This window comes from Rana temporaria, chromosome 9 (assembly GCF_905171775.1).
Source record: "Rana temporaria chromosome 9, aRanTem1.1, whole genome shotgun sequence".
NCBI classification, from domain to species: domain Eukaryota; kingdom Metazoa; phylum Chordata; class Amphibia; order Anura; family Ranidae; genus Rana; species Rana temporaria.
Window position 1 is genome coordinate 135,603,627 of NC_053497.1, and position 144,179 is coordinate 135,747,805.

The 144,179-nt window shown below is 44.8% G+C and overlaps 3 protein-coding genes and 1 pseudogene across 3 annotated transcripts; 2 read left to right on the top strand and 2 right to left on the bottom strand.

Annotated features, from left to right (window-relative positions):
• Positions 1-10,296: 10,296 nt before the first annotated feature.
• Positions 10,297-43,549, bottom strand: LOC120914594. Its single transcript, XM_040325275.1, has 2 exons — positions 42,689-43,549; positions 10,297-11,845 (listed from the first exon to the last, which is right to left on the bottom strand). Exons 1-2 carry the CDS (start codon positions 43,547-43,549, stop codon positions 10,781-10,783), a joined length of 1,926 nt encoding a protein of 641 aa, XP_040181209.1. The 3' UTR covers positions 10,297-10,780.
• Positions 43,550-47,332: 3,783 nt separating this feature from the next.
• Positions 47,333-72,699, bottom strand: LOC120914595 (P2Y purinoceptor 4-like). Its single transcript, XM_040325276.1, has 3 exons — positions 71,911-72,699; positions 64,461-64,511; positions 47,333-48,905 (listed from the first exon to the last, which is right to left on the bottom strand). Exons 1-3 carry the CDS (start codon positions 72,697-72,699, stop codon positions 47,835-47,837), a joined length of 1,911 nt encoding a protein of 636 aa, XP_040181210.1. The 3' UTR covers positions 47,333-47,834.
• An 11,261-nt stretch (positions 72,700-83,960) lies between these two features.
• On the top strand, positions 83,961-85,280 carry LOC120914480 (annotated as a pseudogene).
• Positions 85,281-118,843: 33,563 nt separating this feature from the next.
• LOC120914481 (C-factor-like) lies at positions 118,844-119,851 on the top strand. The gene is given in 4 exon segments (XM_040325164.1): positions 118,844-119,189; positions 119,191-119,481; positions 119,483-119,509; positions 119,511-119,851. Coding segments are annotated over 4 exon segments (765 nt in total). The 5' UTR covers positions 118,844-118,853; the 3' UTR covers positions 119,622-119,851.
• The last annotated feature ends 24,328 nt before the right edge of the window (positions 119,852-144,179 follow it).

Below are 144,179 nucleotides of genomic sequence, written 5' to 3' on the forward strand. Positions count from 1 at the left end.
ATGTCTGAGCATGCTCAGTTGTGCTGGTACCTAGTTGTAAAGAGACGGGGAATTTATCTCTTCTCAGACTTTTTATGATATTTCAGTGTAGAAATCACTTTTTCACAAACTTTAAAAGCAGATTATCTTTAAACAATATACCACATATTCCAGCACCATTTAGGCTTATCATGCTCTAAACATTATTTCCATGTGCAGTTCCCCAGGTTCTAACAAGAGTAATGCCACGTGCACACGATTTTTTTATGTCATTAAAAACGATTGTGTGGGCTCCAGAGCATTTTTCGCGATGTTAAAAATGTCCATTAAAAATGTAGAACATGCTCTAAATTTTCGCTTCGTTTTTCACGTTGTCGTTTTTAACGTCGTAAAAAATGGTCGTGTGTAGGCTTTAATGATGTGAAAATAACGTGCATGCTCAGAAGCAAGTTATAAAACAGGAGCGCTCGTTCTGGTAAAACTAGTGTTCATAATGGAGATAGCACATTCATCACGCTGTAACAGACGGAAAAGCACGAATCGTCTCTCACCAAACTTCTACTAACACAAAATCAGCAAAAGCAGCCCCAAGGGTGGTGCCATCCGAATGGAACTTCCCCTTTATAGTGCCGTCGTATGTGTTGTACATCACCGCGCTTTGCTAGAGCATTTTTTTTCATGATCGTGTGTAGGCAAGGCAGGCTTAACAATAATCGGGTTGAAAAAAACGTTGTTTTTTCTAGACCATTAAAAACGGTCCTGTGTACGTGGCATAAGGGTTTGGGCGCTATAGTGAATTCGATTTTGGGAGTATTTGTTCGTCAGCGCTATTGTGAATTCCATTTGGGCGCTAATTAGCACTATTTGGCGTCTTCATCGCTAATTACCATGCAATCACATATTCGCGCTATAGTAAATGACCCCTAATATGCAGCACCCTCTAGTGTGCTAGATGTATATAGGTTTGTTAGTATAGGAAAATTTGACTTGTCTGAGAGCCAGGTCTGGGTTGAATCTAGGTCAGGGCTAAGTGACTCGGGAGACTGGATGACTCAGAAAGCAGCATCTCTGCTGCTTCCCCCTGCTTTCTGGAACCTTGGAGAAGCTTCCAGAAGTGGTGGCCGGAAGATAGGAGGAGCTGCATGGCATATTTATGAAGTCTTTGACCAATTCCCAGCAAAAAGGGTCTGGAAGGGGGCAGGCACCTCATGAGTCACGCCAGCAGGGGCAGTCGGGTAGAAGATGGAGTGCTAAGGAGGCTGTCGGAGGCCCTTGCAGGGTTCCCCCTGGGGGGGGGGGTGACCTTGGGCCTGGGGCTCTGGTGCTGGAAGGATCCCCCTCAACACTCAGAGGAAACCCTTCCTGGAGGCACAGGAGCAAGTGAGAGGTCAGCACATCCAGGAGATCGCCTGAGAAGTCAGCCAGGTGAGCTGGTGCGTATCAGTCTGGGAGGACTATGTGGAGAAGTATATATTTTTTTATAAATACATGCTTTTAATGAAAATGCACTATCAGACCTCCTTTCATATTTCCATTCATCTGTGAGCTGGGAGTCTTTGACCATCGGGAGTTCCATATAGGCAGCTATACGGATCAAAGTTTCTCAGCTGAGAGCAGCTTATATGCCTATTGACCCTTGGGGTGATTTGATATTTAACCACTTGTACCGGTACAGCGTTTCGTGCACTAGCTTTCGTGGGTGCGCACACACTCCGATTGGCCAGTGGGGGAGCCAATCAGCAGGTCCGACAGCCTCGATGTCCGCCGTCCGCATTCAATCGTTCCCAGCAGAGACAGAAAGGGACTCTACCGAACTAAACAAGACATGTCTCCGTTCTGTCAGGGGATGACACTGAGATCTGTTATCCTGCTAAGCAGGAAGACGGATCTGTGTGTTTCCCCAGTCACGCAGTCCCCAATACAGTTGGAAAACACAAACAGGGAACGCATTTAACCCCTTGATCACAACTGACAGTGCCATTAGTACAATGTCACTGCATATTTTTAGCACTGGGTGTCTGATCTGTCTGCCGCAATGTTGCAGTTTCGCTAAAAATCACTGCCATTACTAGTAAAAAAAAATAATATGCCATAAATCTATCCCCTATTTTGTAGACACCATAATTTTAGCGCAAACCAATCAATATACGCTTATTGGGATTTTTTTACCAAAAATATGTAGAAGAATACATATTGGCCTAAACTGATAAATAAATTAGTTTTTTTATATTTTTTTGGATATGTATTATAGCAGAAACTAAAAAATATAGTTTTTCTTCAAAATTGCCAGTAATTTTTTGGTTTATAGCCCAAAGAATAAAAACAGCAGAGGTGATCAAATACCACCAAAAGAAAGCTCTATTTGTGGGAAAAAAAAGGACATCAATTTTGTTTGGGTACAATGTCGCACGGCAATTGTCAGTTAAAGTAACGCAGTGCTGCATCGCAAAAAATGGCCTGGTCATTAAGAGGGTAAAGCCTTCTGGCGCTGAAGTGGTAAAACACAGTGGTGATGCATGCAGCATTTTAAAGGCTAATGATTAGCATAATTTCAGCACTAACTCAACACTATTTGGGACTTTTTTTTTTTTTTTTTTTTTAACATTTCAAGTTTATTGTGATAAACAAAGGTAGGACAAGTGAATCAAATAGCAGTACAGCTGCTCACAGAGCAGTAATAAGTTGTGAACATGGTATTATAAGCCATAAAACATACATCATGAGATAAAAAACATAGAAAACAATGCGCATATGACCTAAGCAAATTGGCCAAAGAGATTCCCACTCAGAACCTTGTTCATCAGACATCCAGATTACCCGTGGGCAAGCAGGATTGTCGTTTGATACCTCAGAGTGGGAGGCCCCAGCCCATGTCCCTCTCCAAGCAAATCCTTCATAAACGTAGCATCCCAGGAGAACATGTATATAGTATGGATCTAGCGATTTATTTCCAACAGGCAGCTACTGCTATATGCAACAATTGTGGCCAGTAAAGGGTAAAAAAGAAGAAGAAGAAAAAAGAAGAAGAAGAAATAAGAAAGGAAGGGTAGTAAGAAGACATGGTATCAGTCAAAGCAACGTATTTGTGCCCACGCTGGAGCATTTTCCTAGGTGCCCTCAGGCAGGCGTCTGCGACACGCCAATATCGTACGCAGAGGAGTACCTGAAAGCCACCCAGGGTTGCCATATTTTATGTAGTTTTTCCACTCGCTCAGACGCCTGTGCCAGGGTCTCCTCCATGGCATGTATATCTGAGACCCTCCTAAGCCATTCAGCTATGGAAGGAACCCTTTGCGACTTCCAATATAGAGGAATTAAAGATTTTGCTGCGTTTAATAAGTGTCTTGCCAGGGAGTTCTTATACCTCTTTAGAGAGAGATTCGTGACATGAAGTAAGCAGGTGGCGGCATTCAGGGTAAGGCTCGTGTCAGTGATTTGTCTAATTAGTCGGATAACTTTTTCCCAATATTGTGCAATGTATGAACATTGCCACCAAATGTGGACCAGTGTACCCTTCTCACTTCCACATCTCCAACAGGAGTCTGCAATTTGTGGGTTCCATCCATGCATTTTAGCTGGGGTATTATACCAGTGGGTCATGATTTTGTATGCCGTTTCTTGCATAGTGGTACTTATCGAACATTTATGTATCATAATACAGGCATACCTCCATTGTTTAGGTGTGATCTCCATATCCAGCTCCCTTGACCATCTCGCTCTGAGCGCATCGGCAACCCCGTGTTCAGCATTCTGTAGCCAGACATAGGCCTGAGAAGTAGGCTTCATGCATCGCGTGCCCTCAAGGCAGATCGACTCCAAGGCTGTGGGGGATCTACGGCATGCATCCCGTCTGGGCGCCCCCCCCATGTAACTACGTAATTGGAAGTATGCCCATAAAGGTAGCTGTGGTATGTTCAGATCTGTCTTAAGTGTAGTCCATTCCTTCACTACCCCGTCTTTAAAGCAATCCCTTGCCAGAATAGGCTGCTGGGAGGCAGGTGATCTGAAGTGTGGGTTGTTTAAACCAGGCTCAAAGTCTGGGTTATCCTTCAAGGGAGTTAGGGGCCCTGGTTGGGAGGTGATCGTGGTTGTTTTGGCTAGTTTGTGAAGGATCTCCAATGTGCATCCCGTAACGGGATGTGATTTAAGGCTGGGCGGGTAACTTTCCCATGTAATCCATGGAGAGTACTTAAGCGGGAGCGGGCACAGATCCGCTTCCAGTGACACCCAGTCTTTTAGTGAGCTATGGCAATGCCAATCTATAACCCTAGTCAGGTGGGCGGCCCTATAGTACAGTGTGAAGTCAGGTAATCCCATCCCCCCTCGGTCCTTAGGTTTTAGTAGCAAGGAGTATTTGATTCTAGGCTTTTGCGAGTTCCAGAGAAATTTCAAAATGACCGATTTCAATGAATTGAAAAAGGCCCGAGGAATTTTAAGGGGAAGAGTGTGAAAGAGATAAAGCAGACGGGGGAGAATTACCATTTTGATGATGGCTGCGCGCCCAAACCAGGAGAATCGACCTGATCTCCATCTTTCTAAGTCCGCTTCGACTTCTTTGAGGAGCCGGGGGAAGTTTTGTTTATAGGCGTCCGCCAGATTGGGCGTGAGCCACACTCCCAAGTATTTCAGAGATCTAGATTCCCACCTGAACGAGGATGATCCCTTCACCTGAGTCAATACATTGTCTGGCAGCGAAACATTCAGGGCCTCCGATTTGGAGTAATTAATTTTGAGGTTAGATATATACCCATATTTCGCGAACTCATGCAGCAAGACTGGTAACGACGTCACAGGGTTAGTGAGAAAGAACAGAAGGTCATCCGCATAGGCGGCGACCTTATATTCCTTATCCGAAATCATGAAGCCCCGAATGTCTGCGTTATTCCTGACCATTCTAATGAAAGGCTCCAGAGAGAGTATGAACAGGAGGGGGGACAGGGGACACCCCTGTCTAGTACCATTTGTAATCGAGACTTTGTCAGACAGTGAGCCGTTAATCTTCAGTTTAGCCGTAGGGCATTGGTACAGCGCCGAGATCCTAGCTAACATATGAGGGCCCAGGCCCACCTTTGCGCAAACGGCCAGCATGTAATCCCATGCCACGCGGTCGAAGGCCTTCTCCGCGTCCGTAGACAGGAGAAGGCCCTCAATGTTCCCATTCCGCGCCGCCTGCGTAAGTAATAGTGCTTTAATTACGTTGTCCCGCGCTTCACGTCCCGGCATAAAGCCCACTTGGTCCGGACCAACCAGGTCCGAAAGAATGGGGCTCAGCCTGGTCGCCAATACTTTCGCATGAATCTTCGCATCGAGATTTAGAAGCGATATGGGGCGGTAGCTGGAGCATTCAGTAGGGTCCTTACCTTCCTTATGCAGTACCGTAATGTGGGCTGAGAGGAAATCCGGTGTGACTGTTCTAGGCTCAGATAGGGAATCCAGAGCGGCCCTAAGGGGGTTCACCAGGATCTGTTGGAAGGTTTTGTAGTAGATGGAAGTGAAGCCCACATTAAAAAGCCTGGGCTTTTCCCTGATTTTAGTTGTGTAATGGCAGAGGCTATTTCGTCAGACGTGATCGGGCTCTCTAAGAGAGCAATGTTTGACTCCGAAATGGTGGGTAAGCCACTTTTAATTAGGTAATCTTGTATTATCTGGGGCCTATCACCTTCCATGCCTTCCATCCTACGCTGAGACGGCAAGTTGTACAACTTCGAATAGAAATCATGGAAGTGTTTCGCAATCGCTTCGGTAGTGACATCCAATGCACCATCCTGCCGCCGAATACCGTGAATAAAGTTTTTATTCGTTTGTTCCTTCAGGGCCCTGGCTAAAAGCTTCCCCGATTTATTGCCAGATTCGTAATAAATCCGCTTCCTGAAGAAAAGGAACCGCCTCGCCCTTTCATCAAAAAGCTGTTGCAAGGCTTTCCTCTTGTCCAGTAATTCAGCTGCCGTCTGGATGGACAAAGACTGTTTGTGGAGAGTCTCAAGAGACCTTATCCGATCCGTCAATTGACTAATGTTTTTTTCTCTATCCCTTTTGCGTCGAGCCCCCATCCGTATTAAATCACCGCGTATCGTGCATTTATGGGCCTCCCAAACCATCAGAGGATTGGCATCCGCCGTCGCGTTACGTTTAAAGAATTCGTCTAGAGAGGCAGACAATTCTGTCAGAAGGTCAGGGTCTGTTAAGAGGGAAGCATTCAGTCTCCATGTTGGGGGGTTGGACGAGGATGCAAAGTTTCCCAGGGAGAGCGAAACAGGGGCATGATCCGAAAAGGATTGTATACCTATGTGAGCCCCCGTGACCCTCGTCAGATCCCTCTGGGAGATAAAAAGGTAATCGATTCGTGAGTGTCGATCGTGTGGGGGGGAGAAGAAGGTATAATCACGTCCGTTTGGGTTTAGAAACCTCCACGCATCAATTAATTGCAAGGATTGGAGTAGGGTTTTAATGCGCCTAAGGGTCCTATAGGTAATGCAAGTCTTCCCATTAGACGTGTCAGATAGTGGGTTGAGGGGGACATTGAAGTCTCCCCCCAAGATCAAGCATCCAGAGGAGAAGCCCAACAAGTCTTGGACCATCCGCTGGCAGAAAGACACATGAGCCTTATTAGGAAAATAGGCATTAGCCAGGGTCACAGGTGAGTTATTGTACAGACCTTTTAAGAATACGTATCTACCCCCTGGATCAATAAGCCTTTCCTGGAGAATGAAGGGTGCATTTTTGTGTATCAGGATGGACACCCCCCTAGCCTTGGAGTCATCACTGGTAGAATGGTGGGCTTCCGTGTAGCAGGAGTCTGTCAATCGAGGGACATGATGCGTTTTAAAATGAGTTTCCTGGAGAAACACAAACTGAGGCTTACCTTTTCTAAGCTCCCTCAGCAGAGTGGAGCGCCTCTCAGGGATGTTCAGTCCCTTCACATTGTGGGACACAACGAACGGGTTGCGTCCAAGATCAGAGTATGCCATGGTCAGGGCCCAGAGCGAGACGGACAAGAGCACACCTGCAGTAAAAATTCACAGAACACAGGTAATGTTACAAAAGATCAGATACAGTTGCAAATCAGAACCGACTATACCATGAAAGAAGAAGAGGTTGTAGGGCCAACCAGTGTGAGAGCAAGAAAGAGAAAAAGAAAAAAAGGAAAGATAGAGACAGGGTATGAAGTAGAGCAGAACAAGGAGAACAACAGATTTCCCTTCCCGGGTAGGAAGTCCCTCCCCGGGCGGAGTTTGTCAGTGCGTCCACAGCCACTCAATGAGTGCGGAGGCACTGGGTGAGGGGGTAGAGGGAGGCAGCCGGCAAGACGCTAGATTGTCAACCTTACCGGTATATTCTTAGGTAAATATAAAAAACTTTAGAATCTAAATATATTAACATCAAATAAACACACACAGCCTGCAAATGAAGGCTAACGTAGCACCGTCAACTACTATACATAGCCGACGTGATTTCCCCGACCCCAAAAAAAAGGGGTGTCAAAATAAAATAAAATAAAAATAAAAATAAAAATTCCCATCAAGTGGGCAACTTAGGTGACACAATGCACCTCGATCGGACCCCCACAAGCATCACCTCCCCCAGTATCAAACATATTCTTGTACCTTTATGCAAAAACTTTTCACCTCCCCCCCCTCCCCATCCCGCCCGCACCGCCCCCAGGTCTAGCATATAGCAGACATTCGAGCATTAGCAACTACACTCCCTCCCCTGCAAATTTGAGTCCTTGCAAACGACACCTGTCAGGAACAGCTACTGGTCTCGGATCCAGCGAACATTCTCCCATGCAGAAGGGAGCAGCCTTCCAGATATCTATGATGGATATAATCCCCATCAGCAAGCTGGGTAGGGAGAACAGAGTTAGACAGTGTTTCCGCAGGAAGGAGGGAGCAATGTCCAGCAGCCTATAAGCCCAGCACAGGTGCTCCCTAGGAACGTTCAGTGCATCATAGTGGGAGCAGGAAAGGCAGTCATAGGTGAGACAGCGTGTACCGCACGATCCCAGTAGACAGTCATCGGATCAGAGGGGAGGGGGAGGGAAGCAGAAAAAAGGAAAAATAAAATCTGGAGAGCAAAAAAAACATATGGAAAAATATATTGAGAACCAAATATGCACGGAATTGCTGGGTATGGGGTGATGTGATGTGGTAGATCAAGATCTAGAGGAAGGCAGCTTCGATCAATCGTCCCCCCGCTCTCTTCTATCCTCCCTGGACGTGCGTGGCGTGCCCGCCTTAGAGCCATCTGGGCGCTGTGGTTTCAATCTCTTGTGTGACCTTTTCTCCGGAGTAGAGAAAGGGGATCTGAGGGGCGAGCCCTCCTGCCGTGTGCCCTGGAACTCTGCATACCAATCGGGAAGTGGGACATAGTCCAGGTCCAGTGCTGTACAGAAGTCTTGTAGCCCGTCTGGGTCTCGCAGTGTGTATTGGTGGCCACCAGATATCACTGATAGGGCAAAGGGAAATTTCCAGGTATATCTCAATTCACGTTCTCTCAGCTTATCCAGTAGGGGGCGCAGGGCTCTCCGATTCTTTAATGTAATTTGAGACAGATCTTGGAACAACATAATGGTGGCCCCATTAAACACAATGTGATCATTCCCCCTTGCCTTTCTCATTATGTCCTCTTTAAGCGGAAAGTTCTGCAGGCAGCAGATAATGTCCCTGGGGGGAGCAGAGTCTGGGCCCTTTGGCCTGAGAGCCCTGTGCGCTCTGACAAAGTCAATCACAACATCCTCCTGTCTCTCCAGCAGGCTATTAAATACACGCTGCAGGACAGGCATTATCTGGGCCTGCTCCACAGACTCAGGGATACCTCTTACACGTATGTTCTTTCTCCTTCCCCTATTGTCCAAGTCCTCTAAATGCCTATTTATTTCAATGAAATGGTAGTTATGAGAAGAGGAGGCTTTTTCTAGACGATGGATGGCTCTATCCCTCTGTTTCCCAGCAGACTCAGCTCCTACCATGCGTTCGTTCAGGGCTATGAGATTAGACTTGATGTCTGTGATTGCGGCGGAGAACGCAGATTTGATGTCTGCAGCTATCACCGACATGTCTGCCAGCGTGAGGGGATGGTTAGAGCGGGTCACTTCCCTACCTGCGTCCTCCGGGAGGGATTGGGAGTCCTCGCTGTAATCCTCCTCATGGTGTGGTTCAGGCGCCATCTTGGCTTTCCCCATGGTGCTGCTGCGGGCCCCAGTCGTGGGTTTAAACAGGTCTGTGATGTTTCTAGCTGGCGTAGCTGAAGCTCCTCTCTTCGAGCGGGAGTGCGGGGTGCTGTAGAGCCGCTTGCCCGGCATCTGAGAGCTTTGGGTCGGGGAATTTGCTCGTTGCAGGCCGTGTGTGCTCCGGAGCTCTCTCACTGAGCGACCATGTCCGCCGCGCGCCAAGCCACGCCCCCTTGGGACTTTTTTATAGCATTGATATAACAATATCAGAGTTAATTTTGGGACAATTTTGTTTTATTTGGGTTGTTTTTTACTTAATTATAACATTTCTTATTTTTCTTATACCATTTTTATATGCTGTTTGTTCTTTTGCAATATGACTTTTCTCACATTGTTTTGTTAGTGTGTATATGCACGTTTTTTTGTCAGTATGCACGCAATTTTTAAGGGCACAATAATTGGTAATTTTGAGCGTAAGCAGCTCATTAATACATTTCTTTAAGACAGCGCACTTTTTTTCTTTGACCTATTTGTCACCTCCCGGTATTCAGGGAGTTTCGGGTGCAGGAGTCTTTACATTTTATTAGCTAGTGCAACCTTTTATCCACTTCACATGTGGAGAAGTTAGCCAGGAGGGCTAGTGAAAGGGGCAGCTACAGCCAGACAGGCTGGCAGTGCCTGAAGAGGTGGCTCAGTGACCAAGGGAAGAAGTGCTGGAAATGTGTTAGCTGTATCACCCTATCTTTAAGTATAGGGGCTGTGATCCTCTGCCTGTAATGGACCATTGCATCAAGGTGACACAGCTGGAGTTCTTCAAGCATGTGAGTGCTGGAGGAAGCATTGGACTGTAAATAGACTGTATATAGGAGAAGTTGTCCCTGAAGTTTGTTTGAAGTCAAGTGGGCATCCCATAAACCTATCCCTATCCAAGTTTATTACTGTCAATTAAAAAAAAAAAAAAGTCACGGACTGTTTTCTGACTCTGAGTAACTGTGGAAATTCAGTGGGCCTGGCTTTGCAGGGTGGAGGATCCCAGTTCCCTCTGGCTCTAATCACGTACTTCATGCATACGGCACACTACATGGGGCTGGACGCATGGATGGGGGGGGGGGGGTCAGTTCCCATGCACATCTAATGGACATGCCACCACTAGAAATCAGTGTTTATAGTCAAAACAATCTCACGTTGGAGAGACACAAACATTTTAAAGCTGAGCTCCATGCAAATATAAAAGGCACAAATTAATGCAGCTTTGTATTCATTAATACAACATTTAATTCACTTTTTTCATCTACAAATAACATAAGTACCTTCATTTGATTTGGTATGAGCCTCTTGCAGTCAACAGTATAGCAGAGCTCAGAGTGGGAGATGGAAAAGCATCACAAAATAGGATCTTAAATGGGTACATCTTACCTATAGAACCTGTCCTACCTTGGTGTGAGTAATGCCGCTGTACTTGAACTAATATGCCCAAATGGCAGCAAATGGCAGCTTTCATCTAAGGCCTCTCATATATATTTTTCAGGTTCATACATCATACGAGATACCATTAAATGATTCATCCAAGTTGTTTGTACCTCATTAACTATCCCTTATCCCTGGATATAGCCTTAAAACCTTAACCAATTTTTACAGTTTAGCTGGCCCTGATACAGTTTCTCTACTGTTCATAGTCACAGGAGAGCTATGAGAGTGAATATCCGTAGATGCCTCAACTGGGCTATGTTGAGCATAGTCTGTGATTTTCCTCTCACGGTGTCTTTGCAGAAAAGTAAAGCAACTTATGAATGGGTATTTAAATCTTTCGGATGCGTAACAGTACAATATGGGATCCATACAACAATTTGTTCCTGACATCATCCAAGTGATATAATAGGCAATCTCAATATTTTCTAGCAAAGAACATGAAGCTGGGAAGTACAATATAATGGTAACACCAATGGTCCTGGTTATATGGACCGGGATGTAGCAAATAATCAATATTATCAGAGAGATGAAGATAGTTCGCACTGACTTGGACACCATGACTTTGCTGAGGGTGTTCATTGGGTTGACTTTGAGGATGTGTCGACTCAGTAGAGTGTAGCATACCAACGTTATGGAAAAAGGAATGAGGAGACCAGTGAAGAGGATGGTCCAGTTCCAGATGAAAAATAAAACTGCTTGTTCGGTTTGATGAAAACTGAGACATTTTGTGGCTCCGTGGACTTCAGAAGTTTTAAGGACAAAGAAAAATGGAATACCTTGGCATAGTAGACAACCCCAAATGAAGAAGCAAAGCTTTTTTATGAATGGTTTTCTGGTCAAGGCTGGTCTTTTGATGTTTTGAACCACAGAGAAATACCGGTGGATACTGATTAAGGTGAGGAAGTAAATGCTGCCATACATGTGAGTGCTGAGCAAGAAGACCTTGAACTGGCAGAGGAACAATCCAAAGGTCCAGTGGTCAGTAAGGGAGTAGATAATGATCAGAGGAGCCGCGGGGGTGATGATGGCATCAGAGATGGCCAAGTTGAACTGGAGAAACACTGTTAAGTTCCATTGTTTTACTTTAAACCAGAATATCCATAAACTGATACAGTTCAAAACAAAGCCAATAAGGAAGATGAAGCTCAAAAAGATTGGTATGAAGGGGTTAATGGATTGAGGCTGACAGCCGCTTGCATTCCCTGAATAGTTTAACATCTTAAATGCCTATAATTTAAAAAAAGCAGACTTTTGTAGTTAAATAAGTATTTTTTTCCGTTTACTTAAGTTAATTTCCATTTTAAATGTAACATTACTTCCATTTAAAAAGAAAGTATATTCATTTTGCACCCTTAAATTTATGCTAAAAGGCAATTAAAAACAACTCAGCTTCCTTACTGAAAGATAGAAAAAAAAAAGTGAAAAAGGAAAGATAATTACAAAAGTTTTTACTAACCTTGTTGAAAACAGATCTACAATATGAGGTTTGGATGTCTAGTACAGACTGTTACGAGGTTCATCCTCATAGACTGATAATTTTTTTTCGCAGAACAGGTTCCATACTTTTAGACAAAACAAGAAGGGAGGGGGATACACAGCGCAAAAATCATGATGGAATACTGACAAATGTATGGTCTATTGGAAACAAGGTAATCTACTCACAGTAGTTAAAACCTATCTGGCAGAGGAACATGCATGAAACTGATGAAACCATGTAAACATCTGCAGTCTTGTGGGTCTATGTGGGTCTATGTAGTGTTTTGATTTATGCTTACATTTTATCAGATTGGGTCGAGCTTATGGCCTTTAGTGTTTCAGTGTTTGGCACCTTGTCCATCCATTCATCTTATGCCGCGTACACATGATCATTTTTCGGCATTAAAAAAACGTTGTTTTAAAAAAATGTCATTTAAAATGATCATCATTTTTCGGGTTCTGAAAAACGACAATTTCTTTTTCCGAACATGCTGCATTTTTTAACGACATTTTAACCACTTACCCCCCGGACCATATTGCTGGTCAAAGACCAGAGCACTTTTTGCGATTCGGGACTGCGTCGCTTTAACTGACAATTGCGCGGTCGTGCGACGTGGCTCCCAAACAAAATTGGCGTCCTTTTTTTCCCACAAATAGAGCTTTCTTTTGGTGGTATTTGATCACCTCTGCGGTTTTTATTTTTTGCGCTATAAACAAAAATAGAGCGACAATTTTGAAAAAAAATAATATTTTTTACTTTTTGCTGTAATAAATATCCCCCAAAAATATATATTAAAAAAATGTTTTTCCTCAGTTTAGGCCGATACGTATTCTTCTACGTATTTTTCGGGAAAAAAATCGCAATAAGCGTTTATTGATTGGTTTGCGCAAAAGTTATAGCGTTTACAAAATAGGGGGTATTTTTATGTCATTTTTATTAATATATTTTCTTTACTAGTAATGGCGGCGATCAGCGATTTTTTTTCGGTACTGTGACATTATGGCGGACACTTCGGACACTTTTGACACATTTTTGGGACCAGTGGCATTTTTATAGCGATCAGTGCTATAAAAATGCATTGGATTACTCTAAAAATGCCACTGGCAGTGAAGGGGTAAACACTAGGGGCGGGGAAGGGGTTAAGTATGTTCCCTGGGTGTGTTCTTACTGTGGGGGGGGGGTGGCCTCACTAGGGGAAACACTGATCCTCTGTTCATACATTGTATGAACAGAAGATCAGCATTTCCCCCGCTGACAGGACCGAGAGCTGTGTGTTTACACACACAGCTCCCGTTCCCCGCTCTGTAACGAGCGATCGCGTGTGCCCGGCGGCGATCGCGCCCGCCGGGCACACGCACGGGAGTCGGGGGCACGCGCCCCTAGTGGCCGATCTAAGAGCCGACGTAGTATGACGGGCTCTCGCCCAGGAGAGCCGACCTGCCGCCGTAAAATGACGGCGGCTGGTCGGCAAGTAGTTAAACAATGTCGTTTTTCGGGTTGTAAAAAATGATCATGTGTGGGCTAAAACGACGGTAAAAACCCGCGCATGCTCAGAAGCAAGTTATGAGACGGAAGCGCTTGTTCTGGTAAAACTACTGTTCATAATGGAGTAAGCACATTCATCACGCTGTAACAGACAGAAAAGCGCAAATCGTCTTTTACTAACATGGAATCAGCTAAAGCAGCCCCAAGGGTGGCATCATCCGCATGGAACTTCCCCTTTATAGTGCCTTTGTACGTGTTGTACGTCACCGGGCTTTGCTAGAGCATTTTTTTAAAACGATGGTGTGTGGGCAACGTCGTTTTAATGATGACGTTGGAAAAACATAGTTTTTTCTAAATGCCGAAAAATGATCGTGTGTACGCGGCATTACATGTGCATATCTGCAAAAAAAAACTTCTTGCATATTTCTGCAGAACAGAATTTGACACTAAAAAAAGGGAAGGACTTGACCACAACTTTAAAAATACATTTTAATTTGGAATCAGGAACTAAGTTGTGTTCAAGCAGCATACTTTATATTCTACTTTCCTTTGTTCTCCTGCAGATCTATTCAACACCCCCAAGAATGAAGAGAGAAATCCCTGTGTAAGCTCCAAGTCATGACTTGGAGCTTACACAGGGCTGAGAACACTCTCTCTTTGCCTTCAGGTGATACCATTTAGCCAATAAACAAGGACCTGCACTATGATATGGCAGACAACAGTATGAATTACATGCTCCTCCATACCTGGAAATACAAGGGATCTCTCTTCATTCCTAGTAGCCAAATGTAGTGGTGAGAAATAGAAGAAAAGTTAAGTATGTGCTACAGAGGAGGGGTAAGTTAAAGCAGAACTCTACATATAACTTGACACAAAATAATATTCTTTAGCAAGGAACATACATTCCACATTAATATTTATGCTAACAAAATTTGTGTATGCTGTAAATTGCCAACAGCATTGCTCCTGTTTCTTCTTGCTGGAGGTTGCCATTTTGATGAAACCCAGAGCCCCTGAATAGCAGTAAGACCCCTTTCACACTGCAGCGCCCAACCGCTTTTGCGGCTTCTTAGCGCTGTTTTACCAATGCTTTTTGGCTGTTAGAGGTGCGGTTTTTACATTAAAAACAAGGTAAAAAGTATTTTTCTTGATCAATATTTTTTATTGAAATTTTTCAGGAATATGATAGTATGGATACAAACATTCAAATGAGATAAGTACTTTATGAACATCAGTAAAAGAAAGATCACATACAATTGGTCAAACTTGAACAAAACAATAAATAATAAATTGATACAGTTGAATCTCAAAAAGACTAGTACAGAGGGACTCTGAGAGCCGGGAGCCGCTGTGAAATATGGTAAAGGAGGATTTTTTATATAATAAAACAGAGACAAGGGGGCACAGAATTAGGAAACCAAACGGATAGTATTAAAATGTGAAAGTGGGTTAACAACTACTTTAACAGGGCAGACAATAGATAGCACACATCCCCAGGCTGAAACCCAGGGCAAAGAGAGTGACCCACAGGTAAATATGCTCTCCCCAGCATGCACCACTGAGAACAAACAGTCAGTATTCATATTTCAGCCTGGTACTGCCCTAGTCGGGAGGGTTAAAGTTAATAATCTTTCCCAGGCCTTTTTTTTGGCGGGCTTCTTGGATCCGACCCACTGATCCTGTGTGATAATAAGAGGGACAGTGGTTCTGAATCCCAGAGAGTTCTGGAGTCCTAGTGTTCCTGACTATGGATGGCTTTGCTTGAGTCCATTCTGCCAGCCTGCTGTAACATGCCTATTAGTGTAACCTTCTATAGCATAGGGGGATTGTTGGGACCTGCAGTTCACTCTGACGAACACATGCTGCTGGATACTACCAAGATGGACTCAACTAGTTATGGACTCTTTATGGACTCTTTCCTGTGCAGGTACACTGGGACAGCCGCAGCAAACCTGAGTTAGAGCGTAATATAGGGAAAGACTGTTGCCTGTGTTTGACTGTCATGCCAAGTTATTTAAGTAAAGCTTTTGAAACTTTGCCTTTGCCCGGTCTGAAGTTAGTAAAGGTGTGCAATGCAAGAAACCAGCACATACAGTGTATCCACAGCGCTTTACTTTTTCCACATTTTCTTATGTTACAGCTTTATTCCAAAATGCATTACAATTTATTATTTTCCTCAAAATTCTACAAACCATACCCCATAATGACAATGTGAGAAAAGTTTGTTTGCAAATTTTTTTAAAATAAAAAAATTGCATGTAAATGTAGCACCCTCTACCGTAGGTAGGTGATAGAGTGAGGATTTTTGTGATGTAAGCTGCCAGGCAGGTACATTTAGGCAGGCCTATGCTTTGGGCTAGGCCTGCTTGTTTTGATCTGGGGGCAGGGAGTGGTTAGTGTAGCAGTGGGTGTGACCACCTGTGCTTTAGTTCTGGGGCGCCTCCCCTGCTTCCAGGGAAATGTTCTGGAAGAGGGGCAGGGCACAGGACTGGAGTAACAGGGAGCTCATCTGAGGAGCCTTGAGCAATCCCCAACTGGAATTGGCAGAGGGCAGGCCTCCCCTATAAGCTCAGGTCCAGTCCACTGAAGGAGAGTTGTCAGCTGAGAGATGTGGAGAATGGAGTGGGACTCCACTCTGTTACTGGGAGTGGGGGAGTGGAGATATGCTGGACAGGTGCAAAGGGCATCAGCTCAGCATGTCCCTTCTAAATGCAGCAAGTGACAGTAGAGGTGTATGTTATCTTGAAGGAGTAAGTAAAGGTTCCCCATGTGTAGGGCAGTGACCCTATCCGAGTTCCCTAGCACAGCCCAGAAGAACCCACCCTGGGGTAGGCCTCTTATGTGACCCACACTTTGGCCCAACGAGGAGGGGAACATGGAGGAAGTGTCACCTGCCTACCTACCTACCCCTACAAGCATTACTGTGGCATCTCACTCTAATGCCAGAGGTATCAGTGACACTTACTGAATAAAATAGTGGTAGTTCCAATTTTTTATGTCCCACAATATTATTATAATGGTTTATGAGATGCAAAATTTCAGTAAAAAAAATACACTAAGGCCTCGTACACACGACCGGATCTATCCGCTGGGATTGATCCGCGGATCAGTTCCAGCAGACAAATCCGGTCGTGTGTAGGCCCGAGCGGACATTTTTCGGCGGAGATTTCTCCAGCCGATGAATTTCCAGCGGATAAAAATTTCTTAGCATGCTAAGAAATCTATCCGCTGGAATCCAGTCCAGCGGACTGATCCGGTCGTCTGTACAGACTCACCGGATCAGTCCGTCCGCTCCCCTCCCTCGCATGCGTCGTAATGATTCGACGCATGCTTGAAAGTAGTTACCTTCCAGCGTCGCGCACTTCGCCGCGTCGACGGCGCGACATCTCACTGCGGATGTATTCCGCGCGGATTTCGATCTGATGGTGAGTACAGCCATCAGATCCAAATCCGCCAGAGGATTTATCCGCTGGGAACGGTCCGGCGGACCGTTTCCAGCGGATATCCTCTGGTGTGTACGGGGCCTAAGGTTAATTTTAGGGTACACAAACACAACATATTCTTTGGTAAAATATAAAAGATGAGGTTGTGCCAAGTAAATAGATACATAAAATTGTGTACGACCGTAAAATGGCATCAAACTTTGGTATCCTATATGTAGCGATGTTATGTGTTGCAGCATCCAGACATTTCACCCTGTTTCCAGACACCCATTAGACACACTTCTCAGTCAACTAATAGTCTCTTGCTTGTTTTTGTTGTTTTTATTAAGGGATTGAACTTGGTTGGGGAAAAGGGACATTGGATGCCCATAGGATGCCCATAGGATAAATTGTACTTTGTAGAATAAAAGTAACAGCGTCACTTCTCTTAGCAGAACAAGATGGCTTACTCTAAACTTGACAGACTTTTTTCTCAGAACACTTCCTCCAGCACACTACTTCACTGTCCAACTTTAGTACTCCTGTCACCCCATCAGCACATGACTAGGCCTCACTGAATAAGTCCCAGTGTCTTTAATTGATATCCCTTTGTAAGCCGGGGGCCTGCAGTACCCCTTTGTATCAGCAACTGATTTACTTGAGAAGAATAAATGTAAATGGACTACTGATCCCAGCAAGTCAGACTTGCAAATTCTGCCTGCCCTCATGGCTGCAGCAACTTGACACAAACTCCCGCAGTCTCTCCCTCTGGCTCTACATCCAGCTCCCCTGGCATGTCTCTTAAACAGCTTTCCACTGTGCTTTCCACTCACCAACACCTGCCCTGGATCCTTCCTGAATGACTTTACTCCGAAAGTGTGGACCAACTGTCTCCTCCAGCTCTTGTTCCAGGACAACACTCAATGATCATATAAGGAGAGGCTCCGCCCCAGCTCCTGAGTTCCCCACCTGAGGTACACACCCCAGAAAGGGGGATCCCTCAGACACGAAAGTCTAACACTCCATCATCCAGTTCACCCAGCCGACAACTCCAACTCCTGCAGGCTGACCATGGGTATCTGTAGGAGGCCTGCCCCCTGTCAATCCTAGTTAGGGATTGGCAGGGCTGCCATCAGGGGGGTACAGGCAGTACACCTGTAAGGGGCCCGGAGGTCCCCAGGGGCCTGGAGGCCCACAGGGCCCCAGATGGCAACCCTCCCTTTTTTTTATATATAAAAATATATATATATTTTTTAATATATTTTAATTTTATTTTTTATTAAAGGGCCAATTTTTTAAAAAAAAAATTTAGGGGTCTGGAGACCCACAGGGCCCCGGATGCCAACCTCCTTTTTTTTTATAAAAAAAAAAAAAAATTTAATATAATTTTTTATTTCTCTTATTTATATATATATATATATATATATATATATATATATATATATATATATATATATATATATATATATATATATATATTATTATTATTATTATGAGTATTAATAAAGATCCCAGAGGTCCCCAGGGCCCTGGATGGCAACCTCCCTTTTTTTTATAAAAAAAAAAAAAAATTAATGTTATTTTATTCCTTTTATATATATATATATATATATATATATATATATATATATATATATATATATATATATATATATATATATATATATATATATATATATATATATATTATTTTTTATTTTTATTAAAGGGCTCAGAGGTCCCCAGGGCCCCATGTGGTAAACCCCCTTTTTTTTATTTTTTATAAATGTTTATTTAAATTTTTTGGTTTATATATATATATATATATATATATATATATATATATATATATTTAAAGGGCCCAGAGGTCCCCAGGGCCCCGGATGGCAACCTCCCTTTTTTTTATAAAAAATTTCAAAAAAAAAATTATATTATTTTATTCCTTTTAACCCAGAGGTCCCCAGGGCCCTGGATGGAAACTCTCCTTTTTTTTTTAATATAAATATTTATTTAATTTTTTTATATATTTGTTTTTATTTATTTTTTATTAAAGAGCCCAGAGGTTTCTTTTTTTTATTAAAGGGCCCAGAGGTCCCAGATGGCAACCCCCCTTTTTTTGTAATTTCTTTTTATAAAAAATAATAATAATTTGTATATATATATATATATATATATATATATATATATATATATATATATATATATATATATATATATATATATAGGGCCCAGAGGTCCCTAGGGCCCCAGATGGCAACCCTCCTTTTTAAAAACAAAATCTTCTTTTTATTAAAGGGCCCAGAAGGCCCCAGATGGCTACCCCCCTTTTTTATATATATTTTTCTTTATTTCTTCTTTTTTTTTAAAGCCCCCCCCGCTTCTCAATTTCAGGCAGCAACACCCCCCCCCCCACCCCCCGCTTCTCTGCTCCAGGGGGCCCATGCCTGAAGCTGTGTAAGGGGCCCCATAATTCCTGATGGCGGCCCTGGGGATTGGTCAGAGCTCCTCACATGCACCCCATGTCACTCCAACTCTCTGCCCTGCCCCTTTTCCAGAACATTCTCCCTGAAAACAGTGGTGGCGCCCAAGAGCTGAAGTACATGTCAGTCACCTACTGCTACACTAAACCACTCCCCTGCCTCCATATCAAAACAAACAGGCCTAGCTCACAGCATAGGCCTGCTTAAATGTACCTGCACTGGCAGCTTACACAAAAACCTTACACTTAGCACCTATGTACCTACTTTAGAGGTTGCTACATATATTTTTCTTATGCAACGCTTTAACTGCCCCTAAAGGTCATTCGTTTAAAGTTAACCGCGCGGGCCTAGAATTATTGCTCTCACTCTGGCATGCTTGGTATAATGTCTATGTATCATATCTATCGCAATCAGTTTTTTCATGCCCTCGATCTGTTTGTCTACATTCGTACAGGTGTGAATGTGTGGGTGAGAGGGGTCTCAAAAACTTTTGGGGGAGGTTTAAGTGCTTGGGTGTAAATGTAATAATTTTTTTAATTTTTTTCACTAAGCTTTATTTTTCATGACCTTAAACTGATTAGACATTTGGCAAACAGTCCATAGGGTCTCTCGAAATATTGAGCCCTGGAAAAGTTTTATCGCAATGGTACTTGGTACTGCACAGGATTGCAAGTTGTTTCACAGGCTACCACCTGTTTCTGGGAGTGAGAAACTTATATAGCGCAACACATGCGAACTGAATCGCCTCTGGGCGCTTGGTATCCATTCCCTGGGCCCTCATAAGAGATGGGTCTTGATCTTTCTCCTGAAGGCCAGGTGGTTTACCTCCAATCGGATGGTGGTTGGTAGAACGTTCCTGTAACGGAACCCCAAATGGGACAGGGGTTAAATCCGTTCATGATATTCCATTCCACCCAAGACAGCTTATCGACACTCCACAATCAGGCAAACGAACACGAACGATGATAATCCCCCCCAGAAACGAGACACACAGCTCTTGTTTGAGGTTCAACACAGGGAATGAATCTTTATTATCTGCACATGGTAACACATTCCTCTTCAAAATACATCCCTCCCACCCTTGGGAAACAGGGTGGGTTAAATTGTCCAATGACAATGGTGATACAGGTCAGGTGTGTTCAAACTTCTCCTTCAGTAAACAGTCTTAGCAGGGGGGGGGGGGGGGTTGCTGGAGTGATTCCCCCCCTTTCCTCACAGCAAGACACTTTAACATCCCATAATAGGTATGCAGACTGCCTACCAAGCTCCAATCCACATTGCAGACTTAATTACCACAATAGACAATGGAATGCAATCACACCTCACCCCTTTCATCACAGCAAGCTTACTAGTATACATCAGCCAACACACAATATATATACAATATCTGACCGCATTAAATGTGACTAGCACAGACCATAGTGGGGTTCTCATTCACCCTGTGCCCCTAAAGTCACTCCTGTTACATGGCTCCCCCCTTGTGTAACACTCTGGCAGACCCGGCTTGATCCTTTTCGGGTCAACTTAGACTGTGATATTGTGCCGGATCTACAGTACATTTCGGGGAAGGTAGTCTTACCCGGGTCGCAGCAGCAAGCGAGTTGGTTCCAGCAACGCGGGTCTGGGCACAGGTAGTCACTGTGTGGGCTTCAGCGGGGCACATCGGGGCGTACGCAGAAACAAGGGGGGCCAAATCATTCCCCAGTAGTACATCTGCTGGCAAATCCTTCATCACCCCCACATTCACATGTCCCGAACCAACCCCCCAATTCAGGTGAACCCGGGCAACGGGCAGCCGGAAGACGGTGCCTCCCGCTACTCTTACGGCTACGGTGTCTCCGGTGTGCTGGCTCTCTGGGATGAGTTTCTTCTGTAGCAGGGTCATGGTGGCCCCAGAATCGCGTAGTCCATTGGCTACCTTTCCATTGACCCAGACAGTCTGCCTATGTTGCTGCCTGTTGTCCTGGTTAGCTGCTTGTATCGGATCTGCCTCGTGCAGAACGCCCCAATGTTCTTCCTCCTCAACGCAGTGGGCCGCAGGCATGGATGTGCGGGGGTTCCCCCTTTCTGGCTGTCTCCATGACTGTGACTGCCTGGGTGGATTCAATGGACAGTCTAGCTTTCTGTGTCCTAGCTGTTTACACCCAAAACACCTGATGGACTGTGAGTAGTCCTGGGAGTTGAACCTAGGCTTCTGAGGATAAGTGGCCGCTGGAGGTGGTGCTGTAGGACGGTCCGACTGGGGTTTGTAGGCAATAGCCGGCGGGGGTGCCACTGATCGATAATCTACCCGAGCTGTGGTCTTGACCACAGAGTTGTCCAGTTTGCGGGCGTCTGTGTATTCGTCCGCCAGGCGAGCTGCTTCAGACAAGGAGAAAGGGTTTCTGTCCCGGACCCATTCTCTGACTTCCCGGGACAGTTTGTCAAAGAAGTGCTCCAGCAGGAACACCTGCAGCACCTCTTCCCCGGATTCTGCTTGGCATCCATCGACCCAGTGGGATGCTGTGCGGTGTAGGCGGCATGCCCACTCGGTATATGAGTCTCCAGTCTGCTTGCTCGTCTCTCGGAACCGCCTCCGGTATGCCTCCGGTGTGACGGCATACCTGGCCAAAAGTGCTTCTTTTACCAGTCCATAGTTCATAATATCCTTGTCTGGGATGGCCCTGAACGCTTCACTGGCCCGGCCGGACAATTTCCCAGACAAAATGGTAACCCATTCCTCTGTGGGCACCCGGTGTAGGGCACATTGCCGTTCAAAATCAGCAAGGTACCCATCAATCTCCCCTTCAGTTTCAATGAAGTTCTTAAAAGCAGCAAAATTTATCTTTCTCCTTTCAGCTGGTGCTGCTGTGACTTCTGCTGCTGCGGAACCTCTTTGCCGTAGCCAATTTGCATCCACAGCAGCTATAACCCGGTCTATGATCTCCGGTGGAGGGTTAGGACCATAGTGTGCCAGTCTTAGTTTGACAGCCCGATCAAAGCTTGCCTCCTCCGGGGTCCTGTCTGTTACGCTGGGCCTTTCCGTTATGTTGGGTCTTTCCGCTCCATCCATTTGGACAAGTTCTGTGATCATGTCCATCTTTTGCTCGCCGGTCTGCCCCGGCTCTCCAGTAAGTCCTTGAGGGTGGAGCGCTTCAGCCGTGCATACTGAGACTCCTTTGCCCTGTGTCCTTGTAGCTGTCCTTTAAGGCTGTGGGATCATCTCACTGCTTGCCAACAATTGTAACGGAACCCCAAATGGGACAGGGGTTAAATCCGTTCATGATATTCCATTCCACCCAAGACAGCTTATCGACACTCCACAATCAGGCAAACGAACACGACCGATGAGAATCCCCCCCAGAAACGAGACACACAGCTCTTGTTTGAGGTTCAACACAGGGAATGAATCTTTATTATCTGCACATGGTAACACATTCCTCTTCAAAATACATCCCTCCCACCCTTGGGAAACAGGGTGGGTTAAATTGTCCAATGACAATGGTGATACAGGTCAGGTGTGTTCAAACTTCTCCTTCAGTAAACAGTCTTAGCAGGGGGGGGGGGGGGTTGCTGGAGTGATTCCCCCCCTTTCCTCACAGCAAGACACTTTAACATCCCATAATAGGTATGCAGACTGCCTACCAAGCTCCAATCCACATAGCAGACTTAATTACCACAATAGACAATGGAATGCAATCACACCTCACCCCTTTCATCACAGCAAGCTTACTAGTATACATCAGCCAACACACAATATATATACAATATCTGACCGCATTAAATGTGACTAGCACAGACCATAGTGGGGTTCTCATTCACCCTGTGCCCCTAAAGTCACTCCTGTTACAGTTCCATAGTCTGGGTCCTTGGACCGCAAATCTTCATTCTCCTTTGGACTTGTATCTGGCTTTGGGTATCTGGAGTAGATTTTGGTTGGTGGATCGCAGAATGCGATTGGTGTTGTGAGCTTTAAGTTTCTCGCATAGATATTGGGGGGCATTTACCAGAATACACTTATGCGTTAGACAGAGTGCTTTGAAAGTGATTCTGTCTTTTACGGGCAACCAATGAAGGGATCTCAACGAAGGTGAGATTGATTCCCATGGTTTTTTCCCAGTCTCAAGTCGAGCGGCCGTATTTTAAACGACTTGCAGACGAGTGATATATAGGTCCAAGATAGAGGGCATTTGCATAGTCAAGTCTGAAGTTGATAAGTGTCCCCACCACGACTGCTATGTCTTTTTTTGGGATAAAGGGAGTGAGTCTGCGTAGAAGACGCAGCAGATGGTGCGATCCGCTGACTACTGACCCTATTTGTGCATCCATTGTGATGTAGGTGTCGAAGATGACTCCGAGACTTTTGACTTTGGTGCTGGGGGTGATGGATTGACCCAGAATGGGCTGGGGCGTGCATGTTGTTGCGGGATGAATCTTCCAATTGGCCTGAAACCGGAGAAGTTCTGTTTTTGAGCCATTAAGTTTAAGGTAACTCTTTGTCATCCACTTTTCTATTAAAGTAAGGCATTTCTCTAGTCCGAGATAATGATCCTTTTTGTTGCAGATGCGAAAATATAGTTGTGTGTCATCTGCATAAGAGTGGTAAAGTAACTTCTGGTTACTGATGATTTCAAAAAGAGGGCGGAGATAGATATTGAACAGAACGGATCCCTGGGGGACTCTGGATGACACCGTGCATTTTTCAGAAGTGAAAGGGCCCAGTTTCACTATTTGTGATCTGTTTTCCAAGAAGGAGGAGAACCACGATAAATCACATTCCGCAACTCCGGCTACTTCGACTAGCCGTGTCAGCAATAATTTGTGGTCTACCATATAAAAAGCTGTGCTTAGGTCCAGCAGTACTAGAAGACAAGATTCTCCTTCGTCTGCGGCCTCTAGAGCGTCATCCCATATTTTAAGCAGTGCTGTTTCTGTCCTGTGACCCGGACGGAAACTGGACTGGAATGGGTCAAGTAATTTATGGGTGTCTAAGTGATGTTGTAGCTGTTGTACAACTTCTTTCTCCATTACCTTGGAGAAGACATTTAGGCCTGTTATGGGGCGACGGTGGTTAGGGTCTTTGGGGTCGAGGGTGTTTTTTTTAATTGGTTTGATTATACCTTGTTTCAGCAAGGGTGGCACCACGCCCTCCTTGAATGACTGGTTTATGAGCTGCGTGATATCTGGAGCCAAAATATCGGCACATTCTTTCAGCAGTTTAGTGGGGATGATATCATTAGGCGCTTTGCTATTTCGCAGAGTCCTGATGATATTTTTAGTGGCATCGATGGAAATGGGTTTTAGAGTGAAGTTAGGTGATTGTGGCGGAATTATGTGGGTATTAGGTTTGAGATTTAGGGGGGGGGGGGTAGATGGAGGTTGTATTTTGCTGAATACTTTCACGGATTCTTTCAATTTTGTTGATAAAATAATCTGATAATTCGTTGCAAAATTCTTGTGAATCAGAATTAGGGGCTTCTAGACAGACTGGGTTCATGGTCCTGGTAACTAGATTGAAGAGTTCACGGGGGCGGTTTTAGGGCATTGGTGATAATATTAGAAAAATTATTTTTTTTTGGCAATAAATATTTCTTTATGGTATTTTTTGGTTATTATCTTATAAATTGTGTGGTTTTCCTCTGAAGAGCTTATTTTCCAGGCTGCCTCAGCTCGTCTGCGCTCTTGCTTTAGCAACGACAGCTGGTCGTTACACCAGCTGGAGTCATTTTTCCGAATGCACGTTGTGCGTTTTGGCGCTACTAAGTCGGCTAACTGTAGCAGAACCTTGTTTATAGCATCAAGAGTTTCTGTGGCTGTTTGATGTAGTTGGATTGTTTTTATTTTGTTCCCTAATGTAGTTTTGAAGAGTTCTGAGTGGAGCTTCTTCTGAGATCTAGTCCAGTATGTTGCCACCGGTTTTACCGTTTTTTTTAGGGGGCGTTTATGTTGATTGTGAATTTAATGGCATTGTGATCAGTCCATGGTTGCGGCTCATTTTCCAGAATATTGATTTCCAGATCTTGTCTGAAAATGAGATTGAGCGTGTGACCTGAAGCATGTGTGGGCCCACATACTAGTTGCTGCAGACCTAATCCTTCCAAGTGGTCAATGCAGGCGTCGGCAATGGGGTCCTGTGAGGAGTTGGCCTAGAGGTTAAAATCCCCAAACAGCAGGAGATGTTTGGTGTTTAGGACATAGGTGGAGATGAACTCTGTCAATGACATGAGCGAGTGCGCTTTTGGACCCGGTGGTCTATAGCACAGGAGTATGTGAACAGTGTCCTGGGGATTTGTTTGCAGTTACAGAGTGAGGGTTTCCATAAATGGAAGTGAGTACTGAAGGCCTGGTTTAGTGATCGAGAGGTGAGTCTTGTGGATCACCGCCAGGCCTCCTCCTCTTTGCCCCACTCTGTTTTCCGTTAGAATGCGATCATTCTCTGGCACCAATTCTCATAGAATGGTGTTACAGTCGTCTGTGAGCCAGCTTTCTGTGATAAAAAGGCAGTCTAAATCGCTTTGTAGAATGAAATCATGGCATTCTTGTCTGTGTTTTACTGCCTACATTGTATTGACCAAAGCGCATGATATGTGCTTAGGTTGGGGTAAATGCGTGTAATTTTTGACTGTCGATCGTCGATTGATTCTTAACAGTTGCTCATTCCTTAGAGCTTTTTTGGTGACGGCTGGTAATATTGAGGCGAATGGCTTTAGACCCCAAATGATTTCTGCAGAGTATCTCAGATTAGACATAATCGCAGAAAAACGCCGGGGAAAGTGATAATTGTTTAGGGAGGTATTCAATGATGATAGGAAGGGCGATTTCCAAGTGGGTTCCCCACTCGGCATATCTTCCTCCCCGTATGATCCAGAGGAAGGCGAAAAAACCCTGGCCGTGCTATGCCAATCTGCCGTGATCGGGGGGAAAAAAAATTCCTTCCTGATCCCACAAGGTGGTGGCGGACCCTGGAATTGGAGCTGTTGGACCTGAGGATGTGGGGGTGGGAGCCAAATCCCAGCTTTGGGGCTGGGGAAGGGGAGTGGGGCTATGTCCCAGCAATATCACAGTTGCTGGGGTGTAGCAAGATGGCCGCCGACCGGGACTAGGCCCAAGCCGGGGGCTGTGCAGCTGGGTGAGGCCCGGTTGTAGGGAGGAGGGGGCTCTGGGGCACCAAGGGGCGATGGTAGAGATCCTCCAGGGGCAGGCGTGGTTTAGTGAAGTTTGTGAGGAGCAAGCGCGGCGCACCGCTAGGCCACGGCTGAAACCGCAGACTTTCCTAAATGCGGTCGCCGCGAGCTTGCCGCGGAATTGTTCAGGCCGAGGTGGGATTGAGGAATGGAGGCAGCGGGGATGCCCCGATCACGGCTGGGAGTGTGGGGGATGGAAGATCTATCCGTTATCCCCTTTGTTGGGCCGCAGCCGCGGCTTATCCTGAAATGGACGGTTGCGAATTAGCCCAAGGGGAGGTGGATAGGCCTGAACAAAAAAAGGCCTTACCTTGATGATGTTGGGGAGAAAAGAAGGAGGCCAAAGTTGGAGGAAGAGTAGCTGTCCTGGATCCTGGCTGAGGAGACCCCTGCCTGTCTGGCCCTAGGAGTGAGAGTTAGGAGTCGGCGCTGGGGGTGCAGAGTCCTGCTGGATGTCCGGCTGGATGTAGGAGGCTGGAATATCGCTGGCTGGACTACCTAACCTTCCTCTGGCAGCAGGTGCTTCAAACCTCACTGCAAGCAGAACAGAGGGCAAATGACAATTGATTCCTCCTGGTGATCCTCCGAGTGAGAGCAGACTCGTGCAGTAGTGGGTGTGTCTGTTCCCATGCGAAGGAGTGTGGGGAGACTGGCACATACCGTATTTATCGGCGTATATGCGCACTTTTTTGCCCTTAAAATCAGGGCAAAATTGTGGGTGCGCAATATACGCCGATACCCGCTTCCCGTGCCGTGTTTGAACCACTGCGCCGACATATACCGAGCGCAGTACACTCGGGTATACTCGGGAAGGCTCAGGCTCCTCTCGCGGTCACGTCCTGTGCGTCCTGTACATCCTTTACGCAAGAGGAGCCGAGCCTGCCCGACTATACCTGAGTGTACTGCGCTCGGTATATGTCGGCGGAGTGGTTTAAACACAGTGCGGGAAGCCGGGATTCGACTCGGAGACAGCGTGGGAGGACACCACGGACACCACGATGGCCGCAGAAGGACGCCGGCCCGGAAGAGGCCGCCGATGGACGCCCTTGCAAGACACCAAAACTGTAAGTATAAAACATTTTTTTCCCAGGAATTTCAGGGCTACATTAGGGGTGCGCGCTATACGCCGGAGCGCGTAATAGGGAGATAAATACGGTACTTACATACCTGGTGGAAGTGTCCGATAGTGCAGTCTTATTGGGTAGAAATCTTTTCCATTTTGTCATCGTTGTTCGATAAGCACGTATTACCTGATCCACTGGTAGCTCTTCTAAATTACTCCCCTTGGGAGCTGACCAGGAACCCATATTACCTGATTGTCCATCATTCCTGTTCCAGAGGAGTTGATTACTAGGTTGACTCCTTTCAAATGGGAATGGCCATAAATAGACCGAAAATCGTCTGCTTCAGCTGGAACCAGACAAATTCCAATCTATCTAAGACCAACTTTAGACAGTTGTAACTAGAATAGGTGTAACCATTGGATGAGCACGACTGACCTCTTTTTTTTCCAATGACAACAATACAATTTTGGATTTCCTATGAATTTCTTTTCCAGTGACCATGGTCACCAGGACTAATAGAGAGGGTACATGTTCCCATCAAAAAAAACTGACAGGGGTTCCAACCCTTCCCATTTCATAAAAAAAAACCAAAAAAAACAATGAGTTTTGACAATAGAAACACTTTACTATATTCAGTAGCATCCTTAAAGCTTAACTTCACCCTATAGGGTAAATTTAGTTTCATGTCCTCCTCCCCCCATTCTCTAACAATTTTGGCACATTTTATTTTTTTGGGGGGAGCGAGTACATTTTTGGCAGGTACCTGCTCCCACTGGAATCCACTGGAAGTTCCCCCCCCACTTCCTGTCTGCAACCTCTTGGGACACATCACATGTCCCAGGAGGCTGAAGGACAATGCGACTTGTTTAAGGCGCAAGGAATCACAGCCACTTTCCCACAGTAAATATTTTGGCAGCGGGAACTGGAAGACAAGCGAAGGACCATACAAGGGCAACATCATATATTTTATAAATATTTGCAGGCCAAAAAAATCAGTTTAATAAATTGATGAATAAAATTTAAATGAATGAATAATCACTCTTATCAAAAGGCCACTAAAACTTCAGAAGCCACCCCTCCTCATTTCAGAAGCCTCCTCATTACATCAGACCTCCCTTCACTTCAGAGTCCCCCTTTCACATCAGAGCCCCCTTCCTTCACATCAGATGCCCCCCTTCACATTAGAGTACCCCTTTCGCATCAGAAGCCCCTATATCACTTTAGAGCCCCTCTACATATGACAGCCCCCCTTACAAAAGGGTCCCCATTGGAAGTAGCGACCAACTGATCTGAATCCTCAGTCTGAAGATACTCTGCCCCTGGCTGGGGCTAAAGTTTCATAGTGGAATGGATGTGGCCTGAGGGCCATAGTTTGGAGACCATTGCTTTACAGTATCACCCATCGCAAACCTTCACTTTAAACACACTGCTTTAACCACTTACCCCCCGGACCATATTGCTGCCCAAAGACCAGAGTACTTTTTGCGATTCGGGACTGCGTCGCTTTAACAGACAATTGCGCGGTCGTGCGACGTGGCTCCCAAACAACATTGGCGTCTTTTTTTTCCCACAAATAGAGCTTTCTTTTGGTGGTATTTGATCACCTCTGCGTTTTTTATTTTTTGCTCTATAAACAAAAATAGAATGACAATTTTGAAAAAAATGAATATTTTTTACTTTTTGCTGTAATAAATATCCACCAAAAATATATAAAAAACATTTTTTTTCCTCAGTTTAGACCGATACGTATTCTTCTACATATTTTTCGTAAAAAAAAATCGCAATAAGCGTTTATTGATTGGTTTGCGCAAAAGTTATAGCGTTTACAAAATAGGGGGTATTTTTATGGCATTTTTATTAATATTTTTTTTTACTAGTAATGGCGGCGATCAGCGATTTTTTTTCGGTATTTCGACATTATGGCGGACACTTCGGACATTTTTGACACATTTTTGGGACCATTGGCATTTTTATAGCGATCAGTGCTATAAAAATGCATTGGATTACTATAAAAATGCCACTGGCAGTGAAGGGGTTAACACTAGGGGGTGGGGAAGGGGTTAAGTATGCCTGGGTGTGTTCTTACTGTGGGGGGGGGGGGGTGGCCTCACTAGGGGAAACACTGATTCTCGGTTCATACATTGTATGAACCGAAGACCAGCATTTCCCCTGCTGACAGGAACGAGAGCTGTGTGTTTACACACACAGCTCCCGTTCCCCGCTCTGTACCGAGCGATCGCGTGTGCCCGGCGGCGATCGCGCCCGCCGGGCACACGCACGGGAGTCGGGGGCGAGCGGGGGGCGCGCGCGCGCCCCTAGTGGCGGCTGAGAGACAGGGCGTCATATTACGTGCTCTCGCCTAGGAGAGCCACCTTGTGGACGTATTTCGGCGGTGCGCGGTCGGCAAGTGGTTAAAACAAACACTGATGTAAAATAATATTGTAGTATAGAAAATGAAAAAGGACACCAAGGGCCAGATTCACGTAGAATCACGGCGGCGTAACGTATCCTAGATACGTTACACCGCCGCAATTTTTCATCGCAAGTGCCTGATTCACCAAGCACTTGCGATGAAAACCTACGCCAGCGGCCTCCAGCGCAAGGCGGGCCAATTTAAATGGGCGTGTGCCATTTAAATTATTAAATTAGGCGCGCTCCCGCGCCGGACCTACTGCGCATGCTCCGTTTCTTAACTCCCGCCGTGCTTTGCGCGCCGTGACGTCATTTTTTTGAACGGCGACGCGTGTAGCGTAATTCCGTATTCCCGGACGGCTTACGCAAACAACGTTATTTTTTTAATTTCAACGCGGGAACAACGGCCATACTTTACACAGCAATACGATTGCTGTGTAAAGTTAAGGCACCAAAAAAACCGACTAACTTTGCGACGGGAAACTAGACTAGCGGCGACGTAGCGAACGCGAAAAACCGCCGGGGATCGCCGTAACTCCTAATTTGCATACCCGACGCTGGTTTACGACGCAAACTCCCCCCAGCGGCGGCCGCGGTATTGCATCTTAAGATCCGACAGTGTAAAACAATTACACCTGTCGGATCTTATGGCTATCTATGCGTAACTGATTCTATGAATCAGTCGCATAGATAGAAACAAAGATACGACGACGTATCAGGAGATACGCCGTCGTATCTCATTTGTGAATCTGGCCCCAAGTTCTCAACACTTTTTATTGTGAATATTTCCCTCTTGACTCAGAATTGGGAAGTGATTCAATCTTTCACTTTCACAAGGATGGTTGCAATGGAGCAATAAAAAATAACAATGAAAACTATAAAAAACAAAAACAAAAAACAAATACAAAAAAGGGAACAGAGATTCATGTGATTTTGACTGATGCAGTCTTCAAAAATGTGTCTAACTTCCACATTCATGTATACACTCACGGGTCACTTTATTAGGTACACAGGTTCAATTGCTTGGTAACGCAAATTTCTAATCAGCCAATCACATGGCAGCAACTCGGTGCATTTAGGCATCTAAACGTGGGGAAGACGACTTGCTGGAGTTCAAACCGAGCATCAGAATGTGGAAAAAAGGGGATTTAAGTGACTTTGAACTTAGCATGGTCTGAGTAAAAGAAAAAAACAAATTTGCTCGAAATCAGGAACAGTTGGGAGCTATGAGAATGCTCAGTGCTTCACAATCCGATGCCACTCTAAAATGTGTGCCAATGTTAAAAAAAGTGTTCCTTAGTGTAACAACTGGCCTCTTATCAAATGGAATGAATTCCTGTTACAGAGAATAGACAGCCCACAATCAACTCTAGATATGTGCATTCCCGTTCGTACGAATGTTATTTTCGTACGAAAATGTTCATTTTCGTACCTGCAGAATAATGTGTACATACGAAAAACTTTAAGCACCAAAATACGAAAACGATGGGATTACGAATGAGTCGCATAACAAACAACCGCAAATACGAACGAACATACGACAAAACGAAAACGGCAAAAGAACGAATATGACAACTATAACAAAAGACTTGCATTCTGTATTTTGTTTGAATCCTTGTTCTGTTCGTATTTTGATTTTCAGTCGTATGTTCATATGACATCTAACAAAAGATTTTCATTCTATATTTTGTTTGAATCCTTTTTCTGTTTGTATGTTCATATGACATCTTATAACAAAAGATTTGTATTCTGTATTCTGAATTCCTTTTTTCTTGGTTTCAAAATACAGAATGCAAATCTTTTGTTATAAGATGTCATTTTCGTTTTTTTGAATGGACAATGAGTGTAGTTAGTTAGTGAAGCAGCTTCTCTTTTGTGCTGAGTACAGTAGTACAGTAAAGCCAAATAAACTTTTCTGTGGATTTTCGTCTGAAGGGAGAGATCAGTTGGCCAGACTTTTGAACCTGGAACCCAAAAATGGTTTTCTGATGGAGTTTAAAAATGAACGAACGTTCGGTAAAACGATCGTTTTTATGTTTGTTGTTAAAAAAGTCTGACCAAGTGTATGGGGCTTAACAATAGTTAATATGGATGAGCCGCGTGTTGAAAGTGCCGCGAATCCCGCGATATATTTACGAAAGTACAAAATGACGAAAATTCACGAAAATTATTGTCTAACAAGTAACGAACATGAATTAAACAGAATAACGAACCATCCCGCATGTACGAAAATAAAACGGTAACCAAAATACGAAACGATCGGAATACGAAAAAATTGCGTCGTACGAAAAACGAACGGGAACGAACAGGAAAATGGGCATCTTACGAAAAACGAACGGGAACGAACCTACGGAACGATACGAAACAGAACAAAAAAAACGAAAAAAAATTCTGTGCACATGTCTAATCAACTCCACAGCAATAAGCATCTCACAGAGGCATTTATTTACGTTCTTTGGGTGAGAACCACTCACCATAGGAGCATGTATGAAACATGACCAGGGAGAAGCCTCATAGCGTGAATCAGTTTAAAAGTTTTATTAAGATAAAAGGAAATACACTCACAATGAGGCACAAAAAAACGAGCAGTAAAATCAAGCCGCCCGCAGTGTCACCCGTCCTACTAACCGCAATGACGTCACACATGCTCTCCACCCGACGTGCTTCCCAAAAAATGACATCTTCTGGGATTGGAGGATAATAAAAGTGGCTGGTGAGTGTTTATAGACTGCCCTACCAAAAATGTGAATCAAAATGACTAAACTGTTTGCCAAATGTAAAAGTGTACAAAATTAATAAATAAAAAAACACCAGAAAATTCAACACATTTCTAATGTATCAATAAGTCCCATTCAAATAACAGTTGCCTAAAAAACAAAAGGTAAGTGAACAGTGCTGGTGCCATTAATAACAGATAAATGCTTGACCACTTTCAGATGCTCTGGGTGACCCCACATGGATGTACACTCACCACAATGGATGAACCTTCTATTACTAGATAGGCCTCAATGTGCTTTTTATGGTTGGACCCACTGTGTATCTTAATAAACAATGAGAAAAAATGGGACTTTTTTATGAGGCCAGCTAGATGGCCTCATAAAACCAATAAGTTTGAGAAAAGGAACTAAATTTGGGACTTTTTAATGAAGCGTGCAGCCAGGGAAATAACATTGCATAGTACTATAATACTGTCTGGTGATAAGGCCATCAATAGTGTCATATAGTAAATGCATAAACATATAATAGCCATCATAGTAAAGTAGTAAAAACTTGTATTCCATGACATGATACATAGTGAAAAAACAAACAAACAACAAAATAGCATAATGACACAATGATAGCATGCTGGCCTAGAGCCACAGTAGTAACATTAAAAATACACCAGACTAGTTGCAACGTATTTCCACTGTAGATTATAGACTGGCATATTCCAGTAAACCGTGGTAATGGTAGCTTAGATAAAAAGATAGCAGGGAAAGGCATCTAATTAGCTTGACGCTTTACTATGAGGCAACTTGAACACGACTTGAGTATGAATCACAACGCGACCCACAACACGACTTGAAGTCGCCTCTAGGAGGAGGAACTCGATGCCAAATTTTAAATAAAAAACTGGAATGGGTTCCCCCTCTAGTAGCATACCAGGCCCTTAGGTCTGATATGGATTTCAAGGGGAACACCCTACGCCGAAAAAACAGTGTGGGGGTCCCCCCCAAATCCATACCAGGCCCGTATCCGAGCATGCAGCCTGGTCGGGCAGGAAAGAGGATGGGGACAGGCATGCGCCCACCCCTCCTGAGCTGTACCAGGCAGCATGCCCTCAACATGGGGGGGGTGCTTTGGGTCAGGGGGGCACCGACCATGTCCAACGCGGTGACGTAAAACACTACGATGTGCTGAGAAAAATTAAGTTCAATGCTTCCAAGCATGCGTCGACTTGATTCTAAAAATGCGTGGATTTTTGACCGATTGACTTCCACACAGATGATTGTTTTTTTACTATCGGTATTTTATCCATAGGAAAATTTTAAAACATGTTCTATTTTTTTTTCACAGATGGAAAACAAACCGATGGGGCCCACACACGATCGGTTTGTCCGATGAAATGGTCCATCGGTCTGTTTTCATCAGACAAACCGATGGTGTGTACAGGGCTTTAAGTATTTTCTGCCACACTGCACCTACTCACAGTATGTAGTGAGAAAAACACATAACTCATAAAAAAAAAAACTGATCAGTGCAACAAGAGTAAATAAAGTTCTGGTGGCAAAAGTTATAGAACAATTCACATCACAAAGTCCACACAAATGTAGTCCCCAAAAACCAATCCCATAAATTCAAGTTGTTTGTGCGTGTGTTATTAGACTTTTTTGTGTCATAAAGCACCACTTACCAGTGTATCACTCCACTACACCCCAGGATTCAGGTGTACCCTCACCTATTGGGATGGATCACAATGGGTCAAACACAGCATGAGATATAAGTCTGAGGCCTCGTACACACGACAGAGTTTCTCGGCAGAATTCACCGAGAAACTCGGTCAAAACCCGGATTCTGCCGAGAAACTCTGTCGTCTGTACAGTTTTGGCTCGATGGAGCCGCCGAGGAACTCGACGAGAAAATAGAGAACATGTTCTCTATTTTCTCGTTGTCCGCGTTGTTCTATGGGAGAAGGCGGCCCGCCGAGCTCCTCGGCGGCTTCATCCCAAAACTCGACGAGGAACTCGACGTGCCAAGCACGTCGAGTTCCTCTGTCGTGTGTACGGGGCCTTAGGGTTCTCCCTCAGCAACCAGTTTCTCTCTCCACCAACTCCACCCCACTGAGGTGCCATATTGTTCATAGACTCGAGAAAAAGACTGGACAGCCGCACTTCCACGAATTTCTTAAAATGTTGCTTTTAATAGTAAAAAATGGAAACAGCACTACAAGTCACAGCAGACAGTGGGGTGGATAGCTGACGCGTTTCGTACTGGGGTATCAGCGCTTAGTCATATTGTTCATAGAGGGATACAAAAAACCTTTATAGTGCCCACAGAAAATCATTTTATTTGTTGAAGTATGAAACTCAAATTTTAAAACCACAATCACAGTGTATTTACAAGCCTTACCTTTACCGCTGATAGATCTCTGCAAGCATTGCAAATGTTAATGCACAGCGTGATGACGTCACTGTCCTACCCACCTGGCGTGTTACATAGTAGGTAATGTTGAAAAATGACCATCAAGTCGAACCTATGTGTGTAATTATATGTCAGTATTACCTTGTATATCCCTGAATGTTGTGGTCATCCAGTGTTGTGCCCTCAATAGATATGACACTAAATTAAGTCAATTAACCCCCTCAGCGGTATCCCCGAGTCTGGCTTGGGGTGGAATTTCAGAACCTTTGTGATGTGAATTTTTCTATAACTTTTGGCACAAGAACTTTGTTCACTCTTTTTGCACTAATCAGTTTTTTATGTGAGTTATGTGTTTTTCTTGCTACATAGTTTTCTTACACAAGTTGTTTAATTCAAACAACTATTCTTCATTATAACATTGTAATTTTTTTTTTAAACCAGTTTGAAAGATTATTTGTTAGAAAAAGGAGTGCTGCACAATTAAATGTTTGATTAAGGTAAAAAACTATTTTCCTTTACCACTACTATAAATATACATGTAATACAAATAAGTGTGAGGTGGATAACCTTATTCATGTATCTTGTTACTGTATATGATTTGTATATACTGTATATTTTTATATGGGGGCATCTATATTTGGAATTTACATAGTCAGGCTCTGCTTCCAGCTTTTCAGTGCTACACGATGATTGTGCTTTGCTGCTTCTTCCCATGATGCAAGTTTATGAGGTTTATATACTACAGACAAATAGACTGTGCACTTTGCTGGTACAGTTGCTCCAGAGCTTTGCAAAGAACAAGGAGAAGCACACCGCTCCAGGCAGAATCAGGCGCAAGGTAGATCATAGGTGGAAGACGAATAAAACAAAAAATTTGTCGCACACTGGAACTCCAACTTATCTTGATGTCATCTTTATTGTCAAAAGGGTCAGACAGATACAGGCAATGGTAGACACATTTCACAAGCGATAGCTTGCTTGTTCACAACAAGCTTTCGCTTGTGAAATGCGTCTACTATTGCCTGTATCTTTTGATAATAAAGATGACCTCAAGATAAGTTGGAGTTCCAGTGTGCGACCAATTTCTTGTTTTATTATGCTCCAGAGCTTAGCAAGTGCAGTGAAGCTCTGGTGTCTTCCACCATCCAATCAAATGCAAGTATTTGCATTTTGTCTTGCATGGGATTGAGTATTTTTTGTAAAGGGAAGCTTTACTTTATTTAATAAGCTCTGGAGCAACAGTACTGGATCCCTCCAACTGCCTCCTGTGGAATGATCCTTCCAGGCCTGCCTCCTTAGCTCCGGCCCAAGGAAAAAACCCCTCCCCTGCAGGGGCCCCTCAAGGGCCACCGATAGCCTCTCCTCAGCACTGCTTCTCCATCTTCCACCCTACTCCCCTGCTGGCATGGCTCATGTCTATTTAAGGGCTACTTTATCTCCCTATCAGGCCCCTAACCTGGAAAAAGGCCAAAGGCCCCTAAATATTCAAGGCAGCTCCTCCACACCATCTGCCCACTAGTTCCAGAACATTCTTCAACATTCTAGAAACAGGGGAGGCACCAGAGAGCTGACAGGATGAGTCATCCAGTCCTGGCCCCTAATAACCCTGACCCAGATTCAGTGACTCAGGTTCTACCCTGGGCCAGATATGCTTTTACCTACTCTCAATACTAGTAGCAAACACTAGATGGGGCAACATGTATGTATGCAATGACAAAAATATTGGAAGCACACCCAAACAATGAAAACAAGCATTACTCCCTGCAAAAAAATATCTGTACTAAAAGATTTATACATTTAGATACAAAAAGCTGAGGATATGTTCACTTTTTGTAATATGTTACATATTATACCCATATTTAGGGTGTAACATGTAACATGTTTCCTTAGAGCAGTCCCCCACACTCTCCAATCCCATGCCTCATGACAGCAGTAGGGGAATCTTTCCCTGCAGTTTAAAAACACGCCCACACAGCTGCATCATTCATTCACACAGATCAGTGAACAAATGAACTACAAGTCCCATCTTCCACTGAGGCAGACGGCTCTGTAGTTTGAAATGAACTGTGAGAGCGCTGATGAGTGCCTCTTATCGTTCATTACTCTTCTGCTCTCAAGGAACTGTCTTCTGTTCAGGGGGTAATGGCAGACAGCTGTACGAGTGTCTGCAGGAGCCTCACATTGCACCCATGATCCATCGATTCATGAGTGCAATGCTTTTCAGGCCTGCAGTGTAAAAAAAATATAAATGCACATTTTTTGTACCTGCAAAATCAAGTGCATTTATTATTTTTTTTATTTCTTTTTTACAAAAGGTGAACCTAGCCTTTTTAATATTACGAAAATATACGAAAGATGTTAATTTTACCAGCAGCAGTGCGTGTGTGTGTGTCATAATAGGCGTAGACCAATGAATCCATTTATGCAATAGATAGGAAGGAATCCGTAAATAATATCTTTTGGGATAATAATTTCGTTTATATTTAATAGCCTTGTATATTGTAGCATTTTATTTCAGTAAGCAATCAGCTTCTAATTGAGGCTGGGTTCACACTATTGTGAATTGGATGCAGGTTTCCCCCCGCATTCAATTCGTATGTCAGGAGATTGTGACCGGATCTCTATGGAGCCGGTTCACACATCTCTGGATCGGCTCTGATGCGAAATTTTACAGGAGTCCTGTGCATCTTCTGGCCTGTTACAGGTCCGAATTCAGCCAATAATTTGGGCTGAAATCGGACCTATAATATTGAACAGGGATGCACCGGACACCTGCTTTAAGCCACTCCGTGCTGAAGTGTGAACCCAGCCTTAAGCTTGTTCAATTAAACTTTGTCAATAAAACCAAAAAGCTGATGGGTTACTATGCACAGCTGCACCATATTCTGTGTGAACCAGTGTTTATTGCCATTGTATCCCGCTTAGGTCTCAGTCACTCTGGCAATGGCATACATGTGTAGAACAGCCCCCTTAAGGACTGCTTTGATCTACCTGTTCATCTGCACTGCCCTGACCCTGTTGACACTCCAACCCACCTGCCACACTGGGTTCAGACATCTTCTTGCAGGCACCTTTAAATGACACTCCAACACAAATAGATATTCTATTAGGTTTTACTGGAGTAAATATATGTGTACAAATGGGGGTTTATTGATCACCTGAAGTCTGGATAACAGCCAAGACTCAGGTGAGGAATCCCCAAGGAACAGCTTAATTGCAGTTCAATAGCAAAAATGCAAGATATACATATATACAGTGAAATGCCAGCTAGAGAATAAAACAGGTGTTTGTAAAGAATCCATTATTATTAATGCAATATGATACCACACTAAAGGGGAATCACAGGCTGGACTATTAAACCCTTACATCCTAATGAGAGCTCAGATAGAATAGGAGTAGTATGGGGCCCTTTAACCAGTAGCAACAACAATGTCCAGAGTGCAGGCCTGCGGTAGTCATCACCGGCAGTTGGAGCTCTTTAACCTATATCCAAGATATGGCACAGTGATGTGGCAGTAAGCAGGGCAGCTTAAACTGGCAAGTGATATTTCTTAGAGTAGTTCAAGATATGGATGTCTATGTACAGTGTCTTATGTAATACAATAAAGTGTTTCCATGGGCAAGGTGTCTGTACACAGTGTCCAAGTAACCAGGTAGGGATTGTGAATGATGGGCAACTGCCCTCTCACTAACTGCAGAGCTGGATAGGAACCTCCTGAACAGCTATCCTGGATGAGATGTCCTTCTGGGAAACAACCAGAGATGGCGACCAGCTGCTGGACACTTGCGGTCATTGGATCCGTCTGAAGAGGTGGTGCCGTGGTGATGTCTCGGGAACAGCAAGGAGAGCAAATCACATGATTGGATAATAGAAGTCAGCATAGCTTTCCCTCATTTACTAAGCTCTGGAGCAATTTCCTTTACAGAGTACAACTGCGCTTGCAAAGTGCACAGTCCATTTGCCCTTAGTAAATCCACCCCTGTGTGTTTACCTGCATTTTAGTGCATTCAGTTTAGCTGCACTTTAAAAAAAAATAATTCTGTGCATCCGGGAGCAGATTAGATTGTCTGAATGCGTGTGAAGGCATGATCTTGGAAGCATGAAGTTTGTTTATATATCCTAGATTATTTTTTCTTCATTTAAATGAAATGTAGGATGCAAGTGTGAATTATTATGAATTGTCACGAGGACAGAAAGTGGGGAAAATCTTCCAAATTGGACCACAGACATCAAAAAGTCCTGACAGAGGTTCTACCTGTTCCTTACGCTATGCGATACTAAAAATAAATGTACAATTGTTTAAAAAGTTACAGTTCTTCTTTTAATCTCTTTGGGACTCCAGCAAGAAAATACACTCAACAAATATTCAATTTTGCTCATCCCTCAACCCACAATGTGGCCATCACAAAGCCACAAAAAAGATTGTTATAATGTTCAATAAGCACAACACAATACCTGCTTATCCTGACAGAAATCTTGTGAGCTGAAGACTTCTCATGCTCTCTGCCTATACTGCACTGTTATAAGTAGGGATGGGCTATCTGTTCGAGTCTAAATATTAAAAGCCAGCAGCTACAAATACTGCAGCTGCTGACTTTTAATATTAGGGCACCTACCTGTTCTGGAGTCCAGCAACGTCGGCAGCAGAGGACGAGCGATCACTCGGTGAGGGAATCAGGAAATAAAGCGCTCCGGCTTCACTGCCCGATGCCCTGCGTCGCATTGCGCGAGTCACGCAGCGCAGTCCTCACTGGTTCCCGTTGTGTTCTAGGAGCATTTCCCAGAACACAGCGGGCGGGGGTGGGAAGTGACGTACTCCCCGCAGAGTCCCCACAGAGAGGACTCCCGGAAGTGGGTGCAAATACCTGTCTTTGACAGGTATATGCACCCCCCTCCCCCTGAAAGGTGTCAAACGTGTCACCGAAGTGGGGGAGGGTTCCGATGAGCGGAAGTTCCACTTTAGGGTGGAGCTCCATTTTAATATCAATACCAGACCTGAAGGGCCTGATATGGAATTTGGAGGGGACCCCCCCCACATTTTTTTTTTTTATTATTATGGTTCGGGGTTCCCCTTTTTTTTTTCAAATAACAGTTTTTTATTTTCGAAAAAGGTCAGTACAAAATATAGCAGCATATCTGGTGTAAGAGAAAAGAGGAGGTACACTATTCCAGCTTAATGTGCTTACACAGTGGTTTCATAATTATTTGTACGATCAGTAGCTTGTATAACAACAGGAAATCAAAGAGGAGAGAAAGAGGAAAGAGGGGATGGAGCGGAAAGGAGGGATGGGAGAGAGAGAGAAGCAAGTGGAAGAAAGAAAAAAAAAGAAAAAAGGAAAAAGAGGGGGGGGAAGCATGCAAGAGGGGCGGGTTGTAGTAATGTTACCTCGGTGGTCTGTCGTCGGCTCACGGCGGGTCCTCCCTCACATGCCACCTCTCCCAGACAAGGTCATGATCCTCCAGTCTGTCCCGGATCCTAGGCCGTCATTTTTTCCATGAGTTTCTACATCCTTGACCCTAACGTAAAGGGCCCTCTTGGGATGGGGGCATCGGTTTCTTCCAGTTTTAGTGCTATCAAGCACCTCGCCGCCCGTGGTGATGTGTCTTAACAGCTTCTTATAAGGTTAGTCTATGCGAGGTTGGGGACAGGCCCAGAAGGAATAGCTTCGGGGAGATGGGGCATGGGCACCTCCAGGAGGCGAGGACGAGGGCTCTCATGGTCTGATTCCAGAACGGGACATCATGGGGGCAGGCCCTATATATTGAAACAGTGTGCCCCTAGCATTGACTTGCACGCCAGCATCGGTCAGAGGTGGAGGGTATATCATGTGGAGAACGTCCGTGTCAGAGTACCAGGGAAAAACAGCACTGTGTATGTATTTTCCTGATAAAGGGTACAATATAGAGCTTTTGGCTGCCTGTCTCCAAACCCGATCCCCCACTCCTCCTCTGAGAGCACCTCCCCCAGCTCCCTCTCCCATCGAAGCATATAGGCGTGTTTACCTTTGTGTTGTAAGGAGTGTTCATTTAGGATTTGGTATATATCTGATATAAGGCCCCTTCGGGCTGTGCCCTCTAGTATAATGCGCTCAAATGGGGTTGGTTTCGAGAAGAGGAGCCGGGGGGCTACTGTGTGGGCGTAATGGCGAATCTGTAGGTAGCTGAAGAAAGCTTGTCGTGGGATGTCATGTTTGGCTTGGAGATCAGCGAAGGAGTGCAGGGTGCGAGACCTGGGGTCTACTAAATGGCCAAAGTGAAATAGATTTCGCGAGGCCCAGGGCCATGACATCGGGTGGGTGAGGCTTGTCGGTAATTTAGGGTTATAGAGAAAGGAAGTCAGCAGGGAACTGTCAGATTTAAGTCGGCAGCCTTGGGCTAGCCTCCTCCATATGCGTTGAAGCTGCCGCATGGAGCCCAGCAAACGTCCGGGCTCCACTGTCGCGTTCGCGTTCCAAAGGAGGTTATTGGGGTGTATTGGTGCCAGCCAAATCTTTTCCACCTCCGTTCACCTATTGTAGGACTTCTGGGGAAACCATGATGCCACCGCTCGTAGCTGTGAGGCCTGGTAATATTTAACCAGGTCTGGGAAGGCCAAGCCTCCCTCGGTTCGCGTCGCCGTCATGACCGAGCGTGGGATCCTATGGCGCCTGTAGTTCCACACATACCGGAGGAGATCCGCTTGTAGGGCACGCAAATGGGCGCATGGGACTGGGATAGGGAGGGTCTGGAACAGATACAGCAGTTTTGGAAGGATCACCATTTTGATGGCCGCTATCCGGCCCAGAAGAGATATCTGATGGGACTTCCATTTATGGATCAGCGCCCTGATCGAGCTATAGAGGGGGGGGGAAATTGGCCTGGTACAAGGATGCAAAGTCCGGGGTCAGATGGACCCCCAGGTATTTCAGGGAGGTTCGCTCCCAGTGGTATGGGAAGACTGACTGCAGGTGTAAGGTCTCTGGTTCGGGCATGTTAATCGGCATGGCCATCGACTTGGAGGTGTTGGTTTTGTATCCCGAGAGGGCCCCGTAGCGTTCAAGTTCACCGTGAAGATTGGGCAGGGAGATGCGGGGACGCGTCAATGTTAAAATAATATCGTTAGCAAAGAGGGAGATCTTAAATTCCCTCCCCCTTACTGGAATACCCCGAATGTCCGGGTTACCGCGGATCGTCGCTGCTAGGGGCTCAACGCACAGAGCGAAAAGCAGGGGGGAGAGCGGACACCCTTGACGGGTTCCATTGGTGACAGGGAAGGTGGACGAAGTGGCAAAGGGAGTTTTTACCTGTGAGATCGGGTTGGTGTAGAGGTGTCGGACCGCCTGAAGAAAAGGTCCCCTAAACCCCATGTGTTTCAACGTGGCGAGCATGAAGGGCCAGCCAAGGCGATCAAACGCCTTCTCTGCATCTAGGCTTAGGAGCAAAGACTCCGAGCCCTCCCTGCCCGCCACGTCAATTAGGTCAATCACCTTTCTCGTATTGTCCCCCGCTTGGCGGAGGGGGACAAAGCCCACCTGGTCTTTATGGACCAGGGAGGGCAAGACTACATTTAAACGAAGGGAGAGGACCTTCGTAAAGATTTTGAGGTCTGAGTTTAATAGGGCTATTGGCCTGTAGCTTGCGCATAATGAGGGGTCCTTGTCAGGTTTAGGAATGAGGGTGATAAATGATCGCTGCATATCCTGCGGGATGGGGGTCTGTTGTAGAAAGGCGTTGAAGAGTTTAGTCATGTGGGGGAGAAGTGTGGGGAGAAAGGTCTTATAATATTCATATGGGAACCCATCTGGGCCCGGGGACTTGTGGGCGGGCAGGGCCTTAATGGCCCGGGTTAGCTCCTCATCCGTAATGGGGGCATTAAGGGAGACCAGGTCATCCGGTTGTAGCCGAGGGATGCCCGCCTGTGTCAGGTATTGTGTCATCCTATCTAGCAGGTCGGGGGAGGGTGGGTTGTGGGGAATTTCCGGCCTGTTGTACAAATCTGCATAAAATGCAGCGAATGCATCCGCAATACTTTGCGGGTGGGATAAGGTATTGCCCGATCTGTCCTGGACCTGGTGCGGGGTGGAAGCGAGGGAGCGATCGGTTAGCTTCCTTGCTAATAGAGCTTGCGCCTTATTGCCCTTGTCATAGTATACCTGATGTAGGCGGACAAGGGCCTTCTCGACTCGACCCAGCGCGAGGTCCCGGAGTGTCGACCGCACTAAGGCAATGCGTTTAAGAAGCGTCAGGGAGGGTGAGGCCTGGAGACGGGTTTCTAGGGCTTGAAGCTGCGCTTCTGCCTGCTTTCTAGCTGACTCAGCGTTCCTCTTAAGGGCCGATGAGATGGCCATACAGCGTCCCCTGATTACCGCTTTATGAGCGGCCCACAGTGTGGTGGTGGAGATGTCCTGCGTATCGTTTTCGCTGAAGTATAGTTGTAGGGCAGATTCTATCTCCGTTTTGGAGGGGATGTGCTTCAGGAGGAAGTCATTCAGTCGCCAGTTATAAGGTCTGCGGTTGGGAGCGTTCAGGTCAAGGGACAAAGTAATGGGAGCGTGGTCGGACCAGGAGATGGGCAGTATCTGTGCGGAACCAGTAGCGCGTAGCGTGGCATTATTAACTAGAAAGTAATCTATGCGTGAGTGTGTGTGATGGGGGGATGAGTAAAAGGTGAACTGGCGATCCCCTGGGTGAAGCGCCCGCCATGCGTCAAATAGATCATGTTTTATTGTAAGCTGGCAGAAGAGCTTAGAGTCCCGCAGGGCCCTAGTCTGAGAGGCCCGGGGGTTCACTACCAGGCGATCCCAGGTCGCCGAGTGGGGTAAGTTAAAGTCCCCTCCTACCACCAATAAATCGTGGGGGGAACGGGCTAGGCGGGCGAGAACCCGGCCCAGAAATCTGTGCTGATGAGCATTGGGGGCGTATAGGGTACACAGGGTTATGTCCCGCGAATGCCACGTTCCCCTCAGGATGATAAAGTGGCCCAGGGGATCAATGTAGGTGTCTGTGCAGGTAAAAGGGCTGCCCCGTTTGACCAGGATTGCAACTCCTGCCCGTTTGCGTGAACTAAAGGCCTGGTATGTTAAGGGGAAATATCTGGACGCGAATGTAAAGGAGTCGCCCTTGGAGAAGTGCGACTCCTGTACCATTATAATCTCTGCCCCCGACTGCCTGAATTCCCTCAGTGCTAAATGTCGTTTCCTATTAGAGTTAAGCCCGTGGACGTTCAGGGATAGCAACTTAGCCATACTGTGGGTGGTGTGATCGTGGGTCATACTTAGCTGGAGTCAGGCGCGCTATGTCCGGTTCTGGGAGGGTGGGTGGAGGGGCCGCCAGGCCGGCAGCCACCGAGGCGTGCCTTCGGGTCTTGCCTGCACGGAAGGGGAGAGAGAGATATCTGAAAAGAAGGAGAGAAATGAAAGCAAAAAAACAGAAGAAAAACACAACATTATTCAACAATGGGGGTCCAGGTGGCCCGAGGGGCCCCGGGACCCAACAGTTCCTTGAGGACCTCCCGACCAAAAAGTCCAAAAATGTGGGTCGGGGGGGGCAGGGGGGTGGTGTGGAGAAACTCCACCGTGGGGGTTGGGAAAGAAGGAACTCTCAGGCTATCAGCCATGGGGGGGTCCGTAAACAGAAGGGTAGCCTCTTCGGGGTCTCGTCCGAGACTGGCCCGATGTGTAGCTCAGGGGTGAGGCTAGGGCAACCGGGGGTAAAGTAAAAAAAAAAAAAAAAAAGGCAAAAACAAAACTTGAGAGCTTCGTGCAGTGCTCAGGGCGGCTCTTGTGGCCAGGATGACCATCTCATGTGGGCCTGTGCCTGGGGGAGTTGCGGACAGGGTCTCGGCCTCTAAGGCGCCTAGGCGGCGGGACTTTCTGCCAGACCACCGGTGGTGGGGGTGGCGTAGCCACAAGGTCCCAGTCCGGCAGCTGGGGGACAGGGATGTCCAGTGTGTTGCAGAAGGCATCCAGATCCTCTGGGTAGCGTAAGGTAGCGGAAGTTCCCTGATGGCTGGCGGAGAGGCTAAAGGGGAAGCCCCATCGGTACACAATGTCTTTGTCCTGTAAGGTGCGGAGCAGGGGTTGAAGTAGACGCCGTTTCTGCAGGGTGATCCAAGAAAGGTCCGGGTAGAGCTGTAGTGGATTATTGTTGAAGACTAGGTTACGAATGGGGCGAGCTTTGCGCATTATGGCTTCCTTCAGCGGGTAGGAGTTTACACGGCATATAACGTCCCGTGGTTTGGAGGCAGGGCCCTTTGGCTTGAGGGCTCGATGAGCCCTATCCATCTCAATGGTCTTGTCTGCTGGTTCGCCCAGAATGCCATTAAATAATTTCTGGAGGGTGAGCTGCAGGTCCTCGGCCCCCTCTGCTTCGGGGAGACCGCGTATACGGACATTGTTGCGGCGCCCCCTGTTGTCCAGGTCTTCGATGTGCCGCTGCATGTCTCTGAGCATAAGATGATGATCTGATGCCTGAATTTGTGTGCGATGCACCGCCATTTTAGTCTCTTGGATCTCCTCCTCCGCCATCTCCACTCTGTCAGCTAAGTGTTTGAGGCCTGTATGGAGAACTTGAATTTCAGCGCGGCAGGTCGCCTTGACGTCTTCAATTAACTGTTTAAAGTCATCGACCGAGCCTGAACCTCCATTGAAGTGGGGGCCCCTCCGTGCCATGGGGCACTAGTGCTTGCCATTGAGGCATATGAGGGGGGAGAGATCCCTCTCCAATCCCCAGCCCCGGGATGGATGGCCGGGTGAATATGTCCCTGGGCTGCAGGAGAGGTGGATTGCGGCCTAGCGCTGGCAGGGGAACTGCCATGCTGTGGAGATCCCATGGAGGCCTGGGAGGTGATAGTAGCTTGCAGGGCCGGGAAATCCTCCCGATTAAACGTGGGAGAGGGGGAGAGCTGGTCCCCGCTTTGCGGCTCAGGGTCTGGGGCAGTGCGGAGTAGGCGGGGGAAGGCCCCCGTACATTGAGTGTCCTGGTCCTGGGGGCCATGGAAAGCCGCGGCCTGTACCGCGTGGTCTGCGGCGGGGAGATGCGGGTGCGGGGATCCACTCACCCGCTGCTGGGAGCCGTCTGGGCTCGAAGATGAGGCAGAAGTCCTCGATCAGGTCGGAGATGGCTCCGGATGGTGAGGCTGAGGTGAGCGAGGGGGAGACGTCCCTGTGCTGAAGGTGGCTGCGTCCGGCGCCATCTTGTCTCCTCCGCCCGGCGGCATGTCGGATGGCCGAAAGTAATGTTTCAGGGTCGTGGATGAGCCTGGCGGGGGTTGGGATGATCCCCGAGCCTTGGTGGACCTGGTGGTCCGCGATCCGCCCATGGATGGCTGGAATTACCCCCGTTTTTTGCCGGTTTGCTGCGGGCTGGAGAGGAGCTCTCAGGGGATGCTTCCTTCCAGGCTGGCTTCCAGTCACGCCCCCCCTCGGGGTTCCCCTTAATATTCATACCAGAACCAAAGGGCCTGGTAGTGGACTAAAGGGGAACCCATGCTGTTTTTTTTCAATTACTTTTATCTGTATTGCCGGGACCCGACAATTCGTTATAGCCGCGAGTAGTTTTAAATTACTTTTTTTCCTTTAGAAATATCATTTTGTGCAGGGACTTTTCTAAGCACGGGAAACATGCGCTACCTTACGGGCATACTGTAGACGACCCCAGGTACGAAATTTTAAGGAATATTTCACTTTTATTATTTACTTTAAGCATTATTAAAATCGCTGCTCCTAAAAATACGGCCATTTTTTTGCATTGATACATGTCCCCTGGGGCAATAACTTGCATATAAGCCTTTAAAATTAGCAATTTTGTCAGGACCTGACAATTCATTAAAGCCGCTATCAGTTTTAAATTACTTCTTTTCCTTTAGAAATGTCATTTTGCTGCGGGGACTTTTCTAAGCACAGGAAACATGTGCTATTTAACAGGCATAGACAGCCCCCCAGGTACGAAATTTAAATATATATTTTACTTTTATTGTTTCACTTTAAGCATTATTAAAATCACTGCTCCCAAAAAAACTGCAGTTTTAAAAAAAAAAGTGCATTGATACATGTCCCCTGGGGCAGGACCCAGGTCCCCAAACACTTTTTATGACAATAACTTGCATATTAGCCTTTAAAATTAGAACTTTTGGGAGGTGTTCGACTCATCCCTAGTTATAAGCGTTGTTCTTAAGGACTGCCATAGACAATTTGAAAACTGAACGTTCTATCGACCAAAAAACGAAAATGGTGCATACAATTTTGACATCATATGTTTAGTTTTTCTAAGAATAATCCAGCATGTTAGATTGCGGCACAAAAATTGCTTTTTGCAACTGGCACACTAATGATGATAAAACTGAACCTGACGATCAACAAGAATTCTCATTCGATTTTTGACTGGTCTTTGGCGTGTTTTGCTCTCTCTGTGGATTGCAGAGCACCATTCCCCTCTGTTATGGAAAAGAATGGAGAGGAAGTCTTGTTGTAGGGTGACAATGCTGCTCTTCCATAGATGTAGTACAGCAATGGAGTGTGGTAATCCTAGAACAGAATGTAAAAAGGCCTGAAAAAATAAATAAAACAAATGCAGCCCCAAGACTTAAGGGTACCTGACATATATTACATTTTTGCTCTTGGATTTAGATTTAATTCACATCTCACTTTGCCCTTCAACTGATCCTGACAGACGTGTGTTTGTAACGCTGTTAGTTGGGAGAGGGCCGTGAGTGTCTAAAGGAGGCTTATCTGGGTTATCGTGGGAAAAGTCTGTGATGTTTTGATGTTGTCTTTGCAGACAAGGACACCAACTTGTAAATATGCTGTTAAATCTTTCGGAAGTAAAACAGTACAGTATGGGATCTATATAACAATTTGTTCCAGACATTATCCAAGTGATGTAAAAGGCAACTTCAACGCTTTCCAGCAAAGAGCATAAGGTTGGGAAGAATAATGTAATTGTAACAGCGATAGACCTAGTGATATGACAGGGAATGTAGCAAATTATGAAAATTATCAGGGAGATAAGGATAGTCTGCACTGACTTGGACACCATGACTTTGCTGAGGGAGTTCATTGGGTTGACTTTGAGAATGTATTGAATCAGTAGAGCATAGCAGACCAATGTTATGGAAAAAGGAATAAGAAGACCAGTGAATAAGATGACCCAGTTCCAGACAAAAAATAAAACTGTTTGATCTGTTTGATGGATGCTGAGACATTTCATAACTCCGTGGACCTCAGAGACTTTGAGGGTAAAGAAAAATGGAATACCTTGACAAAGCAGACAACCCCAGACAACGAGGCAAAGTTTCGTAATGAACGGCTTCCCATTAAAGGCCTGACTTTTGGCGTTAGGGACAACAATGAAATAACGGTGCATGCTGATTAGGGTGAGAAAGTATATACTTCCATATGTGTGAGTGCTGAGCAAGAAGACTTTGAACTGGCAGAAGAACAACCCGAAGGTCCAGTGGTCAGTAATGTAGTAGATAACAAGCAGAGGAGCTGCTGGGGTGATGATGGCATCGGAGATGGCTAAGTTGAACTGGAGAACCACCATTGAGGTCCATGGTTTAACCTTGAACCAGAATATCCACAAACTGATGCAGTTCAAGGCAAAGCCAATGAAGAAGAAGACACTCAAAAAGATGGGGATGAAGGCAGGAACGGGTTGTGGCTGACAGCCAGTGAAATTCCCAGAAGAGTTCATCATCTTTAAAGCCTGTGAATTAAACATAAATGAGAATTTTACTCATTTACCACATAAATATACATATAAATATATTCATTTTTAGTTGCACCTTTACCCTCAAACATCTTAAAATACTTCTCTATTTTTCATACCTATAAATATGCCACAGAGCAAAAGAGGATAACTGACCAGCTAGAATTAATAAAAATGGCTTGGCTTTCGGGCACAGACTGGAACAAGCTTCCTCCGTGACATGGATATAAGTTCTGCACAAAATGTCCCTTAGCAAAGATAAAGACTCATTATTGTGCAAAGTAACACCTCGCGTGACATATTTCTGCAAAAATTAATTTACAAAACCTGAAGTTACAAAAAAAGGAAATTGCAACTTCAGGACCATAGATTTACCAACTGACTGGGGTTTAAACACAACGAGACACCACAAGGTGTTGATATTCCCACAGTAACCAACAACAAGCTTCCAGTTGAATTATTATCCATATTACAAACTTTCTGGAATCTGACTGGATTGTGTAGGCAACACTGACATTCTTCCGTGTATATCCAGTAGGCCCAAAACCTGTGTATATGATATTACACTTCCTTTCTATATAAGGCACCACCCAACACATGTAAGCCATGCTTGATCATTTGTACAGTTTTGACCAGCTCCTGTTCTCACTATGCATGTACTTCAAGTAAAACCTGGAAGTGCTGGTGGCCACTCGCCAGAGGTAAGTCCTGGTTCTGATTCCTAGAAAAAGTAAGTGTGACAGGTACTGCAGTGTCTCTGTTGACTAATAGCTCAACCAGAAACCAGCTTGGATCCCAAATATTGGCCCATATTCTCTCTAAAAATCCGCGGGCTGCGCTTAAGGCACTTACACTCCGCTGTCCCAACTTACAGGAGCAAGTGTTGTATTCCCCAAACACTTGCTCCATAAGTTGGGACGGCGGAGTGTAAATGCCCCGGCGTAGCCTGGCGGATCTCCAAGGGGGCGGCTTGTATTCAAATTAAGCGCGCCCCAGATTCTAATGAACTGCGCATGCGCCGGGCTTCAAAAAGCCCAGTGCGCATGCTCCAGTTCTCGGCGGAAAACGTCAATGACGCCGACGTGTGCGTCATTGACGTAAAGTCGTATTCAAGAACGACTTACGGAAACGACGTACCCGACGAAAAAACACGACGCGGACCCGACGCCATCCGTAACATGGCCTACGTGGGACTTGCGGAAATTTACTCCTCATATAGCAGGACTAAATTTCCGCTTACGCAAACGACATTAGCGACGGTTACGCGACGCGAACTCGTTCGGGAATCGGCATAGAAGGATCATTTGCATACGCAAATGAGTCCTTCACGTAAATGCCATCTAGCGGCGGCCGGCGTCATTACATTTAAGATCCGCCAGTGTAAGTGACTTACAGATGACGGATCTTAAGTGTATCTATGCGAAAATGATTCTAAGAATCAGTCGCATAGATACACGGGCCAAAAAAAGGAGTTACGATGGAGTATCCTGAGATACTCCATCGTAACTTCTATGAGAATATGGCCCATTGTCTTTTTTTTACAAAAGAGATTATCTGAGAGACTAAAAAGAACTGATTTATTTTACTTGTAATATATACCTACTGATACTTTTCATTCTGAGCCAGTGAAGGGGAAATACCAAGTTTAGGTGTCATTTTAAGAGATTTTTTTTAATATAACTGGAGTGTACCTTTAATAAGGTTAAATTGAATTTTACTTCCATCTGTGTTCTGCGTTTAGTTTTTTTAACCACTTCACCTCTGGAAGATTTACCCCCCTTAATGACCAGGCAATTTTTGTGATACGGTACTGCGTTACTTTGACTGACAATTGCGTGGTTATGCGCCGAAGTACCCAAATAAAATAATGTCCTTTGTAGCAAGATCCCAGGTCTCCTTTAGTCTAATGAGAACCTCCAGAACCAGGGACAGCTGACATCCTTCTGTATAGAGTGGGTTGCAAGGCATAGGTAGATTTATGGGCGCCAGACACTTCTTGAATGCAAAGAGATTTATTTTCTCTTGAACAGAATGGTGGGAGAGAGGGTTAAGGGCCATGACACCCTTAGGTGCAACGTTAATTGGCAGACTCTGAGACTTCTACAGATAGACAGCCATGCAGGGAAAGGCATTCAGCAAGACACCACATCTGCATGTGTAGGATCCCTGTCTCCTATGACAAACAGTGTTAGAACCATTCCTAACACAAGTTGTAACAAACTCCTTGACTTTTTATACAATCACTTCCTGTAGAGTCTCAGCCCACTGAGCTCCCAGTCTCTCTCACTAGACTTGCTAATTCACTGCCACTGAATCCTGTAAACGTTTCTAATTTTCTTACTTTAGTATATTCCTCAAGCATCACCCCCGCTTCCCTGCTGTGTCCCTGGCTTGGCACTCCAGATACTCCTCAAGCACCCCAATGACTGGGTCCCTGGTTGGCACCTACTGAAGTTTCCTGATTCTTCACTATCCCCGGTTGGTGAAAATACTGCCATAGTACTTGCTTCAGCTACTCACTGTGGTCCCTGGTAACAAGGTGGTTGGTCCCTTAGTTGAGACAGATTCCGCTCTACCTCCGACCATGACAGGTTCTCTAGCCCGCAGAACCGTCACTTCTGGTTGGACTGCAAGCCACAATCCCAACCCTACTCTGCTCTCTTGCTTCTTGATAGGCCCTCAGACAGTCTAGGAGCCAGATGTGCCCGGGATAGGCCCAAACTCTGGCCTAGCAGACTGGGCAGCACAACATACATCCACCCAGACAGCCGTCCAAGTGGCACAGAACACCGATCACGTGACCTCACCTAAAAATATAGGTTCTCCCAGCAGGCCAAGAGATTTAGGAAAACCCCTGCCTATTGGCTGAGGTACCACATATACTCCTGATCTGTCCTTGCTTTGTCCTTGTCTTATCTAATGTCACTAGGTACCCGGCCACCTAGAGGCAGAAGAGAGACTTGCAGCAATTCCAGACTTGGGTTAAACTCAATTGATCCCTAACAATTGGCCAAGGCAAATACACCTGTTAGGTAAATTTAGAAACCTAGGGCCAAATCCTCAAATTTCCTGCCTAACTTAACTTTTCCCATTTAAGTTACACTGACTTAAAATTTCTACCTAAGTGCCCGATCCACAAAGCACTTACCTCGAAATTTCAGGCCGTGTAACTTAAATGTCTCCGGCGCAAGGCGGTCCTCTTCTGCAGGGGGCGATGACAATTTAAATGAGGCGCGCTCCCGTGCCGGCCGTACTGCGCATGCCCGTGACGTCATTTTCCCGACTGGCAGGCTTTGTGGATTGCGACGGGACAATAAAGTTGCGTCGGGTAAAACAAAAGTTACGCGCCGGGAAAAAAAATTCAAAATTTTTAAAAAAACGCGGCGATCGAAAAAAAAGATCTGTTTTTACAAGGTATTACTAGTTTACACTTTGTAAAAGCAGAACTAATTTTACGTATGCAAACGTAAACTTACGCAGAAAACACAAAGCTGAAAAGCTTTGTGGATCTCCGTAAGTCCTCATTTGCATACGCAAAGCGGCATTTCGACTCAAAATGCCCCCAGCGGCGGATGCGGTACTGCATCCTAAGATCCGACAGTGTAAGTCTCTTACAGATGTCGGATCTTCTGCCGATCTTTGGAAAACTGATTCTGAGGATCAGTTCCAAAGATAGGCACAGGGATACGCAGGCTGAACAGCAGTTCCGCCTGCGTATCCCTTTTGAGGATTTGGCCCCTACTGCTTCAGATATTGTGCTGGCGTTGTGGTAACGGAATTGGCACCTTTCTTCATATATGGTAGGAGTGTCCACAAATTCTTATATATTGGGATGAGGTTAGAAAATGGATCAAATTCATTACAGAAACTAAATTAGAACTCACCGCAGCTTCATGCTTGATTAATATCAACTCCATTCCCATAAGCATATACAAAAAATCTCTCACCAGACATCTCTTACTAGCAGCTAAAACACTTATTCCCCTACACTGGAAGACCACACATACACCCAAGATAAAGGATTGGTTAGATAGAGTGAACCATATTCACAAAATGGAGGAAATTGCGGCCATGAAAAGGGAAAATAGCACAAGTTTTAATGAGAACTGGAAACCATGGATTTCATTCTCTTATTCCCCGGAGTTCAAAAAACTCATTGCATAATACTTTACTTACCAAATAAGGTTGTCTATAGTGATTAAGTATCATTCCAGTAAAACCCTCTTTTTACTTTTACGTCTACGCATATTTGTTGTCAAGCTAGCCCACACAACTCATTCCATGAGAAAAAAAGGTGGTATATCACCTTACCTGAACCCTTAAGCTCCACTCAATATGCTACTTTCCCTTCCCTTTTCCCCAACCTATTCCCCCTCCCCCACCCTACTTCCCTTTCCCTTTCCCAACCCTTTTATATAATACTTCCAAAGCTCATGTATGCTCTATGAATGCCTCTCATTCCTACCTGGCTATGGGTTATTGGTTATTAATTTCATACTGTAACAACGGTTAGCCATGGATGTATGAGATTCTTTCTTACACCTGTTTTTTTTATATCTGTATTGCTATTTTGCTTCAATAAAACGTTTGTTTGATGTGCTAAAAAAATAAAATAAATTAGAAACAACCCTGCCAAGACATCAGTGGGAGCTACCCCTTTTCCCCCCCACAAATATCATGTCTTTTGATGGTATTTGATCACCTCTCTGGTTTTTATTTTTGTGCTATAAACAAAAAAGAGTGAGAATTTTGAAAAAAAAAATCTTCAATAAATTTACACCAGTATGTATTCTGCTACATATTTTTTGTAAAAAAAAAAAAAAAAAATCCCAATAAGCTTATATTGGTTGGTTTGCAAAAACGTTATAGCATCTACAAACTATGGGATATGGGATTCGTTTTGTTTTACTAGTAATGGTGGCAATAAGCCAACTTATAGAGGGACTGTGACATTTGACAATCAGACATTAACTGACCACTTTTTGGGGGACGAATGATGCTAATACAGTATGGAAGGGGTTAACATCAGGTGCGATCAGGGCCGCCATCAGGAATTATGGGGCCCCTTACACAGCTTCAGGCATGGGCCCCCTGGAGCAGAGAACCGGGGGGGGGGGGTGCTTCCGCCTGAAATTGAGAAGCGGGGGGGCTGCTGCGAAATGAGAAGGGGGGGGGGGGGGGGGCCTTTAAAAAAAAGGAGAAATAAAGAAAAATATATATAAAAACAGGGGGGGTAGCCATCCGGGGCCCTGGGGACCTCTGGGCCCTTTAATAAAAAGAAAAAAAAATATATAAAAAAATATATGTTTATTTTTTTTTTTAAAGGGGGTTGCCATCTGGGACCCTGGGGACCTCCTGGGCCCTTTAATATATATATATATATATATATATATATATATATTTAAATAAATTACAAAACAAGGGGAGTTGCCATCCGGGACCTCTGGGCCCTTTAATAAAAATAAAAAAATAAACCTCTGGGCCCTTTAATAAAGAAAAAAAAATATATATATATATATATATATATATATATATATATATATATATATATATATATATATATAAAAAATGTATAAAAAAAAGGGGGGTGGGTTGCCATCCAGGGCCCTGGGGACCTCTCGGCCCTTTAATAAAAAAATATATATAAACAAAAATAAAAAAACTGACATTTATTAAAAAAAAGGGGGTTTGCCACATGGGGCCCTGGGGACCTCTGAGCCCTTTAATAATAATAATAATAATAATAAAAAAAAGTATATATATATATATATATATATATATATATATATATATATATATATATATATATATATATATATATATATATAAAAATAATATAAAAAAAAAAATTATAAAAAAAGGCTAACCTCTGTTTTTTTTTTAAAAGGGGTTGCCATCCGGGCCCCTGGGGACCTCCGGGCCCCTTACAGGTGTACTGCCTGTACCCCCCCTGATGGCGGCCCTGCGATCAAACGGTTAAATGTGTGCCTAGCCATTGTTTATGTGTACTGTGGGAGGTGCTTTTACTATAGACTCTGTCAGAATGGTGATCTGCCTTGTTTACATAGGCAGATCTCTGTTCTGACTCTCTGCCAAACAATTGGTGGGTGCCAGCGGACATTGGTACCGTGCACCTGATGATCAGCTTCTGCTATGTGTACAACATTTCCTCAGAGAAAGGGCTGCATGCATGGCAAAGGTATGGTAAGCACATGGCAAACACTTGTCAAATGCCAAGGAAAACTTTTTATCCAAAACATTCCACAAAACATAATGAATTTGTGTCATAGATGTGTCAACATAGTCAAGCTTTTCCTCCTACAGTCTCTGGAAGAAGTGTTGGTGATAAATCCTACTTTATCATCAGGTACATTTAAGGTCCTTTCTTATTGCCCTTTGGCATTGAATATAGTCAAATAAAATTACATTTAGTTTCTCTAATGCCCTCTTTAAGCCCCTCTGGTATATTACAGATCCTATCCATCATTTGGACCTACATTTTAGATGTACCCTTGGCGTCAATTACAGCCTGCAGTCAGTAGATAGGTCTTGATCAGCTGGACATTTCAGTTTTTCTCATTCCTCTTTGCAAAACTTCTCAAGCTTTGTTAGGTTACAGGAGGATGGTGAGTGAACTGCTGTCTTCTCGTCCCACCACAAATTCTCTATTAGATTGAGATTTGGACTATGACTTGGCTATTCTAGAACACTTGAGAAGTAAGTAGGTAGTGTTGGATTTTCAGAATAAGTCTATTTTCACACTAGACAGGCAGCTGCCATACACAAAACTACAGGATCACTACACCAGGAGATTTGAGTCCAAAAAGTTTTTATCCCATTAACATGCTTCAAAGAGTTCACTCTACTATACTGCTGCAAGAATCTTCTACACTTTTACTTAGCATAGCAGGGGCAAACATAGGATGCATGTATAAGTTTGTAACTTTTGTTTGTTGTAAAAGCAAAAAGCAATTTAATAACGACTTGACTCTTCATGTCTGAAGGTTCAGGGATTTTGGATCAGGATATTTAACCATCTTTACTCGGTAATCATAGTTAACATATCCAAAATTACCAGGGTGGCACTATTTACTGATCTTTCGGAAGAGATCTCCAAACACCAGATTTTTTAATTTTGTTGAAAATCCTAACAAAGAACTAAGGACTAGACCACACTCTTATAAAATACATAGGGTCGAACAATGTGTTATCAAATTAAATAAAAAATATAGAATAGGCAAATGTGCAACAAAACGTAAACGTCCATAATAAATAGTCCAAATGTGGTGCCCCGTGCAAATAAATAAAACCAAAGGTGATGAAAGGTGCTCTTCCTTTTCCGCAAACACAAGCACATCACACTCACCAGAAATATAGGACCTCTTTTCTCAAAAGAGATCACTACAAACTTATATCTCCAAGTGGCAAGCTCCCAAATATGGCTAATTCCTCAGTCAACTTACTGCTCCATCCGTTCTAACATCATGTGCACATGGAGAACTGGACACCACCATATACTAAACAGAGTTTATAATAGTCTTCATAACTGAATTTAATATAGATTACAAACTAATAGAAGGTATAATTAATAAACAATGGACCATTCTATTCAAGGATAAAACTCTTGGTGGTTTACTTCCCAAAAGACTGAAATTAATTTTCCATAGAGCCCCCAGTCTGAGAAACAGGTTGGCCCGGAATGTACCAGACCCACAAAAAAAGTTATGTACATTTTTAATTCGGACTGAATTTTTTTCTTGTGGAAGGTGCAATTCATGCAAAACGTTAAAAAACAGGTAAATAAAAATGACTTCCTTTAGGTCAAATAGTACTAGTAAGGAGTATAAAGTTAATAAGTTCATCACTTGTCAAAGCAACCATGTCACTTATCTCATGAGTTGTCCCTGTGGAATACAATATGTGGGTTGCACCACAAGGAAATTAGGGGTCAGAATAAATGAGTATATAAACCACATCAAGAAAGGTTTTCCTAAACACAGTCTAATCATTTCAGTCTTCACCATAATAAAGATCCTGGGTTATTAACATGTTGTGGTATTAATAGGATTAAACGACATTGGAGGGGTTGCTATATGAAACAAGTGGTTTCTATGAAAGAAACAAAATCGATCTTTGAGCTTAATACATTGTGTCCTGGTCAGGAAGGGCACGCCAGCAATCAGGATGGTGACTATGGTCGTTCCCCTGTTCTGCATGTCCCACTGAGAAAGGCTGCATGGGTGCATTTGCGCGTGCCAGCGTGCGCGTGCAGCTGTGCAGGCTCGTACCCGCTTGCACACTAGTGCCACACAAAATGCCGGCGCGCATGCGCACGCACGCATGTGCGCAATGACATTGTGGCGCTAATAGGCTATTTAAACTGCCTTACTTCCATGAATCCGTGCTGTCCGGTCTACAGCGTTACCTGAGACCTCTGATTGTTGTTTACCTGCATCCTGCTCCAGCTGACCCTACCTGGCTTGTTTTGACTAACCCTGTTTATCTGCCTGCATCTGACCTCGGCTTGTGTTGACTACGTGCCTGCCTGTTCCTCCTGCTACCTTGCTGCCAGCCTGTTGCCGAACCTGCCTGTACCTGAGACTATGTTCCTGCCTATTCCTTCTGCTACCCTGCCGCCAGCCAGTTGCTGAACCTGCTTGTATCTGACCCTGCTCCAGTGTTTACCTGCTTTGGACTTGTGTGTTTACTCCTCCAGTCCATCTGCCTGCACCTGCCTGAGCTCCAGTTCCCAGTCTGACAGCTATTCCTGGGTCCGTTCCAGTTCCTGTTCCAGTTCCAGTCCAGCTCGTCTACCAGCAAGTTTTCCAGGCTCTCGTGCGACTCTGCACTCCTGCACCTCCTGTTTTCCCTATCAGGGGCCTCGAGTCAGAGGTGTAAGGGAGGCTTCCCTCTGCATACCAGACTCTTCCACCAGGTACGTGACAGCCCTGCTGGTTAATTTAGACATTGATTTGAATTGTTTTATATCTAATTATTAGTGTATATTTGCAGGTTAATTTTGATTTAGGCTGCTTAATAGGGGTCATCATAGACTGTGGAAAATGTTGCATTTGATTTGGAAATCAAGGTCCCAGAGTCTGGAGGAGAGACACAGAATCCAAGTTGCATGAGGTCCAGTGTGAAGTTTTCACAGTCAGTGATGATTTGGGGAGCCATGTCATCTGCTGGTGTTAGTCCACTGTGTTTTATCAAGTCCAAAGTCTAGCAGGAAATTCTAGAGCACTTCATGCTTCCCTCTGCTGACCAGCTTTATAGAGATGCTGATTTAATTTTCCAGCGGGACTCGGCACCTGTCCACAATGCCAAAAGTACCAATACCTGGTTTAATGATCATGGTATCACTGTGCTTGATTGGCTAGCAAACTCACCTGACCTAAACCCCATAGAGAATCTGCGGGTTATTGTCAAGAGGAAGATGAGAGACACCAGACCCAACAATGCTGACGAGCTGAAGGCCGCTATCAAAGCAACCTGAGCTTCCATACGACCTCAGCAGTGCCACAGGCTGATCACCTCAATGCTATACCGCATTGATGCAGTAATTCATGCAAAAGGAGCCCCAATCAAGTATTGAGTGCAATACTGTACTGTACATAGACATACTTTTAAGTAAGCCAACAATTTCTGTATAAAAATCCTTTTTTTATTGGTCTTATGTATTATTCAAATTTTCAGAGATACTGAATTTGGGATTTTCCCTAGCTGTAAGCCATAATCATCAAAATGAAAAAAATAAAAAATAAAAATGCTTGAAATATATCACTCTATGTGTAATGCATCTATATACAATATATGAGCTTCCCTTTTTGAATTGAATTACTTAAATAAATGAACTTTTTGATGATATTCAAATTGTTATGATGCACCTGTATATATCGACTAGAAGGTTTTTAATTGTATATATTTTATGTTGCATAGCTGCTATATGGTTCTTCTTGTGTGTCCTATCTGTTTTTGGCCACTAGATGTCCACCCCACCTATAATATATATGCAAAGTGATTTATACATCTTTTACACAATGTTTTGGTGATTCCATCATTATATTAAAAACATTAAAGATGTCCCATTTTATATATTTAATGCATGCATATTCTAGATATAAAAAGTAGATTTTGAAGGTAGGATGAGCCAGATTTTAATTGGATTGAGCAGAGCAATATGGCAGGACAGTTGTGAATAAATAGGAGAAGATGGGTCTGGGCATGTGACCCCTGATGATGTCAGATGTTGCCGACGAAACGCATGGGCAGGACTTTCGGGACATGCCACTTCCGGTCTTTGGAGCGCAGGTGGAGCACAAAACGGCCTTTCAGTTTCCATTTTATGCCTATACATGCCTGAGTATTTCCCTTTGAGCGTGGGATGTATGCAGAGTCTCTTAAGGGTGCAGACACATATGGTCGATTGATTTGTTTGATTTGGATGTTCCTGGAACTGCCCATGGCTGTATTGCTGCACATTTATTCAGACATGTATGATTGTACTCTGTTGGAAACGTTTCAATAAAAACATTGAAACAGAGAAACGACTTGACTCGAAATTCTTCAACATAAATATAGATGCATTTGAAATGCATTTTATGCTACTAAAAATACCAGCTATACATGTGAATTTTAGTTGAACCATTTTAATGGAATAAATAATTTCTGGACTCTGGTGTGGCATCCCTGTTATTGCAAAGGCATTAAAGACTAAAGGGCCAGATTCACAAAGGAGATACGACGGAGTATCTCAGATACTCTGTCGTATCTCTCAGAGTATCTATGCGACTGATTCATAGAACCATAGATAGCCCTAAGATCCGACAGGTGTAATTGTTTTACACTGTCGGGTCTTAGGATGCAGTACCGCGGCCGCCGCTGGGGGGAGTTTGCGTCGTAAACCAGCGTCAGGTATGCAAATTGGGAATTACGGCGATCCACAATGGTTTTTCGCGTTCGCTACGTCGCCGCTAGTCTAGTTTCCCGTTGCAAAGTTAGTCATCGTTTTGGGTGCCTTAACTTTAGACAGCAAACGTATTGCTGTCTAAAGTATGGCCTTCGTTCCCGTGTCGAAATTTAAAATTTCACGTCGTTTGCGTAACACGTCCGGGAATACGGAGGTACGCTACGCACGTCGCCGATCACAAAAATGACGTCAGTTCACGCAAAGCACGAGGGAAATTTAGAAACGAGCATGCGCAGTAGGTCCGGCGCGGGAGCTGCGCCTAAGTTTAAATTGTAGGCCAGATTTCAGTACAAATGCGGCGGCGTAACGATCGTCTTTACGTTACACCACCGCAAGTTTCCTTCCTCGTAAGTGGCTTGATCACAAAGCACTTGAGTAAAAACCTTGCGGCGGAGTAACATAAAGACGTCCGGCGCAAGCCCGCCTAATTCAAATGGGGCGTGTACCATGTAAATAAGGCGCGCTCCCGCGCCGAACGTTCTGCGCATCCTCCGTTAGTAAATTTCCCGACGTGCTTTGCGCAAAATTACAGTGCCCCGACGTGTTTGTGAATGGCGACGTGCGTAACGTACTTACGCCAAAACATTTTTTTTTAATTTGACGCGGGAATGACGGCCATACTTTAACATGGCTGGTGTAAAGTTAAGCCATGAAAAAGATGGCTTAACTTTGCGATGGGAAAAAACGACGTAACGCACGCGAATAGCTTCGTGGATCGCCGTAAAAGCTAATTTGCATACCCGACGCTGGAAAACGACGCAAACTCCACCCAGCAGCGGACGAAGTATTGCAGCCTAAGATCCGAAGGTATACGAAGCCATAAATCCTGTCGGATCTTAGCCAAATGCCGTCGTATCTTGTTTGTGAATCACAAATTAAGATACGACGCGGAAAATTTGAAAATACGCCGGAGTATCAGTAGATACTCCATCGTATTTCTTCTGTGAATCTGGCCCATAGCGTCCACAAGCTATGGTGCCAATCTCTGAAAATTGATCACACCTGAAGTACTGACGGCCTATCTCATTTCTTGAGACCCTAAGTACAAATACCCCCAAATGCCCCGTTTTTTAAAAAATTAGGCATTCCAAGGTATTTAGTAAGAGGCATGGTGAGTTTTTTGTAGTTATCATTTTTTCCCATAATTTGCAAAATCAAGATTTTTTTTCTTTTTTTTTAACAAAATTGTCATATTAGCAGGTTTTTTCTCACACACAGCATATGCATACCACAAATTACACCCCAAAACACATTCTGCTATTATTCCCGAGAATGGCGATACCACATGTGTGAGATTTTTACACAGCGTGACCACATACAGAGGCCCAACATGCAGGGAGCACCTTCAGTCGTTCTAATAGCATAAATTACACATCCAATTTCCTGACTACCTCTTGCACTTTTGAAGAGCAGCAGGACAGGTGCTGAGCATGGCCGAGTATGGAGGGATGGCAGAGTATGGAGGGATGGCAGAGTATGTTGGAGGGATGGCAGAGTATGTTGGAGGGATGGTAGAGTATGGTGGAGGGATGGCAGAGTATGGAGGAAAGATGGCAGAGTATGGTGGAGGGATGGCAGAAGCTTGTCACAGAGCAGCGATGTGGGCACTACACATCCAGCCCACAGCACTGCTGCAACCGTTCTCTCCCCTCTCTGCTCACACTGTACCGTTCGGTACAGAGAGTGGAGAGAGGAACTGTACATGACGCCGGTTTGCTTACAAGTGATCGCTCTGTCATTTGACAGAGCGATCACGTAGTAAACGGCCGCTGTCAGCAGCTATTTACCATGATCCATAATGCGTCGGGTCCCCAGGGGGGAACGCGATTCTCTGAGGATCTCAAAGTACGCCCACCCAGAGTTATCGAGCCGCGATGTAGCCGTCATTTGGCTATGGCACGGCCGGTAAGTGGTTAAAGGGACACTAAAGGAATTTTTTTTTTTAGCTAAATAACTTCCTTTACCTTGCTGCAGTACTGGTTTCATGACCTCATTGTTCGTTTTTGCTTTCATGTTGCTGTAAATCCTCTCTGTTCTGGACACTTCCTGGTTGCCTGTTTCCTGATAACCACAGTACTGGGAGATTCTCTCACGGTGGTCACTAATCAAGGAGGTGTGTGTAAAACGAAACTGGATTAGGTGCTGAGGAGTTTTAGATAAAGTATCACTGCTCTCTATTGGCCTGACTGCCCTCTAGTGGCTCTCTGTATATCAGAGAACAGCAAACAACAGCAAAAACGAAACTACACTGCAGGCACATTATATGATTGTTTTTTATCTATTTTTAATCATTTTTAAAAGGAATCAGTTAACTATTATGTCTCTATGCCCTGTAAACAGTCATTTCAGCTAAAAAAAAAATTTCCTTTAGTGACCCTTTAAGCAGGAAAAGGCAATTTTTCTCTTATAAGACGCGTCATGTGTCATGGAATTTTAGAAAAAAACATTTTGAGCAATGAATAGTTAAGATTAGGGTAACACAATCAGTTCTCTTAGCAGGGTTGCTATCTGTATTTTTTTTACTAGTAATAGATCAGCGATTTTTAGTGGGACTGCGACATTGCAGCAGATAAATTGGACACTAAGTGACACTTTTTGGGGACCAGTGATACTAATACAGTGATCAGTGCTAAAAAAAGGAACTGTTACTGTATAAATGATACTTTCAAGGGGACCTTAACAGCCGCTGAACCCGCTGATTGGCTCCCACTGTGTCCAGGCACAGCGGGAGCGGGTCTCTGTCAACAGGCGCGAGCACCCCAGACCCGGAAGACAATGCAATGTACAGGTACATTGTTTCGCGTAGCCGGGCCGCCCTGCAGCAGGAAATGTAAGGTGGACAGTCCAGAAGCGGTTAAGTCACTCCCACTGTTAGATGCAACTAGACCATGATTATCATTTGATGGCACTATGCAGGCCAATCCACCTTTTGCAATCCTATTCCTGCTCATATTTATCATGCTGTTTGTGACTTTTTCAAGTAAAACCTGGCAGGTTACTTGTTATGAGCATTGCTAGGGTGTACATATTATTCATATCCTTTAACCACTTGCCGACCCCCAGCACGCAGATGTACGTCAGCAGAATGGCACGGGCGTACCATTGATGTACAGATACGTCCCTATAAATTTGCCGACCAGCGTGCGCTCGCATGCCCGCCGCGTGCCTCGTGTTCCCGGGCGGCCTGCGATTGCGGTCGGCATAGGCAGAACAGGGGGATGCCTTTGTAAACAAGGCATTCCCCTATTCTACCTAGTGACACTGTCACTGATGGCTGTTCCCCGTGATCGCGAACGATAATCAATGACGTGTCACGTGTAGCCACGACCCCTAACAGTAAGAATCACTCACTAGTACTGACTTAACCCCTGCAGCACGATCTAGTGGTCAATCCCCTCACTGCCAGTGTCATTTTTACAGTAATCAGTGCATTTTTATAGCACTGATCACTGTAAAAATTACAATGGTCCCAAAAATGTGTCAAAAGGGGCCGATGTGTCCCCCATAATGTCGCAGTCAAATTAAAAATCGCTGATCGCCGCCATTACTAGTAAAAAAAAAATATTTTAAAAAAAGGCATAAAACTATCCCCTATTTTGTAGATGCTTATAACTTTTGCGCAAACCAATCAATAAACACTTGGTGCGTTTTTTTATACCAAAAATATGTGAAGAATACGTATCGGCCTAACTGAGGAAAAAAGCATTTTTTTCAAAATGACGCTCTATTTAGTTTATAGCGCAGAAAATAAAAACCTCAGAGGTGGTCAAATTACACAAAAAGAAAGCTCTATTTGTAAGAAAAAAAGGACGTCAATTTTCTTTGGAGCACGTCGCATGACTGCGCAATTGTCAGTTAAAGCGATGCAGTGGCAATCGCAAAAAGTGGCTGGTCTTTGACCAGCAAAATGGTCCGGGACTGAAGCGGTTAAATCAATTATCTCTCTTTCAATAAGAGTTTCTGTCATATTTCAGCTTGTCAGTAAAAAATGTCAGTAAATTTTCCATGTTTTGTCAGAAAAAGAAATGTTATAGTGGGTTAGCAACCCTGTTACGCAGGTAAAGCCTTGTACACACGGTCAGACATCAAACAAACTTTCCCTTGGATTTTTGTCCGAAGGGAGTTGTCCGGTCACACCCATAGCATACACACGCTCGGACTTTTCTGCAAACTTTTCTAAAACTTTCCCAACATCACATGGTTTTTCTACTCTTTTCTGCTCTTTACCGCCACCCTTTGGTTAACTTCTGCTATTGTTGGTTGATTTTAACATTGGTTCTGAGCATGCGTATTTGCACTTTGTACAAAAGTCCAATGGCTTGCTGTACACACGATCGGACTAGGCACCATTGGACTTTTGCTGCCGAAAAGTTTGTCCGTTTGCAGACCGAACTTTTTGTCCGATAAAACCCGAAAAAGTTGGTCCGATAGGGCGTATACACGATCGGACAAATTTGAAAACTTGCAGATTTTGAAGTTTGTTGGCAAAAAGTCCGACCGTGTGTACGGGCCTTTAGTTTGCACAACTGATTCTAAGGAAAATGGTATTTCAAAAATGTTGGTCAACATCTTATCTTATTTACAATGAGCTTCATGTTGCCAACAAGCATGGTGCCAAGTATGGCTGCCTCATTCTGCAGAAATAAGAGAAGTAGCCATTGTTCTGCAAAAGCTCACAAAAGCTGTGGTGGAATAACAGGAAACAACTTTGTGCCAGTTTCTTCCAGTCAGATATACCACACTAAATCTATTCTAATAATAACAAGTGTGAGTCCTCGTGCCCTGACCTGCAACCTGTTTACCTGTGATCCTGATCTTGAACCTGAATGCTGAACCCTGATTCCTGTATCCTGTACCCCATATCCTGAACCTGTTTGTATCTGTTCCTGGATCCCTGGATCCTTGTCCTGCAGCCTTGTATCCCTGGATCCTTGCCCTGCAGCCTAATTACTTCCATCTTATCCCTGTCTGTTTACCCCTGGCCCCCCATCTGCTGATCTCCTGTTTATGATTAGGGATGAGCCGAACACTCCCCCCCGTTCAGTTCGCACCAGAACCTTTCAACGGACCGAGCGCAAACTTTAGAACCCTATTGAAGTCTATGGGACTCGAACATTCGAGTTCAAAAGTGCTAATTTTAAAGGCTAATTTGCAAGTTATTGTCCTAAAACGGATTTGGGGACCTGGGTCTTGCCCCAGGGAACATATATCAATGCAAAAAAAGTTTTAATAACTAACGTTTTTCCGGGAGCAGTGATTAAAGTGAATTTATTTTTTTGAAAAATCCCTTTAAATATCATACCTGCTGGGTGTCTATAGTATGCCTGTGAAGTGGCACGTGTTTAGAACTGTCCATGCACAAAATGACATTACTATAAGAAAAAAGTAATTTAAGACTGCTTGCGGCCAATCCTATTTCCCGATTCCCCCCCCCCCCCCTCCCTCCTCCCCCCCCACCCTCCCCCTATCTCACCATAGACCATCCAAAATGACTCCTGATACCATCGATTGATTTAAAATTTTTCTTTAGGTCTCAGCCCTTAATTTTTCTACATAGCTCCAGGATCTCTTAAATTTCCTCCAATTGTCCCACTTTTTATCTTGCGCTATGTTATTGCCTTCTATTCCTTCTCTCATGTCTTCCATTCTATAAGTCTCCTCTACGGAGTCAATCCATTCCCAGATTGAGGGACATTCAACCTCCTGCCATTTTCTCGGTATTATCCTTTTGGCAGCATTTAAGAGATGTGGAACTAGGGTTTTCTTGTAATTTTTAATATTTTCCCCTCCCCCATGAAACAGTACCACCCAAGGATCAAATTTAATTTTCTCTTTAATGATCTCTTCTATACATCCCAAAATTTTTCTCCAGAATTCCTCTATTTTAGGGCACTTCCACCACAGGTGAGCCATAGTTCCCGGAGTTTTGCATCCCCTCCAACATTCTCCCGTTTGTTCGTCCTTGAATTTAGATAATTTATCCGGGGTCATGTACCATCCAGTCAAGGATTTATAGCTCATCTCAGCTGTGCGGCAGTCTACTGCCGAGGAGTGGGTCAGTGTCAGCATTTTCTCTATTGTGTTTCTATCCCGTTTTGATCCTAATTCCCTCTCCCATTTTTTGACGAAAGGAGGGACCATTGGCTCGTCCACTTTTAATAAGATCTTATATATTTTTGAGATGGTTCCCTTGACCCTCTCTGATGTACATAATTTTTCCAGGTCCGATAGCCGCTCCCCTGACCTCAGTGGGTGCGGGAGTCTTTGTATAAAGTGGGCCAGCTGATGGTATCTCCACTCGTCAATTTCTAAAAATATATATTTTTTCTCTTTTAATTCTTGCAACGTTGCAATGTGCCCATCTTTTATTACGTCTCTTAATTGGGTCGTGTGATACATTTGCCTATATGTCTCAGTTTACTGCTCCCTGCTAGCCAGGTTATTGATGTGCTAATGTCCCCTCACTATTTCTAAAGGTTAATTGATCTATTGTGTTGTGTGAGGAGAGCTGGGTTTAAGTGGCTTGTGTTAATTATTCTGATTGCTTCATTGTGGTAATTATCTCTCTATATGCGGGGTCGAGCGGTCTGGTTGATGTATTCAGTACAGCTAGTGCTCAGCGTCATTGATGTCATTGTCTAAAGAAAATGTGTTTCAGCATCGGCCCCGTCGTGTCTACCTACTCATCTGTATGGAAGCCCCAGTGTGAGGGGGGCGGAGATTTGTCATTGTAACAGTTTTGGAAATGACATATAAGCTGTGTGTTATAACATTAAAGTCTGTGTTGTTCAAGCAGTAAGCTGGTCTCATGTGTGGCTTTCTGGGCGATTCCAGGGATATCCCTCCTCGTGGAATATTGGGGTGATTTTCGTTATGGGAAGAAGGGAACGTTGACGGGGATATCATACCGATACCGTCACAATTGGTTGGTAGCAGTGGGATTTTTCCCTTCTATTCCCCTTCACACCACGGATTCCAAGCAGACACTGGAAGAACTACTGGAAGTTCGTGGAAGGATTGCTAGCACACAAAACCAAGCGGGTCATCATAGCAGAATCAATGGAGCTAGACCAGGAGGACGGGATTGCAGCAACGCCAGCAGTACAAGAGATGGAGACACCAGTGATTCAGGAGGAGGAATCGCACAGCCAACAAGCTAATGAGAGAGAAGCTAGCGTGGTTCGGCCCGAACCCACGCCAGATGTGGTACTGAAAGTGATGGACCTGTTAGCGAAGGAGGCTAAAGAAATAAGAGACGCGGAGCTACAGAAGGATAAACAAATAAGGGACGCAGAACTACAGAAGGCTAAACAAATAAGAGACGCAGAGCTACAGGAGGATAAACAAATAAGAGACGCAGAGCTACAGAAGGCTAAACAAATAAGGGACGCAGAACTACAGAAGGATAAACAAATAAGGGACGCAGAACTACAGAAGGCTAAAGAAATAAGGGACGCAGAACTACAGAAGGATAAACAAATAAGAGACGCAGAACTACAGAAGGCTAAAGAAATAAGGGACGCAGAACTACAGAAGGATAAACAAATAAGAGACGCAGAACTACAGTTAAAACTGGCAGCAGTCCAACAAGCAGCTGCACATTATCCAAACAGTGAGTACAGCACAGCAGACGCAAGGAAGATTCCGTTTAGCGCTTTTAAAGCTTTTGATGAAAAGGACTGTGAGATTGATAACTACCTGGCGGATTTTGAGCGACAATGTAACCTGCACCGAATAGCTAGAAGAGACTGGGTTGCAATATTGTCAGGCAAACTGTCAGGCAAAGCTTCTGATGCTTTCCGGACCGTGCCAGATCAGGATATTCATAGCTACGCCCGGGTTAAAGAAGTGCTCCTGGCTCGTTATGCAGTAACCCCAGAGTCCCACCGACAGAAGTTCAGGGACTCACGCAAAACCACGAAAGACTCTTATGCGGAATGGGCATGCCAATTGTCCCGGTCGGCCTCTAACTGGGCTAACAGCAGCCAGGCCACCACCGCAGAGGACATTTTGCAACTAATGCTCCTGGAGCAATTTTACAATCACATCCAGACGGACGTCAAAGATTGGGTGAGAGATCGCAGGCCATGACTCTACCAGAGCCGCGAAGTTGGCGGATGAATATGCAGATACTCGCAAGACGAACCAGGTCACACCACAGGAACAACCTCCACCACAAACGGTGCCCTCACACCCACCAACCGCTAGATACCAACCTCCTAACAGACCGGTGACATCTAGCCCTCGCTATCATCGCCAGGAGGGCAACGAACAACGCTGCTTCCGGTGCAAACAGCTGGGTCACTTCAAGCAGAATTGCCCCATGAATGACAACACCAGGTCAAATTGGTCTCAACCTGGGTACCGCCCACCAGCAGCAGCCCATTGTGTATACTCGGCTTTGGATCCAAAGGAGCTGGGTCAGGAAGAACCATTGGGCACCCCTTACGAAGCCCTCATGGTACAATCTGTTATTACGGACAACAGGGAACACCATTGTTAGCTGGTCATGGGCGACAGCCCTGAGCCGGAAGGGCCCTGGAGGGAGCTGGGCAGAAAGAGGCACCGCCGGCCACCCTTCAAGAAGAAGAGGTCCTGGAAGCCGTATAACAAGCTGACCTGGGAGGAGAAGAAGCGACTGGAGGAGAGGGAGTCGCAGCGGGCGTCCCAGATGCGTGCCGAGATGTTCGCCAAGGGCCCACCGGTGGCCCCTTACACCACCACCCAGTTCCTGATGATGAAGGACCACGTGGAGAGCCTGCAGGACATGAGCAAGCAGGAGCTGATCCGTGAGTACATAGAGCTGGAGGAGTGCATAAGCCGCATGGAGGAGGAGAACAACCACCTGAGGTCACAGCAGCATGAACTGGAGATGGAGCTGGAGAAGCTCCAAGAGGAGAACCGGCGGCTGCGGAGGAGCAGGGGGTGGCTGACCTTATGGGGCTCTGATTCCCTCCCCCCCCCCCCCCGGACTCTGAGCACCAGTGCTACAGCATTTCAACAAATATAACTTTTTCTTTTTATGAATCTCCTGGGATTGTCACTTCAGAGCCATAACCTGCCCCCTCCCATAGCGGGACACCTAGATGGCGGCGCACAGACCCATTCGCTGTCTTCACACTGACTTCTGGTGACTTTGCAGATCGCACAAAGACTTGGGGACTGACCGGCGTGTGATCTGACGACCCGGTGACATACCTGAGTCTGAAGCAGTTGCCAAGGGAGGTCAGTCATGCCAAACGGAGTTAACCTCTGACTAATAGCTCTGAACCCGTCAACCCTACTGGACCAGGGAGGTCCAACCGGGTTTGCCGGAGCAGGGAGCAAAAGGGGGGCCATTGTGATACATTTGCCTATATGTCTCAGTTTACTGCTCCCTGCTAGCCAGGTTATTGATGTGCTAATGTCCCCTCACTATTTCTAAAGGTTAATTGATCTATTGTGTTGTGTGAAGGAGAGCTGGGTTTAAGTGGCTTGTGTTAATTATTCTGATTGCTTCATTGTGGTAATTTTCTCTCTATATGCGCGGTCGAGCGGTCTGGTTGATGTATTCAGTACAGCTAGTGCTCAGCGTCATTGATGTCATTGTCTAAAGAAAATGTGTTTCAGCATCGGCCCCGTCGTGTCTACCTACTCATCTGTATGGAAGCCCCAGTGTGAGGGGGGCGGAGATTTGTCATTGTAACAGTTTTGGAAATGACATATAAGCTGTGTGTTATAACATTAAAGTCTGTGTTGTTCAAGCAGTAAGCTGGTCTCATGTGTGGCTTTCTGGGCGATTCCAGGGATATCCCTCCTCGTGGAATATTGGGGTGATTTTCGTTATGGGAAGAAGGGAACGTTGACGGGGATATCATACCGATACCGTCACAGGTCGTGTCTTTTTTTATCCAGTTTCCTCCAACCTGTGCTTTACCCGGTGCAAAGTAATCATTATTTTTTAGTGCTAATAGTGGTGAATTAAACTCCTTTTCAATTTTTTTATACTTAATGTCCCAAATTTTAAGTGCATTTTTGGTGATCTCATGTGTGTTCTTATCGAGTGTCCTATATTGAGGAGGGTTCCATATGATCTTATTAAGACTTGCTTTTGCCAATTCGTTTTCTATGTTAACCCACCTCTTTTCCTTGCTGGCCCTAGCCCACTCTACAACCCTTGACAGGATCGCCGCCTCGTAATATGTTCTAATGTCTGGTACTGCGAGTCCTCCCTTTATTTTTGGTTGTCTAAGGGTCTGGAAAGATATTCTGTGTTTTTTATTTCTCCAAATAAAATTCATAATCAGTTTTTTGAGAGCTGAGAAGAGTGTCCCAGGCAAACTTATAGGTATCATCTGGAACTTATAGGTAATCTTAGGTAGAATTACCATTTTACAGAAGTTTATTCGTCCTAACCAGGATAATGGTCTATTTTTTATCCTCCCCATTTCCTCTCTAATTTCGTTTAACAAGGGGATAAAATTTCTCTCATAAATTTTTTTAGTTGATTTAACTAGAAAGATACCCAGATACCTGAGTGCTTTTACCCATGAGAATCGGTATTTCAATTTTAGATCTCTTTCTTCATGTCCGTCAACATTGAAACTTAAGATCTCGGTTTTGGCTACATTAATTTTGAAATGTGATATTTCCCCATATAGCGAGCATAGTTCTAGTAATTTTGGTATTGAGGTTTTAGGGTCCGATAGATAAAAGAGGATGTCGTCGGCAAATGCCGAGAGTTTGTGTTCGTCCTCCCCTATTTTAATTCCTCTTATGTCTGAGCACCTGCGTATCCTGGATAACAGTGGCTCCAGAGAAAGCACAAACAAGAGTGGGGATAAGGGGCATCCCTGCCTGGTGCCATTTTTCATTATCAGATCTTGTGACAGACTACCATTTATTTTTATTTTTGCCCTCGGTTCCTGGTATAAGGTTGTTATCCACTCTCTCATCCTTTGTCCGAACCCCATTTCCTCCAGGGTACTTAGCATGAAACCCCAGTCTACCCTGTCAAATGCCTTTTCCGCGTCTATCGACAGGAGTAGACTGGGGGATCCGGTCATTTTCATTTTTTTGCATTATCAACAGTGCTCTGACTCCATTATCCTTCCCCTCTCTCCCCTGGATAAAACCTGTCTGGTCTGGGTGTATCATTTTTGCCATTTCTTGTTTTATTCTCTCGGCCAATATCTTTGCAAACAGTTTCACATCTGTATTTAACAGAGATATTGGTCGGTACCCGGAGCAATCCCCTTTGTCCTTGCCCTCCTTGTGAATAACTGTTATAATAGCCTCTGAGGCCTCCCGGCTTAATAAAAAATCTTTGCCCAGTCCATTAAAGTATTGACAGAGTTTTGGAAGTAGGATCTCCCTGCATTTTTTATAATACAAGATAGTAAAGCCATCGGGCCCCGGGCTCTTGCCTGTTGCAGTACCGGTTAAAGCTGTATTAATCTCTTTTTCCGATATTGGTCTGTCCATGACAGATACCTTACTTCTGTTTATTTTTGGGAGTCTAGCTTCCCTCAGGAAGTTTACTGTTTTCTTTATTTTTTCTCCCTCCTGCTTCTTCTTTTGTTCAACCGAGTAGAGTCTCTCATAATAAAGCCTGAAGGTTTCCGCAATTTCCTTTGTTGTATGCATCGTCTCACCTTTTTCATTTTTGATCTTTTCTATATAGTTTTTTGATTTTTTTTTCCGGACTATTCTTGCTAAGTGTTTATTAGTTTTATTTCCCCACAAATATCTTTCCCTAGCAATTAATTTAAATTCCTTTCGGGTTTCTTGTTCCATGATATCCCTTAATTCGTTTCGTTTGTTGACCAATTTCAAGTACAGATCGCGTTGTTTCCCTATTTTTTTATGTTCCTGTTCTAGGAGGAAAATCTCTTTAATTAGTTCTTCTTTTTTCCTGTTCTTTTCTTTTTTTTTCCTTGCTCCTTCCGAAATCAAGGTTCCTCTAATCACTGCCTTGTGCGCGTCCCACAATGTTGCCACTGAGAGTCCCTCTATATCGTTTAACATGAAATACTCTTCCAGCTCCTTTTTTACCCTTGTTAAACTGGTCTCCTCAATCAGCAAGTATTCGTCTAGCCTCCAATTTTGTTTAGGTCTCAGGGTTCCTGTGTCTATTGTAATGCTTACTGGGGCATGGTCAGAAATCGTCATGGTTTCTATTTTTGTCTCTACCACGGTATCTAAAGTCCTGTGGTCCACCAATATATGGTCGATCCTTGAGTAGGTCCCATGGACCGGGGAATAGAATGTATAATCCCGTAAGTCAGGGTTAAAGACTCTCCACGTGTCAATCAACTGACTCCTAAACAAAGCATCCCTAAGCTTTCTTAACTGTGTGCACCGAGTACTCGATGTCTGGGATGTCTTATCTATTTTTGGGTTAAGACATAGGTTTAGGTCTCCTCCCATAATTACTATTCCTTTCCTAAAATCTATTAGTTTCCCTAGTATTCCCAGCATAAATTGTATAGGCATGACATTCGGGGCATATATATTTACTAGAGTGCATTCCAATTCCTCCAGTCTTCCTCTCAGGAAAAGAAATCTTCCCTCTGGGTCTGTCAGTCTATCGGTCACTTCAAACCGTATCCTTTTAGATATTCCAATTGCTATCCCTCTAGCTCTTTTAGATATGGTATCCCCATAGTACCAAGTGGGTAAGTCTGGAGCATATAGTCTAATATTTGATCCCAGGGTGATATGTGTCTCCTGAAGAAAGGCGATATCTGCTTTATATCCCTTCAGTTCCTTGAGGACCTTGTGTCTCTTGGTTGGGCTATTGAGACCTTTCACATTATAAGATATACATTTAATTTGCGGCATCTTTGATCTTTTCCTTTTATCTGATTTTTATGGTGAGATAGGTCCCCTCCCCTCCCCCCCCTCCCATTACCCTCCCCCCCTTCCCCTCCCATTTCCCTCCCCCCCCCCTCCCATCCCTTTCTCCTCCACTCCCTCCCCCCTCCCTCCTCTCTCCCCTTCCGGCCAATTGTTGGCCACTGGACCTTCCTCTATGTCTGGTCCAGTTTCCTCTAAGTGGGGTCCTGGGGTACCCTCCCCCCCGCTCCAGTTCTGGAGCGGGGGCGAGGGGGGACGGGTAGATTCCAAACCACCGGGCATCTCCTCTGGGAATACCCAGAGAATCAAAAAGGTAAAGAGACAAAGAAAAAACAAAAATTCGTCGAGAACTAGATTCTCTAGAGACTGGGCGTTTGTAAATTCTCTACTCCCTTCTCTCTCCCCTGTTCCCTCTCCTCTATTCCCACCCTGGTATATCAGGGGTCTGAATGCCCAATTTTCTACAAAATTCTTCTAAGTCCTCCGGGAATCTAAGTATCGTCGATCTTCCTTCTTTTATGCCTATTAGGCATGCTGGGTGTCCCCAAGTGTATTTTATGTTTAGGTCAATCATCTGCTTTAGCAGTGGTTTCAGTACTCGTCGCCTTGCCAAAGTCTCAGCCGATAGATCCGAGAATATCTGTAACTCTATCCCCTCGAGGACTATCGAGGGTTGGCCCCTCAGTTTTTTCCACACTTTTTCTTTGTCCTCATAGAGTCGGAACCTGACTATAACATCTCTTGGTCGCTCTGAACTGGTTCTTTGTGGGTTCCCCACTCTGTGTACTCTTTCAATCCTGATGGGGTCTTCAATTGTTTTTTCCAGGAGGGGATTGAAAATCTTCCGCATTATTTTCCTGAGGTCTTCTCCCCTTTCCTCTGGGATTGACCTTATCCTCAGGTTTTGTCTACGGTTTCTATTTTCTTGATCTTCTATTTTATAGAGGATGAGTCTCTGCTGTCGTTGTGTCTGGTCTATTTGGTCTTTTATTCCTTTGACTTCTTGTTCTACCATCTCTGTTCGTTCTTCTATTGTTGCAATTCTGGCCATAAAGTGTCCTAGGTCTGTACGTAGGTTCTGTATTTCCCCTTTAATTTCCTCCTTGATCGCCGTTTCCATCCTTCGCAACATCTCTGCGATTTCTCCGTTTAAGGGGTGCTGCATGTCTGGTCGATGTCCCTTGTCCCCATTACCTTCAGGCCCGTATTCTGTAATGCTTACTTCTCTTGTCTTAAAAAATAATAAAACTATCCCCTATTTTGTAAAGGCTATAAATTTTGCGCAAACCAATCGATAAACGCTTATTGCGATTTTTTTTTACCAAAAATAGGTAGAAGAAACGTATCAGCCTAAACTGAGGAAAATTGTATATATGTTTTTGGGGGATATTTATTATAGCAAAAAGTAAAAAATATTGCATTTTTTTCAAAATTGTCGCTCTATTTTTGTTTATAGCGCAAAAAATAAAAACCGCAGAGGTGATTAAATACCACCAAAAGAAAGCTCTATTTCTGGGGGAAAAAGGACGCCAATTTTGTTTGGGAGCCACGTCTCACGACCGCACAATTGTCTGTTAAAGAGACGCAGTGCCGAATTGTAAAAACCCCTTGGGTCATTTAGCAGCATATTGGTCCGGCCCTTAAGTGGTTAAAGGGTCACTAAAAGAAAAAAAAATGTTTTGCTGAAATGACTGTTTACAGGGCATAGAGACATAAAAGTTAACTGATTCCTTTTAAAAATGATTACAAATAGATACAAAACAATCATATAATGTGCCTGCAGGTTAGTTTCACTTTTAAACTGGTTTCATGTTCCTGTGAACTAGAGAGACACACAGAACAAAAACAAACTAATCCAGGGCAGTGTTTTGTTTTTAAAATGAATCTGATTGGTTCTGTTAAGTTTTAGACACACAGTAATGACAGCTTAGACCACAGTGAAAAGCTCCCAGTACTGTGGTTATAAGGAAACAGACAACCAGGAAGTCTGGAGACTTCAAAGCAAAAACGAACAATAAGGACATGAAACCAGTACTGCAGTAAGGTAAAGGAAGCTATTTAGCTAAAAAAATATTTCCTTTAGTGATCCTTTAAAAGAGCAGTGCGTAACAGACAGCCCAGAAATCTCAAAGAACTGGAAGACTTTTGTAAGGAAGAATGGGCAAAGATACCTCAAACAAGAATTGAAAGACTCTTGGCTGGCTACAAAAAGCGTTTACAAGCTGTGATACTTGCCAAAGGGGGCAGTACAAGATATTAACTCTGCAGGGTGCCCAAACTTTTGCAGACGCCATTTTTTTGTTTTCTGTAATTTTGAAAGTGTAAATGATGGAAATAAAATCTAACTTTTTTTGGCATATTATAAGAATGTCTAATCTGTAATTTGATGCCTTTTGGAGATTTTTCCATCTTTCCTTGGCTTCGTTATGCACATTAATACAAATTTTTACCTGGGGTGCCCAAACTTTCGATCCCCACTGTACAATTAGAGGCTATCATAGCGATCAGATGATCAGAAACTGGGCCTCCCATTTCCTTAAACATTAGAATAGGACTCGGGGCTCTAGGTGAAAGCCTGGTCTCTGTGCTGTACAGCGAGCTCCCAGCATAGACACAAGTATGCATATTTGCGGCCCCATGGATAAAGACCCATTTCTGTGAGGCTATATATGTATATATGTAGTCGGCAGGAATGGTTTAGAAATAGTTAGTGTTAGATTATAATTCCGCTTTAACTGATAACCAGTGTAGACAATGAATGGGTTAACCACATGTAATAAATTACAAGGTGACATATCCCATGGTGTCCCTGAGGACGCCAATAGATGAAACATGGAGTGGCTTGGGGTCGTTTCTTGTTTCTCTTGGATTCTTGATGTTTGCTGGGTGCTTTTCACTTGTCTTCCGGCAAGGAGGACCATCCATACTGCAGTGGGAATTTCATCTCAAACATACTGTTTCTGTTTAAGTGTTTACATGGTGTACAAGGTCCTGAGGAAGCAGTCACACCATAAAACGCGTAGGCCATACACTCTATTATCATCATTTACTGGGACTCCTGAATAATTATGGTATATCAAAAGTCCCATTTTTCAACTGGAATCGTTTTGTTACCACCCCTATTGGAGAGATTTCCCAAAACTTCCAGAGGAGGAAACAGAAATTAAAAAAATATATATAACACTGTACAAAACAAAAGGCTTTCTGTGTTACTAAACCAAGGTATGACGAGAATGAAGTCAACCTTATCTGCATACTTGTTCCAGATTATTGAAATTTTAAAAACTTTGAATAGGAACGACAACTAGCTGTTTTTAAAAGAAGTCATTACTATCAACCTACATATTTCCTTGAAACAAATGTAGCACTCAAAAGCAACTGAAATAAAAAAATATCCAAGCGCAGTTCAGAAATGGCTCTTCAGACAAGTGTAGCTCAGAAATGGCTCAAATTGAAAATTTTGTTTACTGCCTTCCCTGCCCCAAAAAATCTATGCTTCTCTCTTCAACCAGTCTTTTGCAATCCTGGGTCATAATCTGGTCAGTGACCTTAATTTTCTCCAATGTATCACTGACCTGCATCTTTTTATTTCAATTTATTTTTTTGAGTTTTGCATTCAAGTTTTATGGGGAAAACAATAGTCAGCCAACAATGAGCATATAATAACAAAAGAAGAGTAATAATATGAACTGTTGGCATACTTGCAGGGCTGGTGCAAGCATTTTTGACACTGGTAATGGAATTTTGGGAGGACCCCACGCATTTTTTTTTTAATTTTGGTTCCCTGCTCAAAATGTAATTTTTGAAGGAAAAAAGTAATTTAAAACTACTTGCGGCTAACAATGAATTGTCGGGGTCCCGGCAACACAGATAAAAGTCATTGAAAAAAACAGCGGGGGTTCCCCTTAATATTCATACCAGACCCAAAGGGCCTGGTAATGGACTGGTAAATAGCCACGAGTAGTTTTAAATGACTTTTTTCCTTCAAAAATTTAATTTTGTGCAGGGACAGTTCTAAACACGGGAAACATGCGCTAATTTACAGGCATACTATACACACCCCAGAGGTACGAAATTTAAAGGAATATTTCACTTTTATTGTTTCACTTTAAGTGTTATTAAAATCACTGCTGCCGAAAAATGTTTCCTTTTTAAAACTTTTTTTTGCATTTATACATGTCCCCTGGGGCAGGAGCCAGGTCCCCAAACACTTTTTAGGACAATAACTTGCATAGTAACCTTTAAAATTAGCACTTTAGAATTCTCCCATAGACTTTTACAGGGTGTTCTGTGGCTTTTCGAATTTGCCGCGAACACCCCAAATTGTTCGCTGTTTGCCGACATTTCTCTCCTACATGTAAAAATCCTCTTCTTTTTTGCTAGAAAATTACATAGAACCCCCAAACATTATATATGTTTTTTTAGCAAAGACCCTAGAGAGTACAATGGCAGTCGTTGTTATCTCGCACAGAATTTTGCACAGCAATTTTTCTAACACGTTTTTTTTGTGCTTTAAAAAAAAAAACAGTAAAGTTAGCACAATGTTTTTGCATAATGGGAAAGATGAAATTACGCAGAGTAAATAGATACCCAACATGTCACGCTTCAAAATTGCACACGCTCGTAAAATGGCGCCAAACTTCGCTACTTAAAAATCCCCATAGGCGATGCATTACATTTTTTTTACTGGTTACATGTTTTGAGTTACAGAGGAGGTCTAGGGCCAAAATGATTGCTCTTGCTCTAACATTTGTGGCGATACCTCACATGTGTGTTTTGAATACCGTTTTCATATGTGGGCGGGACTTACGTATGCGTTTGCTTCTGCATGCGAGCTCAAGTAATAATTTTTACTTTATTTATTTTAGTTTCACACTTTTTATATAAAAAACATTTTTTGATCACTTTTAGCCCTATTACAAGGAATGTAAACATCCCTTGTAATAGGAATATGGCATGACAGGTCCTCTTTACAGAGAGATATGGGGTCAATAAGACCCCATATCTCACCTCAAGGCTTGGAAGCCTGAAATAAAAAAACGATACTGGCTTCCCAGCAAGGCAGCGCCATTTTTTTGACTGCAGAGGCCGGGCGTGACATCATAACATCCCGTCCAGCCTCCGAAGATCATAGAGACTTCGGCAATCATCTGGTCTGCCAGGAAATCTCTATGACAAACATCTGGGGCCGGTGGATCCTGTCTCTGACTCATCGATCGTAGCGGGGAGTTTGTAGAATCTCCGGAGGGCAGTCGGGAGGGGGGGATGTCCCCTCTCGCCTCGCGTAAGAACGATCAAGTGGTGGAACAGCTGCTATGATCATTCTTATGGTGTAGGCAATCGCTGTCTCTAAAAGACTATTAGGTAGATTCAGGTACATCGGTGCAAACTTGCGGCGGCGTAGCTTAGCCTGTTTAGGCTACGCCGCCGTAAGTTAGCTAGGCAAGTACATGATTCTCAATGTACTTGCCTGCTAATATACGGTGGCGTAGCCTAAATCGGGCGGGCGTAAGGGTGCCGACCTCACGTTTTTTACTTATTTATCTTAATGCGCATGCGCCGGGCGCCTACCTTTCCCAGGGTGCACTGATTTCGACGTGGACGTAAACGACGTAAATCCTGATTCGCGGACGACTTACGCAAACGACGTAAAAAATTATCGCGGCGGGAATGGCAGCCATACTTTAACATTGTTATTCCACCTAATAGATGGAATAACTACTGCGGCGGCCGGGCGTACGTTCGTGAATCGGCGTATCAACTCATTTACATATTCTACGCCGACCGCAATGGAAGCGCCACCTAGCGGCCATCCGAAAAATTGCAACCTAAGATAGGACGGCGCAAGCCGTCTTATCTTACATATGTTTAAGCGTATCTCTGTTTGAGCATACGCTTAAACATAAGTCGGCGTAGATTCTGAGTTAGGTCGGCTTATCTACTGATAAGTCGGCCTAACTCTTACTGAATCTACCTATATATCTGAATGATGCCTGTAGCTGCAGGCATCATTCAGATATCCCCGCTCAAAATCCAGGATATCATATGACAGCCAGCGGGCGGGAAGTGGTTTTTAAAGAGCATGTAAAATGTTTTGTCGATATTTTCCTTTTTCAACAATTCGTCATGGAACTAATGATTGTTTAGGATAAACAGGGGATAATTTTGGACAGCAGCGGCCCACACACACAGGCCATTTAAACACCAAGGCGCGTGTGTCTCACACTTTATAGGGTCCTGGTTGTAAGGAGTGCACTCAATTCAATGGATTTTATACCAGGCAACATGCCAAAGTTCATGCGTTGCCACTACGAATAAACTGAGACATGCAATATTTCCTAAAATAAAAAATGTGTATAGTTCTCACTTCCTCCTAAATTTGATGTATACATTCTCTATTGTTACAGTTTACTTGCAGCATACCCTTGTGTTTTACTCAATGCAAGCTATTACCACACAGAGGAAAACACAGAGGATTTACCACAGTTACTTACTGGAAAACGATTAATGGCATACACTTTCTAGGCAAAGTTCCTTTGTGACAATTCTCAGAATCGCACGTCTGCTGAGAGAACAGGTAAGAGAGTCATGCTGGGATTTTTTATTTTTTATTCACTGTTTTTCCAAACCTTTTCTCTTTCTTTTATTTCCCCCAACACTAAAAGATCTGGCAGATTTTTATTTAAATATTTTATTTATAATAATTTAGATAAGCTTAAAAAAGTAGTTTTGTCAGCTTGTCAGATTAATGTTGATTATGTTGATAATCATGATTATAGAAGTTGTAAAATGGAGTACACAAATGGAAAGAATATTCCAGTAAAGATGAGGTTCAGGTTTGTCACCACCATGAGTTTGAGATACAGTTCTGCAGATTTCATACAAATTTATTTATTACAAGCATTTATAGTGCTGACAATTTCCATTAGAAACTGCATTCACATCAACCCGTGTTGAAGGAGCTTACAAAAAAACAAATCCATTTATATTATTTAACTGATTTGTGCATTTATATTGTTAGCCTTGAAGCCAGTTGAAAAGACCATCTCCCCTTGGCACCTGTCCACCCTTGGCAGTGCCTTTTTTGACAGTAGCTTGCCTATTACCCCCTAAAAATGGGCAGAGCCCACTAATAAGATTTGCCTCCTGAAGACTTCAATTGGATTGGCATCTATGTTTTGGTCTGTCAAAATTCAAATTGGCAAAAACCCTGAGCGAGCTAAACTTGGGAAAAATCACTCATCCCCTGGGCACTAACAGCCTGACTTAAAAGGGTTGTAAAGGTTAGTTTTTTATTTTCTAAATAAGTTCCTTTAAGCTAGTGCATTGTTGGTTCACTTACTTTTCCTTCGATTTCCCTTCTAAATGGTTTTTTTCGTTGTCTGAATTTCTCACTTCCTGTTTCTCCTCAGTAAGCTTGCCCCCCCCCCCCCCCTCATCCGAGCTGTTCTGGCTGGGGGTTAGTCAACCAGAACAGCTTACTGAGGAGGAACAGGAAGTGAAAAATTCAGACAAAGAAAACAAAGAAAAAAAAACATTTAGAAGGGAAAAGGTAAGTGAACCAACAATGCACTTGCTTAACCACTTAAGACCCGGACCAAAATGCAGGTAAAGGACCAGGCCCCTTTTTGCGATTCAGCACTGTGTTGCTTTAACTGACAATTGCGCGGTCGTGCCACGTGGCACCCAAACAAAATTGGCGTCCTGTTTTCCCACAAATAGAGCTTTCTTTTGGTGGTATTTGATCACCTCAGCGGTTTTTATTTTTTGCGCTATAAACAAAAGTAGAGCGACAATTTTGAAAAAAAATAATATTTTTAACTTTTTGTAATAATAATAATAAATATCCCCCAAAATATATAAAAAAATATGTTTTCCTCAGTTTAGGCCGATACGTATTCTTCTACCTATTTTTGGTAAAAAAAATCGCAATAAGCGTTTATCGATTGGTTTGCGCAAAATTTATAGCGTTTACAAAATAGGGGATAGTTTTATTGCATTTGTATTAATTATTTTTGTTTTACTACTAATGGCGGCGATCAGCGATTTTTTTCATGACTGCGACATTATGGCGGACACATCGGACAATTTTGACACATTTTTGGGACCATTGTCATTTTGACAGCAAAAAGTGCTATAAAAATGCATTGTTTACTGTGAAAATTGCAATTGTAGTTTGGGAGTTAACCACAGGGGGCGCTGAAGGGGTTAAGTGTGACCTCATATGTGTTTCTAACTGTAGGGGGCGAGGCTGGACGTGTGACGTCATCGATCTTCTTTTCCCTATATCAGGGAACAGACGATCAATGACAGCGCCACTGTGAAGAACGGGGAAGCTGTGTTTACACACACCTCTCCCCGTTCTTCAGCTCCGGGGACCGATTGCTGGACTCTGCCGGCGATCGGGTCCACGGTCCCACGCCCGCGGTCACGGAGCTTCGGACCCACGGCTGGGCATTTAACAATCAAGTACAGGTACGTGATTGTGCCCAGTTGTGCCATTCTGCCGACGTATATCGGCGTTAGGCATTCCTTAAGTGGTTAAAGGAACCTATTTAGAAAATAAAAAACTATCCTTTACATCCCCTTTAAGCCTGACAGAGGTTCGAATACCACAAGGCTGATTTACCAATACATTTGAGAATAGTCACACAATAAATTGTGTGAATGTTCAATTCAATTATCCAATCATGAACAGATACAACAGGTAAACAGGGGTCATTTTCTCACATGATTGGATAATTGAAGTTAATCTCCACACAATTTTATTGCGTTAACATTCTCGAATACTTTGGAAATCAGCCTTAATTTCTCTGTCAAAGTAAAAAGAACAACAACAAAAATGTAGGGGTCATAAAGTAAACTGTTTAGGTGACAAAGAGTGAGAGATAGGTGACAGTTGGGCAGCATGGATAATAAACAGAATTTCACATGCCTATTACTTGCGTTCATCACCAAACCAGCGATGTTCACTTTGCAGCCCTAGTCTGAGCCCCACAGACCTTTTCCTAAAAATGGCTGATTTGTACTGCATATGTATGCTATGCACACATTCATTCCAATGGGAATGCTACACTATATTGCCAAAAGTATTGGTACATCTGCCATTACATGCACATGAACTATAATGGCACCCCGGTCTTAGTCCGTAGGATTCAATATTGAGTTGGCCCACCCTTTGCAGCTATAACAGCTTCAACTCTCCTGGGGAGGCTGTCCTTGTGGTTTAGGAGTGTGTCTGTGGGAATGTTTGACCATTCTTCCTAAAACGCATTTGTGAGGTTAGCCACTGACTCGCAGTCTCTGCTCTAATTCATCCCTATCGGGTTGAGGTCAGGAATCTGCTCTGTGCAGGCCAGTCAAGTTCCTTAACCCCAAACTCACTCATCCATGTCTTTATGGACCTTGCTTTGTGCGCTGGTGCGCAGTCATGTCGGAACAGAATGGGGCAATCCCCTAACTGTTGCCACAAGGTTGGGAGCATTGAAGTTGGGAGCCAAATCAAAATGTCTTGGTATGCTAATGCCTTAAGAGTTCCCTTCACTTGAACTAAGGAGCCAAGCCCAACCCCTGAACAGCGACCCCACACCATAATCCCCCCTCCAGCAAATGATTTGGAGGGGTAGTCCAATACTTTTGGTAATATATTGTGCGAGCTGCACAGAGCCCTGACCTCAACCCGATAGAACACCTTTCGGATGAATTGGAGTGGAGACTGCGAGCCAGGCCTCCTTGTCCAACAACAGTGCCTGACCTCACAAAAGCGCTTCTGGACACATTTCTAAACCTTGTGGACAGACATCCCAGAAGAGTTGAAGCTGTTATTGCTGCAAAGGGTGGGCCAACTCAATATTGAACCCTATGGCCTAAGACTGCGATGCCATTAAAATTCATGTGCGTGTAAAGGCAGGCATCCTAATACTTTTGGTAATATAGTATAGAACTAAAATATCACTGAAAAGATTTATTTCCTTAGAATCTAAAAACAAAAATGTAAAATATTGCAACTAACCAGTCTGTACATGTGGTGGCTGCATTACTTTTAGGGATTAGGAGTAAATTCAGGCAGGGCCACCTAATCAGCAGCTCTGCTTGAAATGATTCTCCCTTCAGGAGCCCATGATTAATGCCTAGGTGCTGGAGGACACCAGAATAAGATGAGCAGATGAATGTTGCTTGAAGGGGATTCCAATAGGGAAATCTCTTTAACCATAGTCCTGCTTTAATATTTTTTTAGTAGGATAACATATCAAAAATCAATATTTCAAAGGTGATATGAAACTTATGGCTGCATTTGAAAGTGGTGCATTCTCTGCAAGAAAATAGAAGTTTGGGTTCATAAAAAAATTAACATATACTTACCTAGGTGGATGCTGCATCTGTCGTCGTCAGCTCTGCACTGAGAACTGAGCAATCAAACGCTACTGATTGCTCAGTTCTCCCTTCCGTTCTGAGCACTGGAGTGCTGGCCAGTGGAGGGGGCGGGGATGACTGGCTTAATCTCCCAGCGGCTCGCTGAGAGGCTGAGCCAGCTGCCCAGTCCAGGAATGTGGGTTGATCCCATCTGTAAAGTTAAAAGCAATCTAGAACCCGGACAGGCTGCTTGACGACAACCGATGGTGGTTTTAGCCCACTGTCAAATGAAAACGTGCCACATGAAAGCATAATGAACTGCACTCCTGTTATTCATAGGAGAAGTATTGCCAAAAAGCTTTGATCATACTTCTTTAAGGTAAATTTTTTTTTAAAAACTTATTCCTCCCCTCCCTCCTTCCTAAGCACTTGCCTGACTCCTGTATCGATCTGGCGCTATGCCCAGATGCAAGTTCTCCTCTATCCTCTCTCCCTGCATTCACAGGCACAGAGGCAGCAGCAGTAACTACTGACTCCTGCTGCTGTCAATCAAATCCTGTGGGGAGGGAGCAGGGGGCATGGCTGGGATGCACTGTGTATGTCTATGGATACACACAGACAGCTTGCGAGAATGTCCACAGGAGTGAGCCTGCTTGCTGAGTGGGCACTCAGAGAAGAGGAGGAGTGGAGAGCACTGGCGGGAAGACCCCAAAAAATGAGGTTCGGGCTGCTCTGAGCAACACCATTGCAGAGATCAGGTAAGTATAACATGATTATTATGTTAGTTTAAAAAAAATGTCTTTACAAACCACTTTAAAGCAATGTATACGTTCAGACAATGCAAAACTGTACATGTAAAATTGTGATTGGTTTTACGTTCACAGATTTTAGGGATGTTGAACTCTTCTGGGAATTTCACTGGCTGTCAGCCACAACCCATTAGCCCCCTTCATACCAATCTTTTTGAGCTTCATCTTCTTCATTGGTTTTGTGATGAAACTGCATCAGTTTATGGATATTTTGGTTCAAAGTAAAGCAATGGAACTCAACAGTGATTCTACAGTTCAACCTGGCCGTCTCTGATGCCATTATCACCCCGGCAGCTCCTCTGATCATTATCTACTCCCTTACTGACCACTGGACCTTTGGATTGTTCCTCTGCCAGTTCAAAGGTCTTCTTGCTCAGCACGCACATGTATGGAAGCATCTACTTCCTCACCATAATCAGTATCCACCGGTATTTCTCTGTTGCATACAACGTCAAAAGACCAGCCTTGACCAGAAAACCATTCATAAAAAAAACTTTCTTTCTTCATTTGGGTTGTCTGCTATGCCCAAGGTATTCCGTTTTTCTTTGTCCTTAAAACTTCTGAAGTCCATGGGGTTACAAAATGTCTCAGTTTTCATCAAACCGAACAAGCAGTTTTATTTTTCGTCTGGAACTGGACATCCTCTTCACTGGTCTCTCATTCCTTTTTGCATAACGTTGGTGTGCTACACTCTACTGAGTCGATACATCCTCAAAGTCAACCCAATGAACACCCTCAGCAAAGTAATGGTGTCCAAGTCAGTGCAGACGATCTTTGTCTCTCTAATAATATTCATTATATGCTACATTCCTGTCCATATTACCAGGACTATGGGTGTCACCGTCACATTGTTTTTTTCAGATTTCTGTTCCTTGTTGGAAAATGTTGAAGTTGCCTATTATATCACTTGGATGATGTCAGGAACAAATTGTTGTATGGATCCCATATTATACTGTTATGCTTCGACAGATTTAAAAGCCACATTTACAAGCTGGTGTACTTTTCTACAAAAACGTGAGAGGAACATCACAGACTATGATCATGGTAAATCAGTTGAGGCTCCATCAGATGGTAACCGCCCTGTTCCTCTTCCAACTATGAGCACCAATGAGACAGGATTGTCAGGATCAGTTGAATGGGGGAAAAATCAGAACTGGTTTAAAGATCAAGTCCAGTCAAAACTGATAACTCTGTAGGCTAAATCAGCTACTGTCCTCAATCATTCAAGGGGCAGCTTACCTCTGTGATAAGCCTTATTTTGAACCTGAAAATCTCTGTATCTCTATCTGCATATGGGTTTTGGGACAATGCTATTATTAAGCTTTACTGACCATAAACTATGGCCCAGATTCACGTAGGAGATACGACGGCATATCTTCAGATACGCCGTCGTATCTCTGAGTCGGAGGCGTCGTATCCTGGTGCCTGATTCAAAGAATCAGATACGCCAGAATTTGTATAAGATACGACCAGCGTAAGTCTCCTACGCCGTCGTATCTTAACTGCATATTTACGCTGGCCGCTAGGGGCGCGTACGCTGATTTACGCCAAGAAATATGTAAATCAGCTAGATACGCCGATTCACGAACGTACGCCGGCCGTCGCATTCCAATACACCATTTACGTAAGGCTTTTTTCCCGCGTAAACTTACCCTGCTCTATGAGGCGTAGATGAGGCATACCAACGTTAGGTATGGACGTCGGAACAGCGTCAAATCTTTCACGTTTTACGTCGTTTGCGTAAGTCATTCGCGAATAGGGCTGGGCGTCATTTACGTTCACGTCGAAAGCATTGGCTTTTTGTGGGTTAATTTGAAGCATGCGCACTGGGATACTTTGACGGACGGCGCATGCGCCGTTCGAAAAAAGCGTAATTTACGTGGGGTCACATTAAATTTACATAACACACGCCCACATCTTCCCACATTTGAATTAGGCGGGCTAACGCCGGCCTATTTACGCTACGCCGCCGCAACTTTGCTTTGAGAATACAGCACTTGCCTGTCAAAGTTGCGAGAGGCGTAACTAAATAGGATACGTTACGCCTGCACAAAGATGCGCTCTCCTACGTGAATCTGGGCCTATGTGTCTGGCCACAGAGCCAGGAAATTACAACTGCGATCTGAGGCCAAAAACACATTGGAATTCTGACAGAATTCCATCGGAGTCAAATAGAACAGTTCTATATTTAAACTCTGATGGAATTCATCAGAATTTCCGATGGAATTTCTCCGATGGGGCATACACCACAGTTGGAATTTCCTATGAAAAAAAGTCCATCTGACTTTTTCCATCGTAAATTCCGATCGTGTGTACGCGGCTTTAGTTCTATTTTTAGATTACATAGGGCTAGAACCTCTGTCAGTGATATGTAATCCAAACTGTTATGCCTGTACACACGATCGGTTCATCCGATGAAAACGGTCTGATTTTTTCATCAAGATATCCGATGAAGCTGACTTTCATCAGTCTTGCCTACACACCATCAGTTAAAAAAACGATCGTGTCAGAACGCGGTGATGTAAAACACAACGACGTGCTGAGAAAAATAAAGTTCAATGCTTCCGAGCATGCGTCGACTTGAATCTGAGCATGCGTTGATTTTTAACCAATGGATTTCCCCACAGACGATCGTTTTTTTTCTATCGTTTTTTTAACCATCAGATAATTTTAAAACAGGTTCTAAGTTTTTTCACTGATGGGAAAAAAAAAAACGATGGGGCCCACACACGATCGGTTCGTCTGATGAAAACGGTCAGACCGTTTTCATCAGACGAACCGATCGTGTGTACGCGGCATAATAGTTGTCACTGAAACAGGGAAAGAATATATATCCTCTTATAGGGACACCTATTTTAGTTACAACTATCTAAGCGGGGACTTCCCTTACATTAAAGGTACTCGTCTTACTTCCAGTTCTGTCTATGGAGAGGAAGTGAAGTAAAATCTCTCCAATGACACAAAGAGGCATGAAAGAATCTTACAGGAGTTTATTTCAATGTATTGTTTATTAGAGAAAAACAAATTCCAGAGTTAGACAGACACATTGGCCGAACTGAGTACATTTTTCAGGGTTATCAAACATAGCAATACAGAAATATAGAAAGTATGACCATAACACATATCCATCATCTATCACAACAACAAAACATAAGGTGTGCAATATGTGTTCAAATGTTAATGGGAGAGAACAATAGTCCTCCCAGCCATGATCCGGAGAACCATCACAAGAGTGGCAGAGGTCCGGAGTCACGAGATAATCTCAGAACTCAAGCTGTATAAGGCCCCAAGTGCAATCATCTGATCGCATATGAAAATTCTAGAAAGAGAAAGAAGTAATGGAAAGGTGGGAAAAGAAAAGAGGGAAAAAGAAGAGGAGAGGAAAAAAAAAGGGGGGGGAGGAGGAGAGGGAGGGAGAGGGTCATCCTGGAGTTCCCTACGGAGTTGAGATATAATCGATCCACGGTCCCATATCTTGTTAATTTTCTTTGTATTGTTACAAAGTATATGGGAGAGTTATCATTAATCATAATCCAGTTGAGTTTACTTTTAACCTGGTCAAGAGGAATGGTCGACTGCTTCCAGTGCCTAGCGATCGTGATTCTCGCCGCCAGCAATATATAGTTAATCAATTTTACAGATTTTTGGGCGTGTCATCAGGTAGTTTGTGAAAAAGAGCGCTTCAGGAGACCTGCGAATGTTTACCCCCTGTCACTGAATTGATAACATTAAATATCCTGATCCAAAATCTAAGTACGAGGGGGCATTGCCACCAAATATGGTGCAATTTGGTGAAGTGGAAGGATGGCATCCTAGCTACCCTAGTTGGCACCAGGTACCAACGCAGGAGCGTTTTATAACTGGCCACTATAAGAGTAGTATTGATGGAAATTTTGGATAACTGGCAAGCGATACTTGCCATTCGATCAAATCAAAGGTAAGGTTCAAGTCCCCTTTCCCAGTGGTCCATATATGCAAGTTTCGAATCAATTTCAGTACTAGAAGTGTATATCACAGATATCCGACAACTCTGGAAGCCTCTAGCCTGGCAGGACAATTCAAATGTTGTAAGTGTAAGGAGTCTCACCATTAATTAACTTTAGATCTGACAAATGATGCCGATTTGGTTGTACCGAAACAATTAGTTAGGAGGCATAAGAAACTCGTCTTTAAAATGTTGTATAGTATATATCTCCATTAAGGAAATCACAGATTCTCAGTAGCCCCTTATTAAGCCACCACTGGAACAATTTTGGAGTCTAACCCGGCGGAAACTCAGGGTTACCGAGAATGGAAGCTAGTGGTGTATAAGGGGACGATAAAGAACTGGGTGGTGTGTCCTATCCCATATTGCTAAAGAATGCGATTGAGACCTTACAGGAGCTTTAAGCCTCTAAAAGTTTTGGATTTAGATATACTTTACCTCTGCTGTCAACTTGGATGATATAGAAAGGAGATAGGACCCAGCACATATTTTAAAGGAAAAAACAGTACACTGCATAATCATCATTTCCTATTACAAGGAAAGGAGATAACAGATACCCTCATTGTTTTTAAACCACTGTTCTTCTAATGTGCCAGCCTTCTAAAAAGCAATTGCTTGAGATACTTGATATGACTGCCAGTGCCAGAGACATAACATGATGGTCTAAGTTACCCTGATAAATGCATCATTTGTACAGAATGCAACAGGAAGAAATGGAATGTCCAGTTGAAAAACTACACTTAGAATGGATCTGAACTCAAAAAGTAAAGATTTGTTATGGTATAGGGAACATCTAACTGTGCAGTTTCGTGAAAATGTACATTTTATTTTATTGTATTGTAAGAAACGATGTATACTTTCTTACTTGTGCGTGTGCCTCCCAGTCTCATGGCTTTCCTGCCTCTGACTGCTAGTCCCAAGATGTTTTTTGATTAAGATTTGGTGATGTTACTTCTGTACTCACTGTTCTCTTTGTTGGAGGCTTTACCATGAGAGAGCAAAGTCCTCCATCTACCATGATGGCTGCCTACATGCAGAGACACAGTGAAGAATAAGGCATGGTAAGTCAGTAATGGGAAAAGATCATCTGCAGAGACCACAGGACATTACTGGGGGCCAGTCCTTTTTCCTCTGCCTGTCTTTTTTGGGAACACAGCTTTCAGAGTTCAGTTATCCTTTCAACATGTGTAAATAGTAAGCAAGTATTGTAAGTATTGTATATGTACAGTTTATAAGCAGCAAGAAAATAAGAATATACTGGTAAGATCATGGCTGAAAATGAAATGTGATCATTGACCACAGAAATCCATACAAGACTCAACAAGAAACTTTATGGAAGGAGCACTAGACAGATAAAGAGTCAAGACACAATTATTTCTCTTTTTCATAGACAGTTTTAGATTCTCCAATCTGACAAGAACATACGTATTATTACTGCTGGAAATTGTGCCTCCATGTAAATTTCTGTATCATAATATAAGTGTATATCAGATTTTGAAGAAATTGTAAAATAATGTGCATAATAATATGTATGATAAATAAATAAATAGACATCCGGTGTATTGTATTAATGTTTAGGCAGTGATTACTTCCACAGGAGCAACTAGGAAATTTGGCCCAGGTTCTTTCCCAGTGGATTGGATCAAAGATCAGGGGAAAGAACCAATCACAGCAGCGCTTTACCATGTAATCATTAGGGATGTCAAATCGAACGTAGTGCGACTCAAACATCGGGTTTTCGTTTGTCCACAGATGAGCCAAAGATGCTCTCTGTTGAAGTCGTTAGACGAAACGCTGAGTCAGAGTGTGACCCACGACATCACCGCTAACCCAGAAGTGACGTGTGCGCTTCACCCGCTCTCCAAACTAGGAAGCTGCTATGGTGTCTGCAAGGATTCCCCTGCTCTCCATGGATGTCTGGATCTGGTGACAGCGCCCTCTGGGGTCACTTTTATGCTCATTTTATTGTGACTTGATGTACGTAGATAGGTTTAAAGGGGGCTTTCAGTGTATGGGCTACTTTGCATTAATAAACAGTATTACACTATATTGCTGTTCCTTGTTTTTATGACATTGTGTGGAGCTCCTGTGCCTTCTGTCCCCGCCTGCTGGTGATGGTCCGTTAAAAAAGTGGCTGATGTATTCGCTTACTTAAGGCTCTGATTTTTCATGCTTTTAGTGAGTTTATAACCCCCTTGGGGAGAGTGCATCACGTGGTGGATTGAGATCATTGTTTTGCCTGGTGAAGGTTCACGCTAGGTACCCACTACTGAGACACCATTCAGCACTTTGGATTGTTTACATCACCTTGACTTCATCTAGAGACTTCCTTTTTTCAGTGGTTTTTACCACGAGTCTATCATTATTGATTTTTTTAGTGCTGTTTTGTGTATTATACAACAGAGACTGAACTGTTTTATTCCTATACATGTTTTTATTTTACATATTGTAAGGGGTTAGCTCGGTAGTGGGGGTGTGTGACCCCCTGGATGTGTTCACTACACACGGTACGATACAGAGAAACACCCGAAGACGTTGAAAACAAAGAATTTGGTTTATTCTTCCATCTTGCTGGAAACAAGTGCAAGCATCCAAACAGGATAAACAAAATCAAACATAAAATAAACCCTGGCCACTTGGGGCGTCTACCTTCACCACACAGGAACCTATCTATGGAGTCTGGCACAGCTTACTGCTGAGCAGACACTGCTGGTCATACAGCAGGAAAACAAATAGTCTTTTTGATTTTTATCACACAGAAAAATCAACAGCACCTCACCTCTTCAGAAGTATTTCTGCCCACTGCTTTCCTTCACTCAAAAAGCCTCAGGATGCAGCAATCAGTAGTAATCCTCTGGATTACTTATAGAGGCCTTAATTGCCTCATTCTGAACAGCTGAAGTTTTCCCAACGCCCTAAACCTTTCTGGCTATCTTCTGCAGCCGACACCCAATAATAATTGGTGTATTGTCTAAACAAGGCAGAAATGTAAAAAATAATGAATTCACGAAGAAGCTCTCCTTAAAATCTTGCATGGGTTATCTTTTCAATGTATGCCTTAAATACTGCATGAAACCATGCGGTAAGTTATCGTAAACATCTGATATGATGCTTCTCTCCCCCAGAGAAAAAGTTCCAACCCTCTTAAAGGTCCATACCAGACCCGAAGGGCATGATATGGTTTTTAGGGGACCCCAAGCCATTAAAAAAAAATCTATTGCTGGCACCCGCCCGTGTTACTGGGAACATGATGCGCGTGCCCGGCGGCCACGATGGCCGCCGGGCTCCCGTGATTGCCCAGAAACTGAGCGAGGCCGTGGATCTCTGTGTGCAAACACAGAGATCCATGTTCTGTCAGGAGAGGAGACCGATGCTGTGTCCCTTGTACATAGGCACACAGATCGATCACCTCCCCCAGTCAGTCCCCTACCCCCACAGTAAGAATCACTCCCAGGGTACACATTTAACCCCTTTCTCGCCCCCTAGTGTTAACCCCTTCACTGCCAGTCACATTTATATAGTTATCAGTGCATATTTATAGCACTGTTCGCTGTATAAATGTGAATGATACCAAAAATGTGTCAGAATTTGCCCGATTGTGTCCGCCATAATGTCGCAGTCCCAATAAAAATCGCAGATCGCCGCCATTACTACTGAAAAAAAAAAATTCATAATGATGTCCCCTATTTTGTAGGCGCTATAACTTTTGCGCAAACCAGTCATGATACGCTTATTGCGTTTTGTTTTTTTACAAAAAATAGGTAGAAGAATACGTATAGGCCTAAACTTTTTTTTTTTTTAAATGGAATATTTATTATAGCAAAAAAGTAAAAAATATTGTGTTTTTTTTTCAAAATTGTCGCTCTTTTTTTGTTTATAGCGCAAAAAATAAAAACCGCAGAGGTGATCAAATACCACCAAAAGAAAGCTCTATTTGTGGGAAAAAAGGACGTACATTTTGTTTGTGAGCCACATTGCATGACCGTGCAATTAGCAGTTAAAGCGACGCAGTGCCAGAAGCTGAAATTTCACCTGGGCAGGAAGGGGGTATATGTGCCCAGTAAGCAAGTGGTTAAGCATCATTAAAATCACTGCTCTTGTAAAAATGATCTTTAAAAAAAAAATTGGGCATTTCTCCAAGACTTGCTCTCCAAGACTTAGACTGGGAGGGAATATTGGCATCAATGAACACAGAATAGAGATATGAATTATTAAAAAAAAAACTGAACTCACTGCAAAGAATATTCCCATGGGCAATAAATTTAAAAGGTTAAAAATAAAACCTATGTGGCTCACGGTGAAAGTTAAAAAAACTATAAATAATAAGAAAAGAGCCTTTTAAAAATATTAAAATGAAGAAACACTATCATTGTTAAAATATTACAAAGAATATAACAGAATACGTAAAAAGGAAATCAAGGATGCAAAAATTCAAAACGAAAGACAGATTGCAAGATATAGTAGGACAAACTTTCAAAAATTCTTCAAATATATTAATAGTAAAAAGGTCTGGTCTGAGCATGTAGGCTATTTACAAAATAATCTAGAGTGGGTGACTGGGACAAAGAGAAGGCAAATTTATTAAAGTGGATGTAAAGCCACTCTCATTCTTTCTAAACTACTGCCATAGTGCTGATCTATAAGGATATAGATGCCCTCCTGGCAAGTATCCTTACCTGGCAAATGTCTCCCCTCTGTCTGTTATAAGAACCGAAAAACTGCAGGATTCTGTGGGCGGGTCTGTTGTCTGGAGCTCGGTGGGTGGAGTCATGATGTCAGTAGACTCCCCGCTCACCTCTACACTCCCCTTGTCAACATGCATTTTGTCCTATGTATTTCTTACACTAAGTTCTGCTATGATCACTAACATCCAGTCAAAATCCAGAAAAGTAACCACATGACTTCAGAGAAAGGAGTGGGGTGGGAATTAAAAAAATAATGCCTGTCTCCAGGCTAGTGCATGAGATATGTAAATATGTCATTCACAGCAAGGGGGAGGAACGGACAATAGTTTTTCTCCCGTTTGTCCGTTTATTTCACTGAAAAAAGAAAGAGGATTGCTCAGAGCTGGATTAACTCTTTGTGGCAAGACTGGGCACAGATGATAGGAAATCATATACACTACATCGTGACAGCAGAAAAAATAAATAAAAAAATTCGGGTTTACATCCACTTTAAATACTTTCTTCAGCTCTGAGTATACAAAAGAACATGGTGGAGCTCATGTCCATAATGCGGATTGTATTGACACAGCCCTAAATGATCCACAATGGTTTAAAAAGTGATATGGTCCAGAAATATTTAGACAGAATAAAGGTGGATAAAGCACCAGAACTGATCCTAAAAGAATTGAGCTCTGTCATTTCAAAGCCATTGTTTATCATTTTTAATAACTGCCATAGTACCACTGGATTGGCGTAGAAAGACAGAAGTTGTCAAACAAACCTCATTTCTTTTTATGAGGAGGCAAGTAAAGCCTTGGACAGAGGGGTGGCTGTGGATGTGGTATACTTGGATTTTGCATAGACATTTGACACATTTCCGCGCACACGGCTAATGTGTAAGGTAAAGTCTACAGGCGTGAAAAGATCAATTTGTAAATGGATAGAAAACTGTCTAAAAGACAGAATTCAGAGAGTAGTGATTAATGATTCTTACTCTGAATGGTCTAAGGTTATCAGTGGTGTACCCCAAGGTTCAGTGCTAGGACCCTTACTTTTTACAGTTTTTCTCTATTGTTTTGGCTCATTTCTTGAAACAGAAATGACATTCTCAAAACTCTAAGATCATTTGGCAAAACAGTCTTACAGTTCAGCACAACACTATAACTCACGTGCAAAAGCTCATATATCTCCCAAAAACTGTTCACTCATGCTTCAAAACCGTATTCATTTCCCATATAAAGAGTCAGTGCCCTCAAAATGGCAAATATTCTTCTCAATTGCTTTGGCTCATTTCTTGATACAGACCGGACGTTCTCAGCTCTCTTGGTACTTTTGCCAAAATAACCTGGATGGTTCGGCACAACACCATGGTTCACCTTCAAAAGTTCATATCTTTCCCAAAACAGTTCACTCATGTGTCAAAACTAAATTTCTTTCTCATTCAAATAGTCAGTGCCCCCAAAATGCTTCATCCCTTTGGCATTGGTGTAAGCACTGCAAGTCAAAATGTTTCGATGTTTTCTCTCTATGGCAGAGGACCATTGAAATATCCCTCATGTCCACCTTTCCAAATCGTGGATGCGTGGTATACGCCGATACCCGCTTTCCCGCCACAAGTTTGAATACTGCGCCGGCATATACCGTGCGCAGTACACTCGTGTATATTCGGGCAGTCTCGGCGCCACTCGCGCTGACATCCTGAGCATACAGGACGTCAGCGCGAGAGTTGCCGAGCCTGCCGTCGATACACGAGTGTACTGCGCTCGGTATATGTCGGCGCAGTATTCAAACTCGGCGCGGGAAATTAGTGGGGAGGACGCCGCAGAAGGATGCCGGACCCGACGAAGAGGACACCCGAAGCCGCAGACGGACGCCGGACCCGACGAAGAGGACACCCGAAGCCACAGAAGGACGCCGGACCCGACGAAGAGGACACCCGAAGCCGACACCGGACCCGACGAGGCCGCCGATGGACGCCGCGCAAGACACCAAAACTGTAAGTAAAAAAAATAACTTTTTTCCACAGGATTCACGGCAACTTTAGGGGTGCGCGGTATACGCGGGAGTGCGTTATACCGCGATAAATACGGTAACTTCGATACTTCAGAGTAAAAAGAAAATGTATACAGCATAATATATACGGAAATATAAAAACACAAACATGAAACAAGGAAAATTAAATTGAGCCTACAATGCTGTAAATAAAGCTGGAGTTTTACAACTACTGTAACATCTCTTCACTGGTCGCTGTCCTCACCCTCCCTCTCCTGCCCACCGTCCTCACCCTCCTGCTCACCGTCCTCACCCTCCCTCTCCTGGCCACCGTCCTCACCCTCCCTCTCCTGTCCACCGTCCTCACCCTCCTGCCCATCCACACGCTGCTGTCTGTCTGGCCACAGATTTTCGTCAACATCACAGCGTACATTCTCCCTTGCGATGCAACGAGGGAAGAAACGGCGTGCATGTTGCAACCATCCCCTACACTGATCTCCTGTAATATCCTCACAGGCAGCGTCCATTGTATGGATCAGGGACCTCTGATCTTGAGTTGATGCTCATACACTCTCCACCTCCAAGCGGAGAAAAACTCCTCAATAGTATTGAGGAAAGGAGAGTAAGATGTTAGGAACACCATATCCATCCTTGGATGAGCAGTGAACCAGGCCCTGATAAGCGGGCCATGGTGAAAATTCACATTGCCCCATACAATTATATTTTGTGGTAGGTGAGGCCCTATGAGACCTCTCTCATTTTCAGGGATCAAATCCAAATGAAGGTGGTCCAAGAAGATGAGGAGCTTCTGTGTATTGTATGGGCCAAGACTGGGGATGTGAGTGGCCACACCATTCTCAGAAATGGCAGCACACATAGTTATATTACCCCCTCGCTGGCCTGAGACATCCATCGTGGCCCGGTGGCCAATAAAATTACGGCCACGTTATTGGCCCTTGGCCAGGTTGAAGCCAGCCTCATCCACATACACAGGTATGTGAGAGGTCTCGTTTCCTTCCAGTGCCATTATTCTCTACAATAGAGTAAAAAAAGAAAACATCAAATCAGTCATACAGAAGAGTCATACACTAGAGTTACAGACAGCTACATAGGAATGTTCTATGTTCCACAAGTTCAATATACTACTGGCCAGTATTCCAGTGGTTCCAAACCTGGGGTACATGTTCTTCTCAGAATTGGGGACCCAGTCGAATACTGGGGCCCCGCCACAGCTTTAAATGTTCCGGGCCAACATGGTCCCGGAACCAGGAACACCGCGTGGCACGCGCACCCCTGTCTGGTAGGCCATCTCGCCCGGGGGCCGTGATGTGTGGTCACCCTAAAGGTGGGTGCCACCTCAGGAAAAGAACCCCGCCTCAATGGCGTCTGCTCCAAAAGTACCCTCCCCCAGCATGCCCGCGAGAGAAACTCCCTCCCGATTGGCTGCTGGCAAGAGGCACCCCAGCCTGGACTCCACTGTCGCCCCGGGTGGTATGACACCCCAGCAACCACAGAATGGACCCGCAGCACAGCCCAGCTGAAACAGAGACCCTTTGTAAAATTGCAATCAGAATCAGAGTCAACTACACTCTGATTATCCCTTAACTTTTACAGTAATACCACCGGTACTTGGAAGTACACAGGCGCTACATCTACAATATTTTTCTTGTCATTGTTAGTATCATACGTAACATCCCACTGAGGTAAGATACTGTTATACTGTAGGCCTAACACACACACTAAATGAATAAACATATTTGTTGCTCTATGCACAGTGTCCTGTCCTATACATTATATAATTCCATCATTGATTGTGAGGCCATGATTGATGACATGGTCTATAATTGTGGCCCGAATTTCATCAGGGACAGCATGGTGTCTTTGTGCTCCTCGGCCTCTTCCCCCTATTCCACCACCACGCACCCTTACTCCTCCTCCTCTTCTTCTTCTTCCTCGAGCAGACAGTTGCCATTGTTCATTTACGTGGCCAGGTGACTCCATGTTCAGAAATTGTACTGGTCCTGCATGGTCAAGCTCTATATACATGTTTGGCAGCATTCACAATCATGGACAGCACCTGTCAGGTACAGTAACTAAACATACTGTTTGATTGATCATCTGAGACCAACTCCAACTCCTCCTTCGTTAGTCAAGTTCTAGTTATACCTGACTGTCAATTGCTGTAATCATTTTATCAAATGTTCCAAGAGATTCATATATGGTATACATGGTATTATGTTCCTGAATAATTTTGACAATTGAACAGCCTATTGTGCATGTGATGACTTAAACAATGAAATGACGCTGACCTGTTTTGGAGAGAACGACCATTAGACTGAAAAAATTACAATCAGTTTAGATCAACAAGATCTATTCAATTGGAAATTGTGCTAAATGTAGGCTACTTGTACTAAATCATTTGAAAGATGTACTAAGACATGGAGACATGTACTGAGACATTTGCAATTTGATGAAATGAATGAGAAATGCCATTCAGTTGTGAACAATTGCGAAGTGGTTTGGAGATTTGTCCATGTTGTTTTGAGAATGTCATTTCTGTTTCAAGAAATGAGCCAAACCAATGGAGAAAAACTGTAATATCTTTATTAAAAATGATATAGGGTCTGGGATTAAAAGTACCAGTTCAGTCTTTGCAGATGATGCCAAGCTATGCAGTGGAATAACATCATTACAGGATGTCTCCAACTTACAAGCCAACCTCAATGCACCGTTTAATTGGGGGCAGGACCACTAATATGGCAGTACAACCAGCCCTCCTGTAGGGGGCCCGAGCCTTATCAGTCCAGAAGGGGACCTGCACCTGCAGGAGAGGATAGCCGAATGTACTGCCTTGTGACTCCTGTGGAACCCCCTGCAGGGCTGCTGGCTTTCTCCATCCGGCTGCTGTCCAAGGGATCAAGGCTACTTACTTGCCCACAGTTCCTTTATTTAGCAAACTGTCCCATGCTGGCTTTGTTCTCGGGCTGTGTCCAGATTTTGGAGCAGCAGGAACAGCTGCAGAGTCTCTCTCTGCCTTTGCCATGAAATCTTTACATGGCCGGGTCCTGGAACTCCAACCTCACCTCCCCTGTGATCAGCAGTGTTATCTCTTGCAAGAAAGAAAGATTGAGATAAGAAGTTCTCTGCCTGCTCCTACTAAGTCCTACTGAGGCCCCCCCATCCATGTCCACTCCCCCATCCATGTGTCCGACCCCTTTCAGGATGCTGGGCGCATTGATTACAATGCAGGTGGGTGTTATTTTGAAGCACCTGATTAGAGCCAGAGACTCTAAGGCCCCGTACAGACGAGGGGACATGTCCGATGAAAACGGTCCGCGGACCGTTTTCATCGGACATGTCCGCTCGGAGATTTCGGTCTGATGGTTGTACACACCATCAAACCCAAATCCCCGCGGACTGACAGCGCGGTGACGTGGCGGTGACGTTGACGCCGCCACGTCCGCAAACCAGGAAGTAAAATACTTCCACGCATGCGTCGAATCCATTCGGCGCATGCGGGAGATTTCTGTTAGTACACCTAACCAGCGGACATGTCGGACGGACAGGTTTCCAGCCGACAAGTTTTAAAGCCTGCTTTAAAACTTTTGTCTGCTGGAAACCTGTCTGCTAGGCTGTACACACGGTCGGATCTGTCCGCTGAAACTGGTCTGCGGACCAGTTTCAGCAGACATGTTCGGTCGTGTGTACGAGGCCTCATAGGCTTCAAAATAGGGTGGGCTCGGGGCGCATAGAATGTAAACAGAGCCCACCAGGTGTGTTACAACAGCAAATGAATATTCGCTGTTGTAACACTGATTCTCCTCCCGCCCAATCAGGAAGCGGGTTTTGAGACCTGTCACCCAATTGGCTGAAAGGACAGGCAATCCTATTGGACACCTAGGATGAGGGGAGAAGACGCATGGCCGCCAAGATGGAGGATAGGAGTAGATGCCCGATGCCCACTGCCTCTGACTGATCCCGCTGCCGGTGCCAATGCCAGATAACCACCACCTAGATGGGGTAAGACAGCAAGCAGGCGGGGGGCTGGAGGATTTAGGGTGCTGCCGGACACAGGGAGGGTGGTTGTTTGCCCCGCCCCCAAAAAAACACCAGCCGTCACTGCTGCTGCATGTTGTAGTGCGTCTGCTGGAAGGGGGTGAGTGGCGGGGATGAAGCTGCAGATAAGTTCAGGATTCAGAAAAGGGAAGAATGTGCCAGGAGTCAGCCTAGAACTGCAGGTAGACACTGGCTACCTGAAAGACATCTCTGCACCAGCCTTTTCTATATGCCACCCTTAAGGCCCCATTCAGACTTTGCGTAGCGGGAACACATGTTCCTGCAAAAAATGTTTTAGACTATCTTACACTCCAGAGAGAGAGATATCATTTTGCCCCTGTACAAATCATTAATAAGACCTAATCTGGAATATGCAGTTGAGATTTGGGCACCAGTTCTCAAAAAGGATATCAGGGAACTGGAGAAAGTGCAGAGAAGGGCAACCAAACTGATAAGAGGCATGGAGGAGCTCAGTTATGAGGAAAGATTAGAGGAACAGAATTTATTCTCTCTTGAAAAGAGCAGATTAAGGGGAGATATGATCAACATGTTAAAAAAAGTGGTCCATATAGTAAACTTGGTGTTGAGTTATTCACTTTAAGGTAGGACAAGGGGGCATTCTTTTTGTTTAGAGGAAAAGAGATTTCATCTCCAAATACGGAAAGGTTTCTTCACAGTAAGAGCTGTGAAAATGTGGAATAGACTCCCTCCAGAGGTGGTTCTGGTCAGCTCAGTAGATTGATTTTTTTTTTTTTTTTTTTAAAGTGTATTTTGTGCGTGTACTCGAGAGAGGAGCCGGACTGCAGGAGTTGGGAGTAGGCAGGCCTCCCCCAGAGGCAATCTGCCACCTTTCTCCATGCCTCGGGTGGCAATGGCAGGTGTGTGAGGGGGTCCTCCCACACAGCCCGCCCTACCTGCTCCGCTTTGAAGCCCAACGGGGCAGAGGGACTCCCTATAAGGGAGTGAGAGGATTAGCCCTCTCAACCAGCCCCGTTAGTCCTTCGCCTCTCTTTTTAGAGACCGCGTGGTCAAAGTGTGTGATGTTAACCCAATTTCGAGTGCGTGTAAGTGTGGTGGTTTTTGTGGGAGGGGGGGTGGGCGTACTAAGCGCAGGCTTACCTTGCATAGCACACCCACCGGGAGCCGGGCTGAGACCACCAAACTCATTCACATGTAGCCGAGGACCGGGATCCGAACCCCTAGCTTGCAGAGGTGAATGGCTTGTCAGCGCAGTGCCAATCGCGTTGAGTAGATTGATTTAAAAAAGGACTGGATTATTTCCTAAATGTACATAATATAACTGGGTACTAACATTTATAGGTAAAGTTGATCCAGGGAATATCCGATTGCCTGTTTTTTTTTTTTTTGCCTCTGGATCCACTGTGGGTATGGGATTGTGTATATGGCATTGTATGGTTGTTTTATTTGTTAAACTAGATGGACTTGTGTCTTTTTTCAACCTGACTAACTATGTAACTATGTGTAGCACTACCCCCGTAGGAGCTGCTGGTTTGAATTTGGGCCTGCCATTACCTTACTGCGTTCGTCTTGGGGTCCTCCTTGAAGAGTTATTCATAAATGTCTGCACCAACACAGTCTCTTTTTCCAAGGTTTTAAAAAAAAACTCAGTCAGAGGGATGGAGGGTTAGGGGAGATTCGGGTATCTTGCTTTGCAGATCACCGGTAAGTTCTTGAAACCAGAGGACAAACCGTTTCCACACTGGATTCGGCCACCACCGGATAGGACTCTCTCATTGACCTAGCAGCCGGTGCGAAGCTCGTTCAAAAGTCTCTGCCACAGACTTAATGAGTGCCGTCGTGCCATTGCAAAGTCCTCTGCCACAGGACTGTGCAACCACAAACACACTTTGCAAAAGTTCCAAACACACAAAATAAAAATTTTGCCCTGCTTATCCAGGGTAGTGATGAAGTAGACAACATTGTCCTTCCCTGGCCGGCAATGACCACTTTGTCAGCGTGAATGTGTCTACTATAGTTCCAATGTAACAGGCACCCCTTGAAGCGATTGTCCATAGGAGGAGAGTGACCGTCTCTCCGTAGTGGTTTTGGTAAGGATAGATACTCCTAAACAGCCTTGCTGTACCATTGCTAAGGGGACATATGGGAACTTCAGTCCATATTCAATGGCTACCCGCTTGTTGAGCAATCTTTGTGACCGGGCAAGCCTTGGCAGAGCTCTGGTACTTCCAAGTCCAGGGGTACACAAGAATTTGGGGACTTGTGCTCCACAGTATTTACAGACAACTTTCCTGACCCAAACAAACTGGTACCTCTGGCCAGAATCTCATTAGTAGCAACTGGGGGTTCCACACTAGCTGATGTTTTCCCCATGTCCATAGCTGTGTAATCAGAAAGAGTAAAAGCCTAAGCGACATCATCACTGCCCATAACTGCTTCTGTGACATTGTCTTGAATAAATCATCATCTCTGGAGACATCTGACAGGGACTCTATCTCCGAATCCCCCAGCTCCTCCGCATTTATATAGTTACATACAGTCCCAGACATGTTTCTCTCTCACCTGTTCCTGTCGTGGACTTCCTGGGATTCAGCTGCGTACACACGGTCGTAATTTCCGATGAAAAAAGTCAGATGGGAGCTTTTCATCGGATATTGCCGAGCGTGTGTATGCCCCAACTGACTTTTTCTGTCTGAATTTCCGACGGATAGAGATAGAGAGCAGGTTCTCAATTTTTGTGACGAAAAAAATTCCCATCGGAAAATTTGTTTGTCTTTATGGAATTCCAACGGGAAGAAAAACAAACCTGCTCGGAAACAATTTGACGCATGCTCGGAAGCATTGAACTTCTTTTTCTCGCCTCGTCGTAGTGTTGTACGTCACCGCGTTCTTAACGTTAGAAAGTTCAAAGTACTTTTGTGTGACCGTGTGTATGCAAGCCAAGCTTGAGCGGAATTCCGTTGGAAAAAAACAACATTAGGTTCCTGAGGTTGCTCTTGATCTATATAGGGGAATCAGGACCTCCTTCCTCCTGCTGGTGACCCCTCTAGTGACACATCCTAGAATTCTATTCACCTTTCCCACTCCATAGCCACACTTGTTGCTCATTTTGCAATTATCTGAAATAGGTACACCACAAATCTTTATCCTCTGTAGTGCTGGCCAACACCGTACCTCCAATCAGTGGCGTAACTAGAGACTTCAGGGCCCCGGTGCAAGAAATCGTGAAGGCCCCCCCCCCCCCCCCGAAAAAGCCTGAATTTGATACTTAATTTTTTCACACTGTACAACAAAGTAAACAACACTGTTTCCGATTTCACTTGAGGTGGGGGGGGGGGAGGGGGGGGGTGTCTGCGGCGACAGTGATGGTGCCATCCTCTCCCACCACCACTTTTGCCTCTTACTTATCTCATCCCTACCTGTTGTAGAAGTAAAAGGGGGATAGGGATGAGATCAGTGGTGGGATGAGATCAGTAAGAGGCACGGGTGGTGGTGAGAGAGGATGGAACCACCACTGCCACCACAGCCACCCCTCCTCAAGTACCACCGCTGCCACCTCCCTCAAGTATCACCCCTTTCACCCCCCCCCCTCAAGTACCAGCGGTGGTACTTGAGGGGGGGGTGGCTGCGGCGGCAGTGTTGGTGCCATCCTCTCCCACCACCACCCGTGCCTCTTAGGGGTCCCATCCCCCCCACCACTGATCTCATTCCTATCACCCCTATTACTTCTGTTGTTGAAGTAATAGGGGGATAGGGATAAGATCAGTGGTGGGGGGATGGGATCAGTAAGAGGCACAGGTGGTGGTGGGAGAGGATGGCACCACCACTGCCAACCCCCCTCAAGTACCACCACTACCAACTCCCTCAAGTATCACCGCTACCATGTATCACTGCTACCACCCCCTCAAGTACCACCGCAGCCACCCCCCCTCAAGTACCAGTGGTGGTACTTGAGGGGGGGTAGCGGTGGTACTTGAGGGGGGTGCAGCGGTGGTACTTGAGGGGGGTGCAGCGGTGGTACTTGAGGGGGGTGCAGCGGTGGTACGTGAGGGGAGTGGCAGCGGTGCTACTTGAGGGGGGTGGCAGCGGTGCTACTTGAGGGGGGTGGCTGCGGTGCTACTTGAGGGGGGGTGGCTACGGTGCTACTTGAGGGGGGGTGGCTACGGTGCTACTTGAGGGGGGTGGCTACGGTGCTACTTGAGGGGGGGTGGCTACGGTGCTACTTGAGGGGGGGTGGCTGCGGTGGCGGTGCCATCCTCTCCCACCACCACCTGTGCCTCTTACTGATCCCAGGCATCCCCCCCATCACTTATCTCATCCCTATACCCCCCATCACCTCTGTTGTAGAAGTAATGCGGGGATAGGGATGAGATCAGTGGTGGGGGGGATGGGATCAGTAAGGAGGCACAGGTGGTGAAGGTTGGCATCGATTGCTGAGCTCTGCCTCTGTCACTTAATTGACTTACCGTCAGTCAAAGAATTAATCGATTCCCCGCGAATTCCTATTGACTTCTGTTCTGTCACGGGTTTGACCTTCACCGTGCCTTCTTCTCCCGCCAGGATGCCTTGCCTCACATGGGAGCCGGGTAGGTACTCCAACTAAACACGAAGCCGCAGAGGGGAAAGCTCCTCCCCCACCATCTCTCATTTGTTGTCAGGGTCTGCCCCGCCTCGCCTTCCTACATCTCTGTGTGCCGCCTCAGCTGCATTCTCCCTTATGTATAAGCCAACAGAACACACTGACAGTCAGGCAGATGTCTCACACGGACAGGTGGCGGGCCCCCCAGACTTGGCGAAATTACAGGGCCCAGTCACAACTGCGACTGTCGTGACCCTGATAATTCCGCCACAGTGACTGTGCCATCAAACGCAGCCAGGGGGTGGCTGGAGAGAGGGGACGCACCGCTACTAACACATACATGCACACTCACATACATGCACACACACACATTCATACACACACACACACACACACATTCATACACACATGGCATGCACACTCACTTACACACATATTCACAGGCACATGAACACACACACATGAACACACGAACACACACACATGAACACACACACACATGAACACACACACACACATGAACACACACATGAACACACACACATGAACACACACACACATGAACACACATGAGCACACATGAACACACACACATGAACACATAAACATGAGCACACACACATGAACACATAAACATGAACACACACACATGAACACAAACATGAGCACACACACACATGAGCACACACACACAGTAGATAAAAAACGGCAGTCTTTTACCTTAGCAGCTCATCCTGCCGGGTACTGCACTGTAGGGGGAGACAAAGAGCACACACGTTCGCTTTCACTTTGTGATGAGTGAATGTGATGAGCTCCCCGCACAGTGCAGATTACAGCTCGGCTTGGGATCGGGGAGCTCATTTTCGCTCCTCCAAAGCACTGTAGTATACAGGGGGCCCTCGAAGGCCCCCTGCAGCAAGGGGCCCGGTCGCAATGGCGACCTCAGCGACCCCTATAATTCCGCCACTGCCTCCAATGTTATACTTTCTCAGCTGATTTTTTTCTCTAGGTGCATTATTTTACATTTAGAAACACTGAACTGCAGTTTCCACTGGTTTGACCAATCTTCCAGCAATGCCAAATCATGTTCCATGTTGCAGACACCTCCAGGGATATCAACCCTATTGCAAGCCCCTGTGTCATCAGCAAAAATCCATACCTTACCCAACAAACCTTTAGTTATTTCACTTACATATAGATTAAATAGAACAGGTCCCAGTTCAGAGCCTTGTGGTGCACCACTAGTGACTGGTCTCTGTTCTGAATGAACCTCATATACAACCACACTCTGATATCTATCCTTTAGCCAACTGCATATCCACTGAACCACCCAAGGGTTAAGTCCTAGCTTGTATAACTTTTGTATTAGATCATTATTTGTAACTGTATCAAATGTCTTGCTGAAATCAAGATATGCTATGTCCACAGCAACACCCTGATCCAAAACATTGGTAAAATATTAATAAAATGAAATAAGATTAGTCTGACATGACCTGCTCTCAGTAAAGCCAATGCTGCTTTGGGTACAGCAAGTTGCGTATTTTTAAGTGATCAATGATCCTTCTTTTCAAGACCAATGTAGTAAAGATATCACCCATTTTACCCATACCACCTTAATTTACCCACAATACTCCCCCACATCTTGTTTTTCTTTCCCCACTTAAATGAAAACGACCACACAAGAGTTTGGAGTTATAAATGGCCATAGCAGCCTTTTTATTAACCACTTTAGCCCCGGACCATATTGCTGCCTAAAGACCCAAGGTGTTTTTACAGTTCGGGACTGCGTCGCTTTAACAGACAATTGCGCGGTCGTGCGACGTGGCTCCCAAACAAAATTGGCGTCCTTTTTTCCCCACAAATAGAGCTTTCTTTTGGTGGTATTTGATCACCTCGGCGGTTTTTATTTTTTGCGATATAAACAAAAATAGAGCGACAATTTTGAAAAAAATGCAATATTTTTTACTTTTTGCTATAATAAATACCCCCTAAAAACATATATAACAATTTTTTTTCCCTCAGTTTAGGGCGATACGTATTCTTGTACCTATTTTTGGTAAAAAAAATCGCAATAAGCGTTATCGATTGGTTTGCGCAAAATGTATAGCGTTTACAAAATAGGGGATAGTTTTATTGCATTTTTAGTATTTTTTTTTTTTTTTACTACTAATGGCGGCGATCAGCGATTTTTTTCGTGACTGCGACATTATGGCGGACACTTCGGACAATTTTGACACATTTTTGGGACCATTGTCATTTTCACAGCAAAAAATGCATTTAAATTGCATTCTTTATTGTGAAAATGACAGTTGCAGTTTGGGAGTTAACCACAGGTGGCGCTGTAGGATTTGGTGTACACTGTGTGTGTGTTACAACTGTAGGGGGGTGTGGCTGTAGGAATGACGTCATCGATCGAGTCTCCCTATAAAGGGGATCACTCGATCGATGCAGCGCCATAGTGAAGCACGGGGAAGCCGTTTTAACCATTCCAGGCCTCCAGCCGTATCACCAGCTCGGAGACAACCCCCATTTCCCGCAGTGCAACCATAACCGTATTCCAGCAGACACCGTTTCACTGGAATACCCCAGAGGGGCCCATACCACAGATGAGCCCCTCACATCTTCCATCACATATGTCCTCTGCCACCATCAAAGACCAAGGACACCGCTGCTTTGACGACCCCAATCCATGAACCTGAAAGAGAAGAAAACAAACAAACAACATGACATATGAAAAACACAGGGAGGGTGGGTGGGAAAAAACTGTCTCCTTCTGTCTCACTCCACATGAACTGTTCCCTGCATTCCCCTCCTCCTCCTTATATATAGCTCCTCCATGAGTGATTCTATTAACTTGAATACAAATGATGTTAAACTCACTGGCCTGTATTGCCAGCTTTTACCTTGCTACCCTTATATTTATCTTCCTCCAATGTTCTCCGCAGTTCTGTTTTACAGTCAGAACAAATGTGTAGCGCAACTCCCGAAGGAGCCGCTGGTTTGTTTTTGGGATCGGCATATTAAGTTACCTTGATATGGCCCAGGGGTGCAATTGTAGAAAACAAACAGTGAGCGAAGGTCCAGACAGTGAATAAAGGTTTTTTCCAATGCTTTATTTTCCAGGCCAACACGGCCAACATCAACATAAATTGGGAAGGACAAGGTTGATGAAGAGAGAGAGGGAGAACCTTGCAGTATCAGGCCTGGACATTAAATGGAGCTGTCAGTACTGCTCTGCATAGTACCAATTTACAACTCGTCGCCACTCCAACTGAGTGGGTAAAGTGCCCCCGGACAGACCCCCTTTTTATAAGCCTGGCAGCCGAGATGTCACTTAGGATTTCCGGGAGGAACAGGTCTCTCACACAGACCCGGCTCTAGGGCCTCTGCCACGGGCCAGTTACAATGACTGAGCTAGATAGATAGATGGAGCGAATCCTCCCAGTAGATTTCTGCATCGGTCACCAGATGACAGCAAACATACCTGTCAGTCCTCTGGTCACCGGATCCCCAATTGGTTTGTTCAGGCTCTGTTGGACAACCTGCCTCCGGGGTCCTCCTCAAACCGACTCCCCAATCGAACGGCACCCAGCCTGGGATCCTTTCAATAGAACCGGGAACCCAGTAAGTCACTGGGGTCCCCTTGTACCTCCAGATGAGGTTCCAAGTAGTCTACAATTATGGCCAGGTGGGCCACGCCGGCAGGGTCAATGGATGCGCACACCCTGAAGGTTGAATGCCGCACCTGGAACGGGGACCCCGCGAAAAACCTAGAACACATGACACCTGTCACAGATATACTCCCCTCCAGCACGCCCCGCAAGGGAAAAGCTCCTCTGATTGGCTGCTGGAGAAACTTACTCTGCCAGAACCCCTCTGGCGCCAACTGCTGGCCAGGGATGGCATTGCATCCTGGACCACAGACTGACCCAGTGGACATTTCTGGAATGACAGAAGTCCCAAAATGTAAACAAATTGTGAATGGGAGCAAGGTAACTCTCCCATTCCCCACTAACTTTAGCGTAGTGCCCATACTGAAAGTAAGGGGGCGCTACAAAAGTAATGCATATTAGCACCTCAAATCCATATTCAAACTATATATATTTTAGACACTGTTTATATTTAAAAACAAGAAGGTTTATGCAACACAGTCCAAACACAGTGATATATATTTTTGGGTTTGATAAATTTGGTTTATACACTTTAATTTACCACATATATACTATATATACATTGGGTGACGAAGTGTTGATGCATGTGTTTTTAATGCACCATTTTCTGAAGTCGTTGGCTGGTATTGTGCATTATGCCGTCCTCTTTTCTCTTCAAATCTTCTCTCATTGGTTGTTAGGGTGTCTCTTTACATCATGACACTGTGGGGTTGATTTGATAATACTGGAGAGTGCAAAATTTGGTGCAGCTGTGTACGATAATGAGGCCCGGACTGGTCATAGGGCACACCCGACATTTGCCCTGTGGGCCAAGGCCGCCAGGTCCAAAGTGTCTCAACAAGAGTGGCCTATTGATGATCGGGTCGTACAGTGAGAGGTAAGCAGCAACCACGATCTGGACAGGGCTAACACGGACTGCGGTCAACACTCACATCCCACTGCGTAGACATGCCTGTGTCTCCTCTCCCAGCTCTCCTGCCCCACCAATTATGTCATTGTATCAACAAAGCAGGGGTTGGAAGGAGCTGGAGATCTGCACAGAGAACGGGAGTCTTTTCATATTAACAAGCGGGTGGTTACGATCCAGATCTGCAGCTCCTCCCGCCCCCTGCCCTGCTGATAGGATGACCCTGGAGAAGACGCACAGGCTGAATCCTACCTCTGCCCTGCCAAAGGTAGAACTCTGCAGTAGAGGCAGTGAGTAAAGGGGGCATGACTGCAAGGGGCACTATGATGGGGGACTGTGATTCCTAGGGGGCACTATAATGTAAAGGGGCACTGTAATATAAAGGGTACTGCACTGTAATGATTATAGTGATTACAGTGCAGTACCCTTTAGAAAAAGTAAAAACCACAACACTTTATTAAAAAATAAAAAAGTGTCCTGCGATGTCCATCCATCTTCAATCACGCCGCCCGACACTGCCGATGCCGCCACAACGCCCGACGGACCTGAAAAATAGAAAAAAAGAGCTCCACCTCGATGGGAGGGCATTCCGGCAACGACTGTCTCTTGGCTTTGACAGCTGTTATATAGGCAAGGGCGGGTCACTCGGTGATGTAACCAAGTGACACGACCCCTTCTGACATCATGTGATATCATGTGACATCAGAGGGGGCAGGGTCATCCAGTTACGTCAGTGGGGGACATGGTGCTTTGGGGGGACCCGAAAGCAACTCCCCATGTTGAGGGCATGTGGCCTGGTATGGCTCAGGAGGGGAGATGCTCGCTCATCCCCTCCTATCCTGACCTCGAGGCTGCATGCTCAGATAAGGGTCTAGTATACATTTTGGGGGGACCTCCTCACCATTTTTTTTTCTGGTTCCCCTTAAAATCCATACCAGACCAGAAGGGCTTGGTATGGACTGGTGGGGGGAACCCACGGGAACCCACCCACCCAAATCTTTTTCCTTTTTTTTCCATCTATATTGCTGGGAGCCGGCAATACATTACAGTCGTGAGCAAGTTTAAATTACATTTTTTCCTTTAGGCCTTGTACACACGACCGGATCTGTCCACTGGATTTATCCGCGGATCAGTTCCAGCAGACAAATCCGGTCGTGTGTACGGCCTAGCGGACATTTTTCGGCGGACATTTGTCCAGCCGACCGGTTTTCAATCGGATAAAAATTTCTTAGCATGCTAAGAAATCTATCCGCTGGAAACCTGTCCGTCGGACGTGTTTGGTCGTCTGTACAGACTCACCGGACACGTCCGACCGTCCACCATCCCTCGCATGCGTCGTACTGATTCGACGCATGCGTGGAAGCTTTGAACTTCCAGGGCTGCCCACGTCGCCGCGTCATCGTCGCGGCGACGGCACGGCCACGCCCCGCGTATTGTTTACGCACGGATTTCTGTCTGATGGTGTGTACAACCATCAGACAGAAATCTCCGGGCGGACATGTCCGCTGAAAACGGTCCGGTGGACCGTTTTCAGCGGATTATCCGCCCGTGTGTACGGGGCCTTAGAAATATAATTTTGCTGCGGCACAGTTCAACACATCGCACATATGTGCTGCTTTACAGGCAGACTAAGGGGTCCCCCCAAACGGTTATTTTTAAAAACTTTTTTTGCATTGATACATGTCCCCTGAGGCAGAACCCAGGTCCCCATACAGTTTTTATGGCAATAACTTGCATATAAGCCTTTAAAATTATCATTTTTGATTTTTCATGTTCGTGTCCTATAGACATTAATAGGGTTTGCATGTTCACTAGAACTTTTTGCCTGTTCTGGTGCAAACCGAATCAGGGGGTGTTCGAACTATCCCTACCCATCACCAACCTCCCCGGTCCCTGGAAAAATTGGCTGCTCAGTCTAAAATGCCCAGGCCTATTTTTCGTTCCAGTCTGGGCTTGATGGTAGTGAATCAGCTTCTAACTTCAGCTTGTTCAATTAAAGTGATACTAAACCCTTGGCTTTTTTGTCATAATCCTGCTCCTTTAAGGTGGTGTAGTATGTGTTCACTTACCTTTTCCTTCATTTTCGTTTTGAAATGTGTTTTTTTGGGGTCCAATTTCCCCACTTCCTGTCCTTCTCCTAGATGGCTGCCCCTTTCTGCAGAGCTGTTCTAGAGGGGTCTCCCTTGCGTGCGCATTGCCACCACTGGGACTACGGCCATGTAAGATGCTGTAGCTCCACCTCCCATGCCCTGTGATTGGCATGGGAATCTAAAGCTCAGGACCACAGCCCCACCTTTCCTCTGCCCCATATTTTTTATGAGAATATGGGCGTGCTGGTGGGGGCGGGGAATGGGCGTGGCTGCTGGGAGGTGTCTGTGTACAGAAGGCAATACGAGATATTGAGAATAAGGCTCATTCTCGTTTGGGCAGACAGGAAAAAAGCAACAATGCGCATGCGCGATGCCGCCAAGCATGAAGGGATTTGTAGTTCACAAGCACATATGAGGTAGAAGCAGGGAGCACGCTCCAAGACCCAGAAGCTATGGGAATCTAAAGGAGGAAGTGCTAAAAATCGGTATGTAGAAAACATAGAAAATAAACATTTTGGGGGGAAAAAATATATAGATGCCAGATGTACCTTTACAACCCTTTTAAGCTTTGCCAAAAAAATCCTGGAAGCTGATTGGTTTCTGTGCACAGCTGCTCCAGATTTTGCATTGCTGCCTCAGGGGTGAGTCTTTGACACTCACAGTGTGTTCCTCAGTCTTCCAGGTTAAATTATACTGGGTGACATTTAACCAAGAAGACTAAGGACACCTTGTGGCAGAAATGTTTTGGGGCATGGGGGGAAGGGGGGAGTATTAGAGCCAGAAAAGTTTATTGAAAAAAAAAACATTGAGTGGGGTGCCCTTAAAAGGCATTTTTCATCACATGCTAACTTGTCCATTAGTCCCAATGAAGGGAACTATCTGTTCACTCCCAAATGACTGACAGCAGAGCTGCAAAATAAATGTAGTTAGTTACCGCATGAAACATCCTGTACTACAGATATACAATTTCACAACAATTAGGTAACTACACATTTTCAAGAAGTCATTCTGTAGACATCAAACATTGTGTGGCAATTTGGACAGCAGTGGAATTTTGCTTCTTTCAGAATAATGAAAACTTCTGACGTCTGCTAAAATATCACTGCCATCACTAGAGAACCTGAAGTGGTTGTAAAGGCAGAAGGCTTTTTTTATCTTAAAGCGGACCTTCAGTCATTTTTTCAACTTTCCATCTAATAAATCTTCTGCCCTTGTTGTTTTAACTTTAGAAAGTAAAACATTTTTTTTTACAGTAGATACCTTGCACAGCCAACTTCCTGTTTCTTGTCTGGTCAATAGCCTAGGCTTATGACATCATGCACAGCTCTCTCTCTCTCTCTCACTTGTGAGAGTTTTCCAGCAAGGGAAGGGGGATGAGTCATAAAAGAGCCAATGAGAGCTGTAGAGCTGGAGGTATGCCTCTGTGTCTCCGTGTAAACCCAGGAAGTGAACAGGCAGCAGCTTCAGCTGCCCACAGTTAAAATGGCTGCAGCCAGACTTAGTGGAGGGAGATTTTTGCAGCATATTTGTCAAGTACAGAATCACAGTATACAGTAGTACCTTGGATTACGAGTATAATCCGATGCAGAAGCATGCTTGTAATTCAAAGCGCTTGTATATCAAAGCGAGTTCCCCAAAGGAATCAATGGAGACTCAAATAATTTGTTCCAGTGTCACTGCTATTGTATGCAGTACTGTATGTGGCCAGAGGTGGGGGGGGGCGCCGGGGACACTTAGAAATGTTCAGAGACCACTCGGAGACGCTCAGAGACACTCAGCAACATTCAGGGAATGGAGTGTTTTCGAGTGTCTCATTACCGGCGCCCCTGCACCTCTGGCCACAAGCGGTACTGCACCACCCCAGAGGCTTGAATCCTGCTTGTCTTGTGAGACAACGCTTGCAAACCGAGTCAGATTGAAAAAAAAAAAAGCTTGTATTGCTGTAAAACCGCGTTACTCACAATCGGACGTTTTACTGCATATAAAATAATGGAGGGACGGGCGGCCCCCTGTTGAGCGCCGCCATTTGAATAACAGCGGTGGGTGTGTTTTGGAAGTGTCTATCAAAGCCAGCGGCTGTAATAGGCTTCCTGATTACAGTGGGCTCACAGGGCTTACAGTGGGCTCTAATTGGGTTCCAAATGGTTAACCAGAGGGCGCACAGGGTGTGCGTTCCCTGGTTAACACTGACCTGCGTCTCAGCCAATCAGGTTCACTGGGTGTGGTTACTGGTCACCTGATTGGCTGAAGTGACATTGAGGGCAGGAGAAGACATCGAGGGATCGTGGAGGAGGATGGCTGACCCGAGAAAGGTAAGTGCTGGGCGGGGGGGGTCATTCTGGCGGTATTTTGGGGCAATCTGGCGGCATTTTATGGGGCAAACTGGCGGCATTTTATGGGGCAAACTGGCGGCAATTGATGGGCACAGTGGCAACAATTGATGGGCACAGTGAGGCTGCAATTGATTTTTTTGTTTTTGTTTGTTTGCGCCCCCCCTAAAAATTTTGAGCACCAGCCAGCACTGGTAAGGAGGGACTCTACTGGGGACACCTAATGTAAGGAGGTAGTCCGCTCTCTACTGGGGACACCTGATGTAAGGAGAGACTCCGCTGGGGACACCTGATGTAAGGAGGGACTCCGCTGGGGACACCTGATTTAAGGAGGGACTCTGCTGGAAATGCCTGGTGTAAGGATGGACTCTGCTGGGGACACCTGATGGCATCTGGTGGCAGGCAACATGGCAAGTGACACGCTCAGGGCTCCCACTGATTCTGCAATATTGTGAGTTGAACTATTTAATTTTATATTACAATGTAATAATAGAAATAATGCTCTTCAATCATCCTAACACCATAACAAACACATTTTGCAGGATACACATACGGTGTGCTCATAAGTTTACATACCCTGACAGATTTTATGATGTCTTGGCCATTTTTCAGAGAATATTAATGATAGCACAAAAACATTTCTTTTACTTATGGTTAGTGTTTGGCTGAAGCCATTTATTATCAATCAACTGTTTTTATTCTTTTTAAATCATAATCACAACAGAAACTACCAAAATGTATACATACCCTGGTGATTTTGGCCTGATAACATGCACACAAGTTGACACAAATCGGTTTGAATGGCTATTAAAGGTAACCATCCTCACCTGTGATCTGTTTGCTTGTAATTACTGTGTGTGCATAAAAGGTCAATGAGTTTCTGGACTACTGACAGACCCTTGCATCTTTCATCCAGTGCTGCACTGACACTTCTGGATTCTGAGTCACAGGGAAAGCAAAATAATTGTCAAAGGATCTGCGAGAAGAGGGTAGTTGAACTGTATAAAACAGGAAAGGGATATAAAAAGATATCCAAGGAATTGAAAATGCCACTCAGCAGTGTTCAAACTCTAATCAAAAAGTGGAAAATTATGTGTTCTGTTGAAGCGAAACTACAGTCAGTTAGACCAACTAAAATTTCAGCCACAACTGCCCAGAAAAATATTCGGGATGCAAAGAAAACCCCACAAATAACCTTAGGTGAAATACAGGACTCTCTGAAATCATGTGGTGGCTGTTTCAAGATGCACAATAAGGAGGCACTTGAAGAATGATGGGCTGCATGGTCGAGTCACCGGAAGAAAGTCATTGCTACACAAATGCCACAAAGTATCCCACTTACAATACGCCAAACAGCACAGAGACAAGACTCAAACCTTCTGGCACAAAGTCTTTTGGAGTGATGAGACCAAAATTGATCTTTTTGGCCACAACCATAAATTCTATATTTGGAGATACCATTCCTACTGTGAAACACGGAGGTGGATCGCTGATGTCTTGGGGATGTGTGAGCTACAAAGGCACCGATTTTTTTTTAGTCAAAAACTAATAGCAAGATGAATGCAGTGTGTTATCAAAAAATACTGGAGGAACATTTGTATTCATCAGCCAGGAAGCTGCGCATGGGATGTACTTGGACATTCCAAAATGACATGATCAAAACCCAAGGCCAAGTCAACCTGTCATTGGCTACAGCAGAATAAAGTGAAGGTTCTGGAGTGGCCATCTCTGTCTCCTGACCTCAATATCATTGAGCCACTCTGGGGAGATCTCAAACGTGCAGTTCATACAAGACAGCCCAAGAATTTACAGGAACTGGAGGCTTTTTGGCAAGAGGAATGAGCAGCTTTACCATCTGAGAAGATAAAGAGCCTCATCCACAAATACCACAAAAGACTTCAAGCTGTCATTTATGTTAAAGGGGGAAATACAGGTTATAACCACTTGCTTACAGGGCACTTAAACCCCCCTCCTGCCCAGACCAATTTCCAGCTTTCAGTGCTGTCGCACTTTGATTGACAATTGCGTGGTCATACAACACTGGACCCAAATGAAATTTTTATAATTTTTTCCCCACAAATAGAGCTTTCTCTTGGTGGTATTTGATCACCTCTGCGCTTTTTCTTTTTGTTAAAAAAAATGTAAAAGACAGATTAAAAAAAATATATATATATTTTTTTTATATTTTGTTAAAAATTTTAAAAACGTGTGATTTCTCTCCTTCATTGATGTACGCTGATGAGGCTGTACTGATGGGCACTGATGGGCTGCACTGGTGGGCACTGATAGGCAGCACTGGTGGGCACTGATAGGCGGCACTGGTGGGCACTGATAGGTGGCACTGATGAGTGGCACTGAAGGTCATTGATAGGTGGTATTGGTGGGCACTGAGAAGTGGCACTAATAGGTGGCATTGATAGGTGGCACTGATAGCTGGCAGTGATGGGCACTGATAGGTGGCAGTGATGGGTACTGATGAGTGGCAGTGATGGGCACTGATGAGTGGTAATAATGTGCACCGATCGGTTACACTGTCAAAACAAAGAGGATGCGCGCCTAATGCTCGCTGCCGGGGACGCGCAGTGCACCGATCGGGGATGGCGCGTGTCCCTCGGACACAGCGCATTCCCGATCAGGGTAAACAGTCAATGAAATTGTCTGTTTACCACATGATCGGCTGGGGGTGTTATACAAATTTCCAATTGTTGGTATCAATTACAATAGATATGTTACTTTCTTTATTCTTTTATCACTTTTATCAACTCATTGATCATGCTAATGTACAGTGCACTGTGGATAAAGATTCAGTAGGGGTTCCCCTGAGATCTATAAATAATAACATGGGTTTCCTCATGGTGAAAGGGTTAAGAAGGGCCACTGTAAAGGGAGGACTGCAGCATTGAGATAGGCACAATTTTAGTTTGTTTCCCCCCTGTTCTCGGGTCCCTCTTTGCTACACACAAACGTTTTTTTATCTAAATATATTACAGTAAGATAAAAAAAACTTCTGTCTTTACAACTCCTTTATATCTGAACATCAGACCTAAAGTTGCAGAAAGATTGTACCAGATGTAGTTATTACTTACCCTTATTATGGTTTCCACATTTTTGGACTGCAAGAGGAATAGGAGCATAGCAAGTCTTCTTTCCGAGAAGCCTCTTTAACAGAAGAGGAAGAGATACTGCCTGTACTTTTACTTCTGTAAAGATCAGGAGTGTACCCTCTTTGTGCAATATAGGGGTATAATAGGTCACAGAGGAGTCCCATGGCTGCAGAAAAAAAAAAATATATATATATATATATATATATATATATATATATATATATATATATATACACAGTGCTGATCGAAAGTTTGGGCACCCCAGGTACAAATTTGTATTAATGTGCATAACAAAGCCAAGGAAAGATGGAAAAATCTCCAAAAGGCATCAAAATACAGATTAGACATTCTTATAATATGTAAAAAAAAAGTTAGATTTTATTTCCATCATTTACACTTTCAAAATTGCAGAAAACAAAAAAAATGGCGTCTGCAAAAGTTTGGGCACCCTGCAGAATTTATAGCATGCACTGCCCCCTTTGCAAAGCTGAGACCTGCCAGTGTCATGGATTGTTCTCAATCATCGTCTGGGAAGACCAGGTGATGTCAATCTCAAAGGGTTTTAAATGCCCAGACTCATCTGACCTTGCCCCAACAATCAGCACCATGGGTTCTTCTAAGCAGTTGTCTAGAAAACTGAAACTGAAAATAGTTGACGCTCACAAAGCTGGAGAAGGCTATAAGAAGATAGCAAAGCGTTTCAGATGTCAATATCCTCTGTTCGGAATGTAATTAAGAAATGGCAATCATCAGGAACAGTGGAAGTTAAAACAAGATATGGAAGACCAAGAAAAATATCAGACAGAACAGCTTGCAGGATTGTGAGAAAAGCAATTCAAAACCCACGTTTGACTGCACGATCCCTCCAGAAAGATCTGGCAGACACTGGAGTTGTGGTACACTATTCCACTATAAAGAGTGGTCTTCATGGAAGAGTCAACAGAAGAAAACCTCTTCTACGTCCTCACCACAAAAATCAGCGTTTGAACTTTGCAAATGAACATATGGACAAGCCTGATGCATTTTGGAAACAAGTTCTGTGGACCGATGAGGTTAAAATAGAACTTTTTGGCCGCAATGAGCAAAGGTACGTTTGGAGAAAAAAGGGCACAGGAATTTAATGAAAATAACCTCGGTCCAACTGTTAGGCATGGGGGTGGATCAATCATGCTTTGGGGTTGTATTGTAGGCAGTGGCACATGAACATTTCACGAGTAGAAGGAAAAATGGATTCAATAAAATTTCAGCAAATTTTGGATGGTAACGTGATGCCATCTGTGAAAAAGCTGAAGTTAAAGAGAGGATGGCTTCTAAAAATGGATAATGATCCTAAACACAACTCAAAATCCACAAGGGATTACATCAAGAGGCTTAAACTGAAGGTTTTGCCATGGCCTTCACAATCTCCTGACCTCAACATAATTGAAAATCTATGGATAGACCTTAAAAGAGCAGTGCGTGACAGACAGACCAGAAATCTCAAAGAACTGGAAGACTTTTGTAAGGAAGAATGGGCAAAGATTCCTCAAACAAGAATTGAAAGACTCTTGGCTGGCTACAAAAAGCTTTTACAAGCTGTGATACTTGCCAAAGGGGGCAGTACAAGATATTAACTCTGCAGGGTGCCCAAACTTTTGCATTTTTTTGTTTTCTGTAATTTTGAAAGTGTAAATGATGGAAACAAAATCGAACTTTTTTTTTTACCTATTATAAGAATGTCTAATATGTAGATTGATGCCTTTTGGAGATTTTTCCATCTTTCCTTGGCTTTGTTATGCACATTAATACAAATTTTTACCCGGGGTGCCCAAACTTTCTATCCCCCAGTGTATGTAGCGGCCTGCTACTTTCTGGCTGGCGCTACTTTAAATTTAAGGGGTAGTCTGAGGGTTAGTTGACTCAGACTGTATGTTTTTCACTAAATTTGGGCCTCTGTTCCAGCCATGGCTGTACTGTGAGTGACCACTATTGTTGTCTGGTCATTATCACTCCAGGCCAAGGGTGGCAGCAGTTAGGTCAAGGTGTGTTTTGGGTGTTCCCCTTCAGCAGCCAATCAGAGGGAGTTGATCATCCCCACTGCGCATGCTGGGGAGGAGTACTTAAGGGACAGATGTCATTAGCCCGGGGTCGTCGTCGCCGATCCTGACCTGTCGTCCCACCCCCCCCTTGTGTGGCCCTCATGGCCAGGGGTGCCTGTTAAAGTGTTCCTGGCTCCGGGACCATGTCCGGGGTTGTGATCTACTAAGTAGGCCTGGTAGTCAGACTGGGTCTACGGTTTGCAGAGTGGTCTTGGAGAGCGCCGAGCAAGAGGCTGGTATCTTAGGAGAGGCCTTGAAACTTCATCGAAGGACACACGATTACTGAGTTGTACTTTAATAGGGATGGAGGTTCCTGACTTAGCTGGCAGTTCTCCCCTGCCATCTATGTGGGTATTTTCAGTTCCCCCTTTGTGGCTATGTACCATTATTGGGGACCTGCTCTCATTCGAGACATGCTCATCCTGTCCATGAGACTTATGGCACTGGTGCGTTTTTTCAGTCTGATGGGGTTTGTTATGTTGTCACTGATAGCCTTTTTGTGTTGTCACCCACACGGAAGCTGTGATGCGCTCTGTATGTCCTCCCTCCGCCCCTCCTCCCGTCCTCCAGGCGGGGTGTTCTTTGGGGAATTGGGCGGCACATCCATTCTAGCCTTTCGCAGTCCATGGGGAACAGCCTCTTTCGTGCATGGAGTTTTTCCGCCCCGATCGGAGCCCCTCCCAGCATACGTCCGGCCTGCGTGATGTTGGTGTGCGCCAGTGCACAGGGATGGGGTTATATATAGGCTGCCTGCACACAGTCTTTTCCATTACCATGGGGATTACGCCACACTGTTGAGGGACTCCTTGTCCCTGGTCACTCAACACCCAGGTATTTTTGCCATTTTGGTTTCTGCCACAAGACAGATTCCCTGGCACTTTCCACCATTTTGGCTCAACACCCCCCTCTCTGGTTACCTGCCCTTATAAGGTATTTCAGCCCTGCGTTTCAGTTGCACTTGGCGCAGTCACTATGGCTCTAATCAGGTGCTTCAAAAAAACACCCCCCCCCTGCTGTAATTCACTTGCCCGGCGTCCTGAAAGGGGCCGGACACAGATCAAGTGGTGGCCATGGCGGCTGTGGATAGATTCATTCATAGAATGAGCTCTATCTATTCATATAGGGGGTAGCATGGATAGAGGGGGGTGGCGTGGATAGAGGGGGTGGGCCCAGGCGTCCCTAATTGATGGGCCGCCGCAGGAAGACATGTATGCTGAAAACCATAATCCGACTGACTCCCGATCAGCACTCTCAGCCAATGGCAGAGAAAACTGATCGGAGTGTTCTGGCGGAACACCACAGCTCAGTGATGGAGATTGCTGTACTTACCTCGCATGACCTGACCTGAGCTGAAGTGCATAAAAAAAGCTGTAGTGTGTGCCAGGCTTTAGTCGAACTTTAGAGTTCCTTTAGGTGTGTTTTCACTATGTGAACATTTGTTAATATTTTACCAATAGTAAAGATTACTTTGCAAAGACACAGGGACTGCACCCTTTATTGCAGCCTTTATTGCAAAGACACAGTACCTGCTGTGAATACAAAATGGCAAACCTCATCATCTGCAGTGTTCTGGTCACTGGTTCTAACCGTGGAATTGGCCTGGAGTTAGTGAAGACGTTTCTCAACAAACGGAATCCACCAAAATATGTCTTTGCAGCATGTCGGAATCCGAAACTGCTCAGGGAACTCAAGTCATTGACCTCCAAACACTCAAACCTTGTTAATGTCAAGATGGATGTAACAGACAAAGCCAGCATTGAAGATGCCTACAGTGTAGTAAAGGAGACTCTGAAAGGACGTGGACTGAACTTGCTGATCAATAATGCTGGTATTAATGTCTACCACTCAGCTGATGAAACTACATCAGAGGACATGATGGAGAGTTTATGAAACTAATACTGTAGGACCAATGCTGGTTACTCAGATATTTGCTCCCTTGCTGAAGAAAGCCGCACAAGAAAATCCTAATGAAGTAATGAGCTGCAGCAAGGCTGCTGTGATCCACACATCCAGTAGTTTAGGGTCTTTAGAAAGCACTACTCATTTGTATCCAACTGCTCTTATAGAATACCGCTGCAGCAAAACGGCGCTGAATATGTTAACACGATGTCAAGCTGAGGCCTACAAAATGTATGGGATTATTGCTGTGGCCTTCGAACCTGGCTGGGTCCCAGACCGACATGGGTGGTCCAAAGGCTTGAATTGAAGCTGCATGAGAGCGTGGGGGGGATGATGGAAGTGTTTGATACCCTGACAGAAAAACACAACGGAATGTTTCTGGACTATAAGGGACTGACTTTACCGTGGTGAGCTGGAGGTGACTCCTCCAAAACAACATGGAGCATTTGTCTTTCAGCGATAGATGTCTGTTAGTGTCAATGGGAAGTGTATGATCCGTACTACAGATTCATGTAATTCTGAATGTAGACCATAACAATTTCAAAGGCATTTTAGTGAAATGATTACATATTTTTTTTTAAAGTTGAAAACTGCAGCTGGTCCATAATCATTAAAAATAAACCACAACACACTATAAGATATATATGTGTTCTGTAACTTTTTTTGATGATCTACACAGGAACTTTCTAAAGGTAAGGGGAATATCAGACCGAAAGGTATGGGTGGGCTGACTTTTTAGACAAAATTAGGCTGGTTGCCTAGTGAATGCTGGCTGGTTGGCATTGGGGGGCTAGATGCTGCTTGGTGATGAGTGTGGGCTGGTGGTAGATGGTGGTAGGTGCTAGAAGGAGGTGGATGCTGGTGAATGATAGGTGGTAATAATGCTAGTTGATGGTAGTTTTGTTGGATGCTGGTGGTGGTAAGCTAGCTTCTGGATTGCGGTAGGTGGTGAGTATTTGTTGGTGGTGGATGATGGCTTATGATAATTGCTTTTTGATGATAGATTCGAATAACCAAAAAGTGTAGCGCTGCGCCCTTAAAAAACGAAACGTATGTGGTGAAAACCCTGCATGTGAATGTAAATCACCTAAATGCTGTATTCAAATTATGCCGCACAAAAACTTAATTTAATAACTGATATATAACTCCAAAACAAAATAAGTATGTAGTACGTGTACTGAAAATGTGATATATGTACTGTAGCACATAAACAAGTATATTCGGTATATCAAGCTTAAAGCGGAGCTCCACCCGAATTTCAAGATAATCTTAACATTACTGCTGCTACTAAAGATTGCACAAACGGATATCTTTGTTTATTCAAAATTTACAGTACCAGATATATTAGTCCTTCCGGTCTCCAGACTTCGGGTTTTTCTCGGGCATCTTGATCATTTCCTGGACCGCGCAGTGTCTTCTGGGAGCTTGTGGTCATAGCTCCCTTGTGATCAGATTCTGACCTGTTATAGGAAACATTGCGCGATTTCGGGGACCAGGAAGTGACGCGCGACATAACAGCTAAAATGGCAACGCAAAAACAGGGGAATCAAAGTGTACATTGCAGGCAGAATCCCAGAGGAGCGATCGTAGGACACCGAAACGGGAGTTCTGCTAAGCAGCGCTGTTAAACTATTTAAGTAGCCCTTAAAAAAAAAAAAAAAAAACGTTTTGGCATGGGAGATCCACTTTAAGGCTGGGTTCACACTAGTGTGAATTGGAATGCGGGTTTCACACAGCTCCTGGACGGCCGTGGAACTAATTGCACAGGAGTTTTGTGTGTCTTACGTCCATTTCAGGTCCAAATTTAGCCCAAAATTCTGCCGAAATCAGACCTGAAATGGTGAACGGGGACGTACTGGACCCCTGCTGTGAGCAGCTCCGTGCGGAGATGTGAACCCAGCCTGAGAGAACTGCGCTTGAAATAAACTTAGAATGTGATAACAAACAGCACTTCACAACAATTTCTTATATATACAGTGTATAGTGAATGATGGTGTGAATATAAAGTCAATACAAAAAAAAGTCTCTTCAACTCTAAAATATGATGAAATAAACTCTGTGTCATGAAAAACAGTCAACTAAAATGTTTTGCTCATACGAATATGTATCCAATAACACTGCACCATGTGATAGACACCACCAGCGATCCTATGCATACCTCCCAACTTTTAAACTTGAGAATGAGGGACACATAAGGGGGTAGAAGCCTGTGGCGTGTAAGGCAAAAAAGGGGTTGTGGCCAAACTGAATGAGGCTATGCCACAAATGTACGGTATACAGTGCACACGGCTGTGCTGTAGTGTGATAATTTTTAGGGGAAAGCATAACTCCCTCAAAAAAGAAAACGATTGGGCTTTTAACCAATTACCGACCGCGCCATACCCGAACGACGGCTACAGCACGGCTCGATAACTCTGGGAGGGCGTACATTGATGCCCTCCCAGAGAACCTGGCGCATCACTGATCATGGTAAATGGCCGCTGACAGAGCCCGTTTACCACATGATCTCTCCGTCAAATGACGGAGCCATCACTTGTAACAAACCAGCGTCCTCTCTCCCCTCTCTGCAGCGATCTGTACAGTGTGAGAGGAGAGGGGGAGAGATCAGTGGCAGCAGCGCTGTAGACTGGATCTGTAGTGCCACAGCGCTGGTCTGTGACAATTGCAGTCACATCCAGCCATCCCTCCATTCCCATGAAGATAATTTACTAATTTTCAAAATTTTTATAACAGAAACAAAGAAAAATTCATTTATTTTTTTTTACAAATTTTCCAGTCTTTATTCTTTTATAGAGAAAAAAAAAAACTGTGAATCTCAGTCATTTCATTCAAATTGAGAGAGCACAGAAAGCTGAAAATTGGCTTGGTTAGAAGGGGGGTTTTAAGTGCCCAGTGGTCAAGTGTTAAATGAGGTGTGTGCCCAAAGATCGATGTGGTGAACATAACCTGTGTATGAATGAATTGATCCAAAAAACAAGGGTGGATGCACATTAAGGACAAATTTTATTAAAACGTCTATCAACAGTTGTAGCCCATGTTGGAACAGGATCAAAGCATTACAATAAAACAGTTTCTACAGCGATTATATTTATGTACATGATATTGAATATTAAAAACCAAGAGGATTGTAGCTCAACATGCTCTACGTGTTTCGTGAACAATCACTTCTTCAGGAGCAGGCGCAATCCATCTCTCTATAAAGGACATATGGGTGTGCATAAATGACACTATATCGAAATAGTCATAAATTAGAAAGTTTAGCCCAAATGAGAGCAAGGTAGAGAAAGGTATTTATGTTACTTCACAAAGACGGCTATTATCATCAGTACCCGACACTGACAACCAGGGGTCACTCAATGAATGTCCACTACGGGAACTGAGGGGGCCATACCGATGCACAATAGCTTGCAATGTGACCCACTATCCATTATTCATCCTCTGAAAAAACATCCTCTCAAATTATTCTTCAGAGGATGACGCCAGTGCACCTGCTTCTGGTGACAGTACAAAAGTGAGAGTTCCAGGATGCGTTCAGCCAATCCATTCCTGAAAACTAGGCTGGCTGACAGCTCCCTGTGCCTCTCCCGCTGTCACTTAAGGAAGGGAGCAGTAATAATGGCTGGGTGCGTAGGCACAGGCTGAGAAGATGGCTCTGGGGAAGCACTGCTGCGAAAGGCAGCTGACAGACAAAGAGGCGGTGGAGAATGTACACAGGGAACCGGAGGGAGGAGGAGGGAGAGGGAGCAACCAACAGGGGATACACTGTGTATTTGATACCACACAACCGCAATCCAAAATGATCTACGGCCCTGGATCCAGGCATATGTAATGCACAGAATGCAAGGCTCAGGAGCATATAATGCATATGTAGGGTCAGGAGTAAAAAGAGTGCCGGGACTCTGGGGTGTATAACACACAGTGCAAAGGTCATTATAGCGCAAAAATTCCCCCCCGCAAGAAATACACTCCCCCCTTCAAAATAAAATCCAACAGTAACTTGCATGCTCACCCCTCCCAGTACATATCTTTTCCCCCTCCAACCTCCTCAGTGCAAATTCCCCACCCCCCCAGAACAATTCCCACTCCCCCCCCCCCCCCCCCATTCTTAGCACAATCCTCTCCAATCCCCCCTCCTAGAACAGATTCACCCCAATCTCTTATTTCAACAAAATCCTCTTCCCTTCCCAGCACAGATTGCCCCCTCCCAAAATACCCCTTTGTTAAGACCTGCAGTGGTTATGGTACTCCGGCCTTCTTTCCATCCCTCAATCGCCGTGTGTAACGAGACACTCGCTCGCTTCCACTCTCCCGACACTCCTCTGCTACTAGTGAGTCAGCTTGCAGATTGCAACGTCTGATGTTTCGGTCATCCAAGGCTCCGGGATCCGAACTACAGCTATGTGCCGTTCGGGATCCATAAGAACAGACACCAGGCAGGCTGTATGTAAGTTCAAACAGGAAGACCTTTATTGGAAGTACACAACACTCTTTTTAAACAGAATTTGGAACATCCCACCCCAACAATCGCTTCCTATTGGTCAATTGTAAAGTACATCGAGTTCTCCTTCAGGTCCTCTTAGGAATGCAAATGAGGACTTGAACATGAGTCAGCAGGGATTGGTCCAATAGCTTGAATGGAGGGACTGTTATGTGTATTGAGACGGAAGCCCCAGGGGGCAATCAATGTACACAATAGCCAGACACAGAACAATGGAGCCGTCTGGCCTTAAGACAGAGCACAAGACCCCCCACTGTGTAACAGATTTCGAAGAGATACCCTTCAGCATTCAAGGTCCATAACATTACTTCCCCTAGAAAACAGTCCAAAAGCCACAGTGGGACCCCGAACGGGTCAACTCGAGGATGTTGGAAAAGTAGTCTTAAGGTTCCAGGTCTGTCTGCTGGGATAACCCATCTGCTTTCCTGTTTTTAGGCCTTGGCCCATAATCGGAAGGCAAGAGGCTCGCATTCAGTCCCTCTCCAAAAGCCTCTGTCCCGGCTAGGTCTGTCACATATCTCCCCTTTGGCAGGAGACTAACACAGGAGGAGACCCCAATGCCGGTACCCACACAGTACCCCCAAATAAATTGTCCCCAAACTGAGCATTACTCACCCAGCCAACCTCTGCCTCTCTCAGAGAGCATGCCTGCCGCTGGGGAGAAGCCTGGACTGGCCCTTCTCCCTGGAGTCCTTTTACCCGCTGGAAAGAAGACAGGGTGACTGGGCTCAGTTTATCATGCTGTTGGGGATCTGGGCCAACTGCCCCCATCCCTGGGGTATACAAGTGGAGACGGAGTCCCATCCACTTGTAGTAGGTGAAAATCCCCCGGTGCTTGCAAAGCAAAGATGACATCCTCCTGTCTCAGTGATGCAGCTGTGAGTACAAGCTTTACAACCTCAGCTTGTTGCTGGAGAGAGGGGCCAACTGCCCCGGCTCCCTGGAACTCCACGTTGTTTCCGGTGCTGGGCAGAGATTGGTAGCACTCTGCCCTGTTGCCAGTACTTGAGCTGGCGATGCCATAATCCATAACATCTTCTGAACAGTCCATTAAGTCCATACATTCTGTAATCTGCGGCTGGGGAGTGATCGCCATCTTCTCACCCTGAGCCTCTGGAACTGCCACAGGGGTGGGGCAGAAGTCTTGAACCCTCTGTCCGGTGACCAGCGCTTCAGCTGGGGAAGTTCCTTGTAACTCCAAAAATACTGCCCTTGGTGCTGGGCAGAGCACAGTGAAGTTTGGCCCCGACCCCAGCTCTTCTGCTGGAGGCTCATCAGGTTGTTCTTCCTCAGCAGAAAAATCTATCAAAACCCCTGTCTCTGCAACTGGTGTCTGGGGATAGAGGTTCACCATCTCCTGTCCATGAAACCCAGAATATGCTATAGGTACTGAGCAGAGGTTAACGGAGCTCGGCCCTGCGGTCAGGCACTTTAGCTTTGGGAATGGCAATCTCCAGATTTTCCACTGCTGATTCATCCGCCAGGATTTCAGCGTTGTCAGCTGATATTTCCTCATAGTCCCCAGGCAAAGGGAGCCCCATCCTGCTGCTGAGCGGAGTCTAGCAGCTGTTTGTAGGCAATTTCCAGCTCCCATTCCTGACGGCCAGGAATTCAAAATCTTCCTGTACCCATGCTTCACTTCGCGACCATTCAGTCTTCGCTCTCTGTGCTCCATTATTTCCTCCAAACGCCATCTCCCGATCGCTCCCAAAGTCGGGATCATTGGACATCCTCCAATACAACAATCCCAGGCCATCATAGCCAAAGCCTTCCGTGGGGCTGTCATCCGTTGACCACGGGCACTCTTGGATTACATACCACCGGAGGGCTCTGTAGCTCTCGTCCAACCGCATCTCTGCCCGGATCAGCCTGCTTAACTCTGCTGTCCACTCCTGCTTTGGTTGTTCCCCAATAACAGCATTCGTACTTCATATTGTGACCAGTACCTTACATGGATGGAGGGGAGAGCTTTTCCCTGGTGTCGCTGCTCACGGGCTAGCGCTTCTTTCCAGAGTTCGCAGCGGATTGAATCAGACCATTCAAGCAGGACCTCCTCTGATACTGGTCCTCTGCGCTGTATCTGCTTCTCTCGCAACCTCCTTCTGAATTCCTCTTCCATGGTTACTGGTATCTGTACCTCTCCTCTTCTTTCATTTGGTGCTGCTTCTTTAGGCGTTGTCACCTTTTGCCGTATTTCTGCAATTCTCAGCTCATGTTGCCGCTCTCGTTCTTTATGTTTGTCGCTCTCGTTGTCTCTGTTGCCGCTCTCGTTCTCTCTCCTCCTGCAGCTGGATGTCTCTAATGGTATCTGTATGACGGTCTCTGATGGGTTAGTGCCATATAATGCCAACCGTGTCGAACTCGTTGCTGAAACAAGTCTTAAACCGACCGGGGTCCTGCATCACCATCCCTCTGATCCATCTTGGCTAGCTCACTGATCAGGGTGGCCTTCGTTCTTTGTCCAACCGGTCCCTCCACGGCTCTCAAGCAAGTCTTTTAGCTTGGTTCTCCCTGCAGGCTGCATAGCTGGTCATTCATGGTGGTGGTTTTGAGTTGTCCCAGTAACTGGAGAGCAAATCCACCGCTGCCAACCAATGTGACGAGACGCCTCGCTCGCTTCCCGCTCTCCCGACACTCCTCTGCTACTAGTGAGTCAGCTTGCAGATTGCAATGTCTGATGGGTTCGGTCATCCAAGGCTCCGGGATCCGAACTACAGCTATGTGCCATTCGGGATCCATAAGAACAAAACACCAGGCAGGCTGTATGTAAGTTCAAACAGGAAGACCTTTATTGGAAGTACACAACACTCTTTTTAAACAGAATTTGGAACATCCCACCCCCAACAATTGCTTTCCTATTGGTCAATTGTAAAGTACATCGAGTTCTCCTTCAGGTCCTCTTAGGCATGCAAATGAGGACTTGAACATGAGTCAGCAGGGATTGGTCCAATAGCTTGAATGGAGGGACTGTTATGTGTATTGAGACGGAAGCCCCAGGGGGCAATCAATGTACACAATAGCCAGACACAGAACAATGGAGCCGTCTGGCCTTAAGACCGAGCAGAAGACCCCCCACTGTGTAACAGATTTCAAAGAGATACCCTTCAGCATTCCAAGGTCCATGACACCGAGCATAAGTGATTATCGCTACCATAGGAGGTAGAGGGATAGTGGAGATGAATGCAGTTTCCAGGATGATTCTTCCCAATGGTTAGAATATTCCCCCCAAACATGAGCCAAGACTTCATGAAGGGTGTACCAGGCATAGAACAATCTTTATTGAGAAGGCAGGCTCTTATATACACCAAAAAGAATACTTGCAGTAATCAGATGGACAATGACACACTCCACCCACCACATCATACAATGGTTTACTAAGGAGCCCCCCTCAATACACATCTTTTAGTCGACAAACATTCTGTCTCCGAGATAATCTACCTGAGCTAATTACTAATCATTTACCCAGACAAGGTGACTCAGAGATAAGCTCTTCTCACCTGCTATACAATACACATTTATCATCAATAGAAGTTCACACAATACAGTGTCAATTAGCATCACACAATGAAAGGTTCTTGAGAGCCAGAGTAAGGTTCATTACATGGACAGTAGCAGACGACATTACCACAGCAAGCTTTTATAGTACACCCGCCTGGGAGATATTGAGATCAGTTAAGGAATAAACCAATTATCTCACACAGAGAGCACACAATTTTCCCAAAAGTTGCAAAACCCCTTTCTACACAAAGTATCTCTACAATTACATATCCCCTGATAGCCCCGATCTGGGGACCAACATATCCAAATTTCACCCAGATCGGGTACTTAAAAAAAACGAACCTATGAGAAATACAGAATAAAGTCTATTTTCTTCACACCCTTCTAGTACAAATCCTCTTTCCCCCAATACCCCCTCCCAGAACAAATCCTCTTCCTCCCAATCCCCGTCCTAGCACAAATGCTCTCCCTGCACCCACTTACAATTCCTCCTATCAGCACAATTTCTCCCCCTTCTAGCACTACCCCTATCCTCCTTCTAGCAAACCCTTCTTACCCCCAATTTCCACATTCCTTGCAAAACAAAATCCTCCTAGACCCAACCACCCCCTCTCATTACAGCCTCCCCCCAAACCCCCCCTTCCTATGATAAATCCCCCCCAAGCACAAATCTTCCTCTACCCCCTAAATCCCTCCTCCCAGCACAAATACCCCTAATCTCAGCAAAAATACCCCCATTCCTCTCTTTCAGATCAAATCATCCCTCAAAAGCCTCCTCCAAACACAAATTCTTTACCCCCTTCTAACACAAATCCTTTTCCCTCTTTTAGCACAAATCCTTCACTTACAAATCATCTTTCCTAGTACAACACCCCCCCCCCCCCCAAATTATCCCTCCCAGCACAAATCTCTTCCCACCTAAATCCTCTGCCCCCCTTGCCCCCATTAATATCCCCCCCCAATTCCTTCTCCTAGTAAAAATACCCCCCCCCCCTTCAAGCCCAACCCCCCCTAAAAGCAAAAGATTGCTTCCTACCTTTTTACATCTTCTTTTAGTTTGATAAATTATGGTCCTTTGGCTCTCACTACGAAATAATAATAATATAGTCTAGTGCAGTGATGGCGAACCTTGGTAGCCCATATGTTTTGGAACTACATTTCACATGATGATCAACTACACTGCAGAGTGCATGAGCATCATGGGAAATATAGTTCCAAAACATCTGGGTGCAAGGTACGCCATCACTAGGGATGAGCTTCGTGTTCGAGTCGAACCGATGTTTGACTCGAACATCGTATGTTCGCCGAAAAAACGAACGTTATGGGCCGTTCGTGCCAAATTCGAGTGGCGTGTCATGGCCCATAATTCACATTGAGCATTGCTGGCTGATGAATGGCCAAGCATGCACTATGACCCGCATGTTTGGCCAATCACAGCGCCCAAAAAACAGAGAGCCATAATTGGGCCAAAGCCGGTGTGGCTTTGGCCAATTATGGCTCAGGGGCTTTAGTACACGCCCCACACTATATAAGGCTGCCTTCCTGGCAGCCTTGTGTAGTGTGTTGCATTGGTTTACAGAGACGAGAGAGAGAGTGTGTCATTTTTTGCAGTTAGATAGAGCAGGCAGACAGCTAGTCCGAGTTACAGTGTGTAGGGGATATATCTGCATCCCAGGTGTTGTATATATATTTATACACTGTATTGAGTTTAGCTAGATCCGCTCTTACTAATATACTGACAGGCAAGCATGTGATTGTGCTAGCTGCAGTATTTTCACGTTGTGTACTGTCTGTGTCCTCTGCACAGTGTGAACCTAAAGCTACGTAAAGCTAGTGTTTCTCCTATTAGAGGCAGGGATCTGCTCATATTAATACCACAGGCAGGGGATCATTCTGCAAGTACTTTCACGTGGTGTACTGTCTGTGTCCGTTGAACAGTGTGAACCTAAGCTACATAAAGCTGGTGTTTTTCATATTAGAGGCAGAGATCTGCTCATATTAATACCACAGGCAGGGGATCATTCTGCAAGTACTTTCAAGTGGTGTACTGTCTGTGTCCTCTGCACAGTGTGAACCTAAAGCTACGTAAAGCTGGTGTTTCTCATATTAGAGGCAGAGATCTGCTCATATTAATACCACAGGCAGGGGATCATTCTGCAAGTACTTTCACGTGGTGTACTGTCTGTGTCCTCTGCACAGTGTGCACCTAAGCTACGTAAAGCTAGTGTTTCTCATATTAGAGGCAGGGATCTGCTCATATTATACCACAGGCAGGGGATCATTCTGCAAGTACTTTCACGTGGTGTACTGTCTGTGTTCTCTGCACAGTGTGCACCTAAAGCTACGTAAAGTTGGTGTTTCTCATATTAGAGGCAGGGATCTGCTCATATTAATACCACAGGTAGGGGATCATTCTGCAAGTACTTTCACGTGGTGTACTTTATGTGTCCTCTGTACAGTGTGCACCTAAAGCTACGTAAAGCTGGTGTTTCTCATATTAGAGGAAGGGATCTGCTCATATTAATACCACAGGCAGGGATCAGCAGGTATTGTCAGTATTTGTGCAGCTACATCTCCTGCAGGCCATTAGTATGTCTGGAAGGACAACAAGGAGAGGCATAGAGTCACAAGCCGATAAAAGAGGGCAAGCATGCTCTGCGTCTAGTGCCAACAGTGCTGGTCGTGGACATGGTGCATCCTCATCAGCACGTGGCCGTGGGACACGCTCGTCCTTTTTTTCGGAAGCTGCCCGTGTTGTGCCACAACATGCCGAAGACTTGGTAGAGTGGATGACCAAGCTGATCTCATCCTCCTCATCCTCTCTCACCCAGGCTCAGGGTACTTTGTCTGGCAAGCAGCTGCCAACGCCTCTTCCCTCTACTCAATGGCATCAGTCACTCCTTCCCTAGCCCTACCATGTCCTCCTGAGGAGTCCCCAGAACTGTTTGACCACAGTGTTGGGTACATGCTGCAGGAGGATGTGCAGTGTTTTGAAGGCTCTAGATAATGGTACACAGCTAGAGGAAGGCAGTAAACGTGAGCCCAGAGAGAGGGGGTGCCCAAGAAGGACTCATCTGGCAGTCATGTTCCCCCAGCTGCAGCATACTTCCAGGTTTTCTACAGTGATGAGGAGGGAGGGGATGATGAAGTCACTGATCCATGTGGGTGCCTGATAGGAGAGAGGAGGAGGAGGAGGCACATCTCCAAAGAGGCAGGATGCCCTCCAGGGGCCAGCTTAAGGGCAGCACACCGACTGCATCACAACGCAGAGCTCCATATGTGCAGGGCGCTGCTGTCTCTCAGCATTATTCCAAAATTTCCTTGGTGTGGGCCTTTTTTGAGATGAGTGCATCAGATCGCACCACTGCTATTTGCAACATATGTCTCAAGCGTATCTCGCGTAGCCAAAACATGACCCGATTGGGCACCACAATGCTTGACCAGACATATGTCGACCTGCCATGCAGTTCATTGGCAAGCGTACCTCAAAGACCCACACCAAAGAACAAAGCGGACCTCTCTTTGCTCCTCATCAGCTGGCATCTCCAACCCCACTATACCCTCAGTCCTCTCTGAAGCCTGCACTGATAGAACTGAAGGTGTAGAATTAGGTGTGTCACAGCCAAGTACTTGCGGGCAATCTACTATCGGTACACATCGGTCAGCTTGTACCAGGCAAATTTCCCTGCCCCAGCTGCTGCAGCGCCGAAAGAAGTACTCTCTCAGCCATCCACATGCCCAGCGGTTGAATGCTAGCTTAGCCTAAATTGCTAGCACTTCAACTGCTGCCTTTTCAGTAGGTAGATTCTGACCCCTTCCGTGAGTTTGTGGAATGTGCGGTACCTCAGTGGCAAGTTCCCAAACGCCACTTTTTCTCACGGTAGGCGGATTCCGGCTCTCTCCCCGGCATGTGGAAGGCAATGTCCATGCCTCGTTGGACAGGGCGGTCAGTGGTAAGGTGCATATTACCGCTGACTCATGGTCCAGCAGGCATGGATAGGTATGTTACCTATCTTTCATGGCGCATTGGGTGACTCTGCTGGCAGCTGGAAGGATGCAGGACAAGGTATAGTAGTGTTGGAGGTTGTTCCGCCACCACGCCTCCAAAATGCTACTACTGGTTGTGACACACCTCTCTTCTCCACACCCTCCTCTTCTTCTTCTCTGTGGCCTCTTCCTGTGCTGAAGTGTCCTCAGAACCAGTGGTGCTCCGTAGGCATTCAAGGGGCTACGCAGGTACGCAGGCAAAGAGATGCCATGCGGTGCTTGAGCTGGTGTGCTTGGGGGACAGAAGCCACACTGGGCAGAGGTTCTGTCAGGTCTGCAGGGGCAGGCTCAGAGGTGGTTGACACCACGCCCGCTTAAGCAGGAATGGTGGTTTGCGACAATGGCACCAACCTCCTCTCTGCCCTGCGACAGGGACAACTGACCCATGTGCCCTGTTTTGCTATTGTCCTGAACTTGGTGGTGCAGCAGCATTCTTGGGCAGGTACAGAATGTCCTGAAGCAGGCCAGGGAAACTCTGTGTGCATTAGCTTGCTTAGCTTGCATACCTCCAAAAGGAATACAACCCTGCCCAAGAACCGCCTTATCTGTGACATGCCCACCAGGTGGAACTCTACGTTGGCCATGCTGCATCGGCTGCAACACAGCAGAGGGCCATCAATGAGTATCTGTGCCAATATGGGAGCAGGACAGGGTCAGGGGAGCTTGGTTTTCTTTCCCCATGCCAGTGGGCCATGATCAGGATGCAAGCACTGTCCTGTTACCATTTGAGGAGGCCACGAGGATGGTGAGCAGCTGTTGGAGCACACGCTGTATGGAATATTGAACAGGTTGAACAGGTTCCTTGAGGCAGAACAAAGGGAGGAAGAGGAGGACTTACTTACCTCTCAAGCGCCCCCCTTTATCCAGACAGTGGTCCTGCATGCCCGCCTATCACACAGGAAGAGGACAAGGAGGAGGAGAGGATTGTGTCAGCATGGAGGTGGAGCCTAGCACTCCAGCATCAGCAGCAGTCTGCAGAAAGGTCTGTGCAACGCTTTCCCAGAGGACTGGGAGGTTACAAAATCCTGGTCCTGGAACGTGTTGCTGAGGCTTCGGTCCGTCACAGAAAGAGCGGTGGAGAAGGTGGCCCGTCGTGACGATGCGTTCAAACAATTTTTTAGTCCGCACCCCCAAGGCATGACCGGTTCCAGCAACCATCCCCAGCGTCTGTTTTACATGGTGCGGGAATACCTAGGGCAAGATCAGACCTTGGACACCTTTCCCACCGAAAATCCTCTGGCTTACTGGGTCTTGAGGATGGATCACTGGCCAGAGCTTGCACAGTATGCAATTGAGGTACTGGCCTGTCCTGTATCCAGCGTTCTTTCGGAACGCACATTCAGTGCTGCTGGAGGCTTTGTAACTGATCACAGGGTGTGCCTCTCCACCGACTCGGTCGATCGACTGACCTTCATAAAAATCAATCAGGCTTGGATCACCACCAGCTACCAATCACCTGATGCAGATGTAACAGAATATTTTTTTTGAAATGTCAGATCCCTTCAAGACTGCCTATGCTGATGCTGATTGACTATCCTGTTATGCTGAGTGACTATCCTTTTCCTCCTCAATGATCATCATGCTGATAGCTTGTAAGAACATCTTTGGTTCTGGGCACCCCACCGGTGGCTAAGGCCCAATTTTTCTGCCCCTGTTTAACAGGGGCGTGTAATTAAAATTTTTGATGCAGTACTTTGCAGCAGGGCTTATTACTGCGCTCCAACTAGAGTATCTGGTAGGGGTTTGCAGTGTTGTGGCACCAAAACCAGTGCCTAAGGCCTAATTTTTCTGCCCCTGTTTAACAGGGGCATGTAATTACGATTTTTGATGCAATACTTTGCAGCAGGCTCATTCCTGCACTCCAACTAGAGTATTTGTGAGGGGTTGCAGTGTTGTGGCACCAGCACCAGTGCCTAAGGCCCTATTTTTCTATCCCTGTTCAACAGGGGCATGTAGTTATAATTCTTAATCTAATATTTCACAGCAGGGCCCATTCCTGCGCCCACCAAGAGTAACTGTGAGGGCTTACAGTGTTGTGGCAACACCAACACCTAGGGCCCAAATTTCTGCAGAGTATATACGGCTGGCCCCTACTTTCAAACATCCAACTTACAAACATCTCCTACTTGCAAACGGAAGGAGACAACAGGAAGTGAGAGGAAATGTACCCCTAGGAAGGGAAATTCTCTTCTTCTGTAAGAGGTGTCTCCTGTCCACTGATGCCTTATCACCAATCCTTGTTTCACAAAAAAAACACATTTTCAAAAAATAATTTGTCATTGGGACAGAAAGTCAGGTGTAATCTTCTGAACAGATGCGCACAAACAGCAAAACAAATGTTACAGGGGTGATAACCCTTCTCTATGTTTTCCGAAAAGCTTAAAAATTGATTTTTTGTCTGGAGCTACACTTTAAAAAAGTACCAGTTCAAAATTTCAAACAGATTCTACTTAACAACAAACCTACAGTCCCGGTCTTGTCTGCACCGCCTGTATACTGCTGTTCAAAGTATATAGGGCCAAAGGGGCTAGTAATGACCTGGGGGAGGGGGGGGGAAACCCATGCTATTTTTCTCAATGATTTTCATCCATATTGCAGGGACCAGACATTACATTAAAGCCGCAAGCAGTTTTAAATGACTTTTTTCTTATAGTAATGTAATTTTGTGCAGGGACAGTTCTAAACACGTGCCACTTCACAGGCATACAATCAGGGCCGGCCCTATTATGGGACCGGGTGGTATCATGGGTACCAGGCAGCACTTTTAGGGGGGCAGCATACTGATGCCCGCCAGCCCGTTCCGCCAGCTCCGCTACCCAAATAAAATTGATGTCCTTTTTTTCCCACAAATAGAGCTTTCTTTTGGTGATATTTGATCACCTCTGCGGTTTTTATTTTTTGTGCTATAAATATATATTTTTTTTACTTTTTGCAATAATAAATATCCCCAAAATTTTGAAAAATAAACGATTTTTTTCAGTTTAGGCCAATATGTATTCTTCTACATATTTTTGGTACCAAAAAAAAAAAAAACACAATTAGCGTACATTGATTAGTTTGCGCAAAAGACATTGTGGCCGCCGGAAATTCACAGGTCCCTTTATACTCCTGGATACATGTATAGAGCCCATGGCAGGTCCTTTTATACGCCTATATGCATGTATAGAGCCATGACAGGCCCTCTTTATACATCTATAGAGCCATGACAGGCCCTCGTTATACTCCTTTATACATGTATAGAGCCATGACAGGTCCTCTTTAAACTCCTATATACATTTATAGAGCCATGGCAGGTCCTCTTTATATTCCTTTACATGTAAAGAGTCTCGACAGGTCCTCTATATACATGTATAGAGCCACGACAGGTCCTCTTTATACATGTATAGATCCATGACAGGTTCTCTTTATACATCTATAGAGCCATGACAGGCCCTCGTTATACTCCTTTATACATGTATAGAGCCATGTCAAGTACTCTTTATAGTCCTATATACATTTATAGAGCCATGACAGGTCCTCTTGATATTCCTTTACATGTAAATAGTAACGACAGGTCCTCTATATACATGTATAGAGCAATGACAGGTCCTCTTTATACTCCTATACATGTATAGAGCAATGACAGGTCCACCTTATACTCCTTTATACATGTATAGAGCCATGACGGGTCACCTTTAGTTATCATGATATAAAATAATGAATGTGGGGGCCTTTTGGTTGGCGTTTTTCTTTTTCTGGGGGCAGCATTTCATTCTTGGTCCCAGGCAGCACAATGTCTTGGGCCGGCACTGCATACAATAGACACATCCCTTCCCCTGCTCTCCATGTTTATTGCAGTGGCTTCCATTTCCTCCCTCCTCCTCGGCGACCAGTTGGGACTCTTCTCTTTTTGGCTAACCGGAAAACGGGTCTCAGACCTGCTTCTGATTGGCCGGATTTAGGATCAGTGTTTCAATAGCGAATAATAATTTACTGTTGTAACACCTGGGTGAGTTCATGGTGCAATGCTCTGCGCCACAAAGCCCACCGTATTTTGAAGCCTATTAGAGCCTAGGGCTCTAATCTGGTGCTTCAAAAAAACACCCCCGCTGCTGTAATTCACGCACCCGGCATCCTGAAAGGGGCCGGATGCATGACTAGGGGCTGGCCACGGCAGCTATGGATATATTCATTCATAGAATGAGCTCTATCTGTTCACATAGGGGGTGGCGTGGATAGAGGGGGCGGTGCTCGAGTGCCTCTAATGGATGGGCCGCCACAGGCAGACATGCATGCTGGACAACCAGCAATCCGATCGACTCCCAATCAGCGCTCTCACCCAATGGCAGAGAACACTGATCAGAGTGTTCTGGTGTTCTGGCGGGGGGCCGTACCCCTGTCAGAACACTACAGCTCAGTGAGGGAGATCGCTGCACTAACCTCACATGACCTGACCCGAGCTGAGGTTGCATAATAAAAACTGAAGTGTGTGCCAGGCTAAGTCGAACTTTAGAGTTTCTTTAGTTGTGTTTTCACCATCTGAACATTTGTTAATATTTTTCTAAGAGTAAAGATCACTTTGCAAAGACTAAAGTTCCTTAGCAGCCTTTTTTGCAAAGACACAGGACTGTTGTGAAAACAAAATGGCAAACCTCATCAGGGCTGGACTGGGACAAAAATGTGGCCCTGGACTTCATCCATCCGACACACTTTGACAGGTGACAGGTCTCTCCCATGCCGGCTGGACAAACCCGCCGCCCCGGCTGGCCAACACTGCACTGATGGCCACCCGAGCCCCCCCTTCACTAGCCATTAGCCTTTCTACTTTATTTCTCTTATAGGCAGTACCAGTGGGGAATCTAGACATTATTTCACCTGGGGTAAAGAACCCCCCCCCCCCAATGGGACAAGATTAGGCAGGAAAGTGAGAAACTCCCAGGCCATAACTGTTAAATCAGCTGTCTGTCCCCTCCCCGTGCTCTTTCTTGTCCCCCCTATTCCTCTGTTCCCCCCTGCGCTCCCCCCTGTGCTCTTATGGTCCTCCCCCTGCTTCTCTGGTCCCCCCTGATCCTCTGGTCCCCCCATGCTCTTCTGGTCCCCCATATGTTTATGCGTGCCTCTCCTGCTCCTGTATTCCCCCCCTCAGCGCTCACCTCCTCTCCCTGGCTAGTTATGCAGTGCCACTAAATAATGACATGATTGTCAGGAGTCTGCACTGAGAAGATCATCATGCGATCCGGAAGGAGGGCAGTCACACACAGCTGTGACAAAAGCTTTCTTGGCACTTGTTATCCTGCTCTTTCCTTTCCCCACTCTCCATCCTGTCTGCTGTGGCGGAGAATCTAGATGGAGAGCATTGGTTATGTCACAGCCATGTGTGGTTGCCCTCCTTCCGGATTGTATGATGAGCTTCTCAGTGCCGACTCCTGGGGGGGGGCAGATAGAAGAGCAGAGGGGGGCAGCTATCCGCTGTCACTGAAACTGACCCACTGAGCCATCGGCCTACTGGGAAACTCCCGGTAGTCCCGATTGCCAGTACATGCCCAAACCTCATAATCTACAGTGTCCTGGTCACCGATTTTAGCCATATAATTGGCTTGAAGTTAGTGAAGACTTTTCTCAACAAAAGGAATCCTGCAGCAAGGCTAGTGTGATCCACACATCCAGTAGTTTAGGGTCTATATCAAGCACCATAATAAAAAATAAATGGCAAAACCTCATTACTCTGAGTAAAGCCACGTACACACAGGCAGAATGTCGGGAGAAATTTGCCGGTACAAAAAAAAATGGCTCACATTCTGCCTGTGTGTATGTCGGTCTGTCCGACAGAAACCGGATGGAAAACCAGCATCCAAGCGACTCCCGATCAGCGCTCTTAGCCAATGGCAGAGAACACTGATCGGAGTGTTCTGGCGGGGGGGGAGGGGCATCCCCCTGTCAGAATGCTACAGCTCAGTGAGGGAGATGTTGCGCTCACCTCGCATGACCTAACCTAAGCCTAAGCTGCATGAAAAAAAAAAAAAAACTGTATTGTGTGCCAGGCATTAGTCGACCTTTAGGTGTGTTTTCACTATCTGAACATTTGTTAATATTTTACCAAGAGAAAAGATTACTTTGCAAAGACACAGGACTGCGCCCTTTATTGCAGCCTTTATTGTAAAAACACATGACTATCGTATAATGCCGCGTACACACCATCACTTTATGTTATGAAATAAAACTACATTTTTAAAAGCGTCAATTTAAATGACTGTGTGTGGGGGAAAACGTTGTTTTATGTCTTGTGAAAAACGACAAAAAAAATTGAAGCATGCTTCAATTTTATGTGTCGTTTTTCAAAACGTCGTTTATTACTTCACAGAAATTGACCGTGTGAAGCAAAAAACGTCGTTTAAAACGACGTTTTTAAACCCGCGCATGCCCAGAAGCTAGTTATGAAGCGAGCTTCAATGGAAAAGAGTGGTGAACGTAACCTCGCTTTGCTAGAACATTGTGAGAAAAACTATGGTGTGTAGGCAAAATCTTTTTTGAAAATTGAAGTTTCAAAAACGTCGTTTTTTACTTCACAGAAAATTTTGTTTTTTTCATCACATAAAGTGATGGTGTGTACGGGGCATAACAGATTACCCCTTAACCTAAGTAAACGACACCACACTGAGAGTTGGAAAAAATATAGGCCGTAGCAGCCTTATTTATTAACACTACTATTTAAATTAAGAGAGAGAGAGACTTGTAAAGCGCAACACATGCAAACTGAATCGCCTCTGGGCGCTGTATCCATTTCATGGGTAAGGAACCCCTTGACCTCAGAAGAGATGGGTTTTAATCTTTCTCCTGAAGGCCAAGTGGTCCGACTCCAGTCGGATGGTGGTTGGTAGTGCATTCCACATTCCTTTGGACTTGTATCTGGCTTTGGGTACCTGGAGGAGGTTTTGATTGGTGGATCGCAGAATGCGATTGGGGTTATGGGCTTTTATTTTTTCGCATAGATATTGGGGGGCGTTGCCTTGAATACACTTGTGTATTAGGCAGAGTGCCTTGAAAGTGATTCTTTCTTTTACTGGCAACCAATGAAGGGATCTCAGTGAAGGTGAGATTGATTCCCATGGTTTTTTCCCAGTCACTAGTCGAGCGGCCGTATTTTGAACGACTTGCAGACGAGTGATTTGGCATTTGGGGAGTCCTAGATAGAGGGCATTTGCGTAGTCGAGTCTGGAATTGATGATTGTTCCCACCACGACTGCAATGTCCTCTTTCGGGATAAAGGGCGTGAGTCTGCAATTGAACAATTGAACATAAACATCTGTTATAAAAAAACATCAGTGAACTACTAGTGTCGATCTTTGCAGGAACCTCAATTACCCTTTGTGTAAACTATTGCACTGCGGTACCTCTCAAATCTGTTAATAGGCCTCAAGCCGACATGCTGGCTCAGAGACAACCATGACCGCAGTGCACCCGTTACCAATGCTTCCAACTAAACCTCCGTTAACTGTAAGCCCACCATCAGGACTCATACCAACGACAGGTCATGAACTCTTCTTCCCGAGGTATCTTCCTCCCCTGCAAAGACCAGAATCCCGCCACTGCCACGACATCCTACCGTCCCAAACCTACCACCTAAATAGGGGAGGGTGGGCAGGAATCTTCCCTCACCCTGTGTTGTCTGGGGGAGGAGTCCCAACCTATTTAACCCCTTCAGCCCCCTCCCACACTAGCTACACCAATCCTACACTCCCTCTAATAACGTACCCTGTCATGCCAGCCCTCCAATCCATTTTATTCCTTTACTCCGGGCTTCTCTTGACTATTGTATAACAGATGTCCCTTCATTTATTAACCCATTTACATCCCAACCTCTTACCCCTTAACCTAACTAAACGACACCACACTGAGAGTTGGAGAAAATTAAAGGGTTTTTAAAGGAATTTTTTTTATCTTAATAGCTTCCTTTACCGTAATGCAGTGCTGTTTTCATGTCCTCATTGTTCGTTTTTGCTCTCAAGTTGCTGTAATTCTTCTCTTTCTCCACACTTCCTGGTTGTCTGTTTCCTGATAACCACAGTACTGGAAGCTTTCTCTCTGTGGTCACTAATCAAGGAGGTGTGATTACTGTGGGGCAGATTCAGCTAGAGATACGACGGCGTATCTCCTGATATGCCGTCGTATCTCTGAGATCCGACGGTCGGATCTATGCGGCTGATTCATAGAATCAGGTTCCGCATAGATCTCCCTAAGATCCGACAGGTGTAAGTGACTTACACTGTCGGATCTTAGGCTGCAATCTCCCGCTGGCCGCTAGGTGGCGCTTCCATTTGTATACGCGACGAATATGCAAATGAGGAGATCCGCCGATTCAGAAACGAACGCCCGCCCGTTGCTTTTTTTTTACGTCGTTTGCGTTCGACTTTTTCCAGCGGTTAGTTACCCCTGCTATATGCGGCATATCCTATGTTAAGTATGGCCGTCGTTCCCGCGCCGAGTTTTGAATTTTTACGTTGTTTGCGTAAGTCGTTTGCGAATATGGATGGACATAATTTCCGTACACGTCGAAACCAATGACGTCCTAGCGACGTCATTGGGAGCAATGCACGCCGGGAAAATTTGCGGACGGCGCATGCGCAGTTAAATCGGCGCGGGGACGTGCCTAATTTAAATACTACACTCCCCCTAGCCGCGGAATTTGAATTCCGCCTGTGATACATTTGCCTATATGTCTCAGTTTACTGCTCCCTGCTAGCCATATGGGTAGAGGTAGAAAGGAATTTCATGTGTGATTCATTCCTCTGACTTGACGTGCTAATGTCCCCTCACTATTCTAAACGTTAATTGATCTATTGTGTTGTGTGAAGAAGATCTGTGTTTACCCTTAAAAGATGTGTATTGTATCATCAGGCTAAATGATTAGAGAAGTAGTATGTTAATTATTCTGATTGCTTCAGTGTATTAATTAACTCCACTGATGTCTTTATCTAAAGAAACGTGTCTGCATGGTCGGCTCCGACTTGTCTCCTATAATCTGTATGGGAAACCCCACTGTGTGAGGGGGGCGTTCCTAACAGGCTGTAACCACATATAAGCTGAGTTTTTGTGTCATTAAAGTGTCTTGTTCTAGCAGTAAGCTTGTCCCATGTGTGGCTTTCTGGGCGATTCCAGGGATATCCCTCCTCGTGGAATATTGGGGTGATTTTCGTTATGGGAAGAAGGGAACGTTGACGGGGATATCATACCAATACCGTCACACCGCCAGGGGATTTACGATACGCCGCCGCAAGTTTTGAGGTAAGTGCTTTCTGAATACAGCACTAGCCTCTCAAACTTGCGCCGGCAATTCGTAAATCAGATAGATTACGCGGATCTAAAAATCCGCTAATCTATCTGAATCTACCCCTGTGTGTCTAAAACCCCACAGCACCAATCAGTTTTATTTTCCAAACCATCACTGCCTGTATTGGCTCTATATGCTCTGTACAGCAGAGGCAGGAAACAACATGCAAAAACGAAACTAAAAATGACAGGTACATTATATGATTGATTTTTATCTATTTTTAATCGCTTTTAAAAGGAATCAGTTAACTATTATGTCTCTATACCCTGTAAACAGTAATTTCAGCAAACAAATAATTTTCCTTTACAACTCCTTAACACTACTATTTGGACTTCCGTTTGAGGGGGGAGTGGCGTGAGCATGGCGGTGTGAGAGCCGAGGAGTTCTGAGCCCAGCGTTTGTACCGTGCACCCCCGTAGGAGACTGACTATGAAGCAGTGAACTCCTTTACACAGCGCGGCATCAATCTGCTGTAACCTCGCGAGCCGGAGGTACAGCAGAGTAGAGATAATTTTTCCCCACCTGAGATCTGGAGCGGAGACTGCTGGAGACGCACGGTGCAAGCGCGGTGTAAGCGGGACAAGTGTCAGCGTTGTTAGTCGGGAGCGGCTGTACAGCACAGAGCGACACGTGCAGCTGGCTGGTAGCTCGGGATAGCTCAGAATACAAACGGGCGTTTGGAGCTGCAGGACAAGCGGGACTGGAGGTGCTGGAACAGATCTGCCGACAGATGGGAGACTGCAAGGTCAGTGAAGTGTAGTTTGAAGTCTGAAGCTGTTTAAAATGTTACCGCTTGAAACAATCAGCTGTAAAAACGAGTGCTACACCTGTGTATGGATTGCAAAACGGCTTATAATAAGACTGTATATAACGGCTCACTGGGTCTTAAAATAGTGATGCATTTTCCTGGTAAAGTCGCCCGCAGAACATACTGACTCTATATGAGTGAAGATCTAGGTGACTATAAGGGCGGCAAATCTATTTAATTAGTGCTGGTATTAAGACTGAATACCAACACGCACGAATCTTGAAAAAGAGATATAGCCCTCTGGTAAGGAGACCCGCAGGGGGACACAGCTATATATTGCATAAAGAGCAGGGACAGTATCCTTGTAACCTCAGATATTTATGTCTAGAAGGGGGAAGAATACAGGAGTGCCAAATACTCATATATTACCAGATACCTAACGGTAAGGAGAGATATAAAACAGGTGGTAGAGGCGGGTATGAATATGGCTGTGACACAGGAACCATTCCCGGAGGCAAGTATACAGCAGTCAATGATGATACCGGTGGTGGAAGCACAACAAATTGGCACTGAGTCAGTGAAGGGGGTTGCAGAAAGGGACCCTAAAATGTCTGCAGGAGTTTCGGAAGATATATCTGTTTGCTCTTACAATGTATCCGAATTGCCAATAAAAGAGAAGGGGATAGAGCAAGATATTAGCCAGCTTAAATATCTTATTCAAGCTCTCTCCACAAAGGAGGACATTCAACAGCTGATTACCAGTATAACAGGTCCTATGAGAGAGGAGATTACAGCTGTAAATAAGAAAGTAGAAGCGGTAGAGGTGAAAACGGCAACTATGGAGCAAACGCAAAATTTAATGGAAAAGCGGCTTGAAAGCGCAGAGAAAAAATTGAATAAACAACAACAGTAGATATTTGCCCTACAGTTGCAATCGGAAGAGTTCGAAAATAAGTCCAGGAGAAATAATATCCGGATTAAGGGAATTTCAGAAGAAAAGGAGGGGCCTGCGCTTAGAGAAACAGTTACTGATATCTTTAACCAATTATTAAAAAATCCCCCAGACACTCCGATTGAATTAGACAGGGTGCATAGGGTACCGGCTACTCGTTACCCTGGGCAGAGCAACCCTAGAGACATTCTGTGTAGAGTGCATTTTTTCCGTGTAAAAGAAGACATTCTTAGGGCGGCATGGAAGGAGGGAGCAGTGAAATATCTGGGAGGAGAGTTACAATTATATCCAGATCTTAGCAAGCAAACTAAAAGCCGGCGACGTATGCTGAAACCATTGCTGGAACATATATTATCTAGAGGGGCTACATATAAATGGGGATACCCATTCGCTGTAATCATAAAAAAGGGGGGCGAACCCTCATCATGAAAGATCCGTCTCAACTTCCAGATCTTTTTAATTTTTTGGAATCTGAACCAATAGAGGTGCCGAACTGGACAGATCTCTCAACAACGACTGAATACGCTAGTTATTAAGGTCCGAATAAGTAGGAACATCCGAGGATAGCAGCTGGGACAGAAAATGAATAGATATAATTTTCTTTATCGCTAGACTTTTTTCCTGGAATATTCTTTCTCAATTTTTCTTATTTTTTTTTTTTTCTGGGCAAAATCAACTTTATCGACATTCCTTTTCTTTTTGTTTTTTTTTTCCTCCCCGCTCGCCTTCCCTATGTAAAAGTCTAGGGAGGCACACGGGTTAATAGGAGGGGTGCCAACACGGAACTGCTGGACATCCCGATAAACATGGAAGGGGAGGGAGGGGGGAGGGACAGGCTAAGACACTAGAAGGGGCTTACCAACACCATTTATTTTTTATTTTTTATTTGTGTGTATATATATATATGTTTTTTTTGTTTGTTTTTTTTTGTGTGGTATAAGAGACTCTAATATGTAAGATGGGGAGGGGGGGTAGTGAGGTGGGAGGGAGGGAGGAGGGGTGGTAAAGGGGAATCATAAGAATTATAGGAATTAAGGAAGGACACGGTCATTTGTTTGTGTCACTTGGGTAGTATGGATCTACGAATGGGGGGAAGTTTGCAGGGGCTTGACACTTCTGATGAAATAGAATAGGGATAATGGACACTATATAATGCACTGGAAGGAGATAAATATATCTATTTATCAAGATTTATAGGCAACACTTATCAATTTAATTACTAAGGCACTAATTAGTAGATTACAACCCAATATAATAGATGGGTAATGTCACATAGGGGGGGGAATACCCCCCTTTTTTTTTTTTTTTGGTTGTTGGAGTGAGGGAGGGGGGATGGGAGAGATAAGACGGTAGGCCCCCGGAACGAAGGTGGAAGAAATATAGAAGGGGTTTTGTTTATTTTTTCTGGTGCCCTTTTTATTGTTGTCCTTTTGGCTTTTTTTTTTTTTGCCCTATGGGCGATATTTTTTTTTTTTTTTCCTTTCTTTTCTACCCCCTTTCCCTATGTGTTTGGTATCTCGCTCACTTAGCGTCGTAGACAGCTCACAGACCAATTATGAAATGTATAAGGTGGCGAGGGGGGAAGGGCGGAAAAGGGGAACCCAGGAAAGGGGTGAAGCAGGGGTATAATATCAGAGGAGTAATGTATAATTTAGAAGTTTGAAGAGAGGTGATATTTCAGATATGCAGGATTAAATGAGGGGTGCACGGGGGTGGAAACAAAAGGCTCAGATCGTGGCTGTGCTTGTTCACTTCTCCCATTATTAACGTCTCTCCTCCAAGTGGGGGGGAAGTCAGAGACGTTTGAAATTTTTGTGTTTTTTTTTTTTTTAACTGTGGGTTGCAGGTCAATTTGCGGGTGCACAAGACCTGTGACTATTTAGAAATTATAGTACGGGGGGGAAGAGCATCTTCCAGAC

Excerpts from the sequence above, each read along its gene's own strand:
- LOC120914594 (XM_040325275.1), bottom strand. The coding sequence starts at position 43,549 with ATGGCCATCTCATCGGCCCTTAAGAGGAACGCTGAGTCAGCTAGAAAG. Across the intron at positions 11,846-42,688 it reads CGGGGGACAATACGAGAAAG|GCATTTAAGATGTTAAACTA; the intron begins GTGATTGACCTA and ends TTTAAATTATAG.
- LOC120914595 (XM_040325276.1), bottom strand. The coding sequence starts at position 72,699 with ATGCCGCAAATTAAATGTATATCTTATAATGTGAAAGGTCTCAATAGC. Across the intron at positions 64,512-71,910 it reads AGGAGACCAGTTTAACAAGG|AATGAGGCAGCCATACTTGG; the intron begins GTAAAAAAGGAG and ends TTATTTCTGCAG. Across the intron at positions 48,906-64,460 it reads TTGGCAACATGAAGCTCATT|GCTTTAAAGATGATGAACTC; the intron begins GTAAATAAGATA and ends TTTAATTCACAG.